Genomic DNA, 116,391 nt, shown 5'->3' with positions numbered 1-116,391 from the left:
CCCGCCTGGGTTGTTTTAAATGGACTGTAGATTGAATTCAGCGCATTCCATTCGCGTGGAGGTGTTGTGCAGATTCTTGTTCGTTATTTAAAGCCAAATCTTTCTCTGTATGCACTTGATGTTTAGTTCGGATATCTTTAAATTTTGCGGCGGTGTTGGGAGATACGGACCATACCAGTGTGGTTGCGATTAACTCCGTAACCGCAAATCGTATGTACTTTGGGATTTGCAGACCATTTTCATATGCGTGCATTTTTGGGATTTCTGGATGTAATTTTCCCACTGTCTGTGTACAGACAACCGAACAATCCCACAGTTAGAAAACTTATCAACAGGCTCATGAAACTCGAGTGTTGTAATCCATCGCAGTGAACATTTAGCCTTTATTTATTCAGAGATTCTTATTAGTTAGATCAACTCACTTTCACAGACTTTTTCACCTGCAGGTTCAAGGTCTTTATCAAATTAACTACATTTATATTTCATCACCTAATGGTAATTCAGAGCTGAGGTCTCATCACGCATTCCGTCATGATCATTACAGGTGAGGAACAACGTGTCTTTTGATTGGATACGCCTACATTTCAGTCAGGCTTTCTTCCTCCTTATTTCTGTGGTAACATGAAAGAGATTAGGAAAAAGGACAGGAAGGTCCGTTGCTGACGTAGTTTTAAGATGACGTGTGTTACCGTCAGCTGGAAAAGATCAAAGCCTCTCTCGTTTTCTTTGAGACTGGAGTGAATTGGCTTCGGATTACATCGTATCGCCGCATTCGTAAAACTTGACATAGTGAACATATCCTCCCATCGCTAACTATAATTCCTTGCTGTCTGCTTTTTGAAACTATATTGCCTGCCTCGGGGAACCCACCTAATGAACAACTGCTATATTCCAGAATAATTACATGTTTTGTCATAAATAGTGCAACTTCCAGGTCATCAATTAGTAACTCAGATTTTTCGGATAACTCTGTGCCTACAAAAACAAATTCACATTTAACAGATATGGTATACTGTCAGAGTTTTTTAATCCTCACATGATCAACCCTGTGATCTTACAACAACCATGGGAATCTTTCACATCTATCTTAAAAGAAAAGAATATTGTATTAGCTCCATATCATGTGCTTGTTGTTGATCAATTCAAGCATACCTCCACCTTAATCGTCCCCAAGTCCATTCAGATAGAGTCTGACTGCCCTTGTATCCCTTCTGAATCTTTTTTTATGAGAATTTTAACTATGAATGTGAGGTCCGAGGAGCTTCGCCAGGATCCGTCTCCACCCGAAACGAGATCTGTGGTCATCCACCTGGAAACTCACCAGCACAAACACCGTCCTATCTGTTATCGTCCTATCTCAGCTGCTGTGAAGGGAGCAGCAAGTGCTCTTTCCATTTTCACACTACCTGTTTTATGCTAACCAGGTTTAGGGAATCAATCAACCTTGCAATCTTCTCATCAAAAGCCCATTTTTCACCTTTGTTGAGTATATGTGCTTCGTGTTAAACATCTTGAAAAAAAAAAGCTTAATCATCATCTCCTATGTGGTCTGTGTCACTGTCACATTTCAAATCAATACACCCAATACCACCGCCCACCGCATTACCACAAACATCTGTGTGTGACTGCTCTTTTTCATTTCAGATGTTTTCCAGTTCAGTCATAGGTCACGCAGATGTGTTGGTCAGTGTTGAAATATTTCTGGTTTGGACAAGTGTGAAGATATTGTTGAGTCAGAACCCAAACCCCGACCTTCCCAGTCATTAGGAGAGCATCTCTGGACATCCAGGCCTCTTGGTTTAGAGATGGACAAACTATCTGCCAGCATTCAGTCAACACCGAACGACCGCTTGTCCGAAGAGCAAAATAGTCAGGCACGCATTTATTGTGGCTGCAGCATCCGGCCTTCTCAAGGACACACTCACACGTTTTTAGGTGCGTCAGTCTTAAATCGCCAAAAGTATCACCAAGTCCAAGACATGCTGCGGATCTTGTTATTCCTACTCAGGGCAGCCAGAGAATGTAAGTGTTTCACAGACTTGTTACCAAATAATGTCAGCTTATTACAACTTGGAACTTTCTGACGTACTTTTGGTCATCCTGTCTGTTAGTTGGGATAAGTGTAACAACCGAGCACACAGCTACATCACCACCATGAAATCCGATGGGGCAAAGAAAGTAGCCAGACGATTATAAAGCTCATAAACAAGCCAACACTTTATCCAAACACTCATATAAAATGTGATTTTAGGCTGATTTTAGGCTGCCCCAGATAAAGAAAATGACCAGGACTGCGAATTCATTGGTCGTCAATCAAAACAGCGGTCACACTCTGGGAACTAAAGACTGCTTGCGTCGGATTTTTGTAAGAAATTCAGGACCTATTCTAAATGTTACTTCTTCTATGACCTATGACTTTAGACACACTAACTGTAATACAGCAAGAAATGAAACTACATCATCAACCAGTGGAAAGTTGCAAGTTTGACAATAAAAGTGCCCTTGTTATAGTCAAAGGTGTTTCCTGCTGCATTTTCAGAACAAATAGATGTCGTAGTTTGAGTTTTTTGGTTTTGATATTTTCCTGTGTCCATGTGCCATGCGTTGCTTTTCATTCCCTCCCTTTGTCTGTTTTTCTGCCCTTTTCACTCCCCTCATGGGTTCTATTACTTAATCACTCCTTGTGTATTTAGGTCCTTGTCTTCCCTCCCTTCTCGTCGTCAATTCATCTGTTCTGTTGTGCCCATGTGTTTCCTGTGTCTCCCTGTCCTGTTTTCCCCGATGTGTGCTTCCAGCTTTTGGATCCTTTATTCGTTGCCTTATTTTTGTTTTTGTATCTTTGTTTTGCTTTTGTTTCTTGGATGTTCTCCTGTTTTTTGTTATATTCCTTTTGCTGCTACATATTTGGGTTTTGGATGCTCTGCTTTGTGTTAAGACTCACTTTTTGTTAAGTTACTTGCCTGCCTGTGTTTAGGTCAAGATGATGAAAGTTGATGGCATGTAACTGTGTGGATATTTTATTCTGTTTGGATCGAAACTACACTGTACTGCACTGTAGAGTCCGGCAGAAAATTTGACCTCAATATGACAAAGCCCATTTCACACAGGAAGACATGGACCTGTATTGTTACGAGCACATATAGCACGATGAAGTTGAGCTTTTTGAGTTCCGAGATCTCCGCAATTTACCTGGTAAGCATCATGTCATCGTTAACAGTAGAAGTGATGGTCCAAATAAGAAGTTATAGTCAATCAGAATTAAAAGTGAATGGTGTAGTAGTCCAGGACTGCTCCCCTCCATATGTCAAAGACTATTCTCAAAATAACAAAGTGAAAATGTTAACTGTTTTCAGGAGACAAAACTGTCGTCTCTGGGTATTCCGAGCCTGGTGTCTGGAGCCACGTACTGTATGAGCACTGATGCCGCTGTGAATAATGCCTTCCTGAAGGACTGTTATGTCTCTGGACACCCACTTCTTCTTATTAAATAATCCTACTGGAATTTCTCTCCAGCAGTGGGCCTCTCAAATTGTCACAACCTTTCACCCTTCTAGCATCAGCAATATCCCAGAGACGCAGGGCTTAACCCCCTGGACAACCTCTGGACACCTTCTAAATCTATACAGCTATACATCAGAGGCCAACAGAGAGAAAAATGCCTGCGTGTTTTTTATTACTGTCATCTGTCCTGGTTCTTGCTCTTTTTATTGGTTTTGATGTGATGGGACCAGATGTCTCCAGGTGTTAACTTTGACCTGGTAAAACTTGTTTTGTCTTTGTCCCACAAAAAAAAAAAAAAAAAACCCTTCAAAGGTGAAACAAAGATGAAGCAAATTCCTGTGGTATGTTTCCAATTTCTCTACAGCGAAGTTAAACTGAAGCAATTTGTATGCGCTAACAGAGATAAGTCAAACCTGGCACATTTTGAAAGAGCATCTTTCAAGCAAAGCCTCCTTTCATGTGTCCACCACCGATTACTGTACCCTAAGCAGTCCAAGACGTTTCCGGGGGAAGACAGGGAAAATAAGGGACAGCAGTGTTGTTTCTGAGCCACCCATTCAATTAGCTCAGGGCTTATCTTGTCAGTGCATGAGCTCATCACTCAGAAACGATGCTTTACGACCATGTGGCGAGGTGCACCCTCTCCGCTTACAATATATAATCACTGGCTCCTTTGTGCCAGACTGACCAGCGCCGCTGTTTACAGTACATCTGACGTGTGTTGCATCCTTTTCCCTCTGCTCATCCTCCAGCTCAGCTCCAACCAGAGAAGGCACAACAGCCTGGAGACTCGATGGTGGACAGCTTCATGTGTTTTCCTACTTGTGCAACATTAACCACGAGCTTCAGATGAGCCCTCGCCGACCGAACAACATTCACAGATGCTTGACTGTTGGTGGGAATTAAAATTACAGGCTTTCATGAATGATGGAAGTGGCTTCTACATCATTCTGACACTGTTTGCTTGTTGGTGAGGGCTTACACTTACTTCACCCAGGACAATTTTCTTGCATTTTTCCCCTTTATTTTTTTCGTTTTTGCTTTGCTTCAGATGATTTCCAGACCAACCATCTTTACAAACTAGTCACGTCTTTTCTTTTCTCTTTGTATCAAAGTTTTTCTCATCAGTTGGCAGTGAGCACAGGGACACCACCGGTTTCGTATGTCCTTTGGGTCTTTTCTGTCTCCATTCTTCGTCTCTCCTCTTCCATTTGAATTCACTCCGCATCTCTGGCACTTTTCAACTCTGGTTTGAAACCAATCAACCACTTCTCCTTGAACTTGCTTGTAAACATTCTCTCGTTTGCCACTACTTCTGCAGCTAGGACACATCCCGAGACCAGCCGCCACACACATGTTTTAATAAAAATAAAATAAACGTGTGCAGATAAATAGGCAGTTGGTGTGGTTAGCAAGTTCCCCGAGAGGTAAATCCCTTTGCGGTTAGCTACAATAGCTAATCTGCTGGACAGATTTCTGTTTCCTTAAGGACGGACTGAGAGACGTTTTTCATGCAAAATAAAAGTTAATCTTAAAAGCTTGAGAATGCTCAAGTCACTTGCTTTCATAAGATACATTTGCTGTATTCAAAACTGCCTATGTTGCCAAAATGCTGCATGCAGTATTCATGCCAAAGTCAAATCTGTAGCATTCCAGAAATACCTGGACGTCGCGAATCTCCTGTATGAATCATCCCAGTCTATTTTGCGTAGCATGTCCCATAATGCAAAGCAACTGATCAGGCCAACAACAGACACATTCTAATGTATTTACTGAAAATATGCAGCTATTGCTGCGAGGTAAACGCTCAAATATGACTAAACTAGCTGGGCTACAACTGATCTAAAGGTCGCTGGAGCGATTCCCGAGCTTCCGCCGCTGCATGTCATAGTATCCTTGGGCAAGCTCCTGAACCCCAAATTGAATGTGTGTGTGAATGTGACAAGTGCTGTAAAGCACTTTGAGACTGGAAAAAAGGGCTATACAAATTTAAGTCCATTTAGCGTTTACTAGGATCGGCATTAACACGAACAAAAATTGAACTTGAACTCATGTTACGTTTGTAGTGAAGTAAAACGACAAAACACCTGTGAATCTGGTTCACTCAATCGTCAGGTCGGTCTTTTCTCTACAGGTGAGAAAACGTTAACTTTCATAACTTCTTGGTAGTTTGTCCAGGCTGGCATACTGCAAGATAAATCAATTTAACAGTTGTATACTGCATGCTACTATGAAAAGCAGCGTTTAGTATCTGCTCCATTCCGCGTTTGTACGCAGCGGACAGTTCAGAATTACAGCCATGGTTTTGACAGTTTACCCTTCCCTTTACCACTAGCAGATATTTCACATTCTCAAGCAAAACCAATAGTTAGGATGGCAACAGTTATGAGAATAAGACCTAGGTTGAAAAACACAGGAATATTCCTTTAAGTTTCCGAAAGATTCTGTGCACAAACTGTGTGCTGCGAGGTTTCTGTTTTCACTTGTGCAAATCAAAGCCAAAGCACTTGCTGCTTCCAGCAACGCCACTGGTTTCAAACAATGTGTCACCGGCAAAAAGGCCTAACGAAAAAGTTAAACATGAGATGAAAGATGAAAAGGACTGTTGACTCCGGCTTTACAAATAAGATCCACGTGCCTGCAGGGAAGGTATGGCAACTATGACTATACAAACTCTGTGATTCAGTGTGTTTATCTCTCAGTCTTTGTATGTGTGTGAATCCAATATGTGCCGTAATGGATGCCAGGCGCTCAGCCGCTCTCACGTAGAAGAGCAATAAAGTGTAAGAGACCTGAAGGTTGACCTCGACGCTGGCGGTGGACAAGTGATGCTGCAGTATGCAAGGTTGGTTAAAATTATATAAGACAGCTTCTGCGGGTGCATGGGATGACACCACAGCATGATGAGTGATGTGAGGCAGAGCCGTGTGGGGCAAGCATATTTACATAGCAGATGTTAGACTTCGTGGAGGTCTGCTACTTGAAAAGAGCACTGATTTACGCTGACTGTCTCGAAAACATTAGAACGACTCTAAAAAGCACAGAGTCAAACCAATTTAAACGGTAATGGTTGGGCTGGCAGCTGGAGCAACGCGGCCCCGTCAAAGCAAGTCCATTTAAATTCTCATTTTCAGAGGGCATGTCAGGGACTAGTGTTCTGCAATATTCGGTAACATTTCAGTTGGGCCCTAATTGTGGTGCAGAACCACATTTGTCACGGTGGTTTTGACAATGCTCCAATGCTGAGGGGGTCTTGGGAATTTCTCAGAGGCGTGTTGACCCATCGCCTCCCCGGGGAGTTGTTGGGGGCAGATGTGATGCATATCGGGCATGTTTTGCTCCTCAGTCACCGTGCGGATGCCGCGGACGTTGGTTGGAATTCTGCCTTGAGAAAGTGAACAAAGTGTCTGTGGTCAGTGAGGAAAACCACGGCTCAACGAGAGGATCTATTCCTCAGGCGACAGCGAGGAACAAAACGTCCTCTTTTCTTGCATGTAAATGACACTCAAAACATTTCCCAGAAGTTTTTGTTTTATGACATAATAGCTCCAGGCCATGTGAAATTGGAACCGTTCACCTATTACATGAAACCCTCCAGCAAAAATTGTCCTTGACTGTGAGCCTAAAAAGGAGAAGTCAGAGTGGATAAGAAAATGGGTCACTCCTTAGAAACAATTAGAAACTACTTAGCTGAATTGGATTGACGTATGTAAAATGTATTATAAAATGCCAGTGTCACCAATCCTGTGTTCCAGAGACAGATTTCACTCTCCGGTAGAAGTAGACTGCTGAGCTGATGTGTAAACATCACGCACAGTAATTACAAGAGGAGATGATGTGTTTTGTTGAGGATGTTACAGGGAGTTCATCTCATGAGCCGGTGACTGCTAAGGAGTTTGATGTCTTGTAAACAGTGGCGGCAGGATCTGAAATACCTTTTCCAAGAAGGGTTTTCTTTTTGCGTAACCGGGAGGGATCCAACACCGCAGTCAGTCAGACCTTCAGAGAAGCTAAACTGAGATTGTCTCAATCCATATAAATGGACTCAGCAGCAAACACAGCTAAACAAATAGGCCAACACCTTAATTTAAGTGCATGGTTATTGTCATACATTGTTAGAAAGCTGAGATTATTGTGATTCTATTCATGCAACCCGTTTCAAGGCAAAACCACATCAGAGACAATCAACAAACTCACAAGCTTACAAACTAGCATGTACAAAGTTTTGACAACTATAAAGTTGACAAAATAAAGTGTCTGGTTGTTTCAGTAATGCATCAAACTCCAACAAAAACTGCCTTCTATTATTCCCAAATGTCCACTAGATCCGTTTCATTGCAGATGCTTATTCATTCCCAGCAGAAGCCATTGTCCCTCTACATCAGAGATCCAGAGATGGCAGCTGTTTGACTGACATCTCATTTGAGCAGATATAGCTTATACTGTATGCCCGTCCTAGAGCCTACAACATCTACTGGGGGGTAGAAAAACATGTGTCAACTGTTAATGTTCAGTGACATTGTTATCTAATATAAAGGTCCCATATTATGAAAAACACATTTTCTCTGGTCTCTACATATATAAACTAGTCCTCCCTGAGCCTACCGACTCCCAGAATGAGGAAAGCAAATGAGTCCTGCATGGTCTCTGCAGCCCACCCACTGGCTCCTACAGGCTGTTCAGATTCAGCTCCTATCTTTACGTAACGACAGGAGAGATGTTCATAGGCCGGCCTCCTCTGCGCAAAAACACTCCCCCCTCTCCCCAGAAATATCAGAGAGGTGAAGTTTGGTGTGTCCAGCGGTAAGATAGCAGTGTTTCACAATGTCGTCGCTCAGAGCTAGACACGCAAATTGCTCTGTTGTTGGTTGTAAAAATCAACATAAGTGTCTATATTCTGTCCCAGCTACAGAACAACAAAAGAGACAGTGGTTGCGTTTCATTTTTAACAACAACATGCCGGCTACGGTTCATGTAAGTTTGTTTGTGTATGCTAACCACTTCACATCGGACTGCTTCAGTAACGAGGGTCAGTACAAAGCTGGCTTTGCCTCGACACTGACCCTCATAAAAGGATCAGTCCCAACCATACGGCACCCAACAACTGCACCCGAACCACAGGTAAGTGTTGACACGTTTTGATAGTATTTACAGTTGCCGAAGAACTATAAGTTACCTTTACCGTAAGCAGGAGCTAACATTAGCTACATGGTAGTAACAGTAACAACACATAGAACAAACTAAGTAACATATTCAGACACACTAACCATTCTGAAACGTCCTGCTGCAGCCGCAGAGTCTGTACTTCTTCAGGAGCCTCTCCTTCTGGGTCTGATTCTGGGTCAAACTGGTATGATTGAACGACAGCATCTCGGCGAGCCATAGCGATGCATCCACCGTAAAACATTAGTGCATGCTACTGCTAGCGTGAGCGGCATCCTCTCCCTGAGAGGGACGTGTAGCAGGCAAGGCAGGCGTTGACGGACAGAGCTCATTAGCATTTAAAGGTGCGGGCACAGAAACAGCCTGCTCTCAGTAGAGTTCACTTGAGCGACTTTTAGACAGCTGAAATTCAAGACCACTGATGGGTTTGGGGCAACACATTTCAAATACAGTGTTGTTGGACCTCTGACAGCTGTGTGAAACTGATGAAAAACAGTATAATATGGGACCTTTGAATAAATTAAGACTATTTGACATGGACCCATTGTGTCGTCTATCTAATAGGGGCAGTTACAGGTCATCTGCAAGATTATCTTTGCATTTTTAAAGAGATCGTCTGACAGCTTGGGGTAAAAAATCAGTTTATAACCTTTGAAAAGAGCCCAAAGCCATGCATGTTCCTTAAATTGTTCAACAACAGCCTTAAATTTACTTTGGGCAAGTCTGGGGGAGGCCTTTTAGGATAATTTTACAGGAATAAGTGGTTATTCGATTTAAAATATTAACGTAGTTCAATCCATTAGTTTGAAGAACCCAACTTCCCTCCACACATCTGCAATGCGAGCGGGTCCCGTCTGCTGTTTTTGGTTATTGGATTTATTTATAACAAAATCATTTGTTAATGTTTTAAGTTTAAACAATGAAACAAGTTGGATTTGCCTTTTTTAATCCTGATAGGAATAGAGCTGTAAATGATTTCTGTTTGGATTCGTTCTCCTCATCTGAGCTGATGTTAGGTCATAAATAATCAGTAAAGTAAATTTCCTCCACAGTGGTACAGTTTAGCCGAGTGCTGGTCAAATGCAGGAAATGCAAGAGAACCAAATATGAGGAAACAGCTCACCACACACACCATAAACTTGTCTCTGGACCGACATCAAAGAGCTGAGTTTCTTCGTGTGTGATATTGCATGTTTCTGGCAGGCTTTATCCTCATAACTCATCATGTTTTTCCATCAATTTAGAGGTTTAAACAGCACGTTTGGGATGGAGAAATGTTCTGAGTCCTTCAAAATCCTACTGGTATAACTCAAAGATGCATCGTCATGGGTTTAAAAGGAATCTATTATTCTTAGTTTATGAAGAGCTGACATTTTGGACAAAAAGTTGTCAACAACAACAGTGAAATCACTGTAATTTCATCAGTAGTGAATAGTCGCTTTGCACTGAATGTCTTCACATTTACTACATCATTTATCATAGATTTCCACTTTCAATCCATGTGATTTGTGTCAGTGTATGTTATCGTCTGGTTTTTAACATTAATCCTGCTTTAATAACAAAGTGCGAAATAAAGCAGCAACAAATCAAAACATTGGCTGTATTTGGACATGGTGGTTAGATCTGATATCTTAGTTGCAGTCGATGCTGATGAGTTGAGCTGCTGTGTCTGAAGCACAAATTCTTATTTAATAAAAGAGAACTCTGTAACTCGAGGTCCCCTGCTTGCTTTTGCCAATGCTTTCCAACACATATCAGTGAATGAAGCTTGGCATTAAATAGCATTTGCCACAAGCAGACGTAACATATTTACTGCAAACAAACAAATCAACATCTTAAGATCACGGCTGTTATATAGTTTGACATTTTGGAAAATGTGCTTGAGGGCAATCTCACCGGATTCGATTCTTGGTTGTGCAGTTTCGATTCTGAATACATTTTTCATAGAAGAAACCATTCTTGATTCAAAGCCGAGTAGGGGCTTCACACAGGATTAGGGGCGGCAATAGCTCAGTCCGTGGGGACTTGGCTTGGGGACTTGAAGGTCGCCGGTTGAAGTCCCACCCGGACCAAAAAAGGAATAACATGAACTGGCAGTTGGAGAGTGCTGGTTCACATCCTGGGCATTGCCGAGGTGCCCTTGTGCAAGGCACTGGCCCCTAACACTGCTCATTGGGCGCCGTGGCATGTGTGGCTGCCCCTTCGCTCATCTCCTCTACACTGCATGTGTGCGTTTGTGTGTGCGCACCTGTGTGTAATGTGAGTGGAAACCTTTCACTGGTGTTGTGAGGATAGCCTCCCTCCTGCACCGTTAACCTGCAACAGACTTTTAAACAGGCACAGGGGTTTTTGAGGTAAAGCAGAGTTATTTCGTTCACCATGGGACTTTTTAAGAGTTTTTCATTGATGTGGTGTGTGTTGGTCAGCTGGATTCATTTGTTACAACTGATTACTGCTTTGCTCGATTAACGTAAGTCTCTGGGCATAAAAAGGTATTCACAGTTAAAGCCTACTTCATGGTCCTCTTGCAACCGATGCCTTTTTTGAAGATGGATTGCAAGATAACTCGTGTTATCTGTTGATAGTGTATAGAAAATGTTTTGGGGACATTTGTGAATCAATTCTAAATCATAAGTGATAATAATCGAGATCTCACCTTCTTGCAGTTAGTCAGTTAGAGGGAAACTGATAACACTCGTGTATCTGTTGATTCAATTTGAAGCTCAAGATGGCTGCAGGTTAGCTTAACTTAGCATAAATAAAGAATAAAGGAATAAAGAACATTACTGATAAGATTGGTCTCTCTATGTCACCTATAGTTTGGTCGTAGTAAATCCTCAATTCACAGACTACGATGCCGTGTCTTGACCTCTCTGAAGTCATAGTCTTGGTCAGCGTTGCCGTAAATCACCTCCATAATGTATCCCCTGTCTTCAAACGGAGGTGGCTGTGTTTAGTACCAGTTCACTGTCATGCAGCCATATCCTGTCGCCCGTTGTGACTCCCTCTGGGATCTGAGGTCCCAGGCCAAGCACGCTCTAAGGCCACTGGCTCAACGGATAAATGAGCAATGAGCTAATTAGCTAAAGGTAGCTAAGTACAGCCAAGGCTAGCTAGCAAAGACAAGCAGTTGCTGGTTACTCTGTTGATATCCTGCCTCCTTTTGGTTTTGGACTTACCTTTTGAATTCTGGCTGTATTTTATAATCCACACCTTTAAGACAAGAAGTAATAATAATAGTAATCATAACAATTTCTTATATAAATGAATGTAAAATACATAATAGCCGGATGAGCTGGATGATATGTTCATTGTGTTGCCCACACATGACTCACACAGTGATTTTAAAAGTATGAACATTATCTATTACAGTTAAACCCCATTATTACCCAGATACAATATCATGAGACATCACCTGAATATCTGTCTTGAATGTGAGACAAGACTGAACACTGCTTTGGTCAGAATTGTGCAAGAAAATGGGCCCAGTGGAAGTGTAGTGGAAACAGTGAAGGCAAAACAAGAAGCTTTTTGAATTGAAGGTTACAGTAAATAACAAACTCTTTTCCTGGGAAAGAATCACAAACTCTGAACTCCTTTTTTTTTATATATCTGTTTACACTCTGTATGATAATACTGCTTATGTGTACTTAGAGTACTTGAACGCCAGCAGACAGGGTGTTCATCTACTGGAGGTCCTTATCCCCAGGCTAATACAGGATAATATTATAATGTTGAGGTTTGGGCTGGAACAAAATTCAAAGAGCAAACTGAGCCTCAGGCAAAAAACTCCAACCACACTGAGCTTGATAAATGCTTGACTTTACAGGGAGCAGTAAACAAAATTACATTTCTAGGCATTAACTTCACCTTGATGTACAGCTAAATTAATCTGGGAGCAGTTTATTACAAGAACATTTGTTTGATTTTCAGAAAACCACAGAGAATCTGGAAAAACACAGACATTTAGACTGAGCTGGGATCACTTTCATGCAGGCAGTTTGACATGTTGGCATAGGGTGAGAAGTGAAAGTCTTTTAGACGCAGTTCAATTTGACCATTGTTCAAAGCTTTTGGTGACTATATTTAATATTTAGCACAGTTTTAAAGTATGTGTTTTATTCCAGCAATGGGTCGAATAATAACAAGTAATATGAAAAGTTATGGCTCAAAGTGACCCACAGAGAGTTGTCACCAGGCTCTGCTGTCCTCCTTGTCTCATTGGACCAGTTTAGTGTCTTTCAGCTCATTTAATTAATTTTCCCACCCACAACTGTACTGCTTTGATTGATCTTCTCAACATCATCACTTTTGGCCGAAGCAGGCAGCTGTTTCCAGCAAATACTGGAACCATACCCCACCTGCCTCGCACGAAACAGCAGACAGTTACAGAACAACATAGTGGAGCATTTAGCTGCGGATGAGCCGTAAATTTCCTCCATAGGAGTTGGTGGAGAACAGAACAGAGCTTACAAAAAGGAGTAAAAATGTGGATTTAACGTGTTCAAAGATGGGTGTAGTCGCATCAAGGGGGCAGGAAGTAGGAAGGGGCCTTTTTCCCCTCACTTTATGCCCCTGCATGCTCCACATTTGTTTTAATTCGCAGATCACTGTAACAGAGTTCCAGTCAATTACAACTAGTATTGTTTTCATCTGGTCTGTCTGACCGTAGGGGATGACAGATATGGTAGGCTTACCCAGAATTTAGCATTGCCTTGGCTCCCTCAGCAAAAAGCCTGATTTTTTTTTTTATTGAATTTTGGATTATTGCAGAAAATACACTCTGTGGCAAACATAAGTTTATGATACTGACAAGTTTTGTAGGGTAATCTTCATACATAAAAACCCCTTTTATGATATTTGAAGCATAAATGAATCTTTTGCAGTTTACTACATGCACTATAAATTGTTGGAATAGTGAGTAAATGAGTCTCTGTGTTCAGCCTAGTGACGTTTAATGCCCCTGACAACCTCTGAAATTAAGCCATTGGCATTTTCATAATACAAAAGTAAAGAATAGAAATAAATGTAACATTTCATTATTCTTACAAAATTATATAATCCTCAGACTAAAATGGAGACAAAATGAGGACAAAGTTAAACATTGTTAAGCTTTTGCTCTGACCTGATTTTCCTCTTCAGTATACTCATGTGGTATCGGGCAAAAGGCAGAAGTCATCTGTGTGAACAACCTTTAAACCCGGCCCTGGAAATGTCAAGAGTATTTATGTTGAACAGCAGTGTTCACTTGCAGAAGACAGTGAACAAACCTCTCGAGGTGGATCATTACATGTTGGCATCTGAACATACCACATCATAAGATAATGGCCCCCCTCGGGATACACATTTGATACTGTTGGTGGGTGCATATTTCCCTCGCTGTGTACCGAGGATGTTTTCCAATAAGAAATGTTGTGGAAATCGGCAGAGCTCAAGTGTTGCACAATTCACTGCACTGCTGGAGCTCATTCTGAAATCACATTCAGCCTTGTTTTCCATTAGAATACGCTCTTTTAGAGGTGCTGGCTTTTTGGTTTTATTTTGAAGCGTTGCTCTGTCAGGGTTTGGATTTCCTGTAAACTTTATTAGGTACCAGAATAGTCCAAAACTGCAGTTCAGTCCTGAATACACATTGAACGTTTTATCTCAAACTAATGCACATGGAATTTGGGTTTAAATTCCTCAAAGTATGACATTCCCTAGATTACCATTCTGGACTTTTGGCTCAAATCCCAGTAACAATGTTTGAACCCCAGTCATGTTTTTGACATTAGATCAGCTTGTGGCTTTGTAGTGCATGAGTGGAAAATACTTGGAGTTCTCAGCATGATTCAGCCATCCTCCTCTGAGTCATGTACATGTAGTGTTTTAATCAGTCTGTCTTCAGCTGTTAAAGCCAGTTAATGAAATACTCTCACCTCAGGGTCCATTTAATAGCTAGTCCAGAGCTTTCAACTGTATCGATCCCAATGCTGCTGACATTTGCTACACTTGGGAGTTCTCATTGGTTTTTAACATTATCAACAGAATAATGTGCATCATTTCTAAGACGTCTAATTACTGTGTTGCAGAGATATCTACCGAGGTTAGTGCGCTAACCAGCTAGCCCACTCTAACACAAGAGGCAAGTTTCAGTTGGTAGATGCAATAAATGCAAGTGGCCCCGTGTTTCACAAGCTGTCGTACCTTTTAGTGTAACGAATGAACAAAATAAACTCACAAAATTTCCATGAAAGGAAATCCACTTGCATCTTTTTTCCTTACTAAACAGAAAAATGCACATCTGAGTTCAAGTCTTTCTCAACAAGCTTTATTGCCTCTTTCACTCATCACGAAACATTCTTCATTCAAATTCAGACATATTTGTTTATTCAGACATAAACAAAATATGAAAATAATAAGATAATAAAAAAAAGGCTTGGTTGAGAGAAATCTGATCTCCTGGCTAACTGAGGCTAGCAAATAGCAGCTGTTGTCAGATGCTCCCGTAATATGCTAGCCCCAATACTGTTGGAGCTGCTTTTAAATTCTGGTCGTGTTTTTACATGAATTACACCGTTAAAGACTGCTTAAAGTTGAGGAACTCACCAGTGATTACGGTATGAACACTGCGATTCAGTCAAAAGCTCTTGCTGCTAAGTGGATCTTGTTGTTTTGTCAACTGCTGCAGCAAAAATTACACAGAAATGCCATCATTCCCATGCTCACACAATGTTATCCCAAGCCCGTGTAGTAATATCCTCCAGTGGTGAACCTCACCCCGTCCCTTTTTGTGAATGACTGGTGTCCCTTTCATACCCAATCATGATACTATGTCAGTCTGTTGTTGCTCCTGACATCAGAATTTGATTTAGAAAATATGTACAAAAATCAATGATTTAATCGGGTTTAACATTAACCATAGTATCTTTATACTATTTAAGATCGAGCGTATGACAAAGAAGATTCTCTTTAATGTTTTCTACAGCGTGGAATTGGGGGTTCACGGTCGTATGTCGCTGGCTCACAGAGCAAATGTGATTTTAAATATAAAAGACAAGAATGTATATACATACAAATCCTCAGTTCAGTGTTACGTGTGTTAAGGTCTTGTCTGATGTTCAAAGAGACTGAAAGAAACTGTGGCACAGACGATGATCAGCTCCCTCAAAATCTCCTCCTCACTGCTGGGGTTAGATCTCACATCATTAAAGGTTTTATGGTTATAAATAGAGAATTTTTGGCATTTCTGTCACCATATTTTTGGATAACCGCACTGAGGTTCCACCGCTGCCTGTTTAATTCCCTGAGACCGAGGCTCATGATATTCCAGGAAGTCACAGCGTTGTATGACAGGAATTATAATTACAAAAATGTTATGACGGTATGCACGCAGCACTTGGAATTCAAACATGTTTGTTTCCTGTTGAGGGGAGGCTACAAAGGACATCGTTTTTTGCGTGAAGTAGATGAAAGGCCGTGTGGCAAGTGGGGGGTTAATTGTGTGGCCCCTGTACTATTCAGGGACCAAAATGAGTCACACAGCCTGTTGTTAGTCCTGATTGCCGCTGTTTTCCAGAGTCCATAATGAACAATTCCCTCTAGTCACGGCTCAGGTTCTGCTCATTTATTTATTTGTGCTTCGAGACGTGAGGATGAAAGGAAAGGGAAGGCAGAAAGAGATCTGGTTCAATTACAGAACACCCTGTTTCGTTAGCACATCCGGACTTAAGTGACCCACTGCTAAGTGGCTGCACACTGGTAGCTGAGCTGCGAAGTGCATTGTGAACGGAAAAACATAAAGGCTGCATTTAATCAGGCTATTTATCCTCTCACCGGTGCTCCCACGTACTGTAGGCCTCTGTGTCTGCTCTTGTGTGCGCGCCGGCTTCTCCTGTTCCACGCATTGTTTCCAGAGGGAAGGATAAGGCGCAGAGTAATTACTGCAATTTATGATCAAAGCTAGAACAATGTCCAAGACAAATACAATCGCGCCATCGGATAGCAGTACATCTGATGATATGGTGGAACTTGAGATTGCCTGAGCGAGCTGTGCCAGGGAGCGGCTGAAACCGCATCACCACACTTTTTTTTTTTTTTACAGGCAAGAGCGGCTGTAAGTCAATCACAGGTGCTCATTATGTCTTCGTGTATGAGTCGACCTCATGAACTCAGAGTGAACTGCGGCCTCTGATTTATGATCCGCAGAACATGGTGGGAGTCGACAACATATGGATGCTGGATTATGTAAACCGGCACTCACACAGTACATGATAAAGAGATATTTCACCAGAAACTGGGGTACTGATCTGTGTTATGACAAGTCAAGCAAGGAGACGCGAGAGCTGGCAAGTTGTTTCACAGAACACACAGGTGTGATTAATGACATTACCGGCTTTATTCCATTTCAGCTTCAGGGTGGTGGTTAATGTTGTGGCATTGTGCTCGCTGGCTCACTCTCACTTTCTCTGTCAGACCAAAAAGAATGTCAAAAAAGCGAGACAATTTATGAAGACTGTCATCCGTCAACTTGAATGAATGGTGCCTGCTCACCATGTGAAGAACCAACAGCACCTCTGCCACTGTGTTTATTTATTTTTTTTGCTCAGTGCTGCATGATTGCTGGTTAAAGTCTTTCAGTGTAAATTACACTGAGTTAGAACTGACAACTGACAAAATGGTGACACGCAGCCAGTCAACGGCTGTAGCTAGCTAACGTAACGTAAATGTAATGTAATTAACGGAACTACACATAGCCTGGTCTCTGTATCTTATTTTTGGCTTAAACAGACAATTACATGCTATTGGAAGTTTTGTAGCAGGCATAGTGTGCGTGACAAGTTTTCGGCCAGCCGTAAACAAACCTCCTGCCAATTGAATACCTACAGCTAAATTCTGGTCAATCACGGACAATTTATGACTTCAATTTCCTTGTGTTTTTTGGTTTTGTTATTTCCTGTTTTATTTTGAATTTCTTCTCTCATATGTCATGTTTTGCTTTTTATTTCCTCCCTTTGTGTGATTTCCTGTCGTTCTGTGCTCGCCGGTGTCTTATAAGTTAATCAGCCCTTGTGCATGTGCGCTCTCTGCTGTCTTCGTCAGTTCGTCTGTTGGGTTTCCCAAAGTCTTACTTTACTGGTTTGCACTTTTGATTTGTATTTTGTTTTGCTTTTGGTTCCTGGTTCTCTCCATTTTTCTTTTTTTTTTCCTTTGCATGCCTTGTGTTGTTGGCTTTTTTTTCTTTGGATTTTATGGACTTTGGTTATTAGCTTTATTTCACCAAAGCTCATTTTTTGTCCCTCACCAGCCCGCTTGTGTGTCTTGTGTTTGGGTCCCATTCTGTGTGAATTCTGACAGATGAGCTAGTGTCTCAATACATTTTTTTTGTGTCTTTAGTTAAGTGCTACCAGCATTATTGGACTAAAAGTAATACATTTCCAGCAGTACTACTAGCTGAGCAAATCCAATTACAAGTTGAGAATCAGCACTTGGCTGGACTTAAGCACTATGTTTGAAAAAAGTCCTTAAAATACAAATTTGATATTCATCTGTTAAAGACAGCACATTTTGACTCTGATCCCAACACGATAAAGTTGACAATCAGAACAAGAGTTGTTCAACGAATACCTGATATGCATTAGATATATGATTTGATGGTAAGTAAATAAATGCAGGGGATTCTTTTCAGTTTCACGCAAATGATTGATAAAGAAATAATCGAACATTTCTAAATGGAGATGGCAATATACAAACACATCCTGTATATACCTGCCAGACGGAATACATAACATGATAAACAACAAACTTAGAGCATGTAAATCTAGAAATAAACAGTGTTTGCAGCTCAGGGAAACAAACACAGGTGGATGATGAAGTGAAGAACAGCAGCAGGGGCAACAACAAGCAAACATCTGCACACAGAGTGACAGTATGAAAGCCTTAAACTGGCTGCCAGATCAGCAGACTGAGAACTAGATGGGTGGCAAACTGGCATTCAGCTGACTCGGCTTAGTGGGATGCTTGACTTTATATCCTGCCAGAAAATGTTTTTAGTGCCGACTCGTACTGAGAGCTATTAAAATTTTGCTTAATTAAATGGCTTATTTTATGGTAAACAGTTGTACATATAAATTTGTATTACGGGCACCGCAGCTTTATTCACCTGTAGTGGTCTGACCTCCTCATGCCCCTCTGCCTCGCTCTACATCTATTTAATCCAATCAGTCTAATATCTTTTTGGATCAATTTATTTGTTAGTTTCTCTGTTATGTATTAGCATTTTATTATTCAATTTGTTTATAAAACCTTTTGGCACAAGCTGCAGTATAAATAAATTAGTCAAATCTCCCATACTCTGTAAGCCCTGCTGGGTAGGAGGAGCAGGCCTCCCTGCAGCCTTTCGGGAAAACATGCACTGATTTCCATGTCCAGATGCTGCCATGCACCGGGCAACTCAGCTGTAGTGGATTACATTTGAATAACATTGTGCATCTCACTTATTTTCAAGAGGATAAAAACAACTGCATGCATCATTTTATATCTCTCCCCTCCTGAAATAGGGAGGTTATTTTAAGTTTGCCATCGCCCACATGAATGAGGAAAAATAATTATCTCAACGTTATAATTAAGCTTTCTTTATTGTGTGGCCGGTATTTGCCTGTGCGCTATGTGAAATGACTGTTTTGATGCACAAGATGAAACGGTAAAGCAATAGTTCATCCAGACTCTCCTCGTGTCAGGCAAGCCTTCACTGCAGTCCGATCACTGAACACGAAGCTGGACTGCCTTTACAGTGACATCTGAGTCCTGATGTCATGTGGATGTGAAGCCTGACGAAGGGATATCTTCTCACTGAGCTTCTAATAGCTGACTGTCCAACACATGATCATATTAGAGGTGTGTTTAACAGCCAAAACAGCTACACTCAGAGGGAGCAGAGTGACTTCTGGAATTATCTATACTGTCGTTCAAATCAATTTGTCGTCAATATGATTGTCAGGATTATGAGTATAGATCGTTTCTTCACCTGTGACCCTGAAAGATTTCAGAAAAACTATATTGAATATGCTTTCATATGCATCTTTTGCCTAAAACTGTATAATGTCAAACATCTCTCTTGATCAACATGTATGTTGTGCAGGTTGAGCTGGACAGAGTGGGCCAGGAAAAGCTATCACTGAGCTGCTCAGTGACGGTGCAGAGCCCAACCTTCTGGAGGAATAACACCCAGAGCCACACTGAATTCTGCTCTGATCCGAAGCCATTTACCGATGGGAGAAGAGTTCCAAGATTACTTTGTAACTTTTAGGATTAAAAAGTGTATTTATCTTCATTCTCATTTATCAACTTGACTGCATCAGCGGTCCGCCGAGTTGACCTTAATTGTTGGGTGTTTATGTTCTATAATGATATTTTACAGCCAACAGAAGCAGGAGGGAATGTATGGGAAGAGAAAGAAACCAAGTGCAGAGTTAAGTAAGAGGTTAAGCTGAATACAAACCCTCAGTACTACAGTGACTGCCGTTGCCTGCTATTTTATGGTTAATGAACAGTGAAGTAATCTGGCTGTTTGGGGGAATTAAACACAAATGATCCATCAGTACAAGTTAAAAAATGTTGCTTCCTTCCAAAAGTGATAGCGACTGGCAACCAAATGAAACGCACCATTACCTTGAATGAAATTAAGGCTTTTTCTGGGTTTGACCATTGTTTGAAACATTTGGGATAATGTCATACCAAGTTCAACAAATGTATATCAAAGGTCAAGTTGTTTTCAGACATTTTAATGCAGAATCATATCTCTATCATATCTTTAAATGCAAGTTAGTACGGTAATTATTCAAGAAAGGTATTAAATATTCAAATGTTATTAATAGAACAGCAATTAAACCTACTCTAGTTTTGTTGGGTCAGATCATTCTTACTTTGGACAATGTGGTCCACAGCTTTTGATCAATGTGTCTGTGGTCAACTTGTGTTGTGTCTTTCCCTAATTTCATTTACTTTGAGACATTAAAGCCTCATCGTGTTTCTCACAAAGGCATGATGTCTGTTGAACCTCTGGCTCTTCTACCTTGTACACCTGGCAGTGTTCAGGGTTACATTCTCTGGCAACATGTGAGGACTTTGCAGTCTCAAATTGAGATATGCTCCGCCGTGATCAAACATTCCTGTAGCCCACAATGTGATCTGCTGAGCATGGTGCTTCATGCCAGAAGTGCTCTACTTCTTCCGTTGAATTGCACCTGTAAACACACATATTGTAGAAAATCTGTTGAAAAAAAGATACAGCAGAATTATAATGCTTGTTAAAAACCATCCAGCTTCAATAAACCAATGCATTTGTAATGTGAATTGGCGTGACTAACTAAATAAAAAGGACTCATGCAGAAATGCGTGACAGACTTTTGGTCAATTTAAAATCCATCCAAAAAGCAACAACAGCAGAACAGAAAGTTACTCCAATATTCAATCCAATCAAATCTGATCCAGTGTTTGTTAAAAGTTAAACAATCTGTCGCACTGATGTAAACCAGAGTTAACAGGATGACAGCCTGTAACATAATCAAGAGACAAAACCTTGAATTGCTTCACAGTAATGAATTTGGGACACAGATTGAAATGTCTGGATACAGAAATAGAGAAATGACCCTGAAAGAATATGTATTGTCGTGTTATGACAAAGCCCTCAAAGTGAATTTGCTCTTTATCAACCATCAAACAGTGTGCGACTGTGTCCTGACGTTTACCTGAGTTGCTCTGTCACAGAAAATAGATCTGGACATTGCAATGACACATATTTTAAGGCATAGTTACTGATTTTGTTTAATGTTACAATAATTGTTTTGGTATCATATGAAACAATGCTCTGTCAATAAAAAGTAAATCTTTAGTTGCAAAATTGAATTGGTATTTTCAAAAAAGGTGACTAAAAAAGTCTACAACTGCTTGTTTATATGTGTGTGCATTTACAGATAAAGTATTCGTATAGACCATACATGTTTAATTTGCTGCGTCTAATTCTGAGTTAACAGACACAAGACTTAAAGGTGTTATCAATAAAATACAGTCACTAAATGTAGCATTCCATCTCCCCCTTCCTTTGCATTCACGTCACATTTGCTGTTGTTCGAATCACCTGCCCCCTCAAGTGGTTGCCAGTTTGTGCACTCGCTAACATTGCCAACGCTAATGTTATGTTATCAATATGACCTTTAAAGTGAAACTCTGGCCAAAAAGCAACCGAGGCTTTATTTGTGATTGAATATGAGTCAAACCTTTGTGTAAAAGCATAATTATGACGAAAGAGGCACTTTTAAGATTTACCGTAGTTTCGTTTTCAGGCAAGCTAATTTTCAACGGAGTGCGGGGCACTGTTACGCTAGCATTTAGCTATTTAGCTATTTTTTAAAAACTAAGAAGGCTCGACACACCATGAAACTTTGCTCATAGTATTAGAGAGAGATACAGCTACTAACAAGATACAGCTACTAACATGAGTTGTCCAAAAACCTTCTTTTTAGTAAACTCTGTGTACACAATGTTCTCAATGCTCGTGTTCATGTGTAGAGACCCTGGTGATACTACGAGCAAAGTTTCATGTTGTGTCAAGCCTTCTTGTGTTTTGAAAATTAGCTTGCCCAAGAACAAAACTATGGTAAATCTCAAAAGTGCCTCTTTCGCCTTTATACGAAGGTTTGACTCATATTCAATCACAAATAAAGACTTGGTTGCTTTTTGGCGAGAGTTTCACTTTAATTAGTGTCTCTGATTCCTTGTATAGTATGAGGTTCTCTGTCTTCCTCTGCTTCTGCAACATCAAAAATTGTGGAGTTCCTCAAGGTTCAATCTGAGGCCCCCTTGTGTTTTCCATTTACCGGTCAAGTATGTACTTCAGCCACACTGGAACGATGCAGTAATATAAAAAATAATATAATATGTATAATGTAACATTCCACATGTTCAGCTGGTCGACATCACTTCAGTTTTGGCTCCGTGGCACCAAGTTTCATCATTTGTTTTAATCATCACTTCCTCGTGGTAACAAAGACACCAAAAGTTATCATCAATCAACTACATTGTAGCTTTACTTTGGCCCTCTGTAATTTATATCTGCTGAAACTGTGCATCGTGTCTGTTCTCTTTGTTGATGACAGGTACAGATATACTGTTTCCTCTGTCTGAATTTTTGCATCCTGCTCTGTAGGTGGGACCCTCACTGAGGAGGGTCATACAGGCTGTGGAGGATGCTATGGGCTGACAGCCCACCTTTTGTGTCTGACAGTATATCTGATGTATAGGAGCTGGATTCTTCTTTTCCAGAGTTCTCCAAGGTTGTGAAACAGATGCTTTCCTTTGATGTACTCATGAACCATCATTTGATGCATGATTGTCTCCCTCCGCAGAATCTCTTTATGCTGAGCCTCTGGCTTTTGAGGTAATATTCCTGATGCTGTCTAGCCTCAGTCTGACATGGTGCGTTGACAAGAGAACCATAAAGCAGAAGGATTTATCAGGCTCTGGTAATCTTGTAGTAATGAGTGTCTCCTGAATCCTTTATTAAAGGCCTGTGTGAGGAACATATATGATGGTGGCATGACTAAGGATTTGTGGTTATTCTCTGGCTACCATCACGTATATAAACATCAAAGAACTTATGAAGCGTTTGTCTGACATTGATGTGTCTGGACTATGGGCCTCCCGACCATTGATTCCTGAGCATATGATATTTTACCATTGATATTAAGTTTTAACCATTACACATGATCCATTTTAGAATAATGAAAGTCCGTAAGCACAACATATGTTACTGAAAATGATAATATGATCATATATCATGTTTTCTTTATATATAGATATATTTCCAAAAAGTTAAGAGAATAGGTCTCATACTTTGGGAGCAGAAAAGTAAAGAATATGTGTGTACAGGGTATGATGAAATTAAATCAAACCTCAAGGGAAGTGTCTTTATGTTTATGAATTGGGGTATGATTCATGTACCAGATGCGAACCAAATAAATATTCAATATTCTGTCGATGCATTTTTAATACATTTTAATCTTGAGCCAGATATTGAATTTCCTCTGTATATGAACAGTACATTTGAGGACAGTACTGTGTGTTAGCCATATGTCAGAACCTTATAAAAACACATATGAGTTTTTACTGGAGTCCATTTTAAAAGGATAGCTCTTTCAACTGACAGTCCAGATGATCAAACAAAATCGTTACTGCTGATGAGCACGGACTCTGCCCTGCACACACCTCAGAGCATCACTGAGGGAGAGTCTTCCTTGAATTTTAACCATGTCCTGCATTGCGTTTTGCAAACTAAAGCCTGTATTTATCACGACTGGCTTTGAATGGAACTCAAACCAGATGGAAGGAAATTGGAGATAAATGCAGCTGGAGTCAGTGTAAGAGAACCGTTTGGTGGTATGGGATGGGACAGCTATGATGTCATTGCATGTACGATGCTGCATGCATGTAGAATTCTGCAAGTATGGAGGTGAAAGGCTACACCGGGGACATTTACATACTTTACAATGGGTCTCCCAAAAAAGTCAAGTTGGTTGGTGGGTTGGCTGGTGAGTTGTTTGTTGGGTTTGTTGATCGGTTTGTTGGTTAGTTAGTAGGATGTTTGGTTGGTTGGTGGGTGGGTAAGTGGGTTGGTTGTTGAGTTTGTTGATGGGTTGGTTGGGAAGTGGGTTTGGTTGGTTAGTTTGTTGGTTGATTGGAGGGTTGTTTGATTGATTGGTTGGTTGGTTGGTTGGTTGGTGCAGATTTCTAAGACACATGGAATGGAGGATGGCTGTCAGCAAAGAACAGACCCAATTTACTTTTGCTGTGGATCCAGATAAAGGGACGTATTCAGGAATCTCTCACTTTTTTTTAAATCTTTGCTGGGTAGGGTGTTTTTCCAGGTTTCCACGGGAAGAGTTACATTCCAGTATTGTTTTGTTGTATTGAAAAAAAAAAAACATAAAGAAATGAGCATATTGTTCATTTATAAATCTTACAAATCTTGTATATACTGTATCTATTTCTACTAATATATTTTCAACTAGGTAACATTCAACTTGTTTGATATACTGTAGTTGCATACTATAAAGTTGGGCATTAAGCTTAGGCTCATGAGGAAAAACATCCTCCAGTTTCATTGCCTGTGAATAAATGCTGTTTACGACTGTCTGAATTCTGTGCAGCAGCTGTACAGGAGTTGAAATGAAGTGGTGCAGGTGAGTGAAGGCATACATTGTGTAAACAGTAGTCAGACGACTGCAAATTCTTCTGGCACCTTCAACCTTTTTCTCTGGCAGCGTGCCACACTGTAGCAACACTCTCAGAGGGATAAAAAGTTTAGAAGCAAGATCTGATTATGGTGAGAAACAAGTGTGAAAAAGGACCCAGAGCTAAAAATACACAGCTCAACTAAGATAACATCAAGAGATTATGATACACGTAGTAACAGACACCTGCATTACATAGAGAACACTGATCTCCAGACAGTTGCAAGAGCAACAAAAATCATAAGGCGACCTCTCCAGAATCATTTGATCATTTTGTGTGAGCTCTTCTTTTGAAGTTGCACTGACGACCCGGCTTGATTACCATTTGAGATTGAACAAGATCTGGTGAAAAGTACAAAAAAATTGCTGCTGGCAGGTCTCTTCATTACATACTTGGAGTTGGATTAGATGAAGTATCCAGGGTATTTCTGACAGAGCCACTCTTCTCCGTCTGGATTTAACCCTGTATGTTCCACTTTCACTGCGCCGCTGCATCTGGGAGCCAGCTGGAGCTCTTTGTATACAGCGTGCAAGTGTGTCTGAGTCTGATTAGGGTCACTAGAGGGTCTGTCTCATTCAATATACAGCTGATTGACCAACTGGGAGGTCACAAAAGTTCCAACAGAAATCAGTACTTTCTAAGAAATCACTGAAAACAACATGTTGAAGAGTGCATTGTTCAGCTAGATGACAAAATGCACTTGAAACAGGTTGGTCAGAAAGACATGAAGAGATCTGGAGCTATTGAGTTGTCACAAGCAGCTAAAGAGCGATGACATCTCATCAGTGTAAGTTAGTTTCTAAAATAGATGTAATTCAGTGCAGTCACTTTAAATTAAGTTGAGAATATGTTATGCATTTTAAACTCTTTGGTGTACTGCAAAAGAAAAAAAAACACATACCATGCACTGTCTGCTACAAATCCGAAGATTACAGAAAGGAAAAGTAAACAAGTCTTCTTTTTTGCTAAAAATGGTTTATTGGACAAGGAAGATTACAAATCTGATCCCTTGACGGTAACCATCAACCATCTGTTTATAGAGGCCAACTCTTAAAAATGATTTACCACATGGAAAATATTAGCAACCCATGAACAGAAGAAATGAAAACATAACAAAATATCAATACTGTTGAGAGACGAGTACCAAAACTACATGCACGTCACAGTTTAAAAAAAGAGAGAAAGAAATTTGATGTTAGGACAGAATAAATAGACTAAATATGAAAAACAAAAAAGGTAAATGTTTTTTCCTAGGAGTTAAGGAAGTTTACAGTCGCATATCCCTATAAAAAGAAATGTCTGGACCTATTCAGTGTAACATTAAAACAAGTGAGACAAGAAGCAGGTGGTGTCTGTGTGTCCTAATTCAAACAAGACATGTGGATTTACTTGCTGCAGACCAAGGCACTCAAACTTTTACACCAAATTCTAAGCAATGACCACTGTCCCTTGCAAACATACAGTACACAGTGACTTGTTTGGGTGAGTTAGGTGAACTCTAGCAGGTGCAGTAACTTTTTAAATTTTGACATCACGAATACTCAACATCCATCCGCGCCTATTTCAGTACTGGTCAACAGTACTTTCAATACAGGTCATTATCAGTGTTGATCCTTTTCTTTTTTACATTATATTTTTGTAACCAGTTGTCAGAATATACAGTTATAAAGTTAGTGAGAAACACAAACATCTACTGTGAACCTTTTTTTTTTTTTTTACCTTTCCTACTTTATTTAATGTACATACAGTTAAAACACAAACTCATTATAAGACTAAAAAAACAACTGAGAGTGAGTGTACAAGTGGCACAGGAAGAAGTCAAGTGTGATTTTTGATAGTAGATGAGTGGTCCCCCACATTCCTCATTTAGAACATCAGCAGAAACCACAGTGTTTCCATGTTTTTTCTTTATCTGAGACTCAACCTTTAGGCCTTCTCCAGTGACTTATAGTAATCCTTCAGCACAGCCCAAGCCTTTGGTGCCATGAAGCCATCGGGAGGATTCTCTCCCTCGCGGGCCATCTTCCTCATACGTGTGCCTGAGATGAAATCATAATCTTGATGGCTGAAAGGAAAAGGAGAGAATAGAGTTTAGAGTAAAATCAATGAGAAGATGCATATCAACGGCACAGGAAATGAGTCAACAATAACTCCCTGCTGCCCTGGTATCAAGTGCATCAGTGCGTAGGAGCAGGGCTGTTAGCATTTCTGCAAACACAATTTGAAACCAAAACCAAGCTGTTACAACATTACACATTCCACTTCTGATCTATAAGGATAATTTAAAAATATGCCCGGATTGGTCCAGATACTCAGGACCGGCTCAACACATCTCTACATCATACCCAGTGAAATAAGACATGATGAGTGCTCGGTTCTGACGTTTCTGGCAGCTGATTCATTCATAATTCCTCCCAAATTGCTCTGTGGCTGGAGAGACACTGTGACAATCCAGTAAGCTCTAGCACGCCACTGCAATGATGTTTGAAAAGCAAGGCCAGTCCAGCCGCCTTCAACATTTAGAAATTCTTCAAATTCAGTGTGTGTTGGAGAACATGTATGATTGATATGCCTGCGTTTAAAGTCCCCCTCCAGACAAAAATGTGTTTTTCTTGCTCCTACAGTTGAATATTTGAGCTTCACTCTGTAGAATGAGGTGTATGTAGTTTGAAACTTGCATGATGTTTTCACATTCATAGCTGAAACTTAAAATGCTCTCTGTGATCACTGCAAATCTGATTTTAAGATACCCGTATGTTCAAAATAAAGCCGGTGCCCTCTCTTCATGATAAATATATCACAACTTTTTGAGCGCTCATGCCCCCCTGCATACAAGTTGTGCCCTTTTTATTTTTTCTGCCCCTGCCCCTCAAACATCCCAAGTCCGCCACTGTCTTGAAGTAAAATCTTTCAAATATTGCATGTAAATACAAGTCCAATTTAAAGGTTTTTTATAATGTATGAGCACACATCTTTTAGAGGTCCTTTGCTCTAAACGATCAACTTGAGTGCCTGGAATTCATATTTTTATGCTACTCTCGACCAATAGATGGGTTAGTCTACTAACCAATTGCTATTCAATATAACACAGCCTGATGTAATTTACCTGTAAACTAATATGTTAAAAACAAACCAAGATTAGCATGTCTACTTTATCAAATGAAACCCTTAACACTGGTATAGATGTTAAAAAACTGTAATCACTTTAGGGTATCACACACCACTGTCAAACATCTGGTTGCTATCCCATGCTTCAAATTAAAACACTGTCAGGGGTTTTAGATTTAAACTTTCAAACATTCTCATGTCTATGTCCTCTTTCTGTATGACAGATGGCTTCTTGCTGCACGTTAAGTTCCCCTTGTTCAGAAAAAGATATGAACAACTTTGTTTGAAGCGAGCAGCCAAGTGCAGCCATCATCCACGACAGGAGCTGAGCACAGTGCTGGCACAAGTTCATAAAATCTTCACTAGCCTACTCTATTACTGTCAGGCATAATCAAGACAGTTTCAGACATCTTGTCAGCAGACATTTACACATGAAATTACACTCAGAGAGGGTCAAAGTCCTGCTGTTTACGAAGTAAAATATCTAATTGCTTTTATATAACAGGGCAAGTCATGTTACTCTGAAGCAAAGAGAAACTGGGAAGAAGACCCAACAGTTCACATGGCGTGAGGTGAAAGAGCTCCAGGCAAATTCTTCCGAGAACATTTTTATACAGTGTCAAATTAGAAACAGCTTGCTTGTGATGTGAGCCATTACACTTTACAGGAAGACTGAGGGGTTTTGCTGGTGATTAGGATAAGCATCCATATTCCTCCTGAAATCTGGCAAGGCGCTGTCAGTGTGCATGAGAGAATGGAATGCCATAAATCTTAACTGAGTGAGTGACGACTACAGACTTTGGAAACCCACTAACCATCTTGCATTTGCTCTCTAGTGTTAGATTTTAAATGATAAAGTCATTGGGTCAACAAGATTTTATCAAAAATTACAGAACAGTCTATCCAATGATGGGAGAGATTTTACATGATATTCTGACATGTGTTTTAAAAGTTCAGTGTAGGCCAATTAGTTTTTTTGTATGTGTTGATACAACTACAAAGCATAATATAGTATTTTTACACTTTATATATCATATTATATATATGTGTTTACAATTATTTCAGAAAACACAACATTTCTGATTGATGTGTTGATCTGTTTTTTTCCGAAATGTTACTATGTTTTTCGAAACGTTTGTCATCTGCAATATCAATCCGTTTTCTAAAATATCATTATTTTCTGAAATGTCGTTCCGTTTTCTGAAATGTCTGACCCTTGGGGCCAATGTACTAAACAAGTGTTCGGTCATACTTTAAACATACCATTTTTAGCAGCACAAGAAGAAACATTTGTTCCCGACTAACAATTTGCTTTGTACTCAACATCACAAATATGCATCATGGAAAACAAAGCCAATCTTTTGATTAGTCTGGTGAAACTCTGCTTAAGTTGCCTAACCTGATTGGGGGGGTTGCATCAAATCCGGACAATAGGCAGTGAGATTGCAGGATTTTTGTGAGTCATCATGTGCAGTGTCCCTATGCAGACTTTAATTAATAGCAGATCTCTCTAATTTCTGAGCAACAAGAAAGCTCATACTAATCCCCAAAACCTTTGGACCATATAGGAAAGAATAACAACGCCTGTTTTTCTTGGCTTGGAATTGTATGTGGATAGAAGAAGGAAAGGAAATGGATGAAAGGGTTTTGTTTAAACAAGAGAAGTCTAATGACTAATTAATTTAGAGAACAAGTGTCTGTTTAGTATGCTGGTCCTAATTGGGATAAATGAGAGGTATTACTCTGGAATAAATCTACAAATAAGCTTTTTAATTCAGTGTGAGTGATAACTTCCGCTTTGACTCAAACTATTTCTGTATTCCAAGACCCCAATAAACTTAAATACCATGGGACACAAAAAAAGCTCTAAAAAATGTAATTATAACACAAACAAGAAAAACAACTCACTTTTTGGGATCGTAAAAGTCCATTGCTCGTTTGACCTTGTTGTAAGCAGCCACTTTAAAGGGTACAATCTCCAGGGTGATGAGACCTGGAGCCATAGTGAGGACCTTAGCCCCATGAGTGGGATCATACAGGTCCTTTCCTGTGTCAGGGTGGGGCATGCCTGCAGGGTCACGGCCCACAATGTAGAAGTTGGCTCCGGCCACCATCCGAGCTCTGCAATGCCACTGAACCTGTGGGCGAGGGAAAAACAGAAAGACAGAAGAATTGTAAATTCTGAAGAAACATTTCATATTCCATATTTCATTTAATTATTATAATGCAGGTGTAGGTGCTATCTCTAAATACTATAAAATTAGCAAAATGCGCAATCAAGAAGAAATTCACACAGCCCATCTTCAGATACTACAATTACTAATACCAGTGCCATCAGGTTCTTCCCCGTGTACAATAATCAGATTAGTCTTACAAAACAAGTAGAAGCTTCAGGCTTTCATTTCATTGCCAAGAACACTCTGGCAAGACAAACACTGATGAGGTAGTTTTAATATTCGAGTGGTGGGCAGACCACCAGTATATGCTGTTATCAAAGGGTAAACAAGGTCAGAACAATAACTGGAGCACTGCCTGGCTCTGTAACCCTCGCCTTCAGAATCACAAATTGAATAAATTCACTGCCTGACATCCATCCGCCACCAATCTGCTCCCAAAAATTTACGCTGTAGCTTTCCCATTATTATAAGTGAATGATTAAAAGATTTCCAGCAACACAGCTACACTCAGTCACACGAGGTGGTTTGTGTATGGCATGGTAACACTAAATGGAGCGCCTCATGACAGTCGTAAATTCCCTTTCCTGCCATTTTTTACCCTCAAAAATCTGCAGACACCAAGTATGTGACAGAGTCTGTCGGCATTACTCTGTGCTGCAGTCACATTTTTTTGTTCCGTGTCAGTTCTAAGGGAAAACATTAAGGCTTTTGTAAAATACACCTCAAGCATGTAACCACAAATATGGCATTCTTGATGATCATCACCTCAGTTGGCCCGGCGTACATCATGGGTGAAGGAAAGATAGCTACGACAGTAGAGTCTGGATTCAGGATGCCGTCCTCCAGCACAGCGGCATGCTGCTTCATTCGCCAGGGCAGCGGCACGTCATCGTCCTTGGTCCAACCTCCCAGGGGGTGGAGCAGCAGAACGGGCCGGCGGTAGCCCCGCTCGATGAGACGCTTGTGGGTGTCCTGCATCAGAAGAGCATGGCCGTTGTGGACCGGGTTGCGGAGCTGGAAGGCAAATACAGCATCTGAAAAGAGAGAAAAAGAAGGGTTTGTTAAATTGCGACCAAACACATCTGAACACATCTGTATAAAACAAACAAAAGGCCACAATGTACCCAGTGATAATCAAGCAGCTAAGTGCCCAACCACTGAAACCACATACAATGAGGGACTGAATCACACCAGAGTGTTCTCTCCCATGAACTCCCTACTGTCTCTCTTACTTCCATCCCAAAGACTAAACAAAGACAAAGGATTGCAGAGCGCGAATTATCCACTTTGTCCTCTACATTTTAAGAAAAAAAGGTAGCAGTTTATAAATATTGTGGCTAGGGGTGCAGCAGATCACAAAACTCATGGTTGTTCTGATCGTATCACAGTTTTGAATCATCTTAGAGATCAGCAACTAAAAAAAAAATACAATCAAAAAAAGAAAAGAGGTCTGGCTTACATTAATTTAAAAAACGTCTACTTTGGCTGTGATGTGGCTGCTTTTCTCCGTCTGTAATCACCACTCACCAAATGTCCTGTCCACAACACTATATGATGGGTTAACTGTCAGAGATCTCATCACCATTTTGTGGGGAAAATAAATAAATAAACAAGCTCCAACAGTACTTGGCCCATACCTGCATTCATTTCTTTAAACTTCTGTTTCAGCTCAGTGGGTGTCAGTCGGTACTGATCCAGTCCATCATTCCAGCGGATCCTGTCCAGGACCTGCAGGTCCCCCCCGACAAGCCAGTCCCCACTTTCCATCACCATCTGAGAAGAAGTCACAGTGATCATGACAGGGAACACAACTCAAACATAATCCAGACCTTAAGACACTGGGGTCCATAAAAACTTCACCGTGCTGGAACCAGGCCAGCGTGAATTCTAATAAAACCCACGAGTTATAACCCAGTTGTAACGAGGATACAACGGCATAAATCAGAGACTGTGTGTCGTTAAACAGTCAACAAAACTCTGGCGTTACGACTCCTCTGCTCTTGGCCGCATCAACTACCTTAATTTCAATAACAGAGCGGAGACGAACTCAGATTGTGTTCCACAATATAACCTGGTGATGAGCTCATGACCACATTGGCGAGAAATTTTTCCCCTCAAGAGATTCATCCAATAATGTCACAGGAGTGCTTTGGATCCAGGCAAAGGCTGCTATTCTTTCAGGCAACATCTTTCGCCTGCCTCTTGTGGCATTTATGAGAATGTAGCTTGAGTTACTGAAAACACTAGCCTGTGCGATGTTAATGTGATACAAAGTGACAATTCTCTGCAGGCTCGGTGGGTAATAAAAGAAGACGGAGCGAACTAGAAAACAAAGGGCCACAAATGAAACCATAAGTCTGGAGGCACTGCGAAAACTTCATCTGGAAGTTGATGAAAAAGGATGTCACTCATCTCACTGACATGTAATTTATCATGTGAAAAAAAACAACAATGCTCTTTGATATCCAGACTTTACAAACTGACTGATTTCAGTATGATCTGGCACACAACGCATCAAAATCAGAAGCTGTCCGCAGCAGAGGTGTCTACGTGATGTGATCAATAACCACTTGGCTCCCTCGTTAGAAGTTTTCAGGATCTTGTCGTGATTTGTTTCCCACACTGCACGTAATCCAACCAGTCCCCCGCTGGCCCGAGAAGAGTCATGAAAGACGCTTAACAGCCTTATTCTTTGGAGAGATCAACAGCCATTATTTTCCAAAGACGAGTGAACGGAAAATATAATGTCTGTGTGGATATATGGAAAGGAGCATGCTTCCACGTACACATGCGCTCTGTTTAACCATTTTAAGAGCCCCAGGAGTTCACATGTGAAAAAGGGGCCCCAGACAAATAAACAGCCACTACACCAAAGTTTCCAATGAAGGGGGCTCCTGTTTGAGTGACAGACAGGTAAACAGGAAGCAGTAGATTAACTGCATGCAATATGGAACAGGTCGTTTTGGGTTGAAAAGGATAAAAAACATTGTAGCTACTAGCGCAGAGGTGTGTTGACAGACTGGCTCCGGCACAGGGACTTAAAACATACACTTATGTATACATACACACACTCTTTAATGAGTGACACCTTAATCACAGCAAGCTGAACACACACAAGGGGGTCTGTGACAGGTTAGAGTGGATAAAGAATGACAGTTGTGGTAATACAGAGTGTTCAGCAGCGTGTGTTCAAAGCCAGCACTGAGACATTATCAGGTGTTGACACTGGAGAGTCATTTTACCAATTTATGAAACTGGAAGCTTGTCGCATCTTTAAACACACTACCAAAACTGACTTAATCATGAACAAGGTGAGAGAAAAAAGATATCTGCAGCTAAGATTAAAAATGTCTAGCAACTGCACTGAAATACTGAGACAGCTGCGGGCTTGTGTTCAAGTTAATTTCCATCCAGGACTTTTAGCAGTACAGGATCTTAAAATAAGCCAATGAGGTTAACAGTAAGGCTGACCTCAGGGAGGGGAATCACGGAATACTACGTATGTCACTATTAATTTTGTCTTGCACCTTTGGCAAAGTACAAGTGCATTAACAACTGCATTAATCCTGATAACAATGGGATTTAAAATAAGACTGACAAGCAACTTTTAAAAATAACCATGCACTCCCTGTCCACAGATGGGTTTATAAAAAGACAACTGTCTTTGTCTGCGACACCAGACCGTTCTGTTCTTTTCCGGCTACGAGCCAATGGCACTTTCCACAGGGTGTGCAGGATCATTTCAGGACGTTATCTCGCCACTGAGTCTACCTGAGCCCCGCAGCAGTCAATAGGAGACAGATGGAAACAATTCCTGGGTATATTTGGCGGAGGGTTGGGTGAGCGGAAAGGTGGAAGCTGGCAGTGATCCCACAGCCTGTTGAGCTGTGCAGAACATTCTCAAACGCATTTGGTGGAGGCTGTGCGGGAGACTCAGCATCCAAATATAACACCTGCAAAATGAGGGTGGACTGAGAAGATCAAGTGATTACACTGGGCGTCCTGACAGACTGTGAGAAAAAAGCTCCACTCCTCCACCTATTCAGTCTTTCCATAAGCAATGTTAAAAGTCCAGCTCGGATCTGTGTTCTATCAGTGCCGAATCCAGGGAGGTGGTTTGCTTTCACATGCAGTGTTTATCACATAGCACACTGAGACAGACCGTCTGCAGCTCTGCAATGCTACTCTGGACTTTCCCCAAGGCTAAGCTCTAGGTTTTCAAGAGCATTTCCAACAAATTTGTCCAAATTCAGTTTAGTGAAATTTCTGACTCGCAATTCATCTCAGAAATGTACCTTGATGTAGGGGTGGTCCTTGCAGGTGGTGCCCCACTGACGAGCGCATCGTTCTTCTTTGCGGTGTTCATAAAACTCTGGGTTGCGAAGGATGGCCACTCGTCTGCCCTCATAGACCAAGGCCATAGCTGTTACACCATCCAAACGCTCTTTATCTGCAGTGGAGACTGGCAGCACCACAGGCACCGACAGGTTGATGACACCACCTAGAACAATGGAGAACAAAGAACATTTTTAAGTAATGTCTAAATTTCAATAATTGATTCATCTTTGCTGGTCCAAGCTAATGTGATGACATGAAATCATTTATGATAGTTAATGAAGAGTCTTTGGGTTTTAGACTACTGCTACACATTTTGTATAAAAGTATTACAAAAAAAATGTGTTTTGTTTTGTCTGACATATCTTACAAAACCCAAGGACAGTCAATTTACGGTCAAGTATAGCTCAGGTGACATGAATTCAATCCAGAAGCATGAAATCATCACATTCAAGAACGTCATTACTTATCATTGCCAATGAATTTCTGCATAAATATATTAAAGGATAATTAACACTGTTTCACTTTAAAATACATGGACGTGGTCCAATTATCATTATGTTATTTGTCGTTCCAGTTTAAGCTATATTAGAGGCACCGTATGGCATTTATGATGGCTAGCATCAATATGGAGCAATGTTTGTGAGTAACCCCCCCCATCTTGTTTGCATCGGACATGTGGCCAACCCAATACTCAGTCCTGGCACAATTTTCAAACTTTTTCAATTGTCGTCAAATAAGGGCAGTAAAAATTTAGGAAGTGAAGAAGCAGTGAAGAAGACGGCACACTGGCAAACATGAATGTGAACGCCGCATGATTTAAAAAAAATTAAATAAAAAGCATGACAGAGGAAAAACATTTAACTCAACTGTAGGATCCCAAGGATGTTGATAACATCTCTAATATCAGATGATGATCCAAGAAAGACAATGTAAAGAATCCCAACACAAAGCAAGGGAACACTGAACAGACATCCTCCAAAAAGGCAGGTTAAAATGTTCAAAGGTTGGGCATCAACAAAACAGCTCGACCATTCTAATTAAGTTTCCATGCTATACCCCTTCAGGCTAAATGTGGAATATACAGCTAAACCACAGGCTGCAGCGAGTCTTCAAGGCTGCAATTTAAGAAGCTTGAGGAGGAAAATCCCCTCTTAAGCTAAGCTGGATCTTGACCCTTTCTCATTTTATGATTTGGAGCTGTGTAGTGACAGTGTTATGTTGGCGGCTTCATTTCACCGTCCAGGTTGATGAAAACATTTCGACCGGCACGCTTTTCACATCACATCACATCAAAATGCAGTGGAAACAGAAGGGGACGTCAATGGTTGCAGCCCCTGCCCCCCCCCCCCCCCCCTGGACCCTCTTCTCGTCCCCTCTGTCACAGTGTAGAGCTTACAGCTGGTTCCAATAAAGCGCACACACACACACACACACACACACACACACACACACACACACACACACACACACACACACACACACACACACACACACACACACACACACACACACAAGTCTGCCAAATGTCCGAGCGAGAGAGACACAAGCTTGAATTTGGGTCTCAGTTTATTTTTGCAGTCCATTTGATTAGCTAAACATGCCTCTTTCTGCTTCCCAACCAGTTCCAGTGTTAAATAGCAGGGGATCAATTCTTTCACTGTCAAATCCCTGGAAGGAAGTGAAAATGGAAAACAGTGGTGTGTGGTGTCAATCAATACAGAAGCCTCTTCCTCTGTGTCCCTCTCCCTCCGGACAAACGGGAAAAGCGGAATCAAGACTTTTTCTCATCGATATATATTTTTGCCTCCGTCCTGTCCAGACAGCTCAGTTTCTGCCTCTAGCTGTCTTTCCTGGGAAGAAAACTTAAATCATCTGTGATTTTGTTCTGCATTGTAAGACTCTGAAGGTTTTATCCTTCAGTGAGGACAGCGGTTGTAACATATACCTGTCAAGATCTCAAAATGAAATACAGGCTATGTTAACTTTCAATCTATTTTATGTATTTTTCATTTTGCTGTGTGAGTACGTTACAAAATATTTGGCAAAACAACACACAACTGAGGTTTGAGTGGTCGTATGGGCCATAAAAATAAATTGACTTTTTCTTGGAGTTTCAAACAATGCATGAGAAATTGCTGTAATTACACCAAGAGGCTCTACAACCCAATGTGATATTCGTATTGGATGAAGTGCCAAAAAAACCAAGGCACTCCTACAACATCATCATTCTTCAAATTCTGCATCTAAATCAAAATCATTCCTGATCATATCGCTGTGCCATTCTGCCACCTAGCCAAGTCGTACAACTTTGTCGTAAAATGCAGCCTCATTTAAACCTTTCAGCACATCCAAGAGTGCAAAATATGCTTTAAAGTATGTAACATGCAGGTAGTATTTGTTAATCTAATGTAATGCTCAATTTATTCATTGTTTATTGGAATAAAGTAAAAAAGGGGGGACATAAAGAGCAACAGCTGACAGACATGTGTACTTCAACTGACAAAAATAACACAAAACTAAAAAAGTGTCAAGTGACAGAAACTTTTCAAAGAAAGGAGGACCATTATTTCTGAGTTATCCATTTTATGAGCACTGATCTCCATCTAGTGCCTTTACTCAAGTATAGCAGCACTGCTCTTCACAGTGAAATCTTAAAATGTTATTTTTTCTGGAGAAGAAAAAACACAATCATCTTACCATCCAGCAGACAGTCAAAATGGAGACACTGCAGAAACTCTCTCTCTCTCATAAAGCCATTCAGTGGAGTGGCCCAGCCTTCAGCCAGCACCTGCACCCACTGCATGTCCACCTGGGGATCACACAAACAGTCACATACAGTTAGTGACAGATTGACTAACAGCTTCTCATATCTGCAGTTCAAATGAAAAGGTAAATGTAAGAGGGGGTAGATAAATAACTGCTCTGTATACAGCATAAAAAACGCTATCAATAATAGTAATTCAGCATTATTTAGTTATTACGATATATCCAAAATAATTAAGAACAATTAGACACACCTTCCCAATCTGTACAGCAGGCAGAGTCTCTGCGTCAGCCTTTGCCAGGTCCAGTTTATTCTCCTGAACGTACAATTCTTTCACTTCATAAGATGCATCAACGGGAACTATATCCTGTAGAATCACAAGAATGTGAAATTAACAATTACGGAATTCATCTTTAGAAAACATCCAACAAATTTTAGACATTAGTAGGGGTTTCCGATTCACTAAGGAGATATTGATTTACATGACACATTAAACACAGTTGCTGCGACATCAACATTCATTCAAATGTGAGGCGTCACTACCCCCTAGTGGCCAATAGAGGAATAATAGAACAGCTTTATGTGCAAGTTTAAATTTCAAGACCCTCGCTGTCTCTGTGAGGGTCACACAGATATTCTTGAGAGGAGACAGAGCCAATAAAAACAACATGCAGCTGATTCTAAACATGATACACATATTTCGCTACAGCACGATGTTTCTTCCCCTCACCCTCTCCTGAAGCAAGTCAACAAGCTGCTGTATGCACTCATTCACACTGCAGGTGTCTGTCTTCAGCACAAGCTCCGGAGCCTCTGGCTTTTCATATTCTGAGTCAATTCCGGTGAAACCTGTGAAAATAAAGAGAATTAAATACACAGAGTGAGCAAAAGATATACAAGATATAAAAGTTCTTATCAACACGAAGCTTAGTCTTTTTACATTTCCATTATTGTACAGGTTTGAAACAGAACTCAGGAAATTGCTTGTCACAGTGTGGTAAGAGACTCTTCCTCCAACAGTGATGCATTAGTTTTACTGCCACTGTCATGTCCTTTCTGTGCAATCTGATATGACAAGCAATAACTCAAACAAAGTGTGGAAATGTATGATAACAGCAGAAGTCACACTGATGACAATGTAGCATGTGCGATGTAAATGTGTCTACAATTCAAAAGCAACGTTTCCAAACTTCTTCTTCTTGTACAATTACAATTTGACTGAGTCTCTTTCGGGTCAAAATGTACAGTTGTAATAGAGGCCTCTGTATATCACTACAAGTGTGAAACTTGACTGCCCTGATCACGTAACATATCCAAGGATCGAGGTCTTGGACCTGCTGCTGCGCTGCACATAAACAGTATTAAAACTATACTACACCTCTTATCTCCCCCGCTCGGGCCTTCTTGTACAGCCCCTTCACGTCCCTCTGCTCACAGACATGCAGTGGAGCGTCCACAAACACCTCAAAGAAAGGCAGCCCTGCAGCCTCGTGGATCTTCCTGACATTGAGGCGATCCTGACAGATAATAACAAAATACACAGTGAGGGACACACATGATTTAGCCAAAGAGTTAATGAAAGATAGCATTTAATGATGCAATTTGTAATAATCATAGTCTAAAACAATCAAAAATAAGATGACATTGTTTACATAATGTGAAAAAACAGTTTTGAGTCTAAGTCAAAGGTGCATTTTGTTGCAGAGATTTCTACAGAAGTTAGCATGCTAACCAGCTAACCCCGAGCCACTCTGTAATAGTTCAATAGGAAACAATAGTAACACTCCCCAGTGCTCCGAACACCCAGTTCATGCAGAATCGTCTAACAGGAGCAATAACTGCATGGCTAACTGTCCACAGCTAATGGAAGCTACAGTTAGCAACAGCTGGCTGTGACTATGGTGATAAGCTGCCTTCTATTTGTCTGTAGTATAAGTATTTTGATTCTTGACCTATTCTTACCTTTAATCAAGGCTTATCAGGTTTGTTTTTTTAGCAAACAAAATGTTAAAAACACCATTCATTGTGGTGGGTAGTAAATTAGCTCATTTGGCAGCAACCACAGCTCAGAATGGGCTTCCAATAACAAAAAGTATAAGGTAAAACACGGATGTTTATCATGCACCTTCATTGTAACTGGGAAGAACAAAATTAACATTGCTGCACTACAATTAGTGTAATTCTTTTAATCTTATTTTCCTTTGGTCATTCTTGATTCAAATTTAATTTTAATAAAATATTATCATGCTATACCACAACTTCCTTCTATTCTTGGAGCTGGTGTCATCAATTTCAGTACAATGGACAAGGATGACGCAAAGGGACATAATCAGTAACATCATCACTGACGTCCCGAGATTTACCAGTTCCAAAATGTTATGTGAAATGTACAATCCTTTATAGCCTATTAGAGTCAATCTTCCTTCACAATTGGTCCTCAATTGATCTAAATATAGTTCAATAAAGACTGTTTAACAGAATGACAGACACATTTCCGAGAGTATTAGTGAGGACCAGTCAGATTTATCCCTCTCGTCATCCGTTTCCCTCACTAAACCGCTGATGCTTTGTCTGGAGAGTCACTCACCCTGCTGTAGGGAGAGATGAAGCTGGCGATGCAGACCAGCCCAGCATCAGCAAAAAGCCGGGCCACCTCAGCAGTGCGTCTAATGTTCTCTTCACGGTCCTCTGGGCTGAAGCCGAGGTTTTTGTTCAGCCCCTGGCGAACGTTGTCTCCATCCAGTGTGTAGCAGGGGATACCGTGACACACCAGGTACTCCTCCAGAGCCATGCTCACCGTGGTCTTCCCTGCACCAGACAAACCTTGGCACAGAAGAAAACAGACATGAGATGACATACATGTGCAGAAGGGACACCTTCTTGAACCTTTGTCAATCAAAGCTGCTGACATCTCATAGCCTACCACTCAGCCACACGGTGCATCCTCTGAACCCTCCTCTTGTGCCAACAACCTGCCCGCGCTTGTTTCGGCTGACATGATGAGCTTGATAGGTGACATTGGTTGCACGTTGCATTCCCTGAAATAAAAAAAAATGATTTGCTGTCAATTCAGCCCACTTAAATCACTGTTAAATAAGTTAATGAAAATCACCTTGATCACATCAGACAACATTCTCAGAATATTAAGAAAGCTGGGAACAGGTGTGTAAAGCTGAAAGTAATGATTATTTTACGGGGGAGGCAAACGATATGGGTTTTCTTTCAGCCAAAACCAAGAACCCATATCCCCTACTTCTCATGCCTGACACCAATAAGACAAATGATAATTTAACATCTTGTACTTTAAAAAGAAGTGCCTACCTGTATATTATGCATTCCTGAGGGTAAGAAAGGTCAAGGTGTAATTAGCAAAGATGATGAGGTAGTATTTGTAGATCTAATAAGGTTTGTCTTGTTAAAACTCGTAGACTTTCTCCTCCTCTGACAGTACAGCTAGAATTTCACAGATACCATTAAATAGCGGATGATTTAAATTTCCCAATATTGGGAGAACATCATTTAGTTAGGCCTATTTGTAATCTGTGTCCCTTTGTTGACACACAACTGTAAACTTTTGATTGGTCCCTGTATCTAGAACCATATGAAACCTGTATATTTCAAACCCTCATAAGAAGGCTCTGTCATAAAAAAGTGTCGGCGACATTTGGCTGTCTCGTAGTCTACACTACGTGGCTCTACATTACAGGTGCAGCATTTTGACATCAGATGCACAACAGGCTACACTTCTTCTTTTTTGCTTCTTCTCTTCCTTCTTTTTTTCTCTGTGTTTAATGGCAGATCGCAAACCAACTTTCAAGGTGAAAAAAACGCACCCTACGATATCAGCTGGAATTTCACTGATATCATTGAATAGCAGATGATTTAAATTCCCCAACATTGGGAGAAACTTAATTGTTTCACTAAATTATCGTTAATAAATTCAGCTTAAAATGCTATTGAGTTAGGCCTATTTGTATTACATGTCCCTTTGTTGTCATTTAGTTTGCAGTCTTAATGATAATACATTTTAAAAAATGATGGCCAGAAACAATGTTTTGAGAAGCTTCATATTGCATGTAATAGGGCTAAAATCCGATTTAACTATAAACTTGTGGTTTGCCCCTGTATCTAGAACCATGGGATGAGAAAGGTGATTGGTTCCCAAACAATTGGGTCCAACTCCCAGCTGTGTTCAAACTCTGCCCTTGCTTATATTACTGAATTAATCTTGTATATTTGAAACCCTCTGAAGAAGGCTCTGTCATAAAACGTGCTGGCATTGATCTATTGTGATGTGAGCGGAAAACAAGTGAAATGTGAGTATTTTGTCCTCTCCGACTTGGACATTTGACATGTGCTGCCCTTTGGTGTTTTTTTTTTTGGAAACTGCTGTTTCATGTATCCCTAATTATGTTCATAAGCCATGAATGTATTGATTATTTTCTCAATCAGCCATTTTGTTTATAAAATGCCATAACATGATTACCACCACATGACTGAGATAAGGCTTCACACCCTCGCGTTTGATGATTCTGGCCTTTTTACTTGACTCTATAAATGATTGTAACATGAACTGATTAACACTACTCTTGTCGACTAATTCATTAATGACACAGTGAGTCAGCTCTTTATGCTTGTCTGATGATGGTTGGTGGACCACAGTCTATGAATGATGTATTCTTATCCTTGATGACTGTAAATACTGCACCTCAGCTGGTGTTACAGTATGTTTTTAAACCATCAAGAACACAGGAATATGTGCACACAAAAGTAGTTTACCCGGCAAAAGAAAACAAGGACCTGCAGGGTGAGTTAATGTTATCACAGCTGCATAGCATCGACCAAACAGTTGATGCCATTTCGTTAACTGCATCAGCAGCAGCCTGATTAGCCACTTTTTCAGTCACGGCGCTGCTAGCAACCAAGACGTTAAATGTAACGTTAGCTGTTCTGTATAGCACTATACCGTTGAGCATGCTAATAGGGCTAGCTATCTAACCTGTTAGCCTGTTAACTCGTAACTAGTTCATAAGCTTACAGGTTGGTTAATGAAGCGAGGTGATGAGTTAAGACAAGTTGTCCAAAGAAAACTCACCCAGCTTTCAGCATTGTTGCTTAGCTTCTGCTTCTTGTTGGAGTTGCCGTACGTCTCCATGTCTGGCAGCGAGTCAGCGGCTGATTCAACCGGCTACCTCTTTTAAAAGACACAAGAGGACAACCCGTAAACAGGCTCTTTGTTTGCAAGAGGAGTTATCTCTTGGTAGTTTTCTTTCTTCTTATTTATTTACTTTTTTTGGCACAGGTATCCCCAGTGAATGGAGGAGCCCGGAGGAGCCGAGGAGCCTGGCTGGCACGACAACCGGGAAGAGATTCCTCCAGCAGCCACGTCCACGGCGACGTGATGACGTATTTCCTCATTCGGTCAGTCAGCGGCCTGTTCGGTGAGAAACTGATCTGATGTCAGTTCCGTTTCGTTCAACATGTCACAGTATAGCGACGTGCTCGATGACTCAACTGATCCGGGACCAGCGCTTACACGGCAGATGGGAGGGTATAAAGTTCTTAATAAGATAAAGATTTAATCACGTAGAAAACTGTGTTCTGACTTAAGGCTAAATGAGCAAATCCATAAAAGGGTGGATTTGATTAATGTATTATTTAAAATGATACAATTTAAAAAAGAAAGAAAAAAACAAATAAAAAAATTATAAAATGAAGAATAAAATAAATCCACATTTATCTAAAAAAAAAAAAAAAAATCCAAAAAGTCTTCAGCTGGATATTTCAGAACACCTATTTTAAAATGAGCTGAGTTACAGGGCGATGCTTGTGCTGATTACAGGACAGCTCCTTGGAATTAAAGGGGATGCTCGGCAGCAGCAGGAGGAGGAGGAGGAGGATGAGGAGGATGAGGAGGCTGGGCATACGGAGGATGGATGGATGGAGCTGAGAATAGGCCGTACAGTGTGGGGCTTCGGGGAGGAGCGCTCTCTCAAAAGCGAGCGGCGGTGTCGTGTAATGTAGCAGTCCAGCCTGAGCAGAGCGAGCAGCAGCGTCAGGGATTCAAGGAATTGCAAGTGCAGGAAGAGGCACTAGGAGGCCCGAGGAAGGCAGGTAGGATGCTGTGAAACTGTCCGCGCAACATGTGTATCTGAATCCTCACCTTCGCATGACGTCGCGTTTTATCCCTTCAGATAAATGTGGCGTCAATGTGTGGTCCTTGCTGTGGATTTAATACTCCTGATGACATTCAACTTTTTCAGTCAGCCTTGCTTATAGATACAGAAATGCATGTGTTATGAATTCGAGTTGACAAAATCAGCGTTCGATTTGTGTATTGGCATGGATCCATGCAAAAAAAATAAATAAAAAAGTTTGATTCGGTTTGGCAGGAGCCAGAAGACTTGGTGTTTATGGTATGATGATGTCAGTTATACACATCATTATCAGGGTATTTATAGCATCACGTGTTGCACAGGGATACATGGGCAACTTGTCATATGATGCTCTAAATGCAAAACATCATTTCTGAATATACACAGATTACCTTGTACACAAACAGTGCTTGTCTTTTCCTCTTTAACTCCATTTTGAATAATTCAGTTTCTGTATTAGCTGTGACTGAAAACGAGAGGGCTTAATTACAGGAGATGTAATGACCTGTTGCCCCACCCAGCAGCCTCATATAAGGGAGATGGTGTTTAACAGTATATGTGTGTGTGGGGGGCCACTGTGCTACACCCCAAAAGTAAACTTCAAAACCGGCTGCGGCGCACACATCACATGTGACAGACTACTGCTGCCCTGTAATATATGGGAGGCGGAGGAGACACCCAGTCCTGAACCTCACATTACTGCCAGATCCACCCCACATGTGGTCGTGGTGCCTCGAAAAAGAAAGGAAAAGAAAAGAAGGGGTGGCCGGGCTTCATGTTCAGTGGGACCTTTTTTGGCTTGTGTGGCACAAAGCTGGCTGTCCTTGCTGGAAAAAAGAAATGATTTGTTCTGTCAACAAAGAATATTTGTTTTGGTGAACATATTCCCACAGTGAACTAACTAACTTCCACACGCGGGATCCAGCGCAGGAAGTGAACATGACTGTGGTGAAACCAAAGGTTCAAACATCTGCTCATACTCCTTCGTATCATGGCTTGTTTCCTGGTAAATGAATATGCAGGATTACTACTAATGATGACAATGCTGATGTTACTGTGACTAAGATCACACCATACGGTACCACATGTTTACTTCTCCTTCTTGGCATAGTATTGCCACCTATTACTGCTTCTACTTCTATTACTAATCAGTCGTAGAAATTAAATACTCAAGCGCCCTACTTAGGTACAAAGTTGACTTACTATATACGACTACTCCACCACAATTCCGAGGAAAGCACTGTCGCATTTACTGCAGTACATGTAGTCAACAGATAAGAATAAGACAGCTATACAAATAATGTATGATGAGCTCGTATAATATGATGCATTCTTACACAGTGAACTCATTTACAGTACACAGTGGTTAAAATTAGCCACCAACTGAACCAGATACAACAGTAAACGCTAGTCAGTGTAGATCTTACAGTCCTAACGTTGCACTCAAGGGCAATTTTACTTTTGTTACTTCAGCTACATTGTGCTCACAAATAGGCTACATACAAGGAACTTTTAACTGGTTATGAAACAGTCTCAATTTAACACTGATCATTTTCTATAATCTACATAAGCAAAAGAGACAATCAGCGAAAAAGATTGGCTATTTATGTATAATCAGATAGTTATTCTGAATGCATGTCAGTGGGTCCACTTCCCGCTTATCTGAGTTGGATAAGTAATAAAATTGCTGAGGATGACTTGAGGAGTCTCACAGCCTGAGGAAAGAAGCTGCTCTTTAATCTGGTGTTACAGTGCAACCACCAAAACAAAGACATTGAAAATGAAAGTTCCCTGTAGTAGCTTTAATTAACTTTCAAAGCACAGTTTTTAATCTAGTTTGATTACCTTTGCATGTTAGTTTTACAAGCTTTAACCCAAGTATGGTTAGGGTTAATCTGAACTAATAGTCAATAAAAAACTTAAAGGTTCATTTATTACACCAGGGTTGTAGAGTTAAATTATCACAACCTGAGTGAAAAAGCTGCTCTATTGTCTGGTGATATGGGAGCGGATACTTCTGTATCTTTTGCCAGACGGCAGCAGGGTGAATGACAAAGCCATCAAGGATATATTTCAAATTTTTTTTATATAGCACCAAACAGCAGCGAAGTGTTAAACAGACTTGTATCAGATACTTCAATTGCATACTCAGTGAGACTTTTAAACTACTTTGTGATTATCTGTAAACTAGGACCAAGAAATGGAGCACTTCTGAACATGCAGTTTAAAAGCTTGATTTACAGCATGTACATTTTTATAACAGTCGACTCCTCTCTTTACTGTAACCAGTTCCAAGAGGGCAGGGCCACCTCTCGGTGTGACTTATTTTTAACCATCCCTTTAATGAAGACAGTCTACATGATGTGAAGGAGAAAATGAGTGGACAGCAGTAGTAGCATGTTATTATGAAGGCCCGAAAATGGAGTCAAAGCCTTGGTAACCCTGGAGTAAAATACAGCCTTCAAGGCAACCGGGTGGCTTCTCTTGAAATAGCTTGAGCAAGCAGAGGCAGCCAAGTTATCCATTACAGCCCTGTGACCATGTGGAATAGGTTTTTCTGCCAGTTTTCCATCACCACCCATCCCTTTAGAGTGCATGGTGCTCCGGCTGGTGGGAAAACACTGTGTACTGTACACTAGGGAGGAGAGGAGCAATGGAAAACTAGTCTAATGGACACACTCTGCCGACCTCCAATGTGCAATACACATGTGCAGTCTCAGAGCAAACACTACAAAATAAACATCTCCCATGTGATTTGTACTGAACGGTACACAGATACAAACAAATATAGGATATTAAGACTACCAGATTTTTTTTTCTTTGAATGAAAAGTCTACCCCAACGCAAACTTATCTTTCATTTCCAAAACTTTTGGATAGTAAAGTCAGTATGGAGGCCATGCGTCAAAAAGTCTAAATCAAACTTTAAATCAAACACAAAAGAAGTTCATTGGCCATTCAAAGTTCAAAGTTTCTTGTTTTTTCATTGCAAGAAGAAGCAACCACAAAGAACAAAGACATCGACGTTCCTGCATGCAATATTGTCTCGAACCATATCAAATTATACCGTATGATAGGGTAACAGTATTTTCATCCTATCCTATCGGACTGATCCGTACCATAGCGTATTGTTCCTTACCTAAATCGTATCATATCCTTCAGCTTTGAGGACTTACTAGATATATTTGGGTCAATTAAGTTGTGCTGTAATGGTAATGTAGGGCAACAGCATGATTTATCTCTATGGAATTGGACTTGCATTTATATAGCGCTTTTCCAGTCTACTGACCACTCAAAGCGCTTTACAATACTTGCCACTTTCACCCATTCAGTATCTTGCTCAAGGAAACTTCGACATGCAAGGGGAGCTGGGATTTGAACCAGCAACCTTTCAATCACTAGACAACCCGCTCTCCCCTCTGAGCTACATCCACCTACAGCTTCTAGATGACACTGTCGTCACACTCTGTTTCTTGGATGTTAATCTAAAGAACAGACTTATTCAAATTCACAAGGTTCAACCGAGCTCTTAGATATTAGGGAATTATGTTGTATTCCAAAAACACAATTTCCCACACTCTCGATGTAGACACCAGCCACAGAGTTACTGACAGTCACTGACATAAGATCACAACCTGCCAGTATAACTAACCACAGAGCTGCAACATAATCCCACTAATAACAGAGGAGACATGGCAATGTAATTGGCTTATATTGTTTGTCTGCTCTTGTTGATCTTATTTGCCATCTTGGTAAGTATTAATATACCTTATGACCCCTGTAACGTCCTTAACGTCTGTCAGATTTTGTGTTCCGTAGCCATCCATCAGTTGCATAACACAGGGCCGAATCTTCTATGGGTTAGTCACAGGGCATTCTGCTATAAATCTTTCTCTACTGTAATAATATTTTCCCGAAAATTGATTCTGAGAAAACTGATACTTTCATCAGCCCTCCTGTGTCCAGCCACACTCTATTTCCATCCCATCTTTTTGTCCTCGTGCCAGGTTTTGCCTACAAGTAAACATGACATTCTGTATGTATCCCAGATGGCATTTATTATGAGGCATGCCGGGGCTGATTGCAGTATCCTCAAATCCATTAATGGAACTGTTAGAAGCCTTTTAGACATGAAAGAACGAAAATGGTCATTGTGCTGTCTCAAGTCATTAACTGAGAAGAGATCAACACTGTTGTTTTTCTTCTGGCTGTCATTATGAGTCGTTCACTTCAGCCCAACTATCCATCCACTATTTTATTATATATCAATAGTTTAGGTTGGTACAGTGTAGCCTAACTTAATTTAGCTCAGCTTATTTTACTTTAACTAATTCAAGTTGAGTTTAGCTTAGCTAATCTTTGCTTCACTTATCTTGGTTTAGTTTTATTTTGTATTGTTTTGTTGATAAAACAATCACCACAAGGTCACTTTAGTAGCTGGAATGTTCGATCGTGTCTCATGATCTTCTTCAGCAGATGGAGTTTCCCCAGTTGTCATTGACTTTTAATGACACCATTGACAAGACGTCCTTTCCCCAACCCTATCGCTTTAGTTTAGTTTATTTAACTTTAGCTCACCTTTTATTGAACTTCAGTTCAGGTTGATATAGCTTAGCTTAGCTTCTTACTTTTGTTTAGCTTAGCATAGCTTAGCTAATCTTTGTTTAGATTAGTTCTGTGTTATTTTGTTGACGAAAAACAATTTCATCACAAGCTTCTAATCTTATCTCATGATCTTCTTCAGCTAATTGAATTTGCCCAGTTGTCATTGACTTTTAGTGCCACCATTGACAAGACATCCTCAAACTGCTCAGAAAAAAAAGGGTTTTCTGCAAATTCCATGGCGACTAGGCGAACTCCACCCAGGATAGCTGCTAAATGATGCTGGTGGTCAGATTGCTTTTGCCAACTGCTGTTTTACAACTTTACAAAGTCAAGAAATAGCTTTCAATCTCAATATGTTTTGTTAAGTTTAATTTAGCTTAGTTACTTTTGCATTCCTAAAAGATTAGCAGGCAAATTCCTCTGCTGCAACAGATAATGTTTGACCATGAAAACTGCTGCGACCTTAGAGGCAGCATGTTGAGGACAAAATCATAAAACCAAAGCAGTGAGGCGGAACGAGTTTTGGAAGGCTTAAAATAAGGGTATAACTGAACGTCCAAACAGAAAACTGTCATGGTGGTTCTGTTGAATGTCCGGGGAAAGGAAAATATAACACACAGTGTTAACTTATACAACCACATCTAGAATAGCCGCCTGCTATAAACTCAGAAAGAGCTTTTCAGTCTAAAATGGACATTTCAGCCAGCGGGATCCAGAACCTTGCGTCAATAAAAGCTCCATCTCTTTCTTTGCTAATCCCGAGGATAAGGAGTGGAAACAAAAGTGAATGATAGTTCATCTCCTCCCTGTTTCTCATCATGGTGATTTGGCACTCTTAAGTAAGCAAGCAAGCAGAACCTGTTTACTTCTATCTTTCACAAATTATAATAGCATGCGTGTGCTTTCCAAACAAGTTCGTCACTTTCCAACCTTTTTTTCCCTCTCATTTTGTCTTGTGTTTATCTTGTGTCATTTATCCATCACCCCAATCTTCTTTTTACATCTGCTTCAGCCTCTTGTGCAGCTGTAACAAGTGATATTCCCCGGTGCAGGTGCAATTAATCTTTATTTTATCTTATCTCTATCTCATGGCAGCTAAAAAAGTCTCAACCCAGCGGAGTGGTGTCTGTGGATGGACTGTGCAGGCATCCATGGCATCACAGGAGCTTGTGGATGCAAGGGACTCTGCCACTCACAATCTGAACCCAGGCATGGAGGGTGCTGCTGCACCCAGCGGCGGTAAAACATGTCCTGTCCACACCCCGGGTGCAGAAGACACAAAGAGGGGCTTTCGGAAAGGCATAGGGAGGCATAACGACTACGTGAAGATCTCTGTGCCGGAGTCCAAGGTCAATCGTCTGCCCATGGAGTGGTGGAAGACCGTAATCGCCTTCTTCTACGCTGGTTTTAACTTGGTCCTGACCACAGTCGTCATCACCGTCGTCCATGAGAGGGTTCCGCCCAAAGAAAGCAGCCCACCTCTTCCTGATAAGTTTTTTGACTATGTCGACAGGGTCAAGTGGGCGTTTACAGTGACAGAGATCAATGGCATGGTGCTGCTGGTCATTTGGCTGATCCAGTTGTTCTTCTTCAGATACAAGTAAGAACCCATGATACACAAAGTTCTCTGTAGTTCTTATGCAAGGATAAGTCTGGAGATATTTTGTATTTTTGTGGTATCTATTGTTGCTATTGTGGAATCTACTTGGTAAATGTTAGGAAAAGATTGTGATTTGGCTCAAAACGCATTTTTTGGTCATCAAACGCTCAGTTTTGTCGCCACTAACAAGGCTGGAGATGTTCTGACCTCCTGTTAACAATAAACATGTTTTCTATTGCTACAAACATGGCTTGGAATTGTTCCGAAGATTCCTACAAAGCATCCAACAGTGCACCTCTTACAAATGTTGAAACGTAGTCCTAAACTGCAGAGGCCGTGCTTGGCCACCCTCTCGCCTGTAACTTCACCCCATCCCCTCCTCCTCCCAACATGAACGTCAGGTCAAAAACATATAATGTGCACTTGATGTGACTTGTTTTGTAGAAATGTCAAGATGGTATATTGCCAAATGTTAACGTATCACTGGTTTGCAGAAATGCTTTTTATCCTGGCAGCTGGGTTGTCATTTTAAAGTCTATCAATGCCTTCAGCGATGAAATTGTATTTCCTTCCCTTCTTCTGTGATGTAATGCAGTGGCATGTTGTAGTATTTATAAATAGCACTTCATATTTAAGAGATCAATACCTTTATGTAGCACTTAATTGCTGTTTTAATATTGTCCATTTGCAGATCAATAGCCAGCAGGCGGTTCTTTTTCCTCATCGGCACCCTGTACTTGTACCGCTGTGTCACGATGTACATCACCACCCTGCCTGTACCTGGCATGCATATGACATGTGCTCCGAAGGTGAGAAGCATGCCGAACATCAGAGCGGCGCATCAGCTGTCGTTGCTCAGCCGTGTACTCTCATGCACCCTCAGGGAGTCATTTTGCACAACCACGCAAGTGAGGCAGCAATAAAAAGAAAAGAAAAAGCCATTTTGACTTTTTACTGCCTCAGGACACCGACAGTATTGAGGTGCATCAGTCTGTTTGATCAAAAACGTGCTCCTGGCAGTTGTTTGCTTGGTTATGTGGTGCAAAAGAATCAGAAGTCGGACAGGGCTGTGGTTGATTTTGAAATATTTTGGGCTGTGCATGAAAAAACCTTTAAATGAAGCTAAGCGATCCTCGTGAACATTTACTCATAAGAAAATCATTTGTCCTCAGTCATTGTACTTGCAAGAAGTGAGTTGTCCGTAATTTCAGCAACAAGCACAAGAGCCTTAGATTAGATCAGGTGTAGCTGATGATACTGTTTAACTACCTTTGTTTCATTCACTACAATTTCCCTAAATCACCAGTTCAAATGATGTTGCCTAGAGTTGAAGAGCTCTACAGTTATCTTTGTTTACCTTATTCAGATTCACACCACTCTCACGAACAACTGTATGCAATCCTCAGTACAAAGCTATAAACTGTTGACCGGAACCACTTGGTCAGTCCAACGATCACAAAATCTGCATACCAGCACCATTTAAGCCAACAAATTCACATGTATTGTTGAATTTGTTTAATCCAAAGTCAAAAAAGAAAGTGTAAAAACAACACAGTTTTTCAAGTGTTATCTGCCGGACAATTGTTGTTCTAGCACAGTAAGGTCCTGCGTTCGTGTCATCGTCAAAAGGTTGCAAGTAAAGCAGCGGAGACTCCTAAATGTTGAACTAATCCTTAAAAAGTTTGGATAAGCAATTAGGCATTAGTATTCACCTATTGTTTGTTAGTGTTCATATTAACATTAGTGCTAGTATTTATGTATTTATCAAGCAAATATGCCAAATATTCTCTGGTTGCAGCTTCACAAATGTGAATATTTTTGCTGCTTTTCTTCATTTGACTTTTGAACTGTTGGTCAAACAAACCAAGCTATTTCTGTTATGTTGAGCATAAGGAACTTATTTTTGCCTCTATATCTACCCTTCCTCTTCTCTCACAGCTCCACGGAGACTCCCAGGCGAAGATCCAGCGAATCCTGCGACTGGTCTCGGGTGGGGGTCTGTCCATTACAAGCTCCCATCTCTTGTGTGGAGACTTCCTGTACAGTGGACACACCGTGATGCTCACTCTCACCTACCTGTTCATTAAGGAGTGTGAGTACTCGAAGCAGCACTTGTTTGCTTCCTCGTATGGAATAATTTATGTGAATGAATAATATATGGACACGCAGGCTTTCTAGGTACCCACAGGATGCAAATAAGTGACGTGTGTTGCCGCTATTAGGATTTACAGGATAACATTCAAACTATTTGTATTATCTGCATTATCTGCATATATGTTATATATCTTTTAAAGTTGTATGTTAATGGACATATGCCCAGTTTATTAGTCACGCCAAAGCAAAGCTAATGCAGTCTCATACAACAGACCTGCTGTAACTTGTGGTTTCATGACGGTTATAATGTTATAAACAGTTTTAGAGAGGTATTTATTCAACTTTATGGTCGTTTTGAAGACTGTAGTTTCAGGTGCTGTTGAGTTATGTTGTGTTATACTGACAGGTGTGTTTAATATTTTATCTGCAGTATCAGTAAAAGTAGACAAAAAATTTAAAAACAAGTCTCAGTATAACAATTCAGTAACAGTAGTCTTACTGTTCCTGGCAAATTACCCTAATATTATACAGACTGCCCTATTTTCACAGTGGAAACATGGTCGAACAGACCAAAAATAGATGTTGTCATAAATATTGCCAACACTCTGGTCTCTTCATCTCCCTCTCCAGACTCGCCGCGGTCATTTTGGTGGTACCATCTGATGTGCTGGCTGCTCAGCGCCGTGGGTGTGGTGTGCATCTTGGTGGCACACGAGCACTACAGCGTGGATGTGGTCGTGGCCTATTTCATCACCTCCCGCCTGTTCTGGTGGTACCACACCATGGCCAACTTACAGGTGTGAACACAGAGCCGAGCGCTGGGCGGCAGCTCCCTTCTCTTTGAAACCTTGTTAAACATTAATCATTATGCATGGAGGGCTTTACTGTTGGCTGCATCTTGTTCACAGTTTACATTTCTGTTTCAAAGAAGAGGTCTATAAATTACATGCAATTGTGTGTTTACAGAAAGTACAAGACATATTTTTATACTGTGTGTCATAATACTCTGGATGTCATGCCATATTTGGCTTTTCAACATGGTGAATTACCCCCTCTACTGGCCAAAGTGAAAAAGGCAACATACCAACCAAAGTTATTTTTTAAGATACATTTAGATATGAATGTATTTATTTAGAATTTGCCTTTTATTTTAATTCAAAACACACATAAGGCCTAGCCCACCCTATAATGGTGCAAAGTAAAAGTTTAAAATTGCATAAATGATTAAAAGTAGTAGTCAATGAGATACAAGAAAAAGTGAACAAATCATTAAAAACATAAGGCTCATAAAAGATATAAGATACAAAACCAATTCAATTAAAGCAGGTACAAACAGGAGCAGAGATACCAAGATAATGATGAATGTATCTTGTAAGGAGTTCCAGGTAATCTGGGCATAGAAACTAAAACCAGAACCAAATTCAGTAGGAATTCAAGGGGCTTTCAAGGGACATTTGACCAAGTTTGATATGGTCCAGAGGATCAATCTATCAAAGAGGTGATATAAGATGACACATTTTTAATATGAGCCTTTTAGATAAACATATACATATGCCACATGGTTAATATGTTTAATAAAAAAACAAACACAAGAACACATGGCTGCTGATTTCAATTTGAATATGATGTTGTTTTTTAGTTCCTCTATTCAAATCATTGTAGTTAAATAAAGAGGATGGTGATTTGATATCTTAGATTTGTGTATCGTTACCATTATGAAGGAAGCATCAAATATTGCATAACAAAAACAAGTATAGGAAATTCACTTTCTAAAAAAACTAATGAGCCACAAAACCAGGTAAATAAAAAAAAAAAAAACATCCTAAGGAATCAGCCTCTAATTCTTTAAATTTTTATTAAAAAGCATTTAAACTGATTAATTTGTTGAGTTTCAAGTCCTTCTGCCACGCAGTTCATGCCGAGTGTGAATGCACAATGCCCTCTTCCTCCCAAGTCTATCTCAAAACAGTTGAAACAGTTTTTGCTTGCTGCAATCATTCCTTCTGGTCATAATGCCTTTGAAGAAACTCACTCAGGACAACACGTTCAAAAAAATCTGTACCTTCACTGCTTCTTATCATGGAAACACTAGGGAAACAAAAAGAGGGAAATCAGAATAAAAAGACTAGTTCTGAAGATACCCACTTAAAGAAACCTCTTGATTTGTCTAGCTCAGACTGCCGAGGCCTCATAACTTGATGAACAGGTATGAACTGTTGGTGTGTGAGTATTGTTTTAAGACAGACCTGGAAAAATGCAAATGTGTGATATTGGTAAAAAAAAAAAAATGTATGTCACATTCCCAATACAATAACAGAGGTTTGCATTTGGCCCTTGTGTTACGACTAATAGAACTATCTGACATGCAATCACAACAAACTAAACTTTTAAATGACATAAACCTGTCACAACATGACAGAAAGAAGTGATGGTGTTGTGTGAAAAGAAATATAAAAGAAAAAACTTTTATGAGTACCGATATTATTCTAAATGTTAACTTCTATCTTCCTGACAGACTCTGAAATGCTCACCCAACAACTACCTCACCAACACTTGGTGGAACCCGTTGTTCAACTTCCTGGAGAGGAACGTCCAAACCGCGGTGCCGTGCTCTTACAGCTGGCCCATCACCTGGCCTCCTGCCTGCCTTAAGAACCCCTGCAAGAAGTACTCCATGGTGCAGAGCACACGAGAGGAGTGACCCTGATACCCAGCAGTGTTGCCTGATAATCCATTGAAGTGGTACTCTTTCAGTCAGTCTTGTCTGCTGGACAGGAACATAATGATACCAAATGCATAGCTATGAACAAAGTGTTTTCCGCAAAAATGTGTCAAGAAGGATAATCATTCTGTCTCTGTGTGTTCTTGTCGGTGTAATTTATTTATGAGATGAAGTCCTCTACAGCCGTCGTTGTTTTTGTAACTGATACTTGTATCAGCTTCTAGTGAATTTAATTCATGAACAGAGCGTTTGCTGCAGTGTTTGCAAGACTTGTTTTATTTTTAGATCTGCTCACATAACTCTTTCATACTGTATGTGTTGACGGGGTTTACCTCAATATGATATCAATGTGCTCAAGTCACAAGGTGCCTTAGTGTGTTTAACGTCAGAAAGTGTTCCAAAACTGCCATTATGACTCTCTGTTTATTTGTTTCTCTTCCTTTTCTATGAGTTTTTTTATTATTATTATTTGTATTAGTATTGCATTCATTTTAGTAGCCTCGAGGGTATGTCTCATAGCTGTAGTCTCATTATTGTAGCATTGTATTAAACTGTAACCAAATTAAGGCTTCAGTGTGTTTTTTTTGTTTAAATGAAATCATTAGTAACAGTCATCATTATGCTATAGTGCAGCTGGGTGTTTTATACATTATATATCTAATGGATCACTTCAACTTTTCAGATTTTTTTCTATTTCTCACAAGTCCCAACCAATACATTTTTTCTAAAACAATTTCTTTGACACAAGGAAATGTAAGGATTCTGAGGTGGAGGATGTGTCAGAGATTCTTGCTCAATAGCTTACAAAACCATCTATTGAGCCTCACATGAATGTCCATACACTTGGAATAATCATACAGATAATTGGCCTATATTTTTCAATAATATGTAATTAGCTGACTAGTTTGCCGTGAGGTGCTCATTTAGTGTATGGTTAGGTCAGCTTGCTCAAATGATTGCATAAGGAATCATGAGTAGACTGTCATCAATGTGGATATATGTATATAATGTTTTACAAATTTACCTTTGCAAAATTCATGCTAATGTGTTGCAGTTGCTACAAGCAGAAATTAACTGGTTTATTCATAGTAGGTATCATTAGAAACACCAACGGATAATAGAAAGTAAGAAAGGATTTAATGGCTAGTTATTTATTTCTTCATCATTGTACGATAGATCTTTTCTTTTTGCAGTTTCACTGTTTAATAATGCACATTGTACTCAGTTGATACCATTATTTTGCACTTATGTCATCATCTATGTGTGTAATTTGAAGTAGAGCCACAAACATATTTTATTTGTCGTCTTGTTTCACGTTTGTGTCACAGATTGTGCCTCATTTTTTTTTCATTTTATTAGAAGAATACACCAAAATCTCTGTTTAGGTGGAACATGTTTGTTTATTAGTTTGTTAGCAGTAGCCTATTTGTTCAATATCTAGCTGACCTAAGCCTCATTAAACTGTAATGTACAGTAAAACAGTTTGTGAGTGTGATTCATATCACTATAAATCTATGTTCTATATGATCCTGAACTGTCACATACAGAGAGCATACAATACAATGTGCAGTGAAATGTAGAAAAGAAACAAATGAGTTATGAAGATCAACAGAAAAAAATTATATTAAAATACAATATTATGTGTACATGTATAAATATTATCTGTATAAAATGTAATACATATATACATAAATAATGGGGTCATCCACATGAGAGTAAGGACAACCTAAAATAAAATCAATTACCTGCTTGCTGCTGTTCCATATGATTTAGCATTGTTGCTTTAAGACAATTTAAAGGGCCGTTCTCCTCGCTGTCAGAGTGCACCAATCACAGCAGGTCATAGGACCGTCAGCCAATAGGGAGCCAGTAACGGTGCTACGTTGACGCACGGCGTTCCATAACAACACAGGAAGAGCGTGAGTCCATCCGTTAAACATCAGTTAGAGGACTCGTGAACATGGGTTGATGGTGTCCACTCACTGGATGCACTTTATTTTCATATCTCTGACACTATGGTCATGTCGCTTTCATGGCTGGAGAACCTGATCAGCGCTGTACTCTCACAAGTAAACACTGTCACAGTAGCTTTGACAGTGTTCGTCACAGTGTATGTTTTAGTTAGTTTCTATCAGAAGCGGCGGGAGTTCGCTAATATTCCCCCGGGTCCGAAGCCGTGGCCGGTAGTCGGTAACTTCGGCGGCTTCCTCGTCCCCGCTTTCATCCGGAGGCGGTTCGGACAGCAGTCAGAGGACAGCCGCGATAAAAATCCTTTGGTCTCCCTGACAGAGCTAGCTAACGTGTATGGGAATGTTTACAGCCTTTTCGTAGGGAGTCAGCTGGTCGTTGTGCTTAATGGCTACGAAGTGGTCAGAGATGCTTTGTCAAACCATCGCAAGGTGTTCTCCGACAGACCAGACGTTCCCACCATCAACATCATGACCAAACGCAAAGGTAAGGTGCGTTCAAGGACAGTCTCTCACTCGAATTCCAACCTTAAAGCTAACCCAGATTGAGTAAACGTGAATCATGAAATTAACCAACACACTCAGTTGTCAGTTCATTAGCAAGGCTACACCAAGCTAATAGGAAAAGTCATGTAATAACTAAAAGTTTAAAAGTTTCACTAAGTTTTGTTTAAACTTTAGAGAGGTGTTGATTCTACTTTGTTGTCATTTTACAGGCTGTAGTTTGGCTTTTTTTTTGTTTTTGTTATTTAATTCGAAAATCAACAGATTAATCAACAGTTAAAAATGATCTTCGGCTGGACTTAAAAACACCTCTCAGTATGATCATAGCTATATTAAAGCAAAGCTTCACATTTCCCCTGGTTCATACTTATTATATACCATACAATGCTGCATGAATTCCTGGTTGCTGTGACCATATTGGCTGTAAGGTTGTATCAACACCTCTCTGATATTTTTAAAGTTTTAAGAAAAACCTGGACATTATAACATTCATGTATGCAGGATTTATCGCAGGACTGTTTTATCCGACTTCATCTGTTCTAATGGCATTGCGGAAGCACAGGAAACAACAGTTTAAACCAGCACCGGGCCTTCCTGCGGGCGTGACTGGAAAAATGAGCCAACCAGAAATAAAATGATTCCTTATATGGAGAAATAATGTGCAGGGGGGTAAACTTCAGATCTCATACTAAATACACCACATGTGAAATATTTGAAAAGGAAATGTGTAGTCACAGGAGTTGTAATAATGATAAGATTATACAAAACACATCAGTACATCAAACAAAGAGAAGGCATCAAATCCAATAAATCTCTCTCTGAAGCAATTTGTGATAAGTCAAAACTGGTCGGTGCTTTTTCCTTTTGTTTTTTCTCAGAATTGCCAGAACTAATAAAGGCTTTTTACTATCGTAGTTGTCTCGGCCCGAGTGTGCCTGTAGTAGGCACGCCATATCCTTCTTTTTCTCAGTCCTAAAGGTGTGCCTGATGCGTACACTGCCAGCTGAATGTACACATTAACTTGTCGAACAGCAATACAAGTAGCCCACTGACGAGTCTAACTGTGTATTAATGGATTTAATGCAGTTAAATGAGAGAAAAATGAAAACTGACTAAACTGACCTTGACCTAACTGCTCTCTCTGCTGACCTGAGCCATATGTCTCCTCTTTCTGATTGAACTGAATTTTAGGAATAGTCTTCGCACCTTATGGGCCAGTGTGGACAGTGCAGCGCACGTTCTGCCACACCAAACTCAGAAACGTCGGCCTGGGGAAGCTGAGCTTGGAGCCTTGCATCCAGCAGGGCCTGGCTATCATCAAAACAGAGCTGCTGCGGCTGAATGAGGAGTCTGGTGGCAGCGGTGTGGACCTGGCCCCGCTGATCAGCAACAGCGTGTCAAATGTCATCTGCTCACTGATCCTGGGTCAGCGCTTCCATCACGAAGACCACGAGTTCCGCACCATAGTGGACCTGATGGCACGCGGGTTGGAGATCTGCGTGAGCAGCCCTGCAGTCCTGATCAACATCTTTCCACAGCTTTACCACCTGCCTTACGGGGTGTTCAAGGAGTTACGGCAGGTTGAAAGGGACATCACAGTGTTTCTGAAGAGGATTATCGCAATGCATCAAGAGACATTAGATCCTGAGAAACCAAGGGATCTCACAGACATGTACTTGATAGAGATTTTGTCCCAGGAAGCTGATGGAAAGAAGGACAGCAGCTTTACAGAAGATTACCTCTTTTATATAATAGGAGATCTCTTCATCGCTGGCACTGACACCACTGCTAATTCAGTTTTATGGATTCTGCTGTACATGGTCTTACACCCTGATATTCAAGGTAAAAGTAGCAAAGGTCCATTCAGTTTGCTGCTGCTTAACTGTTCTTGTGAAAAAGAAATAGAAAACAACTAATGATAAGCACACGCTCGCCAATGTTCTGCAACTAGATAATTAACAAAAATTAACCTGCTTACTGTATTTGCATCAGTGATGCAATTCCAACACATATAAAAATGATATGATAATATAAAATTGTATAATTTGAATATACACATTTTTGTAGAGCTTCAAAATGTGTAGCTGAGATGTTGACGGGTTACATTTGTGTTGTAGAACTGAAAGCCAAATGTTTTTAGGCTTATATGAGCCACAGCCTTTTTTTTTTCTTTCATAAATTTGTGTGAAAAGGAATTGGGAATCACGCCGAAACCCACGGCTTGAATACTTCCTGGTTTTAGGACAAAAAAAATGTCTGTCTCGATCATGCATTTAATCACTTCTCCAACTGCTCCACAAGCACATGCTTATCACATCGAAACATGCATTTTACTACTGCTTTCTAGTGTGGGCAAAGTCCCACTTCTTTTCTGCTGGTTTGCTGAAGTAAGGAATTTATTTATCACGCAAGAATGATGCACTTACTTTCCCTGTAATGTTTTGATTTCAGACAAAGTCCAGACAGAGATCGATGAAGTGCTTGGCCCACATCGGGCCCCGTCTTACACTGATAAGGGAAGTTTGCGATTTACTGAAGCCACCATCATGGAGGTGCAGAGATTGACTACCGTTGTTCCTCTGGCTATCCCTCACATGGCCTCCGCGACAGCAGGTAAACTTTAACAACGCCTACGACCCCTCGTGTTTCACTTAATCTTCTGTTAATGCTCAACTAGTCAGTCTCTCTGAGTTTGTCAGACAATAATACAACTTGGGCATAAAAAAGATCTACACAGCTGTAAATGGTCGATTTCTGACAAATTTCCTTTTTCAGAGTTCAGAGGCTACACTATTCCCAAAGGAACTGTTGTTTTGCCCAACCTGTGGTCTGTCCATCGAGATCCCACTGTGTGGGACGACCCGGACAGTTTCAACCCAACACGCTTCCTGGACAGTGAGGGAAAGCTGCTCAGGAAGGAGTGCTTTATACCATTTGGAATAGGTATGCCGTCTCTGACTCATATGGGCTTAATAACTGAACCATTCATCTACATATTAATTTTAATCATCCGTTCTTGACCGGGCTCTAAAGATTCATCCTCTGTATCCTTCAGGGCACAGGAAGTGCATGGGGGAACAGCTGGCCAAGATGGAGTTGTTCCTGACTGTAACCAGCTTACTGCAGGCCTTCAAATTCAGACTCCCAGAGGGAACGCCTCCTCCTCCCCTGCACGGACGATTCGGCCTGACGCTGGCGCCCTTCCCATACACTGTGTGTGTAAGCCTTCGAAGATGAAGGGGAAGTGGAAAGACTTGGTTTGAACAGATTTCCTTTAAACCAACCTTGTGATGTCAAGGACCTTGCAAAAGGCAGAAGATGTGAGACGTATACAGTGTATATATATATACAGTAGTATATGTGGGCATTACGATCTGTACAGAGGACAACATCCTCTGTCCTTAGATCCCCGATTCAAGTGAGGAAAAACTACCCAGAAACAAAAAAACCTGAGCAATGATCCATAGACTTATGAAAATCCACTGATTTTTTTTTACTGTTGTGTGATGCATATAACTGATTTACAGAAACACACATATCTGTCTATATATTGCTCATCATAGTGGCATTAGAGAAAGAAAGATTTTAGTTTTCTGCCCAAGAAATTGGTAATATATTTCCTTACAGTTTTGGCAACATGTCAATAAAAAAACTTCAATTTTTTTACTGTTTTTGATGCTTTTGTGTTGATATTTTCGGATGGGAGAAGTTATAGATAGTAGATAATAGCAGCCTGTTATCAGAGCAGTGGAAGAAACAGTTGGTACAGTGCTAGAAATGTTGTTACTGACACAAACACACCTCATCCGTTTTACGGTATCTGTCAGCGAGAGTGAACATTATGTTAAACTACTGTTCTCGATCCCATCACATGTGCACCTTCAAATATCATCATTTTAACTGCTTCTTTATTCTGGAAGAACAAACTGATTCTAAATTGCACAAAAAATGACGAAGCCAAATGTTTAGTGTTCAGGTTTTTATTGAATAAGCACCACAGGCTCTGAAATTGCACATATTTTGTGTAGTTGAGAGTCACAATCAGCTGAAGGGAGGTGACTTACGATTGTGACATATGTCCTGTCTGAAAAAAAGTTGTATTGATTTTCAACCTTGTATCCGTCCTTTATACGTTATACTTGTCATCATGCTTTGTACAGGAAAAACTTTTTTTTTTTTTTAACCAATATTACATTTCACCATGGTTAAGTTTCTATTTATAGCTGTCAAATAAATGTAATGGGCAGAAAGCACAACATTAGAAAGTAGTGAAGTATGAGGTTGCAAAAAAATTTAGGTAATTAATTAAATCACTGTACATCAAAATTGCATTGAAGCACAGTAATTGCAATGTGTTCGGAAACATTCTACTTACTGCTGACAGCTTATTAAAATACAGAAGTCATTTATGAAATATCATACTACTCAAAATCATTATTAGGATATGGGTGCATATATGTGCATGGCTATGCAATAGAATTCAAATGAATTGTATCACATTATTTTTAGGGACTAATATTATTCACAAAACACAAAAAAATCCAGATATGTCACAGAACAAGCTATCAAGTAAAGAAACAACAAATTCCCGAATATTCCTAACTCATTTTGAGTAGTGATAGAAGCCCTTACTGAAAGCAAAGATGTAACTTAAATGTACTTAGTTACTTTCCACCACTCTGTTACAGATTAAGTACCAACATCAGCTCCATCTTGACCAGATGCAACAGAATAACATGAATGAAATGTTATTTAACTTGCACATGCATAAATACTTGACTTTTAACATGTAAAATAACGTTTGCCGACACTCTGACAATAATATTGCACATTTCTATCAGTAGTGCAGGACCTTATGTTGCATGAAGTGTTTATATCACTATGTGTGTGAAAGGTCATACAAGTGCCTGCCTGGTCACGTGACAGCCGACCTTCCTCCTACTTTTCATGTGTTGTACCCGAGTCTGTCTCAGTCCTGAAGACCTGCAGGAGCTTCACACATCATGGCTTTCTTCACCCACCAGGTCTGCAGAGGCTTCTCGTCCTCGGCTGTGAGGAATGTCGTCATTAAGCACGTCACGGTGATCGGAGGAGGACAGATGGGTGCAGGAATAGCTCAGGTGAGAGACAACACGTCCCTGCTCTCCTGGTTAGCCGAGTGGCTAGCCAGTTAGCTTCCCTTTTAGCTAGCCAGCTGTCATGCAGCAAGTCAGGCCGTGTGCTTCAAAACTACAAACACTTTATTCCTCCTGCTGTTTGCGCACCCGTCAGAGTAAATGTCGCTGGTTTTATGTGTGTTAAATGAAGATAACAAGTGTCTAAGTGTTTCATGTCGTGTTAGCATACAACATTAAAGCACGTCGTTGCCTTTAAAGCTCATAGTTTCTCTGTTGGTGACTGTCTGTCTTGTCTCACAGCACAGTCACACATTGGCTAACTAAGAAATATTAAACCTGTCATTCATTAAGCACAGTTGTTTCTTTGTGACGTGACATAACGAGACAATGATCCAACTCTTGATGACTGCAGTTGTTGCAGTACTAACGTCAGCCACTGGGTGTCGCTGTCCATCGTACAAACTCCAATTGTTGATTTGTGTGTGTTGAGCTGTGTCCCATTTCTACACCACAAACTCGGTGTGAACAGTCTCACAGGTTACAAGGTGCTCTGCTGTTTCTGCAGCTCTTACATAAATACAAATGTCGATTATTAATAATCGATTGATTACTTTATTAATCGATTACTTGTGTAAGTCTGTAAAATGCCAAAGAATGTGTCAGTGAGGTAATTATCAACTTTTTCTAAGCTAAAATCTGATAATTTTGACTTTTTCTTTTCTTTAAAAAGTAATAGGCTTTTTCAGAAGCGCCCTGATCACACCACTGAGCATCTGGGGTTTAACGTCCTTGCTCAAGGGCTCCTCCACACTGGCTATTACTTCCCCCCACCCAGATTTATGACAACTCTCCGGTCATAACCTAGCCCCTTTATCCTACAGAGGCGAGAAGTTTTGATAATCAACAACTAATCGTTTCATATTTACAGCTCTACTCGTAACTGTGTTTCACTAATCTTTGTACAATACTTTCTTTTGTTCCAGCTGTCTCACCACCTCTTGCCAGGTGTTTTTTCCTCCACTTCCTTATGTGAATTAGACACATTTATATGCCTTAATAGATTTAAGGCTATTATAATGAGTGTAGTGAAAGAGACATGTTGTTGTTCTTCTTCTTCTTGAGAAGCCACTGTGTCAGAATACCTATTCTTCAGTTGTATTGTGATATCTTTTTGTATCTTGATATATGTTGCCTTTTTCTATGTTGTGATTTTGTACGGCTGCCAGGTCTCTCTTGCGAAATAGATCTTGATCTTTACTGATACTTCCTCCTCTTGAGCCTGTTAAGATAGAAGCCACTATGATATCAGGTTAAGGTGGAACAGTATCACCTTAAATGCTCCCACGTCAGCATTACTGAAACTGACGCCTGTGTATCGAGCCAACTTGAATTGATTTCTTCCCTAAAGGTTGCTGCATCAACTGGCCACTCTGTGACGCTGGTGGACACGAATGATGACATCCTTAAAAAGACTGTCAAAGGAATTGAAGGGAGCCTCAAAAGAGTGGTCAAGAAGAAGTACGCCGATAAACCAGAGGTGAAACACAGTAGATCACTGGATTAAATTAAAAAGAGTGAATTGTGTGTCATTAATTGGGGATATTCTGTTTGGCTCGTTCCAGGCCGGTGAAGAGTTCATCCAGAAAGTCCTGAAGAACGTTTCGACCTCCACAGACGCCGTTTCTGTCGTTCAGGGCTCCGATCTGGTGATTGAGGCCATCGTGGAAAATCTGAAAATCAAACAGGATCTCTTCAGTCAGCTTGACAAGGCGGCACCAGCGTAAGAACCCGTTTCTGTTTAATTCATACATTACAAGCGTGGATCAGTGTAGCAAAGGTTTTTTTAGCAACCAGAGGCTACAGCTGATAGTGGTTGTGTTACGTCTTCTTGTCTCGGAGGAAGGAGAGGACACATATCACCATTCAGCGGTTTTCCTAAAGTTCAGTAAAATGGAAAGTTCTTAAGTGACGCATTATGAATTCTACTATGAGTCACCGTCCACGTTATGCATCACATCTGTTTGTCTGCACGCTGTGTTTTAGACACACCATCTTCGCCAGCAACACATCCTCCCTGCCCATCTCTGACATCGCCAGCTCCACCAACAGGCTGGACAGATTCGGTGGCCTTCACTTCTTCAACCCAGTCCCAATGATGAAGCTTGTAGAGGTATAGAAAAAAGAAAAGATTTGATTTCAAATGTAAATAATTAGAAAAAAATATCTTGTCTGTTTTTGTACCGATTGAACAAACAAGATCAGATCTGTCCGTATAACTTTAAAGTTATCAGTAAAGTTAGCAGGCTAGCTAAGATCGTGATGTCTTCATATATACAGATAGACAGAGTGGTATTAAACTCATTCAACTCCTGTTAATAAAGTCATAAGTGTATTTCTCAGGAAGATGGCTCTCAGATACAGAGGTCACCACCTACAAGCTTTTAACGCATTACCTGGACTACATTATCCAGTAGTGCACATGAGTGAGTTATAGAATATACTGATTTGATTTGTCTGATTTAATAGTCCAGGCCAGGTTTCTTTCCCTTTCAGCTTTTATGAGGAAGGAGACATACTGAGAATTGAGTTATGCTCCGACAACAACATGTAATAAAGTCTCTCAGGCTGCTGTGATGTACACAGTTAGGCGTGAAAACACTTGATTAGAGTCAGAGTTGCTCAGGTATTCATCCTCCACAGGTCATTGGAACCTCAGCAACAAGCCAAGAGACTTTTGATTCCCTTCTGAACTTCAGCAAAACGCTCGGGAAGACACCAGTGTCCTGCAAGGTAAGATTTCATTTTGGAGTGGAAATTGTAGTGGTGATGTATTTCACAGCCTCACTCAGCAGCATCCAACGTGTCTTTATTCAGGATACACCGGGATTCATTGTCAACCGCCTCTTAGTTCCTTACTTACTGGAGTCTATCCGGTTGCATGAGAGAGGTATGTATACCATTATTACAACCAGTAAAGAAAAGTGTCCATAGCAATGTGTCTTCATCATTTTCCAGTCTTTGATTCACTTCTGGAGATTCTCATGGTTACAGTTTTGTTTTCCCGTTGTCTTCCTCAGGTCACGGATCCAAAGAGGACATTGACATTGCCATGAAACTTGGTGCAGGTTATCCCATGGGACCCTTTGAGCTGGCAGACTATGTGGGACTAGACACCACAAAGTTCATTATTGACGGTGAGGGAAACTTTTTGGAACCATAACATGTGGATATTACCTTTTTAATTTAAAAGTGTGACAGCCTCTGATAATATGAAGCTGAATTGATAATATTTTATCAATAATATTCTATTACTATTGCAGGTTGGAGCCAAATGGAGCCCAACAACCCTCTGTTTGCCCAGAGTCCGATGCTAAACAAGTTGGTCGAGGAGGGCAAACTGGGCAAAAAGTCAGGAGAAGGATTCTACAAGTACAAGTGATTTAGATTTAAACCAGACGTGCAGATAAAAGCCATCAACAAGGACTGATAGGATATAGAACAAGTGCCTTCTCCATTAAAGGTCGACTTTTGTCTGTCCGTCCATTCTTAGAAGAACTTCCGCAGGAGTAATTAATCTGTGTGATCATGTATGAAGAGATCCAATAAAATAATTTTCTCTAATACTTTGTGCCTGTTCTCATACTTGGAGTTCACATGTTGACTGATTTGCAGATACACATAAAGAACAGGGCGACATTTACTGTGGTAGAAGAACATCACTGTTAAGTTATCACTGTTAAATCTTTCATTAGACTTCTTGTTATTATAATATTTACCTGAGGCGTTTCCCTCGGTTTGAATTGAGCATGCCAGACAAGTCTGTGCCACAGAAAGTAAACTTTTAAACTTAACTTTCACTGTTACTGTCAGTTTAACACATTGTGTGTAAGGTTTAAGAGATGTGTTGAATGCACTTCCTTCCTCAGAAAACATTTGTAAAAGACAACTGTTTTAATGTTTTGAAATTACAGTGTTTAAATCCGTATCTGCCTTCCAAAGTACAGAATACTGTGTTGTGACATTGTGCCTTGAACTCTGACCCTCTGTCACAGACTGCTCTGTGAAATTTGAGGTAAAAATAAACTGTATCCAATTTAAAAGGTCTAAGTGAGCCGTCTTCTGGCTGGGCTATCTTGGTGCCTCAGTTGATGAGACAAACCTGCTGCTGTGCAGACGATTGTGGGCCAGGAAAGCATGTATCATGCAAAATGTGACCGGATGTAGCAGGGAATCCTTCTAATTTTGGTATACTGCATTTCACATAAAATGTATTTGGACACAGAATGCATGTTTACTAGCTAGCAATCATTTTCTCCCCTGCCTTTGCTGGTGCATTGCGTCTCATCTTGAGACATGACCTCCACCTGGTGGTTCAGTTGAAGCCAATAAGAGCTTTAGCTGCGACCCAACAAGTAAACAAAAGCCAGGGAAATGGAAGGAGGGGATTTTGTACTTACAAGACTTTTACTTTGACAGATATCCATCTGATTGGATTAAGTCAGACTGACATATGAGCCTTGGAATACATTTTTGCTTAGACAGGACTGAGATTTCCTCCCATTACTTACATTGAGAGGGGTTAAAACAGGTTACAGCTACCAAACTACGTTTCAATGTTGATAAAGCCACCAGACTTTAATAATTATAATTATAAACCTATCCCAAAAAGTTCCCTTGCAGACTTATTTTAAGTCACCTAAAGAATACTCCATTGTCAATAACTTGTTTGGCATTTTTGCCTCACAAGGAAATTTGTATTATCTTTTTACAAATTGATTACTGTATTTTAAATCACGTGATTTTCTCTAGAATCGGTGAATGTGTAAATATTGCTCATTTCAATATTGACAGTGAATGGCAAACATTCAAGTGAACTAACAACAAGCGTCTTTATGATGCTTTAGATTCTACTAAACCTTTCCATTTACTTTGTATGTGACTCTGCTATTGTTCCATCCATGTTTAAGGTGAATTGTGTTGAGTTTTATCCAATTCAAGATTAAGAATTTGGGTTGAGGATCAGGTTGTTTGTTAGAGAGACGTGATTTTTAGTGGTTAATAAAGAATACTGACTTGAAAGCAACAGAACGAAACATCGGTCAGATCTTTTACGCACCCTTTACAAACTCAGGGATTGATTCGCCCCGCCACTTGGTTTCTGTTAACCCACCGTGAACACACGATGGCGCTGTTCCACTTTAAATCAGGACATTTATGAGACAAGCTTCATGTCTTATGTCTATAAATAGAAGTCTTTGATCTCGGCTCTTTCATCAAAAAATGTTGTTTACTCCAAAAAATTCAATTGTTACCTGAAGTGTGAGTGTGAGTGTGTGTGTGCGTGCGTGCACACCTGACAAATTCTGTTCTGAGACACCAAAAAAAAAAAAAAAAAAAAAGATGGATCTCACCCTTGAAATCAACTTATTACCCAAATGAAATGTTTTTTAAACTGGATCATGTCGGTTTCTCTTTTCATTATCGTTGCAATAACACTGTTTAGCTGTAGCCTCGAGCTTTGTCTGCTTTTGGAGTTTTAATTTCTTGATTTAAAAAAAAAAAAAAAAAGAAGCTTTTTGAAGTTTCAACAAAGACTTAAAAAAAACCAACACATTACATCCAGTGTGTTCTACCTGCTTAAAAACCTCCAAGGACGACACAGACTGTTACATCTGGCACTTCTAGCTCCGGTCTTTTTCCCACCACACGAGTGATCAAATGAGCCAATGGTGCCTTTTTATTTTTCTTACAAAAAAAACAAAACAAAACAAAAAACATGTCGAAACAGTTTCAAATTTGACCACTTGGGAAGCAAAATGCTAAACCAAGATGACAGTGACCCAAAACATGATAATAATAATAATAATAAAAAAAAGAGAGGAATTCATCAAGTAATACTAAAATAGAGCATTAAAATCAAAATGTTACAGAGATGTTTGCATGGAATAAACAACATGGCTAAAGACCACACTATTAGCTACCAGAGAGAAAAGACAAAGGTCCATTGCAATAAAAGAAAGACTGCCAAGTGCTGGGGTAAATATATATATCTGCTTCATTTGTCATGTTTTAGAACAATAAAATATAGGCCTCTGAGCTATCACTCTCGCCTTTGTCCTAATGTTGCCTGCAAAAATACCAAGAAAATTGACATATCCTGACAGTTTTAAAAAGTACACATACTGAGCATTATTTTACATCTGAGCAAGACTCGAGGTCACTATTTGTTACAAATAGTTATCAAAAGAAGCCTTAAGTTTCAATTTTTCTGCAAGACGCTTCAACAAGAAAAATGGCTTTCCTGTGTCCAAAGCTTATTTTCATATATACCACTATATAAAAAAAAAAACAACCAATATTTAAAAAAACAAAACAAAAGAATCACTAAAATATACACCGAGAAATCGAAACGAGGGTTCAAGATACAAAAAAAAAAAAAAAAAGCATTCAAAATAAAAACTCAGTTTAAAAAAATGAAAAAGCAAATCAAAAAACGTTGATCCTTTTTTGCACCAACTGGTCAGCGACGAACTAAAGATGGCGTCTTGAGGACGTTTTTTTTTTTTCTTAGACAAGATGAGATCCCTCCGTCTTCCTTAGTGCAGTCTAAAAAGAGGTGTTTGGTCGATCGGGCGAAACCCCAAATGGTCTCAAAAAATCCAGGGAGAGAAAGAGAGAGAGAGAGAGAGATGGACAGGGGAGAAGGTGTTGAGGGGTCGAATGTCGGCCTAATGAACTATACAAAGCAACCGAGGTGACAAATAAATTACAGTGACATAGAAACAGGTGTTTGGTGCGGTGGAGAAGTTTGTGCTGCTGTTTTCTTTTGATGTTTTTTTTTTTTCTCAGTGCAGTGCCTTGGATTGCAGTAAAGCTGATTGTTAAAAGGAAACTGACAGAAACACGGACGTCTAATTGATGTATTTTTCGGTGAGAGAACGTGGTTTGCGTGAGGGTGCTCCGACTAAATCGTGATTGTCTTGTTCAGTTCAGTGTCTCTACAGCAGGCGCCTTCAGGAAGGGAGTAGAGTCAAACAGTGAAGTGGTGGTGGTGGTGGTGGTGGTGGCGGCATGTGACTGTGTTGGAAAGTAGAGTAGGGGTGTGTGTGGGGTTGGGAGGGATTTGGGGTAGGTGGAGGGGAGGGGAGGGGTCCTCTGAGAAGTGGAGGCTTCAGTTTGGAGATTTTAAGGGTCTTCATGGAATCTAACAGGCCTCCATCTCTAGCAGAGGGCCCGTAGCTGCTGCCTTCGCTTTGCATGTGGAGAAGTTGCTACGTTTTCCTCCTGAAGAAGAAAAAAAAAAACAAAGGAAACAAGACATTAATCATAGTCGATTTTTCAGATATCTGTACTTTCTAGTCTTTACTTGTTCAAAAACAGGCATGCCGCCTCCCCGACGTCACAAGACTGATTTCAACCAATGGGTGCGCATCATGCACGGCAGACGAAACGAGACAAAACAACGTTCACAAGATGGAAACGGACAGCGAGTGAGACTCGAAAAGGGAGACGGGGATGTTATTGTCTCGTATCTGAAAGACCCTGCAGCCCTCTACCTGTAATTTCTCATTTTCCTAATTCTATGCTGTGCTCAGCCTGCTTTACCAACCCACAGAGTATTTGACGATCTTATTTCTGCTGCGTTCACGAACAGCTTGGACAAAACCTACTGATTCTACCTCTAATTTAAAAGGTGCACTATGTAGTTTTTGGAAAAGCAGTTCAGAAAACTCAGAAAGGTAATGTTTACAATACTGATGTGGTAATAATACAAACTCAGGAATGTATATTATTTCCATAACTGAATAAATAAGCCTTTCCTCAGAGGAAACCAAGATTCCCAGAACTTTGTTTGAAGCTACAAAAGGTGGCAGGGTCCGCGAAACATAAACGAAGTAAAGCAGAATTAATTGTGTCGCCCTTTAAGGTCAGTTTGTTTATTGAGTTTATTCAGCCATGAAAGTGACGAGAGCTTGTTTGTCTAGTCTCAATGAAGATCTTTCTCTCCCGATTCATATGTCTCCCCAAAAAAACGACATAGTGCACCTTTAATTAGTCTTTGAATTATATCATATGTGAATATATATGAATCGGCCTGTAGAAATGTCTTTTAGAGGGATATTTTTACTTTCATACTTTGAGTACACGAATCAGTTCTTCTACTTGACTTTTACTCTAACTGCACTTCTACTCAAGTAAAGAATGTGTGTACTTTTGCCATCTCTTGGGAAAAAATAAATAAATAAAAGAGAACAACCCCAGGAACATACGCTCAAACACAGGTCACATTCACAACAAATTAACCAAACCCAGACATATCAAGATGACTCAGAATGACTCGAGAGTGTCTCACCACGCAAGCACGCCTCCCCGGCTCAGGGAGGGACGAGCAACCTGTCATTACATCTACAAAATGAATCATTGCTCTTGTCTCCGCAGTGTTACAGCTGATTGAATGAAAAGCCTTTGCGGCAGCGTCGAGCGCAGCGCTGAACTACAGAGGGGGTTATAGGTCAGTGACAGGATGTGGGCCGGGCTGGCTTTGATCTACTCCAACATGGGGGTTGCCGTGACCCAGCTGGCAGCGCTGCGCTCCTCTCTGCCCTCCCCTGACTGACTCATTCCTCCTCTTGCGCTCTCGAGGCGAGCACCCAATTGTGCAGCTTCTGGTTGACATTTTAGGCCGGTGCTGCAGGTGGGCGTCGGGAAAACAGGACGAGGAAATACTCCCCGCACAAGGAGGAATCGCCAACGTTGACCCAGCTGGTTGAAACTAGCAGAGTTCGTGGGTTCATGTTGGTAATTATACGAGCCGACGTCGCTCAGGTGCAGACTGACGCCGCGGTGTTAAAATGTTACCTGACTGCTCAATCCACTTCACAGGACTCTTATGAAATTGGCCCCCTTTCCCTGACAGAGGGGGGGGGGATTGTTTGTCAGGCTGCTAAAAGTGTTCTCTTCCCTCTCGTGATCCGGGCTTGAGCTAACATAACAGAGTTAGCTTCAGTTATTGACAAGCCAAGGAGAGTTATTTTAGACCCGAGCAGCATCAAATAGAATCTGTGATCAAAGTGGAGAGGCAGAGACAGAGGTGGATGGATGCCTCCTGCGACTAAAAAGATGGATGTTTTGTGAAGACGGAAAAAGGAAAAAGAAACGGTATTAGTTTGCTTTTCCCTTGTGGCAAAGCCAAGAGTGTGTTTTTGTAGGAGACAGAGTCAGCTGAGCCCTGCTGCTCGCTGCATCTTAACACTCACACACGAAACGCACACACACACACACACACACACACACACACACACACACACACACACACACACACACACACACACACACCACCCTGCAGACTGCTTTACCACATGTGGATAAAAGGGAACAGGACAGAGGCCACCTTTCCCGAGGAGAGCTGACCCCGAGCTGCACAGAGCAGAGAGCTGAAAAGGAGCACAGCGCTCGGAGAGAAAGAGAGAGCCCCTGTCGCTTTTATTTACCTCCGCCGCCCTCTCTCTTTTCATCCCAGGATCTCAAAGCCGGGCCCGCACGCCCGCCACTGCACCCTGTTTCCTGGGGAGCATTTTTCCTTCCCCCCACCACAGACATGAAAAGCTCTGGCCTTCCTGCCTGGGGAAGAGGCCTGAGGGGCTGTGGGCGAGGAGTGTGTGTGTGTGCGCAAGTAAAAAAAAAAAAAAGGGTTGTTGGTAACAGCAGGGGTGTGTATGTGCGTGGTGGTTGGTTGTAGGGGGGCACCAGGCCAGCTCTTCACAAGGTCCAGCCGACACAAACACTGGGATTCAGGAGCAACTTGACCCCTCCTCTCCCCTCCCCTCCACCCCCTCCACCTCCTCCACCTCCTCCTCCTCCGCCTCCCTCTACATTAGTGCTCAGGAATGCCGGCCGGACTTTTTTGCAGGAAATGAAACGCTCCTCTGTTCAGAAGGCTCGTGAAGGTTTAGCCCCCCCTCCCACCCCCAATTCCTTTCCCTCTACGGGACGGGAGGGGAGGGGAAGGGGGTCGGACATGCTCTCGCCCCGGCTTTTGAAGTGTGGGAGGTTAAAATAACTGGCACGGCCTCGCGTCTCAATCGCCGCTTTCACCTCCCCGGCCAAATCAAAGCGCCCGCAGCTGGGGCCCGCCTGCCTCATAGCGCCCCCTCCCCCCCCCCAACTACAAAAAACCCCACCGACTCACCCGCCTCTCTCTCTCTCTCTCCCCCCCAACACACGGCTCTGGGGTTTCTTTTGGTGCCATTAAAAAGGAAAACACCGCCGACAAATTACTCTAAAAATAAGCCGAGTGGAGAGAGGTGTCTCCAGTGCAGGCTGAGGCGCAGACTTTACCATGGCAGAGAGGAGAGGGGAGATTTGGAGGAGAAACGACCGGGAAAGACTGAAGGCTGAGAGAGATGTGCCGGAATCATCTTAAAAGACGGGTCCAGTTTAGTCTTACTGGTGTAGTTTAAGCCATCATTCTAAGCTATGATAATATTGTGCTCATCAGTTAAGATCTGGGAACACGGTGACATAATTATGAAGCAGTCAAGTGTGGAGCCGGTGATTGGACAGGTTGTGAAACAAGCCATCAGTTCAGCCACTTTATTTTGAAGTCAAACTAAGAGTAAGTTCCCATCAAACCGGTCTGTCAGACTGCGCATGTCTTGCTCCATTTGACTTCTTTGGACAAGTCAAAATACTGTCACATCTCAGTTATTACCCGATATGTGACTAATGTAGTCAGTGCAATCCTATTCCTTATTCATACCATGCAGCAACAACCGGGGCGGAAAAATGAAGTGCCAAAAACAGCAGCAGTTCCTCCAATGGCCACCTGAGGCTGACTCCACAAGCCAGTCAACACACTGCATATGGTATATATTGATCCACATGTTAAAATGCCCAACTCTACAGTAATCACGGGCGGTGAATTTTTGTACAACTCACTTGTCTTTTTTGTCTTGTAAGATAACCTGATGAAGGTCTAAGTACTGAAACGTTGTTGTAAATAAACTTGAACTGGACAGTGTTCAGTCTTTTTCCTGATTTTGTTGGCCGACAGTCTTCTCCTACACACCTGTCGACCTTAAGGTGTGCAAAAGCTGCACTTGTTTTATCAAGGCTTAAAGCTATGCATAATTATGGGTGTGGCTGCTTTTGAATGGAAGCTAGATGCTAGCTGTTAGCGACCAGGTTTCTTGGCCCATTTCTAGACTATCCAGGAGTTTGTCGGAGGCGGGCACTGCCTAGATGGCCGTGGCAACAGCCACCACACTGAGCTTAAAAGGAGACATATTATGCTTATTGTCAGGTTCATAATTTGTTTTGGGCTACTTATAGAAACACTGTAACTCGTCAGTGTGCTGGGCAAAAGTCAAACATGTCCAGCACATTTTCCCAAAGTTAAAAGCCCAAAAAGATTGAGTTCATTCAATAAAAGCAGCTGAAGCCAGTGAATGTTCGGCATGTTTGCTTGTAAATGACTTGAAATTACCCAAATTGTTCAGTTCGAGTTACAACAACCGTTGCTGACAAATGTCACCACCGCTGTCAGAAACCGGACCAGTGTTTCTCTCAGCGTCTGTCGACTCCGATGAGTAGACTAATAATGAAACCGCAGCCGCTCCAACTTCAACCTGAGATCCAGCACACACTGAGCGCCAACCCTTTGTTACATCATCCACTCAGTTCAGTCTGGCCCAGAGAGCTCTACTTAGTAATCATCCACACATTTAGATCAGAGTCTGGTGCGGTGGCGTGTTTTGGCAGTGACCCCGGCTCTGGATCACACAGCTAGCTTCGGCGACACCTTTTTAAAAAAAAAGAGCCTCCTCTCTATATGCTTGTGGCGGCAGCGCTCTTAAAGACAACAGGGATAAATAAAACGGGCTGGGCAATGAAGAAAAAAACAAAGCACCTGGAAGACAAAGCGATGTTTTAAACAAAATGCTGTGCACAGTCAGCACTTTCCTTGGCTCCTAGACATTCAACATAAAAAGAAGTCGCCCCTTTGATATTTTTAACCTCCAATCAAAAGGCGGGCTCAGGGGATGTTGGAGCTTTTCCACGGGGGCTATCAGAAACTAACAAGTCAGTCAGGAGGGGCTGAGAGAGGAAGACGAGGGGAAGAAGCGCCTGTGTAAAATGTTGGAGAGGAGGGAAGGGTGGGGTCTGGTTGTGGTCAAAAGGGGAAAAGGGGAGGGGGGAGTCACCGCAACCCCAAACCTCAGGCATGTGTGGGTGAGACTAGGGGAGTACAGGAGGGTGTGGGAGGAAGGGAGGGAGGCGTTGCCCACATCTGAGGCAGCATCGCTGGGGGCCCGGGCAGCTGAAGTCTGGCCGTGTGCCCCCGCAAGGCTCAGTCTGAGGCGCTGCAGGCCGGGGGATGTCGGGAGGGGAGGGAGGGGAGGGAGAGAGGGAGAGAGGGAGGGAGGGAGGGGGGGGAGTTACTGCAGATTCAAAGAGCCGGCACAATGACTGCTCCCTCTGCTGTGGTCTCGCTTCAAAGGCCTCCGCCGCCACTCATATTCTCCGTCAGGACAGAGGAGGAGCGAGGAAACGGGAGTGGAAGAGGGGGGGGGGGGGGAGATGGAGCTCGGGGTGAGGTTCTCCATTAACAATGACGAGAGTAAAAAAAAAAAAAAAAAAAAACAAACACCGCCGTCCTCTTCCTGTCTGTGCCCGGCGTGTTACCTGGGGGCCCTTTCATTCAGAGATAAGCATCTCACGAGAGGGGGAGCGTTTTATAAGGTCACATAGCTCCGAAGGGCCGCGGTGCCTCGAGGAGCCACAGGGGTGAGGCTGAGGGGGGGAGGCGGAGGAGGAGGAAGAGAAAGAGAGGAAGTGGAGAAGACATCACAAAAAAAAAAGAAAGCGGAGAGACTGGACCCTCATACTGTTACTGCAGCTGGCCAAACCACAACACAATGGGCCCGTGACTCAATCAAAACAAATTTCAAGCCCCAGTCTAAACAATGGCAGCGCTATAGCTGCATTTTCTCACACGTAAACAGACTTTCAAGAGGGTTATTATACTTCCCTATTGCTGTTTTTTTTTCTCCTCTTTAAAGTGTCAAATACGGTTTCCGGGCCAGGGTAAGAGCAGCATGTCAGGGTGAACGATGGCTACTCCTGAGCTAAAACCACACACACTTAAATTACACGGAGTTTGACACACTGCCACCCTCTGGAAGTCTACGCACTGAGTGCTGAGAGGGTCATTTTTCCTCACAGAGTCGGCTTTGTGGAGGTCAGGGGAGTGGGGGGGAGTGGGGGTTAACGTTTCCGATTCTGTTTCCCACCTGGAGAAACATTAGTCGGGGCGTCAGTCTGATTCCAACCCCCAAATCTCTCTCCTCCGCCCCCCACTCCTCTTTTAGTAGTAGTTTTAAAACATCCTCTCAACTCCTGTGTGCTGCTCAGAGCGATACCCAGACTTTTTTCTCTCTCCCCCCCCCCCCCCTTTTTTTTTTCTTTTTTTGCGATTCCCTCCCCAATTATCCCAGGTCACTAATAAGGCGGGGTGTGGAGGCACTGGGCTGTGCCGCGGTGGCCTAGAGGCTTGGTGCCAAATTGAAACGACTCGGGAAATGGAGGCAGACGCTGAATCTTGCCTAATTGCAGCCGGGGTGTGTGGCTGGCTGCTCAGATGTGTCTGTGTGTGAGAGAGAAAGAAATGTGCAGTGAGTGATGAGGGTCTGAGAGAGAGAAGATGAGAGGCAACAAATAGAAAAAAAAAAAAGGGGGGGAGAAGAAGAGGGAAAGAAATGAGGGATGGAGACTGGAGGATGAGTGGCAGTCGAGTGAGATTGGGTAAACTCAGAACTCTGGAGAATGAGGGATTTTCTTTTGGCCCTTTTCTTACCCCCCCTCTCTCACGCCCTCCCCCCATCTCCCTCTTCTTCCTCCTCTTCTTCTTCTTCCCTCCTCGCTCATCAAAGCCTTTTGACAGCTGACTTCTGGCTGCACACATCAAGACGGAGCATGAGAGGAGGGGAGAGGGTAGCCAGCCACCAAAAAGCTCCTGCTCGAACAACACTTTCTTTTATGTTGCTGGACCGAGACCATGTGGTTAGAGATGGACCTCGACTCCTTCTTAATTAGGGGGCGGGCCTTCTGACTGTTTTGGAGATGGATCTTGAAGGCGTCTGAGATCGCTGTACGTATTTGTCCTCTCACTTCCGTTTCCCAACTTCTCATAACCTCACTGACGAGCAGAGTGCCACAGGAAGTCCCGTTTGTTTTAATGTATGCATATTTTTAATCCGTCATCCGATAAAAAAACATTACACACAGAAACCCTGGTCACAGTTGTTCTATTCGTTGCAAAACTTCACAATACACATGCAGTAAAGATGTGTTTGTGGTCCACATTTCCTGAGAAAAGGAAGAGACGTCAGCTTACTAGGTCCATCGAATCCTGAAAGAACAAGGTGTTTCACCTGCTGAGTCAGTATGTAAACAAGAGTGACACATGAGGTCCCACTTATTTTCAACTATGCAGCAAAAAAATAAAAAAACAACCCCTTGGTGTGCCTTCTCAGAAATAAGTAAATCGCATTTTTGTACTTCCCGTTCTCTTGTTGCATTTCTGAAATGAGATCCTCACATTTCGTTCTCAGACGCAAAGTACATAAAAAAAAAAAAATGTGTTTTGAGCGTTTACGTGTCTTAAAAAAGGTGATCTTTTTTATCAGCCGAGACTTTATTTTTCCGCGACAGTCGGAACAACTGAAAAATCCCATGGGCTGGTCAGGGGAACCATGTCAGGGATGCCAACCTTTCAGGTTAGCCTACAAAAATACATTATCCCTGCCTCCTCTCCAGTGAGCGATTTGGCTAAAAAAAGATGTCTATGGTGATTGGATGGCGTACTTCACATGGCTCTTTTTTATTTTTGAAACCATGCAAGGCGAGGTAGAGCTTGCAACATGGCGGATGAGGAGCTTGTGCCAAAAAAAAAAAAAAGAGCCAACCAGACTTCTGTGTTGTGATTGGAGGCTGGACGCTAGTTTAGAAATGGCGACCACTATCACAAACTAACGTTAGCTACTGTTAACGTAGCTGACCGTGCATGAAGTTGCAAAAACTCCGACCCTGGTCCCCAATCTGCTCACATATGGCCAATGAAAAGAAGCAATGAATACATCTAAGTAACTGTTAATTGTTCCAAAGAGCCCCTTTACTGTTATACCTATAAGATATCCTGGGTCATGTGATTGAAAAAGACCTCTTCACGTATAAAGGTGTCCATTGTCGAAGATGTCAACAAAAGAGCGCCTTCATAAGAGCCTGAGCAAGATGACTCACATGCAGTTTTTTTTTTTTTTTTTTTTTTTTTTTAAATGGAGGTTTGCAAGTGTTTGCAAACTCCATGGGCAGATTTTAAAAAAAGGCCCACCTTTGTGAGGAGTGTCTCCCCCCTGTGAAAAAAATGTGCAGTGGCTGAAAAAGGAGAAAGCCTCCGGGGCATGTATGTGTCTCGGGCAGATAACTATCTCAAAAGGGGGCTGTGAATCAGCAGGCTTAGTCAGACAAAAGGCTAAAAGCGCGAGAGGAAGCAAGAGGGAGAGAGAGAAACTAAATAAAAGAAGGGTACAGGAGTGGTGAGGAAAGGTGGGGTGAAAACTGCACATTTCCAGTCAGTGGAATGGGGGGAGAGAAGGTGGCTGGGGCACGGAGTGGCGATGGGGAAGAGACGGAAAACCCTCGTTTCACATTGTTGGGAGTAATGACTTCTCAGAGTGCCGCGCTCAACTGTGGTGAGAGCCAGCTGTGTGGCGGGCCCAGTGTTTGACATGCTAAAGATAACAAAGAGAAGCAACCGGCAAAGCCATAAAACACAGCCCGGCGACGACTCGACTCCTGGTTTGCCTCACAGGCAGAAAAAAAAACTCTTCAGAAGCTATAAAATATGTTAATACGAACGTGTTTCGAGTCAATTCTCCCCTCATAAAATCTACCTGGACTGAAACGTTTCACTGAGTTATGCTGAATATTCTTTCTTAGCGCTAAAAAAATAGAATGGGTTGAAACCGTCGCGCAAAAAAAATAAAGGTGTTCAAATTGTATCTTCCAATTTAACTCATGAACAAATTTCCTTTCAGATTTGTTCATGATGGGATAGAGGCGAGGGGCAGATGAAAAAGGAAAACAGACAAACGAGTTCATTTAAAATATGTTTTTTTGGCGTCTACACCGAGCTAACCTCAATCCAGCTCTTTGGGATCTGCATAAATTGAGGGCTCGGGGAGTTGTGGCAGTATCCTCGGTATTATGCATATTAGTTTAAGGCTGTCACTGAGAATCAGCAAGGGTGTCCATCCCGCTGCGGCTAGGCGCTGCTAATTATTGGATCAGAGATAAAGTGCTTTTTAGCGCTCTCTCGCTCGCTCTCCCTGTGCTTTGAAAACCCGGCTGTGGCGAGAGAGAGAGAGAGAAAGAAAGAAAAGCGGCCCAATTTTGGGTTCAGAGAGAGCCACTGGGTCAGGAATCGATCAAGTGGAAAACCTTTGTGCGTTTTTTTTTTTTTTTTTGGAGGGGGGGGGCGATTTCAACGTAAGACCAGATTTGTCACATCTGCCCAGCTTTTTTTCTGCCGCCGAGTGGGAGCGGAACAACAGGATGCTACCAGACTCAGAGGGAGGCAGAGCGACGAGAGTAAGGAAGAGTGAAAGAGGGAAAATAGAGTTGCCTTTGCCACATATTGGGAACATTAATCCGTCTTTTGAAAGAAAAGAGAGAAAAAAAGAGGACAGGTGACGGTTCGGTGAGGGTTTGACACGTCATCTGAATCAATGTATCTCAACACATCATTCACATGTAAAATGAAAAAAAAAACGACTGTGGAGTGCCTTTGTCACGAAGGCATTATAGACACCCTGAAACCCCAGATAGCGTGAAATCTTATTAAGGTATAGCATCTCATTAAGTTCCTGCCATACAAGCTGCCGAATCGCGCTCCGGCTTCGCGAAGATGCAGAGGGAGACAACACATGTAGTCCATATGGGGGGCTGAGCTGACAGCTCAGCCTGCACCAGCAGTGCAAAAACAAAACAAAAGAAAACTGTTTTCAGATGCATCACTCAGTCGAGTGTGTAGAACGACACCGAGTGGATGAGATGTCCGATTTACAAAGCAACTATTTTTTTACCTTTTTATCATCCGGACATTTTTCTAACACCACGATGGAAGGAAAAAATAAGCCATAAAGTGCCGACACGACATCTGACCCTTTCAACGTCCAGTCGTGCCAGTCGGACGTACACACTCGCACACGTTTGATTACACACACGCAACACAGAGGGAGAAAATCCAGTGGCCCATTGTGCCGAGGCCATTGAGCAAACTCCGCACACAAAGCGCAATCCCCTCTCCAGGCCTTAACACCGCTGACACAATGACTATGGCGAGGTTAGGGTGGACCTTTTTAGGATTAGTCTGTGAGTACATACTCTCACGTCAGTGTTTGGCAGTTTGAAAAAAAAAAAGACTTGACATATATTGAACTGATCAGACAGGGAGGGTGGATAGAGGGGGGTTGTCTTACCATTTTTCTCAGATGTACGCCGTTTTCATTCTCTGGCCTGTACCTGCAGAAAATTGCATCTTTTTTTAACAAAATTTTGGGAGGGTGTCTGGATGGCTCAGATCTTTGCCATCCAAAAAATAAATAAATACTGACATTTTTTTTTTTTTTACTTAAAATGTAATTCTCAAATGGATTACAGTTGCAGTGTTGAGAGGAGGCTCATAAGCGCAGCTAAACAAGGTCAGCAGAAAGACACAACTGTGGTGCAAAGCAGGCAAACAAATAGTGCGAAAAAAGCCCAGAATCGGTAAGAAGTCGTATAGAATGGACAGACTAATCCCAAAGTAGGTGTAATATGTGAAGACGGGGATGAGAGAGAGAGAGAGAGGGAGGGAAGGAACAAATGGAAGGAAGGAGGGGTGCACACAAAAGGAAATGTCTGGAAGAAAAGTGGAGGACTAGTCGAGCCAGTCTACTGAAGCCAGAGTGAGGATAGTAGGTAAGGTTAGTCAGACTCGTCCCTGTCTACTGGGAGATTAACAGAGTGTGCATTAACAGAAATGCAGCGGTGTACTCTAAAAGATTATACGTTGCCGTGAAAAGATGGCGTAACTCACAACTTCGAGATGCAACAGACAGGGGGGAAAAAAGTAGAAAAAGAGAAAAGGGGAACTTGGGAAGGGACTGTGTGCTTACCAGGGGCCGTTTCCTGCATCTTCTCCCTCTTCCGCTTCTTCTTCTTTCCCTAAAAAATATACAGAGGAACACATAAAGTGTGGCTCCAGCACTCACGCTCACTAGACCACTCTGGTATCCTGCTGCTGACTGCCATGTTCACTCATCCCCTGCTGGACATCCAAACCAGCATCCCTCGGACTCCGGACTCCGCGAAGTAAACTGCCGCGCTGAGGGACGGACCAGGGAAAGCGTCCGAGCTGACGTTTAGTGTGCTCTGGCTGCTTTTAAAGAGGTAATATGTAACATTTACACATTAAAGTGTCTATATATATTTTGTTGAGTTGCCCTTTTATTCGAGGTGATGGTACGTTTCATCTGATACACCAGAGAGACAGGAAGGAAGTCGGCACGTATGCAATTTTAAAACATAAATCACATCCATTTCCTGATTTTCATCGGCAGCGGTGGTAAACAATGAAAGGCAACAACTCCCATGATTCCACACTGCTTATGTCTTTTGTTTTGTTTTGATCGAGGCGCCCCTAGTGGCAGAAAATTACACCCTGCGCCTTTAACCGACTTCCTTTCTAATCATTTTTTCGTCCTATTTTGGGCTGAGACCACCCTAACCGGATAGAGGCGCGGCTTGTCCTGCCGCCGTGACCCGTCTGTGCCACATTTCCACTACCTTTGAAGTCCCTCTAATGACAAATATTAACATGAAGTGCAATTTAAAATGCTCAGTGTAATTAGGCTAGTCTAGCTCAATGACTGTGAAGAGCGCCACTCTTTTTTCCAAGCGAGGTGGTGGGAGTGTGTAAGGATTTATAGCTTATGCTAAATCCCCAGGGGGGAGACTATAGGTATAGATAGCAGCGGAGAGTCGTTCTAGTCAAATATGAGCAGCACTTTGGTTTCCTGCTGCAAAGTCTGCTAATCCACTTATTCATGAGCTAATCTGCCTTCTACTGCTGCGGCAGACAGGGAAGAAGAGAGACTAAGTGAGAGTGGGTGAGAGAAAAGGATGGGAGAGGGGGTACGCGCCCAAAACTATCAATGCTGCACGCTCTCCACGCCGCCGCGTTACCTATTTCAGGGTGTTTTCCAGGCATGATGTGCCCGTGCATGTGCACAGCTGAGGTTTTTTTTGTGTGTTTGTGGGAGGGGGTCACAGCAGAGCGCTCGCAGGGATACTTGTAAAGTAATGTTTTGCGTTAAACATATCGTTTCCCTTCATCTCTTCAGTGTGCCAAGGGGGAAGCCATTCCTCCACTTTTTCTACCTGTCAAATATGTTTGTACTAACAAAGCTGAAAAATTAAATGGGGGGGAGAGACTGTCACTAGCTGGATGCTGCGTATCTGTAGCTGCGTAGCTTCAGAAAAAAAAACAGAAAAAACGTCTTCCTCCTCCCTCAGCGAGGCAGTTTGGCAGCGGAGCAGTGGAGGCAGAAGGAGGAGGGATGCTGTCGGTGTCCGAGGGGAGGCAGATAAACACCACAAAGCACTTTGGTGGTGGAGTGAACGTGAGTGCCGGAGCCACACTTTTAATAAAAGGCTGGTGCTCGCTCTCACAAATTCATACACGCCGCACACTGACGAGACACACACACACACACACACACACACACACACACACACACACACACACACAAACACACCGAAAAACAGAGTTGCATTCCAAATCCAGCTGAACCTCCCACATTCGCTAACAAAAATGGGCAGCTAGAGGAGCAAAGGTTGCTGCTGCTGCCTCCTCAGCTCAGTCTAACAGCTGCTTTTTACATCCATGCTGATATGGAACATCAAAGACTGGCATAACCATTACCAGGCAGTTTTCACTCGCTGTGGCGATAATCATGTCCACAATGCTACAATCCATTTTCGGTGCGGACGGTAATATAAGAGCGCTATGAATTACACATTAGGCTGAAACAAAAGCCTTCCACAAAAATGGACCCCATTAGCATGGAGCCGACTAGCGTGAATTAGCCTGTATGCCATTTTTTTTTTTTAAAAAAAGAACAAAATCATGCAGGACATAAACAAACGACAATAACAATCAACACACACACAAACACACACACATGAACGCGCACCTCTGCCAATCTGTTCTGTTGATACTTACATAGTTGTCTCGAGCAGACCAGCCTGGGTAGAGCTGCATGTGGAGCTGCCGTTCCTTGCGGGCTAACTCATAATACTTAGCTTGCTCTTCCCGAGATAAAGCATGCCACTGTTTCAGTACAAAAGGAGATTAGGGAGAAAATAGCATACAGTCAATTACTGGCATGCACTTGCATGTTCTCTGCATAAAGAACTGTGCTGCTGTTTTGGTTAAAAAAGAAAAAAAGAAAAAAAAAAATCTTTTCAACTTCTAAACGTTTGGTGTAGAAATAAAAAAAACTAAAAGGGGCGGGATGAAAGAGAGACAAAGAAGAAGGGGGGGGGGGGGGCACATGATGAAAAGATTAACATGCAGAGAGTCTGAAAGAAGGGGGAGAAAAAAAACTTTGATTTCATATCAAAACACTGGTTCCAATTTAGCAGCGCTTTTTATTCAAACTATGTCAGCGAGCAATTACCCCGTGCAGGCCACAAACTAGGCTTTGCTGTGGCTGGCTGCCTCAACCGCCAGGCCTATTCGTTAAGGCTTTTAACATGGCTCTGTGGTTCCACTCTTTTCCCAATCCTCAAAAGGGAACAAATTTTGTCATTTCCAACCGTGCCATTATCCAGGCATGTTTTATTAAAGCCAATTTGATTAAATGTCAGTTAGATAGGCGGTCTGTGTCTGTGCTGCTGAGAGGGAAGTAATTGGCCGGGGCAATCATTATGACAATAATCACAACTAGTTCATAAAAGACTGTATGTTAATAAAGAGGAATCCTTGTACTGTTTTTTAAAACTAATTGGGCCGGGGGAAGGAAGTCCACACGGCCTCTTCGGAGCCGCGGCTTGAACTGTGGTCTTCTTGGTGATTTTTACTCAATCAACAAAGGGAGAGCGAGGCCGGTGCACCTACCCTCCGTCCCAGGATCTGATTGATGGCGGCGCTCTCCTTCAGCGTGCACTCGGCGACCACATTCGCGCGCATCTCTTTCATGTACAGCATGAAGGCGTTTAGCGGCTTCTTGATGTGCGGTCTTTTGGGCTCCTGCTCCTTTCTCTGTTCGTGCTGGGGTTTCCTGTGAAGACGAAAACAACAACAGCGACATGGACGGAGGTAAAGACGGAGGAAGCAACAGAACGAGGGGAATAAAAGAGCAAAGCAACGGAGGGAAGGGAAACTGCGGTGCCGCTATGGCGACGAGAGCAGCGAGGGTCTGGTTGTTCCCAGCCAATGGTGGGGCAGCGTGCGACGGGCTGCCACGCCATGGGCCCCAGCCTCTCTTTAATCATGTGCAGTTGCACTTTATGCGGAGAGATTACTTCACCAGTAATGACAACGAAACCTCCTCAGCACACTGGCAATCGCTTAAAAACACTGTAAAGCTACTCTGCGCCCACTCCTGACTTACTTTCTAATAACCTTTTTGATACTCGTACAGTCTTGGTGCCGGGATGGCCATGAATAATGGAAATATCAGCGATAACCACTTCAGGGCGCTCACAGCACTTCCCACTGCACACACACTGGGGATGTGAATTCAGTTCATCCGAGCGCTAATCTAGGACCTGTATCTGTTGCTGGCTAAGTGTGTTGTGATCCCTGAGGCCAAATGAAGCACAGGCCCGTTATCAGTAGAGCACGGGCCCTCGCCGCTTATCTGCTCACATCAAGGGAATGAGAACAAGGCTCTGACAGAGGGTTTGTTCAGCAAAGGCCTACCTGGAAATATTCTCAGGAAAATGCTGGTAGAGACAGTTTTGATGGAGGTATGTCGTGTTTTGCGCAGGACTCACATGTGCATGATGTCCGTTTCATGCAGAGGCTCGTGTTTGACCTGTGGGTTGACGATGGCTGGGTGGGGGATTCCGGTGGCGTGGGGACCAGGGGGGCCGGGCACCATGTGGTGTGAGAACCTGCAGTATGAGCAGACTTTGATTAAAAAAAGAGGTCGGAGAAGGCAGGCAGCATGGAAAGGGAACCATAAATGTTGCCTAAGCGGGAAAAAATGCGACAGTGGTCACAAACAAGGAAACAAATACACACACACACACACACACACACACACACACACACACACACTGGAGAAAATGCCACTGCTGATGGAACAGTTATTATTGAAGAAGCCTCACTGACATGCTACTTCATAGGTGATTGTCTCTTATTAAAAAAAGGGGCAATATGTAGTTTTGGAGAAGAAATTCAAATTCCGAATGTCAGCATGTACAAAGTTAATGAGGTTAATAGTACAAACTCAAAAATATTTTTACTCCATAACTTAATAAACAAGCTGTTTTCTGAGAAAAAATAAGGCCCCCAGATCACAGTTTGGAGCCAGAAAGGTGGCGGGGTCCGCCAAACATAAACAGAATGAAACGGTATGAAATTTTGTTGTTCTTTAAAGGTCAGTTTAAAGGTCAGTTTGCTTATTGATTTATTCAGTCATGGAAACAAAGAGAACAAACAAAACAAACAAAGAGTTTGTTTAAGTTTGGACGAAAAATTTAATATCTTTCTCCTCTGATTCAAAACGTCTTCCCCCCCAAACACCGCACAGTGCACCTTTAAGTGTCATGAGATATTTTGACTCGAATAAGACAGATGTACTTGGTAAGATTTTAAATTGTTTGCAGTGATGTGAGTTAGAAGTGTAATTCTTAATAAGTAGAGCGACACTGAGAACAGAGTCACTAGCTGTGTACAGTTCTCCATCAACCTCTCTCCTGTAACATTCAAGTAGTGCAGTGAAAGTAAAGCTTTAATGTCCCCGAGGGGCAATTTGGCCTGCAGACAGCAGTCAATAATAATTAGAATAATATCCTGCTCGACTCCGTAAACAAGACCACATGAAATTCCCCCTCTCGCAGCATGAACATACAGTAGTGAGTTGTGAGATGATCAATCAAAAAACAATAAAATCAGAAAAACGAAATTCTCACAACCAAAAAAAACACGTTTGTGTTTCTGACCTTCAATTCGATAGGTGCTTCTTTCTAGTGAATGCTGGAGCTGTGTCACCTTTTAAGGCTTCTTAAACTATCTACATGAACTGTTCACTGCTTATTAACACGTAAGAAAAAAAGATTGAGCACCACTCGCCTATGTGATTAAACAGGAATATACATGTGTTTCGCACTTTATCCCAAGATGCAAAGGAAATACAGTAACTCATAAAGTCAGGAGCTTCACAGCAGCGTGAGAGCAGTAAAGACCAGATAATTAGGAAGGAGCTGACAAAGAAAGCCATTGTGATCTGTAGCATTTGTTCATTCAGTTGAGCTTCTTTCAGAGCTGTTTTTCATATGGATTTCTGCAAAACATCTGTCAGTCTTTGTTTGAAATGCTAAGGAGTAAAAAGTTCCTTGTCATCAGTGGGTCCATAATGTTTCCACTTTCCATTTTGTTCCATTTGTCTGTTTGTTTCAGCAGTCACTTCATCATGCTGTGGTTATGATCCCGCTGGTCGTGTTTTTTTTTTTGTCAAAGAAAAGGAAGATTCCTTGTGAAGCATGAAATTTGACTGAACATCAACGTTCAGTAATGAAAACGCAATGCTCCCTCGGTTCAAGCAACTCAAAAACAAAAGTCAGAACAAAGTGGAAAGTGGGAGAAAGTTCATAAATTTGAAGAAAAAAAATTCCCTAACGAGGGCAGACATAGGTAGATTTAAGATGATTTGAGCAGGAAAGCCTGAGGAGACCACCTGGGCATCAACCATCGCCTGATCCTGCACCCTAGATCTGGCTTCACTCAGTGTGTGCCTGAAGCTTTGTCGTTACAAACATCATGCTGACAGAGAAGGAGATAGTGAGGAGGAAGAAAGAAAGAGAGAGAAGGCAAGAAAACAATGGCAATGACAGGGATGCAGTCAAAGAAGGAAGAATGGGGTGTAAGAGATACTAAAAAAAAAGAAAAAAGAAAAAAAGAAAAGTGCTTGACAAACATGAAGTGAGGCTCAGAGAGCAAAGTGCTTCCAGGAAGCTTTGATGGGGGTTAAGCAGCCATATGGTTATGCAGCGGCACGTATGCTGAGATGTGTTTGACATGTGCTGGGCACACAGAGCAGCCGTGTGGCTGAAGCCGCAGCAGCGCAGCAGGAAGAGCCAGAGGCAGACCTCCCCTGTGTCGGCTGCTGCCGCTGCAGGCCGCCACTCCTCCGCCGGGCGCACAGCGTCAGTGTGCATTCGATGTGAAGAGACAGGATAGTAATTGCCCCTTGTTTACATGAATCATCTGTGCACGCTCTTTGTTTTATCTGTCTGTGACTCACCAGCCCAGTGGTGGCGTGATCTGCCCAACTCCTCCGGGGGACAGGGAGTAGAAGTTGGGCATGTCTTGTCCAGGGTGCTGCCTCTGCATTCCTAGACGAAAAAAAGAGGGACACAACTGTTTAATGAAGTTTGAAAACTTTTTAATTTATACCTACATCTTGTGGGACTGAGTGCAGAAGTGAGTATGAAAAGTCAGAACAGGGACGTGGACACAAGCTGACTCAAGTAACTGTTTTGATGATTTGGAACGTGATTTTTTTTTTACCTTTAACAGCTTCAATTTCAATTTATTGTCATACTTTTTGAACAGGTTGGATAACTGGCCAGTGACATCATCATTAGTCAGGTACTCATACCTTGTCTTTTCTCTTTATAAAAGACTATAAAGACGGCAGTACAGTTGATCTTGGTCTTGTTTGCGTTTTAGATCAAGTTGGAACAAGTTGTGAAAGATCATTCTTGACCTTGGAAACGGTTGAAGCAGGCCTCGAGTTTTGTCAAGCTACGGAGACAACTTATCAAACTCCATCTGCTGAGGAAGACCGAGCATTACAGTTAAATATTCCCCACAAAAAGCAAGTAAGTGAACCTTGAGTTAATGCATCTGTTTAAAGTCTATAACTCGACTTTCCCCACAAGTCAAAGATGATGTACGTGTCAGGGCTCGAATGTGCCTCTTGACCTCACATTATCAACCGGCAAGAAAAAGGATAATGTTTCCCCGCGTAGCTCGAGTCCTTCCAGCGTGTTTCGACGTCTTTAAGCTGGTTAATTGAGGCTTCCTCTTTGTGGCGAAGGCGGTGGCTCTCCCCGCAGACACAGGATTGAATTGGACTAACTGTCGGTGGATCTTCAGGACTAAGCTCCTTCATCTCCAGTTTGCCTGCTCCTCCTGCTGGGTTTCAAGGTCAAGGGGGGTCCCCTATTTATTTTATTTTTTTTTTGTTGGAGGACTTAACCGGGGACCAGAGTGGTAAGGAGGAAAAATCTAACTCGTCTTACACTTATTTTGTGTTTCGTTTTAAAACGGAGCAAGTAATAATGTGATTTTAAGTCCGTAGATATCAGAAAATATTGTTAATGCGTAGAAAAGTGCTCACACACACACACACACTCACACACACAAAGAAAAAAAAAGAAGAGGGCAAATGCCTCCAGATTAGCGCCATCTTCTAATCCCTGCTGGAGCCAGGCTTTTCTCCCGGCCCTCTATCTTTTCTCTTCCTCTTTCTCTCTGCAGGCTGTGGTCTGAAGGGGCCTCCCTCCTCAGAGAAGCAGGGCGAGCAGGGGGGCTTATATCTCCAAAGCCAGTGTTGCAACGCTGGATTCATGGCGTGCACAGCGCTACCCCCTGCCCACTAATCCACCACGTAACACTCCTGAGGGCCCTCCCGAGGGCAGAAGGGAAGGAGGCAAAGGGTGAGGCGACGAGGGAGGAGGAGAGCCCCAGCGTGTTAACCTTGTCACTCACACCCTGAAGGTGCCTAATTACTCGACCCAAACCCCCCCCCCCCATTCGCACGTTCCCGTTGACGCCCCAACGCGCCACTTCGCACTCGCGTTTCCTCTCAAAACAAGCAACAGTGAAAACCAGGAAATAAATCTGTTATATTTAAATGCCTTTCAACAACACACAGAAGATTGTAAGGATGTAAAATGTTTAAAGATCCCCCCATCCAACCACCACCGCACTCGGACACGCACGCACACACGGGCGCATGCACGCTCGACCTTCCATCCTGCGTTGCAGCCCTGTGCATATTAGAGCTCATAATGAGAAAATCCATGATTGTTTTTCATAATTAACGAGCAGATCAAAGTCTGAGCCCACTAAGGAAGGACGAGGCAGCAATTGGTCGATATAAGAGAGAGAGAGAGAGAGAGAGAGAGAGAGAGAGAGAGAGAGAGAGAGAGAGAGAGAGAGAGAGAGAGAGAGAGAGAGAGAGAGAGAGAGAGAGAGAGAGAGAGAGAGAGAGAGAGATTTCGTTTCTGAGCATCCTCAGCTTAGCTCTGCTGGTACACACGCGCATGAATATGCCTGGGGAAATCATTTGCAGCTAATTTTGCAACTGGATCGCTCGGACATGGATTTCTGTTCGGCTGCGAGTGCAAAGATCAAATATAGTAAGAAAGAAATAAGACCTCCGGGGGTCTTCTTCTTGCTCTTGTCGGCGAGGCTCGGTGGATCTCCACGGACCAACGCGAGCAGCAAAATCGGGGAGCATTACCTCATAAATTGTACGACATGACAACAAACTTCTGGAATCAAACGCGTGCATGTGCGCACAGTGTATTTACTGCTCAACTCCGTGTCAACACAACTCTTTCGCTGCTTCCATTAGAAAAATATCCAACAAAAAAAATGTGTCTGATGCGTGATTGGCCTGACATATGTGGAGCACGGTTTCTTTTAGACGTCTCGCTCCCCTTCATCTCGCTGCGCTCGTGTACTCTTGTGCTCACTTCCACATTGTTATTTATAGCCGGTCCCTCAGAACCTCCCAGCCTCATCATCTTCATCATCATCGCCTACGTCCCGTCTGATCCCTCTCCTCCTTTTCAACTGGCAGCCGCGGGAGAAGAAAGCCAGGAGAAGAGAGAGAAAAAAGGTGCGGGGACCAAACTACGGCGGTGCCCACGTCTTTTTTGTAGGTTTTTTTTTTTTTTCGCGAGAAGCTGCCAAAGTCTCCAGCTGCGCGGTGCCGAGGAGCTCGTCCAAACTGCTGAGGAGCTCCTCTGCAGCTGTCAGAGCTGCAGCTTGATGTTGTTAGCGAGAGGCAACGGGTGCAGAGGGAGAGGGCAGCAGAGCTCAGCGTGCCGTCCCACAAGCCGCTTCAAATGAGTTCATGTAAAGAGCGGAGACGGGAGGATGACTTTGCTGTGACACATTTTGATTTGCGCATCTCTGTTGAGTCCTGACAGTGATGGCAGACAGAGGTGTATAAAGAAACACACTCAGGTTCAGTTAAACACGACTGAGTTCACTCTTAAGCATTATTGCAATAGTCTGAGAAAAATCAAACTTTATTTCCGATTCTGTGAAACTTTGGTGACCCTGTTTACTTTGTTTCCTCTGTTAAGACTTCTTCTCCTCTACCGGGCACGCCTCCGTCACCTGGCGCTGTGTTGTCCCGTCCTCCACACAGTTTCATATCCCACTGAGCACTTTCTGAAGATGCCTGCCCGATGTTGTTGCTCAGGTTGTGTTAATTTTCGTAATTTTCCCTTCATTTGTGTGCTTCTACTGTGCTCGGGTAGGCCGATTAGTTGAACCGTTTCATTCTTTTTTGTCTGCTTTATGTGTATTTGTTGTTTATATTTCAAACTTTGTTGTGCTGTAGATCCTGAGTCTGCACAGGGCCTTTTATTTTGAAAATTGGCCAGATGCACCATGCCGTTCCGCTGTGTGACTTCCTATGCGTCTCGATCTGCTCTGTATAGATTGATTAGACTATTTGCTAATTCATGTTTACTTGGAATTACTGATTACTGATTCAAATCTGAACGGTATCAACACCCATACGCATCTTAGATCTACCATTCTGATCAATTAAAACATCAAATATAGATTCTGTATCAATGTTATTATAAAATTCAGTGTTTCCACCATCAGTTATATTGTTCCCCCTGCATGGAGGCATTTGAATCGATCTTGGGAGGGAGGAAGCCTCTTCCCTGCATCACTGATAAATCCTCAATAAGAAAGTTCAGATGATTTTGACAATAATGCCACTTTTTTTGTAAAGCGAGAAGACGACAACAACAACATCCGGGAATAATTGTGCAACCTGCTGCCTCGCAGTTGCTGTACCCTGTTGAGAGGGTTGTGTCATGCTCCGATTTATCTGCTTCGCTCCCTACCTTGTTTGTTGTTGCCATCCTGGGGGTGATGACCGGAATGGGATCCCGGGGCGAAGTGCTCGTCGCTGTACGTGATCAGCGGGGTGAGTGGGTGGACTGCATGGGACGGCTGCACCACAGGGACTTTGTTGGACTGTGGAGGGAAGTACAAAAATATTTAAGAGTGATGACATTGTACATAAGACTGTTCCATGTGCAAGTGGCCCCCCCATTCCCTGCCACGTGATCTAGAAAGTGGTTTTCCCACTTTCTAGATGTGGGCTAGGGAAGAAAGTAACTTTAAACAACATTTCTTCAGGTTCTTCTCTAGAGGTAGCACGAGCACCAGCACCCCAAAAACTTTGTTTAGCCTAGGTCAGCAGGACGGAAAACCCTACTCCCTGAAGGAAGGAGGAAAAAACAAGTCAAAGGCGGTGCGTGAGCGTGCTTGAGCCGGAAAAGAGAGTAAGACGCAAACAGAGCTGGAGCGAATAGGAGCGAACAAGCGATAGAGCACAGAGAGGGGAGAGAAAAGAAAGATTCGCAGGGTAGAGTTAGAGCAGAGGTCTTAGGCGGGAGATCAAAGGCAGTCATTAGCTGGTGAATAAGGGGAGTTCATTACAGAGCAAGAGCCGGGGGAAGGAGATATGAGGGATGGAGGAGGAGGAGAAGGGGGGCTGGCTATGGAGGCAGAGTGCGAGTGAGACAGATGTCTGCAGCGGTACTTAATGCAGGGGTAATCACGTCAACAGTGGCCTGGCCACAGGCCCCCCATCCCCGGCTGACTCACACAGACCTGCCTCCTGACAACTAAAATAAGACCGAGCCAGGCCCAAAAAACCCCGACACCCAACCCCCAGCCAACAGCGCTGCTTACATGCTTCAGCAGCACGAAACACATGGTAACGCTTAGCCATGCTAAATCTACTATTCACCATCTGAGCCCAGAGCTGAGCTGGAGTCAAAATATCACCTCCACAGGATATATGGCTAATCGGGGAGACATCGGTTCAGCGTTGGGCGAGGAACATCTTACACCGAGCGGCTCCCACGGGCTCTGAATCAAAGAGTCTCATGAAAGTGTGATCGGAGGCTCTCACGGGAACGGTCACCTGATTACAAATGTTGTTGAAGATACTCATCTAAATTTAGTGCGAGCACAAATCTCTGAAGAGACGAATTAATCAAGGGACTGTTCTTTATTAGCTTGCACTTCGTCGTCCCAGCAAGGCGTCCGCCAAGGTGACATTCCTTCAGTGCTAAGTGGTGATTGGTTGGCCCTCCACGCCCGCCCACACACACACACGCACACACACACACACACACACACACAAAACCCCTTGGACACAAGGGTGGCTGGAATGTCTGCGTTTCCCCGAACCTCTCGCAGACTGGCACCAGTCTCAACTTAAGACCTCCCTCTCCCCACCTTCTGGGAACGTCCTAACCGGGGGAACACAAAGGGCGGTATGTGTGCGTGTCGAAAAAGGTCTCGTATCAACCACATGACGCGTCATCCACGTCGGACCCCTTATCGGGCTGGGAATCTCAACCCCCAGGGCCAGTTTCTTTCCCAATTCTGGCACGCTCCACATTGCACCATTAGAGATGCCCGATTCAGCAAAACCCAGACAAATCCTGCCTGAAAACTAATTCCGCCATGATGCAGAGGCTTTTATCATTAGCCCAGGTGAGCGTGGTCCTTTGACCCGGGTCAACGAGAGTCAAAGGTGACGGGATAATCTGCAAGTTAGGGAGTGTCAGAGCTCATTCTACAAAGGGGGAGGGCTTATTAGTAAGGGCCACTAACCCTAAAGGAGGGCCAACCAGGACCGGGATGGCTGGGACACGCCTACACCAGGGGCTAAATGATAGCATTCTCGCCCATATTATTTTACGCCTCTTCACTCCCATTTGTTATCCTGTGGGAATGAGATAAGAACCTGGGGGATTATCATTTTAGCTGGAAGTCTTCTCCAACTCGTAGCCCAGAGAACAGAAAGAAGAAGTGAGTGGAAACAAAAAAAGTTAGTCTCTCATACTTGTTCATACACAAAAAATAAATAAAAGGTGACCGACTCCTCAGCGCCTCAGAAGGCTCAGATTCGACCATAGAGGAGAAGCCCTCTTTTAAGCTTTCCCCAGTTACAGCTGTCAAATCCCATTTTTCTCAACTTCTTAATAAACCGTCCCCATTGTTGCAAAATCCGCAGAGGAAAAACCTCTGTGACCAATACTGAATTTATGGCTACTTGGTGCACATTTGCATAAATTGCATGCCATAACTAACCACGGTTTACTTTCTGAAGAACAGACGGGCAATGAATTGTCATTTTAGGCTTCTCACATCCCTCATATCACTCGATAGGGAGAACTGTATCAGGGTTCAGTAAAATCCTCACATATTTCGACTGTTTCCATTTAAAAGTTACGGTCATTACAGCCGCTATGCAGCCACGATTTTTTTAATTCTTCCAGGTGGAGACTTGTTGGCTTGCTGCAGCTCTTGGCAAGTTTACACACAAAGAAAAATGCATGACACCCTTTTACCAATTTCCTGGAGGAAGTAGTTGGAGACACTCACGAAGTGACCACAACCGTGAGGGTCACGCCACGCTGCTGCAATTTGATCCCCTGCCGTCCCGACAGCGACTATGAAAGTCCTGAGCGGCGGCTGCAGCCGAGGCAGCGGTGGTGGTGGTGCGATGGAGGGCGGCCATATTGGAGGTCCCTTTTATTGTATAGGAGAAATAATAGGCTTAGGATCTTTCTATTCATATTTTTCAGGGAGAGCGAAAGAGGAGAGGCGGCGAGGATTGAAAAGAAAACGTTCCATTTGGAATTTCATATCCAGGCTTGGCCGGCCCTTCTAAAGAACCTCTCAGATGTGGTTTTAAGAGAAATTCATTGTGCGGAACTGGAGCTGGCAGGAAGCCCTCCATGGAGGAGACACTCCAGTGTGTTTCAGCACAAGGAGCCAATGACTTGGCGTCCTGTCTGAAATTGGGGGTGGGGAAGGGAAATGGGACGTTTCATTTTTGTTTCCTTTTTTTTTTCTCTGTTTTGTTTTTTCTTTTGGAGGATTTTACTGACGGCACGCCGGTGTCTGTGAGCTTGTATTCTGTCAGATTCCACCAACATCCTGCCATGAGCATGTGCGGGTCTGTGCGTGTGTCTATGCGGTATATGCAATAGCTATCCTTGCAATATTGCCTTTTTAAGCATCCCTCTCCCTCTCTCCCCTCACAGCACAGCTTTTGTACTCCACTCAATTATACCACTTCTGCAGAGTGGAGTGGAAAAAAGGGAAAGCGGGAATTTTATAATAATCACTTCCCACTTCTGTAATTTATATGCAATGAGGACTCTACGTGCCTGCAGCTACAATCAAGTGTGTAGAAACCATGTGAGGTGTTTCACAAACAGCTGGGGAGATGGCAGCTCAAGTGGTGGCTATGGATTCCCATGCTGCTAAATCTTTTCACTAAGAAGCCCCTCTCACCCCAAAAACCCAACCTCACCTACTCATGGGATTTTCTGCACTCTGGAGGAAAAAAAGTTGCAGGAAAAAAAAAAATAAATAAATAAGGCCCAGGATATTAAAAGCAGGAAAAAAAGGATGAGGCAAGAAATTGTTCTGTGACTGCAAACAGGGTTCGCTATGAATTTCCAATAAAATTACGCCTGAGGGAATCATTTACAATACGGGCAGAGAGCACACGCCCTCCTCCGATTGTTTAAATACCGTCTTTGGCTACCGTTTCCACTGAGAATGTGATCATAAAGACGACAAGATTACGGACGGAAAGCCTCTGTTAATCCAAAAGAAGCAGTATGAAGCAAAGGGTGTGCCCAGCGCTGGAATCCTACAGTTACCCACAGACCAGGTGTTCGCTCTCAGGTGTGTTTGTGTGCGAGCTGTCCGTCCCTTTCCCCAACAAAAAGTGAGCAAACATTCTCCCATAGTGGCGCAGAAAAGGAAAAAAAAGACTGTACCTCCGCTCTTCCCCTCCCTCTTCACCAAAACCAGTGGAGACCAACCTGAGGAAGCTTAAATAAATAACCAATTACCATTCGCAGAGCGGGTTGAACCCCACCAGCTCCGAGTGGAGTGCTAAAAATGGAATGTTTTATTGGCAGGATGGCCCCTTGGCCAGGGGGCTTAATGTAACGAAACCCAATTAATGGAGAAGAAAGCCCGGCCGCCAGCAAGCGAAGGAGCGCCACGCGCCCGGGGTAATGAGACGAACAAGCGAAGCCAACCACAGGGACAGGAGTGGAGGAGGCTGCGAATAACAGGAAAAGCCTGCCCTGGAGAGAAATTTACATCTGTGAAGCACCCCAATCTCTCTTCCTCCCTCCTCCTTTCATTTCAACCAGAAATCCTGCGTGCTAGTCAAGAGTCCAAAAGTTGAAGAGTAGCGGGCGACACTGAAGGCCGAGGCCGGTTGGTAAAAATGCGAGAAAAAAAAAAAACGCAAGAAAGTAAAGAAACAGATATCACTAACTGGAATCAGAATTCCTTAGATAGCGAAAATAGGTCACATACAGTACCACGCATGCAACGTTATGGTGTGAGCGGCTAAGTTGCGGCACATTTTTATCATGCGAGGAAACTTGTCACGCTCTCCTCTTAATACCACCGCTACGCCCACAGGACGCACAAGCCAACATTCGCATTAACACACATGACCGACACGTGCCCCTGCACCAAGCGTTGAATTCACACACACACAAAAACGCAGAGGGAACATAGCTGTAAAATGCAGTCTTGGTGCATGCTGATCAGAGCCTGCAATAACCACGCATTTAATGAATTTAACACATACATGCTACATGTGAACACAAAGGAGCTATTAACAGCTGACTGTCATCTCCCCCCCCCCACCACAACCGAGCACGACTGAAGAGGACGAGGTGGATTACCAATCATCCTTTAGTTGGCATGAAGTGCGTGTGCTCCGAGCAAACCAATCACGCTAGCTCGCACACTGACATTCTGAATGTGCAAAGCAGATAATTTGTGTGAAATGTGCCTGCCCCAGATGAAAAAGACTTTATCCGCTTTTTAAAAGAGTTTTTAAACTCTTAATTTCTATACGTCGCGGAGCTATTAAAAATCTGAGGGGAAAAGCAAGAGAACGTTACAAATGATACAGTTGCTTTTTTCCCCCTGCCATGTTAAAGCCACGGCGAGTAAGGAATCAAGAGGCCATGAAAAGGTCACACAAGAGATCATGAAGGTTTGAGTTCGTAGCTGCAGTTTCTGTTTGTTGTATGTTGGTGAAATCATCATCATCAGTACTTATCGGACTCAATAAGGAACATGTCTCCCAGCACAACAGTTTGGTTTGCTCCTGGTTTTGGCCTTAGTCTTCTGGTTTGGTTTATTGATGTGTCTTTAGACTGTCTGTGGCTCTGTGGAACATTTATTTGCTTTGGAAACACAGTCGATACTTCAAATAGGATCAAGTCCTTGTTGGTTTTGGTCATTTCATGGGTTTTGTTGATAAATTAATAAGAATAAACTTGTGATTATGGCGGCGCAATATGACCAAAATCTCATATCCTGATGTGTGCGAGAATGCTACTTCAGAGGGGTTACTTGGGGAACTTCTCCACAGGGGTCCTCGAGGAACCTTTTTGAACTGAAAAGTTTCCTCAACAGCGGCAATGGTGAGGAACCCCAAAAGGTTCCTTGAGGCTCTTCTACTTCCAAGGCTGTAGCTAACAATACAGATCACCATGTTGCACATTTTTTCTCTAAACTTAATGAATAAATAGTTTATATGAAATGACCGCATGGGAGGCCTATTTCTTGAAGAAGATACTCGACTAATCAAAGCTCCTCGTTTCTTTCCCATGTTCGGAATTACGGCGCTGTGTATCACGCACACTCTCCCTCCATGTTTGCTAGTGTTCCCTTAATGCAAATGTCCTTTCTGTATCCGTGCTGTGTGAAAGATAGTTTGTCGAAATGATCCAGCAGAATATAGCTGTGAAGCGTGTGATCTGCGACACAATGGAATAAATGACAGAGCATAATATGAATGGATAAACGTTTTTCCATAATCACCTGATTTAGAGTTTCATATCGCACCGGCAAAATTTTGATGATTTGATGCCCATCCGATATCCGATTTTGGGAGCCGATACGGATACGATATCAAGAGTAAAGCCATGTTGATATCGATATGGTGGCCGATATTCTTTAATTCACAGAAACACACATTTGTAGCAAATGCTCCCTCAAAGTTGGTTATCAAATACTCCTGACAAAGGTATATACATAATGGAGATATAAAGTATATTTTACATTTTAACAATATACCTTATCGTCTAGAATAGCGTCAGTTATAGTTATACAATATAATTCACTGTGAATTTAATCATTACAAATGACTCTAAGTGTGTTTTTTTCTGCATTATGTTCTGTAAAAACAAAAGTTTAAGTACATTGGCACATATCAGACAAAACATATGCCGACACTGATATATCTGTGATAGGCCAATATCGGCAGATAATGTCGGCCAACCGATGTATCTGCCGGGCTCTAATATTGACCACTACATTTGAGCCACAATGGCAGGCGGTAATCTGGTATTTACCGTGCAAATAAGTGTAGGCGTACATTTCTGTGCCACATGTAGGATAGTCGTCGCGTTCACACCATCCAAACACTGTGTGGAAGTTGATCAGCGCTGAATGGAGGTCGGCTCCTCCACTGCTGTGTTTGCAGAGTGTGTGTGTGTGTGTTGGAGGTGTGGTGGGGGTTGGGCCGCTGCTCTGGCAGAGCCCTGGGCGAACTGCAGGATGTTCACCTTGCGGCGGGGCACAGGGCTCATTATCACAGCGGGACCTGGTCACATCAAAGGACTGAGGAAAGGGCAAACATTCTGCTGAAGTGCCACTGTCAGCAGGCCTGCGAGCGCACATGCAAACACGTACACAAAAGGCAGACCGCACACACACTTGAGCACCCACGAGGCATCTACACCCCCACAAAGAACATGGCTGCTCTCGGTAGCACCATCCCTTCGCCTTGGATCTACCGAGACACGAGCCGAAAATCGCAGCAAATTTCGACGACACAGCGACAACGCTGAAAGAGACATAACACATCAGCTCACTGTCACTGTGTTTAACTGGACCGAATTTAGCAGCGTCATTGCATCATTTACCTGGACCAAGGGAGATGTTAGTATCGGGGCCCCTGTGTTTGAACTCGGCCCTTAAAAGCTGACCAAGAGCAGTTAAAAAAAAAACCTTTGGAGGGCACTTTATTTTTCTTCCTGAATCAATCGGCATCCCTCTCCGGCGACTATTTATAGCAACCCCGCTGCTGCATTAACACACTGCATGATTTATCATTAGGAGCCAGCGCTGGGCTGCTGAGTAGCTACATTCATGCCAGGCAGCGCGGTGGTGCCAACATCCACATTCAACAACAACACTCCAAGGGCCCTGAGAGATGTACACAAATAAAATCGCAGCACAAGCTAACTTTGTGTGGCGAGTGCGCTGAAAAAAACCTTAGCCTGCGCACAATACTGGGAGACGGGAGGGAAAGAAGGGAGAGAAAATGTAGTGCAGAATGGGGGGGAAAAGTGCTGATGAGTTGCCTTATGCGGGAGCTCCGTAGATCCGTCGAACAAGAGCGGATTTGCCTGCTACACCTAGATAGTGTTTCCCCCCCTCAGCTTTCGCCCAGGTATTCTGGGCATGAATGGCTGTCAGTTTGGATTTGGGAGCTCAGCGTTGAGGGGGAAAATAGAGTCTGGTGGGGGTCTTTGTGTGTCTCTACCTGTGGAGATGAGAGCTAGAGACTGCGCGCTCCTCACTAAACCCCAGCTAGCTCCGACGCCAGCACTGCACCAACGGAGACGAAGGGGTAAATATTAGCACGGCGAGCTAGCCAGGCAGAGCTGGACGTAGGCAGACGGCAGCAGGCTGTGGAGGCGCTGCCGTGTTGTGCGGGGAAGGTTTTCAATGGCACACACCAGGAAAAATGTGGATGGGGAGGTGATTTGAATGAGAGCCGCTTCTGCCTGAGCTGTAGAGAGTATTGACCTAGTTTTCCTTCTCTATTTCACTCAGACAGACGCACGCCCACCGATGGAACGTGTAAGAATAGAAAGAATAAAAATACTGATGGGTAAGTCAGCCTGTAACTTGGACGACTCAATGGAACAGAAAATAAAAATTCACAGGGAAAAGTAGACGGAGCGCATTTTCCTCGTAACAGGGTTGGTAAATAGGTTACGTAATGTTTCGCAATCTGAGGGGTCGCGAGAAGCCGTGTTCACTCAGGTGTCATGTGTCCTAGCCTTGATCTGAACTTCTGACCCCACCGTCACGTGATCAATCCTCCTCTCACCTCGATGACTGCGCTCGAAGGCACGCACGTTCTGTCTCATTTTACAAAGATAGACAAGCACCCAAACAAAAGCTGCGTTTTCATTATGTTACAAATTACATGACCGTTCCGGCTTTGCCTATAATGAGGCGAGGTTCAGGCAGCAGTCTTAAAGAAGGAGCATTCACGGACGTTTTCGGCTTATTCACATCATGGCCCCGCGCGACAATGCCAGCAACCCACTGTTTGGGTGTGATTCCGCATTTTAAGGGATTAACTGGTAAAGACTACCAACAAACTGCCTTTCAGCCTGGAATTAGCCATTAATCAAACCACACATTTTAGGGCTCCTTTTCTAGCCGGGCGCACACGCCCCTGTTAAGATCTGAATGAAAAGGCACAAAGCTATTCAAATCTGATCCCCCTCCGAACAAATAGCTTTTCTCCGTCCCCACAGACGCAGGGAACACTTCAAGAACCTCTCCAAGGATCTGAACGGTCACATGAAAACTCCGCCTCATCAATTAGCTTTGTGGCAGAGTTTTTGTGGGGCTTTAATACAAGCAAAACAATGACCATGTACAACATGGCAACGGACAACGTCTGCTTATCCCTTGATACCTCTAAAGAAATGGTAATAGTGATTTCCCGGAGCACAAAAGGGACTCCTTAGGCTCGGGGCATATGGTTACAGCAACATTATAGGGCACACTCATGCACCTGATGCTGCAAATCTGAATGGTAAACCATACAATGAAAACACTGCAGTTGTAATTCAGCTCTTAGTGGGATTTATTCATTGTGGGCTGCCCATACGTTTTAATACAATCTCATTTGTCTACTAAGAAAAGCACTGTTAGACTGAATGAGCACCAATCTCTCCCTCTTTCATGTATGATAGTAAACCGAGTATCTTTGGATCTTTCTGGTTTTGGACTGCCGGTCAGTTAAAACAATGTTAATATGTCACCTTTCATATTTCTTGACGGCAAATGTTGAAATGACACTTGGCGACCGTTAATGCATAACCTGCAGCTTGAAATCTTAACAAACAGAAGCAAAACTTAGGGAAATGTAGATATTTTGTTTTAACGCTTCTCTCTCCCATAGAAAGCACTGCTCCCGAACACCTCGTCAGTAGCCCTGCCTTCAATTCTGTGACTTTGTGACATCACACTATGTCATTGTGTCAAACATTTGCGTAATTTGTGCCTAACAGCTAGTTTTTCACATGAGTTTCATTCGGCACAGCTGCTCTGTTGTTGTTAGCGGTGCTGGCTCAGGCGTGTGTGAGCTGACCAATCAGAGGAGACTGAGTATTCAGGAGGAGGGGCCTTAAAGCGACAGGAGCTCAAACAGAGCGTTTCAGACACAGGGGGGAATACAGAGCTGCCACACTGGACAGGTTGAGAAAACATGTCAACCTATTCTAGTAGTCACCAAAAATGTAAACAATGAACCTGAAAATGAGCATCAATGAAGAGAGGTGCAAAAGTTGATTTTATTCTTTGGAATCTGATGGCTTTCAGTGCAAATATCAACCGCAGCACAACAGGCTAAAATAATCCTGGTGTCAAGCACAACTTTTTCACAAGTGTATCGCTGCTTCAATATAGATGGATTGTCACTGTTTATGATGAGAGAGCTGAAATATATAGATTGGTGGCACAGAGTGCTCTGGGCACTTTCGTTCCTCCCGTATCTTTCATCTCAAAAGACAGGGATACAGTGGGGGTGGATTGATTTGATGTTTTGATGCACTGTTTGATGACGGGCAGCTCAAAGTGGAGGAGGTCTCTGTGATGTCTCTCCATTGGAGGACATGAAAAGCGTCACCTGGCCCCAGAGCTGAGGGTTATGGCTGCTAGTGGATTTGAGGGCTCCTGCTGAGCTGGACGGTGGCTCCATTGATGCCACATAATCCATTCAGCGTGACCTTTATATTTTTAGAGTCAGCTCCGCTCTCCTGTCAGTCTGCCTTGTTCAAACTATCGCAGACATCAAGGTCCTGATCAACTACGCTCCATTACGACACGACGGTTTATCTAATTTATTCAATGTGTACATCCCACGAGAAAAATAAGCGCCTTCCATCACCAAGCAAGCAGTCCGATGATCAAAAGAAACATGGAGCACAAGGCGAGCTCATCAGATGAACAAACACATTCTTGCTAGATATCTTTGTGGGTTTCATCATCCTGCATCAAGTGACTGCTGAGGAAAAAAAAAACAAAGCCTTGTTCTCATCCCTGTGACATCAGTGCTCGCAGTCAGGGCGCACTGGTGGGGGGGAAATCAAAGCCCAGGAAATTATATATTTACAATTAAATACCAATAATGTAAATCTCAATTTTTCCTCTGCCCTTCACCCAGCCTCCAATTGTTTTCTTAAATCCCGCACGAAAATATCATAGGCTTAAAAGAAAAAAGCCATACAAATAAATAATCTCATAACGTACGCTAGGTGGTATTAGTCATGAGCATCACACTCCTACCTCGTTCTAGATTTGCCTAAACTAGGAGCAGACATAATTGGGATAAATCTCCTCAGTAAGCCACATAAAAAAGCAGAAGGGGTGTAAATTGTTACACTTCTGTGTGTTAAGACACTCGAACAGTTGCACAGATCAGACGAACTGCAGCAGCGGGGAAAGAGCAGCATTCAGCTCGGCTGTTTTCCTCTGTGACTTGGGGCCACTGAGTTTTTCTCCAGCCATAGTAAATTGGGCGCCTGGGGCAGGAGCCTTGGCCAAGCTTGCATTTCGGAGCCGACTGTGGAGGGCATGAGGGATAGAGATATGGCACTGGGGGGGGGGGGGGGGGACAGGGCGGCGGATGGTGGGGGGGTGGATGGGGGGGGGGGGGGTGGCTGGCAGCGCTGTGGAGGTGACATTACGCACATGTTTTAACACAAAAGGGGACCTGGCTCGTTAGCACACTAACTAGCGGGCTCCATGGCGATCGCCACTCGTCATTCTTTCTGCTCCCTCTATCCACCTCGTCATAAATATGGCTACATCTGCAAGTGTAATCACCCCATTGTACTCCGATTTTCTGCTCTGCTGGACGGCAGCATGGCAGCCTGCTTTTCAGCACCTCTCCCTCTCCTCCCCCTCGCTGTCCCCCTCCTCTCCCCTCAAGTGCCCTCGCCTGTTCCCGGCCTTACTCCTTCTCACCGGTGAGGGCCGGTGTGTCTCGCAGATTACAGAGCTCCGGTCGCTCAGGTAACAAGAGTCACTAATCTGGCTGGGCTTGAATTACACATAATTGCCTCTGTACCGTGATTGATTTCAGCCCTGGAAAGGGAAAGACGACGGCTCGCTCCCCCCCCCTCCGCCCCCACCTCCCCCCAAAAAAACACCCCCACCTCCCTCCCTGCCTGCCTCTCTCCAGCGCTCACGAGCGGCAGCCAAGACTCTCCATCTAGTAGGAGGCAGGAGGCTTTGAAGAGATCAAAGCCAAGGCCGGGAGCAGTTGCGCGCCCTGGGAATACGGGAGAGAGGCTTTCTGCTCCTCAGCCCTATTTTCTAGCGTCATGTCGGATTGCAGCTGTATTGCATTTCGCCAGTTTTCTTAATGCTCTTGGTTTTGACTTTGACATCAGTGATCCCCCCTCGGTTTCTTCAAAAACAAGGGGGGGGGGGGGTGACTGAGGAAGAAAGAGAGAAAGAGAGAAGTGGAAAAGAAGGAAGGAAAGAAAAGAGAGAGGGGGGGTAAAAGAGATCTACAGACTGATTTTTATTTTCACAACTCCATAATTGGCCGGTTCAAAGGGAAAGGAGGGGAGAATGTAGCATTTGTTTTCAATTCCACCAGCCGATATGAAAGGAGCGACAAACTTTTATGGGTTTCCCAAAAATTAAAGACAGGCTTTTTTTTTTTTTTTTCCTTCGCAGTCAAAGAACAGGGTGTTTTTTTATGGCCGAGACCACACAAAATGAACTGATAGCAGAGCCCTCCTCTTTGTCCTCCCACGGAAAAGCTCAGCGGCGTAGCACGGCTCTCGTGCGCGTGTGCGAGTCTCCGTTTTTCGGAAAAAAAATACCCATTTAGTGTATGTGTTGGAAGCGGTCCGGCGAAGGGGGTGGGGAGGAGCGGTTTTGATGTTTAGCGCAGAAACAAAAAAGGGAGGCATGGAGTAAAAGAGCGCAAGCTATATCCATCTATTCATTTAACAGCTTGGCTAATAAAGCCTGGTGGCGAGAAGGCACCCTTTGTACTGTAACTATGCAGGCCCTATACCAACCTCCTACACTGGGGACCATTAATATTTCAGCGCTGTCAGATACACATTGCATGTGAGCCTCTTTAGCACTCACACCCACAGCAGAAAGAAATAATGAGCTTCTGAAAAATATGAAACAGTGAAGAAGAAGGGAGGGAGGGCGAGAGCGCGCCACAGACTGACCAACTTCATACAACAGAGCAGCTATTGATCATAGCTCTATTTCTTAGCCCGGACAAAGTGAGTGCTGTTTGAGCTTCTCTGAAGTCCGGACACAGCCGGCAAGATTTGCACCCATGTTTCACTCCTGTGGTCCTATTGTTCCCTTTGCCGCAGTTTACTGGCTGGAACACTGCTCGCCTCTATATAGACCTACGAGCTGTCAGGAAGAAGTCAATAAAGCTATTCATGTTTTTACTCGTTTTATGACTGTATCAGGACACAGCGAGGTACTGTGATCAGCTTTGAGGGATCGCTGTCAGGCTTTTTAATCACCCACCCAGATCGATTAAGCGAAACCTTTTTGCCGCAGGAGCGTATTGATTGGATTTCTGAATAAAAAACGACTGTAAAACTAGTTTGGAAGATCGACTTTTAAAAAAATTTTTTTAATTATTCCTCGCTGCCCTGAATCCAAAACCCTACAAAAACATCGTAACTCAGCATCCCGCACAGCCATAACACCACCAACAGTTCCGACAATAAATTAACAAAAAAAGAAAAACACTCCACACAAGCGTATACACACACACACACACACACACACACACACCGCCCTCTAGTCTCCATTTCTGATCCACCCTTACAGGAAGTCCACACCCAGGCCATTCAACACAGAATTGGGCATAAGGGACAACCTTGGCGAGGCCCTCCGCTGACCCCTGGAGATCAGCAGGCAGGCTGCTGGTGTAGAGTGAAGTCCTCTGAGCAGGTGTTGTTGGGGCTCGAGCAGCGGTCTGTACATGGGAGCCTGAATGGCTGGCTCCAGGCAGCCCGGCTTGATTGGTTAAGCTTCATCCAATTCAGTGGGAGGATGGGGAGTGAAGAAAGTGTCATCATATATGAGTGCTTCGCTTTGAGCAGTAACACATGCCCGAAATAAACATCAAGTGGGGTTAAGTGCGCCTGCATGTCGTGCTCACGACTACGACACTCTCGTGTCTTTTCCTGACACACCGAAACACACATTTTTAGCATTTTTGAACACTTCATGATTCTATAGCCGTCTTTCATTTGAGTCACTGATTTTTAAAAACAGTAACAGAAATAAATCAGCAGTATCTGATAATATCTACCCTTGTATTTAAATGTAAGAACACCGCCTTAAAATCGACGTGTCCATTTTGATGCATTAGGATGACGCAAATGAAAGTAATTCTACGTTTTAGGCGTCTACTTGACAGTAAACACACAGGAACACAACTATCTTTCTGCGGAAAAAGTAAACCAGAAACTTCCCGGCCCTGGTAGACAATCGCCCCGCTGTGCTCCATTTAACAAGATGAAACGCGCTGATAAGGTGATTGCAACCACATGGCGTCATTAGCGCCGTGCATATGGAGTAAATGTGTCAACCAGCATCACCGTGCCGCGGAGGACGAGGAGAAAAAAAACCTTGGCGTTAATGGTGCTGTTTATAAAACACCGCGACCCAGCGGCACTACAAAGAGTCGGAGACGCCGAGTGTTTCTTGTGTGTGAGGTCCCCGGTGCTGTCCTTCATGTGAACGCACATGTTTAATAGCGCTGCGCAGCAGATGACACGGATGTCGGCCCGACTCTTTGATACACATTGCTAATTTGGTGTATACAGCGTAGAATGAGCCAATTATACTTCTGTATTTTGACAGTTAGTATATTCTCTTGATGTATTTTTAGAGTGAACGGTGCAGACTTCTTAAAGAAAGTGAAATGAGCCGACAGTGGGATGATCATCACACAGCATGTCCACCCTATAGTGAGACATAGAAAAAAAAATATGCCACAAGGTGCCATAAGCTGCAATCTAGAACATTATGTGCGGACACGGAAGGCTGCTGGTAAACGTAGTGTTCTCTTTAACAGGGATCTTCCACGGTAGTGCTGGGGGCATGAGCTCGGGACACACATGGCACTGAGGGACACCAGAGCGGTCCTACCAAATCCCGTTAGGTAAGCCTGGGTTAGTGATTCCACGCTGCGAGACACTGGCTAGCAGATCCGTCACGTTCCCACTACATCAAAGGGAAAGTACAGCGCTGCAACCCCCTCCGCAACCCCTCTTTCTCGCCATGAGGATCTGCAATTGAGGGTCCAAAGGGAAAAAGAGTGCACAGCAAAAGGAGAAGGAGCTTTCTTTACTCCCTCCTCCACTCGACTTTAAAAAAAAAATAAAAAATCAACGATTCTATCCGTTCCTCTCCTCAAGCTGTTGCACAGACCATGAGACTGTTCTAACACAGCTGGAGATCACCAACACGTCTTCACAGTCAGGTGAAAATCCTTGTACTGTATCTCGGCGCTATCAACATTTCAGGACGACTAACAGGCTGATTTGTTTTTTTGTCCTGTCAACCATGCGTTTAGGAGTTTATTCAAAGGGTTTCAGCGGGACGACATGAGCTCAGAGGTCGTAGGATTTCTTTAAACCTACGGGAGAGCATGCAAAAGCACGAGTGCGAGAGCGAGTGGAACATGATTTCAGAATAGATTTCATATCATTTCGTAATCCATCGCGTGCAGGTTTTGAGCTTTATTTAGAAGCCGTCGTGTTTTTTCAAATCCTGCAGGACCACTTTTTGAAAAGATGAGACAGAACCCAACAACAGAAGCGAACTTCTCTCCTCGCACACATCAAACCTGGAGTGATGACAGCCTCAGTGCTTTGAAGATCATAGTTTGCAAACATTATCATCACTGCCATTATGGGCTGTTATGATAATTCTGACCAAAAAAAAAAAAAAGAATCGTGAAAGCGTGTTTGATTTGCAAATACGAACAATGATAAAGACAAGGAAGACAGCGAAAAACACAATCCTTCCATAATTTTGTGATCCTCTTCCTGGTTTTACAGACCAAAGACAAAAGTTTTAAAAAACAACAGAAGTATGAATTATTTCACCTAAACACGTCTCCTCAAATTGTCTGATGAACCCCGCAATGTTCAGGCGTGCTGACGTGAGAGCGATTCCTTCCCGATTTTAACAAGTTCACATAAGCAATGCCCACCAGGAGACCAGGGACAGGAGAAATATCTGGTGATGATGGAAAAGATCGTTTCTAAAAGTGATCCGAGCCCGACAATTAAATGATTCAATCTTACGTCAGACTATAAATGAAATAAACAAGTGTAGTTGATTTCTACGGTCAGACAGCAGGCCACTGGTAAAATAAATGCATTTAAGAGCAATAAGAAACAATCCCGTGCTGTCTCAGTAGTCTGAATGCAGACAATAAAATTCTTCAAGCTAAGCTACATTAATAAAAAGGACAAGCATGATGATCAGAGGCACCAGTATCAGGCGTCACATGCAATGAAAAAAAAAAAAAAATGTCCTTTGTAGCTCCTCCAAGAGATGGATCTACATCACGTGAGAGTCCACACTTCCTCCTCAGGATGCCCCGCAGACCCCACATCCTAAAAAACTACTATAGGTTTACATAAACATCAGGGTCTTCATAACACACCAGTGGCTCTTTGAAGTGGCCGGTATTGTTTTAAAAATCCACATGTATGTGCAACCGAACACCGTCAGGCATCTAGACGGCGAGATCTCCGCTCTTGCGGTGGAGGGGCGACTTATCAAGCGCAAAGCCCCCCTAAAATCTGCTGACAATCAGCTACTCCCAACAGCTCCATCATGACTGGACGGCATGTGCAGGAATGTCATGGTCAATGGAAATCAATCTAAACTACTGGGATCGGGGGCGGCGGTGGGGCTCGGGATGGAAGAGAATGAAAGAGAGAATGTGCCTTTGATCTCAGTGAAAACCGATCCCAGGCCTGCAGATACTGTGGCTGCGGTGGCCAGCAGCAGAGGCAGCGAGCTGACATCAGTGAGAAAGCCAGAGGACTCATGTTCCGTGATCCCCTCCACCAAGCCTTGGCTCTTTTTATTGGATAAGTGAGAGAAACGTATATAAAATGACTACCGTTTTATTGAAGACAGGGTGAGGGGGAAAATTGGGCGGAAAAAAAAGCAGCCATGGTAAATGAAATGAAAGCGGGGCTTTAAAAGTTTTGGCAGCGAGTGCCTGGCCTAATTCATCTGCAGCGAGGGGTAATTTCCTCTCATACAGTCAGCTGGTCTCCATACAGACCTGGGTGAGGGGTTTTTTTTCTTCTTTTTTTTTTTTTTCCTCGGTGCGTACGTTGGAATAATTGATAAAATTGACCAGAAAACAAGCCATAAAAAGAGAATTTGGAGAGCATCACATCCCACGTTTTCCGCAAACCATTCTATTAGTAAACTCAAGAGGGCGAATCGGCGGCGAACCAGCATCACGCTTTCTCCACCATGTCACACACTTTCACCCTCTGCAACTTTGGCAGAGAGGGGAGGAAGCAATGCAATTTTAACATCATTCCGCGATGGAGTTGCGTGTGAATGCAGCTCCTTTGCACGCAGCATGTGGCATCTGCCCCCGACAATCACATCTGCCTCCGAAAAGACGATTCTTATATTAACCCAGAACTCCCATTTCACAACTTCACCCTGATGCAACCAAACCCATGCGCACTGTGGAAGCAAACACACACACACACACACACACACACACTACACCACAGGCCTCTGGTTGAGCGTTTCCTGCACAGAGACACCAAAAACCAGACTGAGGCCGGTTTACTTCCCCCCCCCCCCCCCCAAGTGTGACACAGAGACATGGACGGAGCAGGATTAGAGTGGACAGCTGCTGGTGTGCCCTGCATTTTATGTCTGTCTTGAGAGGAGAAATTTGCAAACGGGACAGACACAGGAAGCCGCCAGAGAGAGAGAGAGAGAAACAGAGAGAGAGAAACCTGCAGCTGGCCTGAAATTAATACCGTTACAGGGACGATATCTGCAACAACCCACGCAGCCCTGGACGGTACTATAAACTCTGCAGGGCAGCCTCAGAGGCTCGATGTTGCCTTTTGGGCCTCCTGTCATGCTGGGCTAATTAGAGGGCCTTACTCGGGTCATGTAGACATGCATCACTTAAGATTTTAACAAGATGAGAAATACTGTGTATCTCATGTTAATCTTCTGGAAAAGTACGGCCTGGATACGGTTTCCAAGGGCCACTTACGGTCGCCGAGGGGACACTGGGAGAGGATATTTATTTTGTTCTCTTTGTTTCCTTTTATAAAGTTTAAGTTTGTTTGTAAATCAAGAAATGTGATCGAACGTTGATCCATTCTTTTCATTCATTTTAATCCCCAGTTCATAATTTCAGGTGTAAATCAATAACTTTTTTTTCCCTTGTTAGACTTTGATTTTCCAAATATTTATATCATATTATATTATATTATATTACACTGCATTCATTTTGACCCAGTAGCTCTGGTAAGCTTTAAATATATTACATTATCTGAGACAGACCTAGAATACAGTCCTTTATTGGCTCATGATCATTTTATGGAGGACTGCAACCAAAGACTGCCTTATTGGTTTGATCGGATTTTTTGTTTTTATTGATTAACCGTTTCCAAACTTACAACATGGACATAAGATCACAGCTCAAAGCAGCATCTCAATGAACCCTGCTTAAATGTCTAACCAATAGTTAGTATTTAATTTAAAGTAACTGGAAAAAGTTAAATATAGGCACAAGGTCACATTATAGAGGCTTGGAAACAGCAAAAGTTTTTTACTTAAGAAGTGACGAACAAAATCAACTGACATTAAGTATCACAATGCTTTCCAAGCACTTTTTGTAATTTCTTGTTCATTCATGTTGATCTTAAAAAACGACTGATGCTGTAGAGTTTTAAAGCATAGCAGTTAAAGCAACAGGTTTCCTTCCTTCTCCCTCCTCAGTCTGCAACGCTGCATGTTCACAAACAACTTTAGTCATCTGACCTCAGTTCATGTCTTAAAACTGCGATATTTGAAAACCATGCCCGGGTTTAACTTGAGTAATCGCAGCCTGAAGTTAAATCTCCGCTGGTCTATCATCATCATCCTCCATGTTTGTTTTTGCTTTTTCGATCCCACAAGCGCGTGTTAATAAACAGAGCAAATGAGTCGTTTCAGACCAGCACGTTCAGCATCACATTAACATAAACCCACTGACGAAAATAACAGCCTTCTATTCTGATTTATTTTCTGTCACCTGACTGATCAAATATTGATTTACTTACTATGCTCGCCACTCAAAATACAGTCTGGGTGATTTTTTTTATTTTGCTCGACTAGGACAAGAATTGGCTCTGACAAGCTTGTTCTCAGGTTCATTGTTCCCCCAACAGCATTTCATATCATGACATCACGCGAGTTAAAAGTACACGAAGAGTTGGCACTGACCGTTCTGGGCATGGGCGGCGAGAGGGAGCCATTGTTCATGTAGGAGTCGTTCATGTTGCTCATCATGATGTAACCTGGGTAGCCCGAGTACGGATGGCCTTTACTGTACAGGTCTTGAAGTTTTCCTGATATGAACAACAACAACAAAAAAAGGTTAAAAAGTGACAATTTAATGTGCGTTCACAAAGTAATCTCATGACACAATTTTTTTAATGCATCAACATTAAAACCGTTTAGTTTTAAAGACATAAACAAATCTTCCAAAACAACATATTTCAACTGCGATCGAGCCAATAAATCAGGCGCAGTAAGGAGTTCGCCCGCCTGCTTGGATGCTGCAATGATATCACTGGCGATCGCTTTAACCCGTGCCCCATTTTGCCTCGGCCTTTTGTTTGTGCCCTTTTCTTCCCGTCTTGGAGAGGAGGGCCGTATTATGCAGAGGAACAATGGAGCCCCTCTGTGCCAATTAGCACCAATTAGAAGAACATACAGACTGTGTCAAAACAGGAGACGCCCCAACTGTTCCTCAATGCCTTTGACCTGAGAGGGAGGGGAGTTTCATGCGAGAGGCCTCAACACAGCGCCACTTGCCACTCAACTACTGCGCCGTGCGAATAAGGCCGGAGGGGGGCTGGGAGTGTTTATGGTGCGTCGCCTGATGGCAACATGGATCTTGTTGTGAAGAAAGTGTGTGTGGCGTGAAGGGGAGGGGGGGGGATCCCTTTCAGGAGGGAAAGGAGAACAAAGAGAGAGCCACACTCCTCCTCAAAGCCATAATAATGACCTGCAGCAGCGGGGTCAGAGCACCACAACAGCTCGAGAGCAGCAAGCCCCGAGCAAGAAGCAACATGTTGCAAGTGACAAAGGGGGGGCTGATGTATGGGGAAATAGTTCATCGGGGTAATTGCATAATCAGAAACACAAGACAGAAAGATAGGAATGTCAATTGTCGCGTTATGATTATCAACATTGAATGTGCACTGTGTAGTTTTGGGGACCGAATTTTAATCAGAGAAAGACCTTCAGTGAATGACTCTTTAAGCCCGAACAAACCAAATAAACAAATTCTCTTTGATTTCACGACTGAATAAACTGAATAAACAAACTGGCCTTTAAGGACAACAACGTTTCATAAGGTTTTACTTTGTTTACATTTGGCAGAGCCCGCCACCTTTCTAGCTTCTAACAGTGTTCCAGGGACAGCTTGTTTATTCAGTGATGGGAAAAAACAAAATACTTCAGAGTTATTATTGTAAATAATACAATTCTGAGTTAAAATGCATTCCCCAAAAATACATAGCGCCCCTTTAAAAAGTGAGAAAATCGCCTTTAACTTCGAGTTTTCTTTGTATTCCATTTGTGCAGGCGCCCTCATCCGTGAGGTAGGTAACAGGTAGCTGTGTCCATGAAGGTACAGCATGTCCTGACAGGACTTCAATCAGAGATTATGGGTCGGAGAGCAGCAGAAACAGGGGCTCTGATAAAGAATAGACCCAAACAGTGCAGGAGTGGGACCGATTAAGAAAAACGAGGTGGCACTTCTTCACACTGTCCCGCCTCTTTCACCTCAACTTCTCCAGCCACAGCGAATCATTCTGGAAATCTCTGGGCTTTATACTGCAGCTAAACCATACGCTGGCTGTCCTATATAAAAAAGGCACGGCAATTTAACAAGCTCACGCTCCAGGCCGCGTCACTTACCATCTTCCTGATGGTCTCTGTGTTTTTCGTGATATGAATCTTGTGGTATTTGGGACTGTCTAGCTGCCTGTGGAAGAGAGGAAGAAAAAAGAAAAAATTAGAAATGATGCTGAATCAATTAGGAGGGCCTTCAAACGCAGATGCAACAAACAGAGATGAGATGATGCGGTCAGAAACCCACACACACACACACACAGCTGGGACAGATGCTGTCCCTTTTGCTTGTCACTAAAGCAGAACAACCTCTCTTGCTTGCACACACACACACACACACACAAACACACACACACACACACACACACACACACACACACACACACACACACACACGACTATCTACAGAGGGGTGATGGAGCAGCCTGCATCAAAGCTTCAAAAGAACCACTTAATTAAGCTTCATGTCCTTAAGGAGCTTACAAATTAACTTGTTTTCAATACCATAGGTCCACTCTCATTTTCATCTCACAGTTTAAGCCATCTTCTTCTAAATTAAAATAAATAGAGTGTATTTGTGTTGTGAATTAAAACCCTAAAAAAAAAAGGGGAGAAAGAAAATGGTGGTTTGACTTTATTTTTTTTTTTTCAGAAAAGGAAGAAAAACCTCTGCTTCTCTCACATCCATGTATGTTCTCGTTTTGAATCGGAATTGGGAAGAGGGACCTCGTTTTTTTTTTTTTTTGGAGAGTTCAGACCCCTCAGGATGGCTTCAAGCTGAGCGAGGGGAACTTCACTGGATTCCTAATTAACATTCAGCCTCCGTCTCGTGCGTCTCCAGGACATTTCGGAGCCTGCGAATGTGTACGGTCTCGTTTCAGGATGTGCCCGAAAATTTTCATTAACACTGCGGTTAATGACAAAAACAGCTGACTAACTTCTTGTGATGGGGAAGCTGCAGCCTGCATCCTGAGGTCAGTGCGTGGGCAGAGGGATGCAAGGGAAGAAAATAAGAAAAAAAAGAAAACGAAATTCAATAACTAAATATCAACTGTGACGTTTCGTTCCTCGTCAATCTCCTTTACGTGTGCTCACAAAATCCCATCTTTGCAAGCGAGTGTGAACACAAAGCGTGAGCGTAATAATTTTAGAAAACATTAAAAATTCATGGTTAATAATTCTTCCAGTGAGATTCTATATGAATTTACATACACGAATGAATTCAACACATTTATACATTAAAAAGGATTTTGTGTGATTTGCCCAGCTTGCCTCCTTTTAATCTGCTCAGAGGGAAAAACAAAAAAGGGTAGCTGTGTTAACGTGTTTGATATCAATCTGGCCCCCTCAAAAAAACAATGAAAAAATAAATCATGGGCACCGAGCAAATGGACACAACAACAATGAAATAAGGGAATGACGTTAGGAATGGATAAACAAGCACATCCTGGTGACAAAATTATTGGACGCTGTCCTTTTGTTGAGGCTGCATGTAATGAGCTCTGGCCTTAGAAATAATAAATGATCCATCTCGTAGGTCAAAAGGTCTGAATCCAAGTGTGCCAAACGCATTCACGTGCTGATGTTTACAGCTGTTATGTGGGGTTACGTGCACGCCTGCAAACACAGCTACTAGCCTACTTGTCACAGGGAGCACACAAGGCCCCGATTCTCACATCTAAAAATATATACTCCACGTCCACGAGTTTTTCTCTACAGATTGATGAACTGTTACCGCCACGGATGATTAAATGCACGTTTAGGCCTCGACTGCTTCCACAGAGAAGGGATGTAATAATGTAAAAGAAAAGAAGGAGCAAAAGCTGGTGGTGGCTTGAGCATGAAAGCTGTTCATCAAATTTCAAAATAAAACAAATAAATTCAAGTAGAAAGCGGTGCAGTGGAGGCTGTAAAATGCACGTGTACCCAGTTTGTGTATTTTTTCTAGCAAGAGATAAATCTATAGGATGAAGAGGCTCAAAAATAATAATAATAATAATAATTCAAGGCCTATATTGTGCATTTGCTCTTGAAGGCATCACCCTCATCTTGTAAAGCTGATAGTGCCAACAGCTGAATGAAAACCAGGACTTCTTTACGATTTAAAAAAAAAAAAAAAAAGGATTTTGAAAACACAACTTTGCTCACAGGGCTGGTGCAGTCTGCCTCCCCGGTGATGGGAGCTGATACCCACCTTCCTCGTCATTCAGCACACACACACACACACACACACACACACACACTCAACACTTGTACTCACATCGTGGCTGTTGCTGTTGGGGCTGCTCTCTGACTCGTTGACCAGAGATGACTTGATGTCTGCCAGGTCTCCCTCCTCCTCCGAGTGGCTGAGCTCGGCGAAGATCTGCTCCTTATGCGGGTCCCCTTCGTCTTTGAACGGGATCATTTCGTCCGTGGCGCAGAGCTCCGGGTCTCCGCCGCCTGATAACTGTGGCATTTTAAAAAAAATGTTGCGTGCGTTGTTGTTGCTTGTTTGTTAAAAACAAAAAACTGGAGACGGACACACACGCCAGCACTGTCCGTCAACTACAGAGGGGGGGAAAAAAGAAACTCCCACTGAAATCCCCCAAGACACCGAGTGGGAAAGCGTCCCACCCCCTCCACCACCTCTCCCCGGCTCTCTCCTTCAGCGTCGACCGTGAGTCACTTGGAGAGGAAGCGGCGTGCAAACACGCTGCCGGTGTGTTTTCACTGAAGCAACAGGAGGAGAGTGTGTGTGTGAGTGTGTGAGTGTGTTGTCCTCGTCCCTTTTCTCTCTATGTTTGAACTAAAAAATAATAAAAACAAACAAAAAAAAGGACAGAAGCTCACACCCGAGAAACTTGAAGATGTGAAGGAAGCTCACAGTGACAGTCCGGCGCTCGCCTCAATGTCATGAGGGAAACATTAAAAAAAAAAAAAAAAAAAGAGGGGAAAGACAAACCACGAGTTAAAATCTCATCACTAGTTTGTTTTTCTGTGTTTGTTATTTTCAGTCACAAACAAAAAAAAAAAAAACACCCGGCTGCGAATACGGTCCAGTTAAGGTTAAAACAAAACAAAACAAATAAAATAAGTGCATTTATATATATATAAATATATAAAAAAGAAAGTGTGAGAAATATTTCCTCGGTGGTCCAGTTGAAGAAGCTGCGGTGTCCTTCAGGAGAGAGAGAGAAAAAAGTAGGCTAACACAACCAAAACACTGTCTGGAGGTGAGAAGGTAAACTGATGGATGCGCAAACTTTGGAAGAAAAAGCGCACAGCTTCTTCTTCTTCTTCTTCTCTCTTTTTTCTCTTTCTTTAACGCTTGGTCGAGACGACGAGCTGCGCCGCGTTCATGCTGCGAAATACATCCTCGGAAAAGGCGGCTCGAGATGAGGAAAGAGGGGATGAAAGCGGAGAAAAAGTCACAAAACGATCGGCAAAAAAAAGAAGATAGGAGAGAGAGAGAGAGAGCGAGAGAGGGAACGCGCCGCGGATCGACTTCCCACTGCTCCCGCACCGCTTCCACAGTGTAATGTAAGCCGTGTGTGTATGTGTGTGTTGGTAATGTAGCCCGTGCTCCCTCCTCCTCCTCCTCCTCTACTCTTCAGTCATTGGGAGGAAGGAGAGATGAAAGGGAAGCCGGGGCTCTGATTGACACCGCACCGATTGACACTCCTCCTGAGAGAGAGAGAGGGAGAGACAGAGAGAGAGAGAGAGAGGGAGAGAGAGAGAGAGAGGGAGAGAGAGAGGTTTATACACGGCTCAAAACAAATGGGCAGACAGGAGGGGAGGAAGAGAGAGAGGAGGAGGAGGAGGAGGAAGAGGCTGACACATGTGTGATGATGATGATGATGATGGTGATGAAGGGTTCAAACAATCAAGATAAGTTAAAATGATAGTAGAGATAGAGGGAAATAAAAGAAGAAGAAGAAGAAGTGGGATTTAATCTGAAACGCCCCCCAAAACAACACGAGGCCACTTTGTTCCCTCTGTTGATCCATGCGTAAAAATCAGGTGTGTGTCTGGTCAGACGTGTGTAAGGGTCGAACAGATTTATTATTGATTAGTTTGTGTATGTATTTAGGTATTCACATGTATTCAGCGACGTTGTGTGAAAAAGAGAGGAGTGTCTGTTTTTTTTTTTTAATAACTCTCTTTAAATGGCACAATTAGCTACTTCCTACATGTAAGATGTAGTTATTTAACAACAAAAATAATGTCGTGTTTGATACGTTCTTTTTGTCGTGTGTTGTTATTTTACACAGTGGTGAGATTAAATCAAACGCCTGCGAGGTGACGAAATAACAGAACAGGCCGCAGGGTCCGTGAACTCATCATTGTTACAATTATTATTCATTTTTTATTTACTTCATTAATTTTGACCTCTGAATGTATGACATGTGCATTCATTGTCATCTGTATGGAAAGATGGTGATGAAACATTTGATCAGGCGTTATTTTCATACACACACACACACACACACACACTTAACAGAAAAAATGGGGTTGCTTAATTAAGAATGAAAAATGGGACTCAAACGGGTCACAGACATATGAGGAAGAAATTGGGTGTTTTTTTTAGTAAAATATTCCATGAGGAAATACAGGAGAGGAGAGGAGAGGAGAGGAGGGGAATGGAGTAAGAAAATAAGCCCGAGAAGCGGTGGAAGAAGTGGCGTGCTTTTCTGCGTGCGTCTGAGCGGCGAGAGATTGCGTGAGAATCAAAGTTGGGACGGGGAGGCAGATCTTTATAAAGCTCGGAGGTGGGGTTAGCGGGGCGGAGCCGCGGCTCCCTTTGATCTTGCGGCGGCTGGCTCTTTCATCCCCGACTCCCCCCCCCAACCACCACCTCCACCACCTCCTCCCCTCCCTCCTCCCGCTCGGTTTCCCTCCACCGCCGCCACCTCCACCCTCTTCCACCCCTCCTCCTCGCTCTCCCTCGCCTTTGTATGACTAAATTTGGTCCGAGTGTGGAGCCGGGCCAACATTTCCACGTGTGCGTTCATCCCAGCTGAGAGAGAGGAGGGGGGGGGGGGGAGGAGGGAGAGAGATGGGAGAGAGAGAGAGAGAGAGAGAGAGAGAGAGAGAGAGAGAGAGAAGGGGTTCTCTTCCGGGTAAGGAGACAGCGAGAGAGAAAGAGAGAGAGAGAAGAGAGAGAAAAAAAGAAAAAAGATCAAAGGCTTTTCGGTTTTGGAAA

The 116,391-nt window shown here is 42.7% G+C and overlaps 5 protein-coding genes across 11 annotated transcripts; 3 read left to right on the top strand and 2 right to left on the bottom strand.

Annotated features, from left to right (window-relative positions):
- Positions 1-25,888: 25,888 nt before the first annotated feature.
- On the bottom strand, positions 25,889-42,716 carry papss1 (3'-phosphoadenosine 5'-phosphosulfate synthase 1). The gene is made up of 12 exons (XM_030430031.1): positions 42,416-42,716; positions 40,244-40,358; positions 39,908-40,143; positions 38,699-38,837; positions 38,051-38,169; positions 37,574-37,687; positions 37,254-37,365; positions 34,514-34,719; positions 31,856-31,991; positions 30,984-31,252; positions 29,950-30,179; positions 25,889-26,998 (listed from the first exon to the last, which is right to left on the bottom strand). Exons 1-12 carry the CDS (start codon positions 42,473-42,475, stop codon positions 26,860-26,862), a joined length of 1,875 nt encoding a protein of 624 aa, XP_030285891.1. The 5' UTR covers positions 42,476-42,716; the 3' UTR covers positions 25,889-26,859.
- Positions 42,717-43,198: 482 nt separating this feature from the next.
- sgms2a (sphingomyelin synthase 2a) lies at positions 43,199-55,061 on the top strand. Of its 2 annotated transcripts, none has more exons than XM_030422399.1 (6): positions 43,199-43,434; positions 49,175-49,679; positions 50,371-50,488; positions 51,618-51,771; positions 52,404-52,570; positions 54,289-55,061. In XM_030422399.1, exons 1-6 carry the CDS (start codon positions 43,257-43,259, stop codon positions 54,472-54,474), a joined length of 1,308 nt encoding a protein of 435 aa, XP_030278259.1. In that variant the 5' UTR covers positions 43,199-43,256; the 3' UTR covers positions 54,475-55,061. The 2 variants fall into 2 exon arrangements, with proteins under 2 accessions (XP_030278259.1, XP_030278349.1); XM_030422489.1 differs by having other exon boundaries at positions 43,334-43,430.
- Positions 55,062-56,391: 1,330 nt separating this feature from the next.
- Positions 56,392-60,630, top strand: cyp2u1 (cytochrome P450, family 2, subfamily U, polypeptide 1). The gene is made up of 5 exons (XM_030431139.1): positions 56,392-56,949; positions 58,158-58,808; positions 59,418-59,579; positions 59,742-59,909; positions 60,022-60,630. The coding sequence occupies exons 1-5, from the start codon at positions 56,511-56,513 to the stop codon at positions 60,201-60,203; spliced, it is 1,602 nt and encodes a 533-aa protein (XP_030286999.1). The 5' UTR covers positions 56,392-56,510; the 3' UTR covers positions 60,204-60,630.
- Positions 60,631-61,864: 1,234 nt separating this feature from the next.
- hadh (hydroxyacyl-CoA dehydrogenase) lies at positions 61,865-65,706 on the top strand. Its single transcript, XM_030431227.1, has 8 exons — positions 61,865-62,086; positions 63,492-63,620; positions 63,706-63,863; positions 64,127-64,253; positions 64,784-64,873; positions 64,958-65,030; positions 65,161-65,277; positions 65,404-65,706. The coding sequence occupies exons 1-8, from the start codon at positions 61,970-61,972 to the stop codon at positions 65,520-65,522; spliced, it is 930 nt and encodes a 309-aa protein (XP_030287087.1). The 5' UTR covers positions 61,865-61,969; the 3' UTR covers positions 65,523-65,706.
- A 2,038-nt stretch (positions 65,707-67,744) lies between these two features.
- lef1 (lymphoid enhancer-binding factor 1) lies at positions 67,745-114,799 on the bottom strand. Of its 6 annotated transcripts, none has more exons than XM_030431186.1 (11): positions 113,467-114,797; positions 111,273-111,339; positions 109,569-109,693; positions 90,524-90,656; positions 86,662-86,752; positions 84,188-84,307; positions 83,307-83,469; positions 82,410-82,517; positions 80,302-80,344; positions 79,624-79,666; positions 67,745-69,367 (listed from the first exon to the last, which is right to left on the bottom strand). In XM_030431186.1, exons 1-10 carry the CDS (start codon positions 113,662-113,664, stop codon positions 79,632-79,634), a joined length of 1,083 nt encoding a protein of 360 aa, XP_030287046.1. In that variant the 5' UTR covers positions 113,665-114,797; the 3' UTR covers positions 67,745-69,367; positions 79,624-79,631. The 6 variants fall into 6 exon arrangements, with proteins under 6 accessions (XP_030287046.1, XP_030287054.1, XP_030287038.1 ...); XM_030431194.1 differs by having other exon boundaries at positions 80,302-80,341; XM_030431178.1 differs by having other exon boundaries at positions 80,302-80,350; positions 113,467-114,796.
- Between the last annotated feature and the right edge of the window lie 1,592 nt (positions 114,800-116,391).

This window comes from Sparus aurata, chromosome 1 (assembly GCF_900880675.1).
Source record: "Sparus aurata chromosome 1, fSpaAur1.1, whole genome shotgun sequence".
Lineage (NCBI taxonomy): Eukaryota > Metazoa > Chordata > Actinopteri > Spariformes > Sparidae > Sparus > Sparus aurata.
Note: the sequence above shows the minus strand (reverse complement) of the source record. Positions and strands in the feature narration are given on the sequence as shown.

Excerpts from the sequence above, each read along its gene's own strand:
- papss1 (XM_030430031.1), bottom strand. The coding sequence starts at position 42,475 with ATGGAGACGTACGGCAACTCCAACAAGAAGCAGAAGCTAAGCAACAAT. Across the intron at positions 38,170-38,698 it reads CCGAGCGGGGGAGATAAGAG|GTTTCACCGGAATTGACTCA; the intron begins GTGTAGTATAGT and ends TTATTTTCACAG. Across the intron at positions 26,999-29,949 it reads GACTTTTACGATCCCAAAAA|CCATCAAGATTATGATTTCA; the intron begins GTGAGTTGTTTT and ends TTTTCCTTTCAG.
- sgms2a (XM_030422399.1), top strand. The coding sequence starts at position 43,257 with ATGGATGGAGCTGAGAATAGGCCGTACAGTGTGGGGCTTCGGGGAGGA. Across the intron at positions 49,680-50,370 it reads TTGTTCTTCTTCAGATACAA|ATCAATAGCCAGCAGGCGGT; the intron begins GTAAGAACCCAT and ends GTCCATTTGCAG. Across the intron at positions 51,772-52,403 it reads CTACCTGTTCATTAAGGAGT|ACTCGCCGCGGTCATTTTGG; the intron begins GTGAGTACTCGA and ends CTCCCTCTCCAG.
- cyp2u1 (XM_030431139.1), top strand. The coding sequence starts at position 56,511 with ATGGTCATGTCGCTTTCATGGCTGGAGAACCTGATCAGCGCTGTACTC. Across the intron at positions 58,809-59,417 it reads CTTACACCCTGATATTCAAG|ACAAAGTCCAGACAGAGATC; the intron begins GTAAAAGTAGCA and ends TTTTGATTTCAG. Across the intron at positions 59,580-59,741 it reads CATGGCCTCCGCGACAGCAG|AGTTCAGAGGCTACACTATT; the intron begins GTAAACTTTAAC and ends TTCCTTTTTCAG.
- hadh (XM_030431227.1), top strand. The coding sequence starts at position 61,970 with ATGGCTTTCTTCACCCACCAGGTCTGCAGAGGCTTCTCGTCCTCGGCT. Across the intron at positions 62,087-63,491 it reads TGGGTGCAGGAATAGCTCAG|GTTGCTGCATCAACTGGCCA; the intron begins GTGAGAGACAAC and ends TCTTCCCTAAAG. Across the intron at positions 65,031-65,160 it reads TATCCGGTTGCATGAGAGAG|GTCACGGATCCAAAGAGGAC; the intron begins GTATGTATACCA and ends TGTCTTCCTCAG.
- lef1 (XM_030431149.1), bottom strand. The coding sequence starts at position 113,664 with ATGCCACAGTTATCAGGCGGCGGAGACCCGGAGCTCTGCGCCACGGAC. Across the intron at positions 82,518-83,306 it reads ATCAGATCCTGGGACGGAGG|TGGCATGCTTTATCTCGGGA; the intron begins GTAGGTGCACCG and ends GTACTGAAACAG. Across the intron at positions 69,368-80,301 it reads GATGCAGGAAACGGCCCCTG|GAGGAAAACGTAGCAACTTC; the intron begins GTAAGCACACAG and ends TTTCTTCTTCAG.